This window comes from Crocodylus siamensis, chromosome 9 (genome assembly GCF_052110815.1).
Source record: "Crocodylus siamensis isolate JL-2025a chromosome 9, ASM5211081v1, whole genome shotgun sequence".
Taxonomy (NCBI): domain Eukaryota; kingdom Metazoa; phylum Chordata; order Crocodylia; family Crocodylidae; genus Crocodylus; species Crocodylus siamensis.
Window position 1 is genome coordinate 58,988,939 of NC_143403.1, and position 144,179 is coordinate 59,133,117.

The following is a 144,179-nucleotide window of genomic DNA, read 5'->3' on the forward strand; positions in this document are numbered from 1 at the left end:
ACTTAAAATAAAAATAAAATAAAAATAAGAAATCAAAAAATGTAACTCCCTCCCCCCAACCCTAAAACTCTTAAAATCTTAAATATGAAACTAGTGTTTTGCTTTCTCATTAAAATACAGAAAAATGTTTGATACAATACTATGTCGTACAAATGCAGTTGAGTGTCTAGGCCCAAAGCAGGCCTCGAACAGTCCCTGAAGTTTTGAGTATTATTCGTTATTCATTATTACTGTCACAATTTGGAAAATGTTTATACTCAGTCTATGGAACACAACTCTACGCAGCTACCGGAAAAAAAGAAAAACAAAATTTCCTTTTGTACAATACTCTCGCTGTACACAGACTTTATGTCGTATTGTTTAAGTGCTGAGGGGGGGCCGGGAGGGAAACGATAATGAGGTTCCTTTAAAAATTATATAGCATTGAGTCCTGAAACTTCAAAATGTTTCTCAAGGCTTCAGAAGTAAAATTGAGGGCAGGGGGGCAAAAAACCAGACACAAGCACCCTCACCGGGAACCTTGTCAAACAAGGGGGAGCAAGTTACTGGCCCTCGAACAGGGCCTAGCTCTTAGGGCTCCCTGCACCTAGGGGCTGCTCCATGTCTTGGCTCAGTCAGTCACAGCTTGAGCTAGTTAATGGAGGGAGGATGCTGCACGCGCTCCTGCCTGGCCTGCCGTTTTGGTCTGGCAACGTGGAGCCCGGCCATCGCCAGTCCCGGCTGCGGCTGCGGGGTGGGAAGGTGCGGCAGAGGCCCCTCGGCGAACCGCAGCATGGAATGGAGACATTCACTGTAGCACCACGAAGTGAAACAGGAAAAGAAAAGAAAAAAACTGCAAAAATAAAACAAAGAAACCCAAAAGCCCCAAGACTTGGAGCCCCGTCAACAGCCGCATGCCCCTGAACAAAAAGAGCTAAAAATCCTTGTGAAACTCTGGGCTCAGGGGCTTCAAGAGCCAGTGGCAAGAGGAAACGCCACTCTGGCTGCAGCCTACGTCAGCGGGGGACTCAGCTTTAGGACCTTTGGCGGGAGGGAAGTCATGGAAGGCAGGATAAAATACCTAGGAGTGAATCTTGCACTGGTGTCCTTGGCCCTGTGAAAGCCTTCTCTGAGGAAACGGTGGGGGGCAGAGGCTTTGCTGCCCCCCCTGAAGGCTGTTTTGAGGGACGTTTTCAGGGGGCGGGGGGTTGGCAAGGGCTAGCGGGGAGAAGAATTCAATGCATTTTTAACGTGGAAATGCTAAAGACACTTAGAAAGGGCGCATCTCAGCACAACAACAAAAAAAAGGATCCTTTCTCCCCATGGGTGCCCCATGACACTCAAGTGAGAGTCCAAGAGCTAAAAAAGACAATGGCACTAGTACCACCGGGTGGTGTGAGGAGGGGAGGGTGGCTGGGTAGGCAAGCAGCCAGGATGGGGGCACGCGTGTTCCCTGTAACATGACACCAGGCCAAGGCTCAGCATGGTTTGGTTTGTATTGCATGGAGCCTGGATTCCAGTTTCCTCAGTTCATTCAAATGACCCAAAAGACTTCCTATGGACTAGTCTACCTTAACAGAAAAAACCCTATAGGAAATGAAGCTTATATTTCTTTGTTTTAGTTGAACATGCTCGCTTTTTTAAACATTTTTTTACTTTTTTTTTTTTCTTTTTTTGGTCTAAACTTAAAAAAAAAAGTTTGCTTTTTCCCCTCCCCCACCCCCACCCCCCAAAAAAAGACAAACGCAGGGTTTGGCAAACCCCACAGATAGAGAGGACAATGGTTCTGAGCGAAAAAATAAAAATAAAACAAACACAATTGTAAACCGTACTCAATTCAGAAGGGATGATTCTACTGGCTGTCAATTTTTACCACCACAGTCACAGGAGGCTTGAAATAAAATAAGCCATAGCTTTCCACAAGGTCATGCCAACAAAGTCAAGGGGCCAAGAATCGGTGGGCTAAGCTCTCTGTCTTCTCTCCTAAACCAATAGCAGCTGTTGGCTGTGATGTTTTATGCAGATGTTGCATGAACATTTTGTTCCTTAATTTTTTTTTTCTTCATTTTTCTGTCTTTTTGTGTGTGTGTTACTTTTGCTAAAAGGGAGGATATGAAACACTTTGGTTTGGGTTTTTTTCCCCCTCCCCCTTTCCCTTACCTTATTGCACTCTGGATTCTAGTAAGTTATAGCCTGCTCCACCCTCACCCTCTGTCCTGCCAGGTGTTTACACATTGACCCAGATGTGGTGGGGGAGTGGAGGGGACTTTTTTTTCCCCATAGCATCCAGATTCAATGAACAAAGCCGGAAAGGGCCCAAAAGCTTTAAGAAGTTTCCTTTTTTTTTTTTTCTTTTTTTTTTTTTAAATCTAAAAGCGACTACAGAAAACCCGGAAACATGGCGTGAGAGCCATCCTAAGCATTCAGTGGGGCCTCTGGCTTAATACTTTTCTTTGTCTTTGGCCGAGCTCTGCTTTTACATTTTCCTAGCTGACTTTTGATGGAAGGACGGGGTGGTAAAAATCCCTTAACTTTAATTTAGCATCTACTTTATACATTTACTTACAATAAGAGGAAAAAAAAAAGCCTAATCTTTCACTAACCATCTTATTGTTCTCATGAATTCAAGAGGTAGCAAAGGTAACGGGCCTGTCCATACAGACTCGCTCTTTAGTGAGGGAGGAAAGCTAAAAACATACACACGCACAAAAAATAAAATAAAAAAAAAAAATAATAAAAAAGTACCTAAGGAACTTGTAGCAAGTCCAGCCTACATCAAACCCCCTCCCCACCCCACCCCCCGAGTTAACCTCAGACCTTCCAGTTCAAACATTCACATAAACGTTACAATGGTTTTTCCTTTAATAAAACAAGTACCTCTAAGCAAAGAATATTCATACGAAACTACTAGAAAAGTAAAGACGACCCCCTGCTCACTGAAAGAAATTCCCAGGGCCATCCAAATCCCTGTTCAGTCATGGGTAAGGCTGAAGAGGTGTATGCTTGGGTAGGGACGGGGACAGGGGATGGCATGTGGTTGAGCGTGCCAAGGTTAAGGATTGAACCCAAAAAGAAACAGGAAGTGTTGCCATCTCCTTAACTGAGACACTCGACTTGGCACACACCTAGGTAGGCTGCTTTTGCCATCGCTAGCCCACGGGATAGGACGACAGCTCCCACCACCATCACGGCTTCCCACAGAATGTAAAGGGGCCGCCAACCCTGTTACAGTCAGTCCACAGCCACAGCTTCTGCACAGGTTGTACCAGAGGCAAATGCTACATGGGTTTGTAGCCACTTGGGCTACAACAAAGACTACACGTTTATTTCTTTCAGTGGCAAGAAATGCCCTTATTGAGCCTGGTTATTAACAAAACGGTCACAGAAAAGGAAAAGAGATGGTAGCCAGTGGATGACAGTTTCCACTGGCAGCCCTTGTCTGGGCAAGAAATAACACTGGGTTTAAGGGCTGTGAAGCACTGCAGAAGTGCAAAGAGAGGGCTGGGAGAGCCTGTTTCATCAGCACTGATCTGACGTCTCTCTGGGTGATGAAATCTCTCTCCATCCAAGGAGGAGGAGACCCCTCTTCTCTTACCTGGCTGGAGTCAACAGAGCAACACCCACCAAATAAGAGGCATTTCTTACCAGACCACTGACATTCAGGAAAAGAGGACGGGGGGAGGGCTGCTCTGCAAGTAGCATCAGCTCTGCTGTGGACCTCGTTTCTTTTTTAAAAAATATTAAAGCTACGTTTATTGAGGCCGCCCGTGACTGAACAGAGGAGGGGAGTTGCCCTTTTTAAGCAGCAAGTCTACAGAAAGGTAAATCACTGCGGATGGGCTCGAAGCTCATTTGTGGAGTCTTTGGCTTATGTGGGAGAGGTATGCATTCGCAGGTGGCTGATCAGATTGCGCTGCTGGGTGAACTTCCCACCACACAGTTGACATTCGTAGGGTTTTTCTCCTGAGTGGACACGCATATGCTCTGTCAGTCGGTACTGCCGGGTAAAGCGCATCCCGCATTCCTCACAAGCAAAGGGCTTGAGCCCTAAGTGGCTGCGCATGTGTCGTGTCATGGTGCCCCGCTGCGTGAACATTTTGCCGCAGATGTTGCAAGGGAAGGGCCGCGTCAGCCAGTGAGTCTTCTCATGCTGTCGCAGAGTGGCTGGATCCTTGTAGCTCTTCTCACACACCGAACACTTAAAAGGTCGGGACTCCGCGCCGTAGGGCTGGTTGGGGTTGGACAAATCCTCAGCCTCCTCCTTGCCGCCGTACGTGCCTTCCTCCTTGATGTAAAGGTCTTCCTCGGTGTGCGTCTCCACATGGGCGTTGAGCTGCTCAGAGCTGGGGAAGCCCTTTCCACAGGGGATGCAGACATACAGGTTGTCACCATAGGCAACCGGCTCAAACCCTTCCTGCCGGTAGATGTAGTTGGCACTCGTGTGCCCACCGCTCTCGCTCTCGCTCTGGCAGCTGTCATCGCTGTTCTCCTTGCCGTTCTCCACCTCCTCTTTACACTGGAACGGTAGCTCTGGGCCGTAGGCACCACCCAGGCTCCGCTCTGCTGACTTGGACAAGGGACCCATCAGGATGCCATTGGGCAGCCCGTCCCCCTCCTCTCGGTCTTTGCCCCCATCCTTGCGGTCGAAGGTGTTGTCTCTCTTGATCCACTCCTTCTTGCGAGCCGAGTGCCTGAGGCTCTTGCGCTGGCCACTCTCCGACAAGGAGTGGCTCTCCTCGCCCACATCCATGTCTATGGGTTCGCTGCTGTCTGCTGTGCTCTGGGGGACTCCGACTGCAGACTCGTCGAATGATGAGGCACTGTTGGCTGCGGGGGCTGAGGCAGATTGGGGAGAGCCATGCTGGCTTTCGCTGTGCTGCATGTCATCCTGGGAGGCTGTGGCAGGTAGCGACGGGCTTTTTTTGGACAGATCGAGGCCTAGCTCCTGGTCGCCGGTGCTCCCATTTGCACTGCCGCTGCTGCCGCTACCATTCTTGCTGGCTCCTCTGCTTAAGGAGTGAGAGTTTTCTTGGTTGGAGCTGCTAATGAAGACCTCATCGTCAGAGACCTTTCCCTTTGACAGCTCCTTTGAGTGTGAGCCCTTCATCCCCTCAGTCGACCCTGAATAACGAGTTTGGATGACCGATGCCGTGGAAAGTCTCTGGCTCCTGGCAGGTCTCCCAACACCGAGGCCGCCGGCCCTGCCAGCGAAAGATTTCCCGTTCCGTTTCAGCTTCTTTCTGCAGAGAGCTGCCAGGTCGTGCAGTTGGAGGTAGCTTGCTGCGGTGAGGAGAGCATTAAAGTTCTGTTCACCGGGCTGGTCAGTCGTTAAGAGCTTCCCAGTATAAATAAAGTCCAAGATCTGTCGGAACACGGTGGGGTTCACCATGTCCGTGTCTAGGTTAATTAGGTTGTCATGCAGGACGAGGGATTTGAAGTACATGCTGCTGGCTGCCAGGATGTTCTTGTGGGCACGAAACAGGGCATTTTCTACCACTATGATCACGTCACAGAGGAAACCTTTGGCTCGTTGCTGATTCAGCTGCAGTAGCAGTTGTTTGGCATGATTTGGCAGTTCCATCTCCACCTTCTCTTCCTTTCACCTTCGCTTTACCACCTGCAAGACAGAAGAACGGGTACTGTGAGCCCACTGTTTCTGCTTGGACCCACCTATATTTAGCATTTTTGTTTGACACTGACTTAGGCATTCCAGACCTGAAAACTGGGCTCCTGAAAAGGGGAGACAGAAGAACATTTTGCATGCAAAATCCTCAGGAGTCTTTACAGAAACCAAGGCCAAAGCCCCAACATGCTGAAAGACCCTGCCTCAAGGAGCCAAAGAAGGGAAGCCCTGGCTAGCTTGAGGCTTGACAGCTAAAAGCATTCAAGTAACAGCAGCATCACTGCCGTAACACGTAGGTTCTTTTTGAACTCTTAATCTTACAAAACAAAACTGCTCTGGGGTAAAAGCATTATTCGCAGGGCTTAATTCCATCTAAAATGCAATTTAGTTGCATTGAGGCATGAAAGGGAGAAACTTTATACCCTTAACAAAATAAAATAAAGTGTCAGGTTTGAAAATTGGCTCCTGTTCAAGTTTACATCCTGATCACTGAGGTCAACAAGGAAAAGACCAGGCTCCCTAACTAGGAACTCGGACACATTCTTCGTCCCATGCTCTTGGACAATGAAGGCCTAAGTATTGTTATCAGTTCTTTAAAGAGCTCATCTTGAAGTAGTTTCCTTGTTTCAAAAATAAAGCAAAGAAAATGAAACACGGACATATTTTAGGGTTTTGTTTAAACTAATAATAATAATTAAAAATAAATAATAATATCAAGTGCCTCATTTCATGCTGTTGCATCCTTTCACAGGACATACTCCTAACAGATGACAACATGAGAGAGATGTATATCAACTCCATCTATATGGATAGATTGCACATAGATAGATACTCATGAGTGTGAACTGTCAAGAGATCTAGTGATTTTCCAAGCATCATTAGAAATGCCTGGCAGGCACAGCATGAGACTGTGTTACATTTGTGGATTTCCCGGACACTGTGATGCCCACAATAGGTTAGGGACCCTATGTAATCACATCTCAAGTGTTTTTCATACTATGTTATCTGGTTTCACACTCTCAAAATCCACCCCTAGGCCTCAGGAAACAAACCCACTCTGCTGACATACATAGTAGCACAGGTGTGTCTTCTTCAGCCAAAAATTTGACATTCTTCTTATTAAACAAAACGGTTACTGAAGTTCAGCAGTACCCAACACATACCACGACACACTAGTCCGCAGTTAGTCTGCAAAATATCTACCATTCTCTCCCTCTGGTCATAGACTCAAGAATTGGTTCCAATTCACTTTTAAATTACGAATAAAACCACTAGTGTTTTCAACAGCTCTAATTATACTGAAACTCAATCAGTGGACTTCAGCAAAAGAACTGGCCTCCAAAACTGGTTGTAAGTGAGATGCAAAGGAAGAAAGAATTGAGCTGGATGTCTGGAGGCCATAAAACCCCACAGTGGTTCTTTTGGACAGATCTGCCAGGCTGGTCATTCTTTTTACCACCTCTGTTACTTGGGCTTATGCTACACACAATAAAAATAAGTACAAAATGATGTTGGTTAATGAAATGGCTTCATCCCAATATTGTTAAAATCAAAGCAAACCTCATGTGGACTCAATTATAGTTGTGTTAGGTGCTTTGTATCACAGTGATATATTCCCTGCAAATTTATAATAGGAAATTTTAACAATAACCACTTTTACAATGGTGCAACTGGTCCACACCAGAATCATTTAAAAGTTAAATGACTATTTAACTATACCAGTTTCAAACACACAGTTAAAATTGTCCAGGAACTGAGTGCAGATCTGCCACTGAAGTTTTGATGGAAGTAAAAGGGGGAAGAGAAGAGCTGGCACCTTCAGACCTTGCTCATGTACTGACTGCTCCAGCACAGAACTCGGACACATTCTTCATCCCAGGCAATCCAGAACTGCAAAGAGAATTTCTCCCCAGTTTGCTTTCACTAGGCCTCGTTCACACTACTGCCTGCTGCTTTTCTCTCCCACTCTGGGTCCAATGGATGTACGTGGTTTGTTGTATTATTCAAAGGGATTTCTCCTAGGAAATAGATCTAGAGCACAGTAACACTCTGGTAGCAGTGAAGAGGTTAATTTTCTCTTTTAAGCTCAGTAAGCTAGTTAACAGTTAATGTTTTTACTGCTTGAGCTTCCCATTACTACACTGAGTCCCATCAGCTTTCAAATGATGAGGCATTAGATCTGAATTATTATTCCTCTGGGTCAAGCCTTGTGTACTCAGGGAAAAAAAAAAATACTAAATGATGTAGTCAATACCAAGGCTTGAAAAATCCACTCTTCTACAAACCAGCGATGAATGGTAAGATTTCCCTAGCAAGGGTGGTGGTCCTACACCATTAATTTCTGCACCATGTACGTTTTCAATGAACAAAGTTTCTAGTCCTTATGATTGTGAGGAAAACCTGCCAGTCATAAGCCACACGACTATTTCTCCTCGAGTCTGCTGGCAGATTGCTCCAGCGCTCCTGCAGCACTAAGCAGTTTTGTCAAACAATCATTCTACCTCTGGTTAGCAGGTTGATCTGCCAACTGTGAGGCCTTTGGTAAAACTTTCTGGGCAAATTCTTTTTATTTGGACCTATGGCATAGTTAAATGGGTACACTCCATTGTTCTCTGCTTTTTCAATAACACAAAAGAACCAGAGTATATTGGTGAATCTGGCCTCTACCACGCGGGTTAACACTGTTTCTAGGGCTGGATATTTGTTAGAAAAGATGTCAGACAAGGAACACAATACAAGCCTGCACCAAGTACTCATCATGTCTTTTCTTCATCTTCCTCCACCCCCATGTGCAGTGGATGTCAGAGAAATTCGTGCCAGCATCACAAAAACCTGAAGGGACCAGGATCTCTACTGTGACACCGACAAGCCCTTTCACAATGTGGACTGGAATTAGTCATACTGGAAAGTCACAGCACACATGAAGCTTGTCTGGTTTTAATAGCTAGTTTCCGGAACTGCCGATTAAGGGGAAGAGACACCAGCACACAGGCACCAGATACCCATGTTTATCTAGCCAGCCCAGTAAAATGACTTGCTGCTGGGTCACTGAGATATGTGCATAGAGAAGGGGAGAAACATTACTTACAACATAGCCAAATAGCACCTATCTATAAGTACTCATTGCTCAAGAAGAGCAAAGTGCTCAGCTAGTCACACGGTTCTACAAACATGATGGTTGCCCTGCTTGAATATAGCATACCCCCACTCCCTGCTAAGAAGTCTAAGCTATTCTATAAATGAGAGCTGTAGGAAAGGAGGGGCAAAAGCCTCTCACCTATCCAGGCTAATAAAGAATATAGATCAGTGAGCTGAAACCCGCTTCTTTTCCAGTGTGTCATTTAGAAAGAGCAATCTGAAAGCCAAGCAGCACGCATCCACTGTGACATGCATGAATTGCAGGCGCTTGTCTGATACCAGGTACTGCAGAGAAACCAGGGCCATGGGAAAGATACTTGGTTTTGCTTCTGTCCAAATAAGTTAAGGAGGTGGCTGTGCAAGATCCTCTCAAAGTGCCTGGGTTACCCATTTTTTTTACTGCAGCACAAAAAAAAACAGCTCTACGTGCACCTGTCTGTAATGTGGGGGTGGAAGAATCAGGATTTCAGCTCTGTTAGCTTCAAGATCCTCCCTGAAGACTATAAAGTAGGGGTGGGCAAAATGCGGCCCGCCAAGCTATTCTATCTGGCCCGTGGGGCCCTTAAAAAATTTAGAAAATTAATATTTAGCTGTGCCTGGCTGCCTGGTACACAGCCCTCAATGGCTTGCGAAAACTCAGTAAGTGGCCCTCCGCCCGCAATACTTGCCCGCCCCTGCTGTAAAAGAAAATGCAACCTTCAACCTTGCTGTCATCTTTAGGTGAGAAGACAACGTGGTATAGGCTGTTTAGTGATTTCTACTTCGGTACCTCAGAGATCTCAAAGCATCAGGATTCCCGTCAGCATCAGGGATTCTAGGCAGTTACTTCCATGTGGTACTTTTATGTAGGAGCAATGGGAAACAAATGTGTTCTTAGTTACAGGGTTGTAGGTTCAAAACGAGTGGTCACTTTTCAATTCCAGGCACTGGCACAGCAACAGCAATGGCATAGCAAACTCCAAAAGAGCAAGGCAATACTTGGCCAGGACTATGCACAGAAGCCCTTTGCTGGTAGAACTGCACCAGCACGTGACAACAGCAGAGCTGTGTTGTTGCTGTTATAACTGCATCTGCATGTAGGGCTTTGCTAGCACAGATGCATCAGTGGATCTCACCTCTGACTGACACAGCTGTGCCAGCAAAACCTAGCAGCCCTGACCTGGCTTGTGCAGTGCTGAACACATCTTCATAAATCCACTGAAGATATTTATTCAGACATTAACTCCAAACATCTACTTGTCAGGGATGTACTATGAGACAAGAACAAACCGTCTTGCTCATGAGATGGGTGCAGGAATTGTCCTACAACTTCTGAGAAAGGAGAGATCACCAGTAGTCCCCAGATTGCTCCCAAACAGCAGGTATCAGTTTGGATGCAATTAGGAGTATGGGTTTTTCCCCAATAAAAGCAATGGGGAACATGACTTTACAGCCAAATCTTTGCGTACTCATTCATGTCTTTGCAAGGAGAGTGGATCTTCAAGCGCTACGTCTAAAGAACCTCCTGAAAAAGAACTTGCACTTTGCCCAGCACCAACAGGAGCCAACGTGTGCAACTAGTGTTGTATTAGGAATAACTGGAAAGGCTCCTTTTCCAGTCTTCTCACCTAGTCACTGACCCTGCAGCAGCAGCAACCTTTGGCTCACACCATTTCCAGAGCTGGGGACCTCCACAAGCTTGTCATGTGCAATAAGGGACAGAAATAAAATGGAGTAAAATGCCTGTAACGCTCCCACAGACAAGTGTCTGCCCTTGGACAGTGAGGTAAAATTCAGAGAGCATAAGTGTCACACTTCCAAGAGGCTATTCCACATAAAATAAAGCTACACTCCTTAGGAGCTGGGAGGGTCTTCACAAGCAAAGGAACCAAATGACAGAGAGCTGGTAATCAATGCATGAGGGGCATGAAGACTGTGCAGAACACAACACATGTTCTAAGAGCTCGGCTGCCTGAGAAGAAACTTAATCCTCCTTCAGTTTTGCCATCAGGACTCCAGAAAGGAAATTGGTTAAAATTAGACTGTCAGAATACATAAGGGCAGGAACAAAAGAAAAAAAAATACTGAACAGGATGAAGTCAAAAAGCCCATTACATGTTCAGGATTATTTAAAAACCTCACGGATAATTAAGTCTCTCCCGAAAAGTAACTGCAAATGAGACTGTAGCGTGTCATCTCTGCAACCTCTGGCAGGAGACACTATTTGAACTTGCTGCTGAGTTTTAGACTGGTGTGTTTTCAAACACTGTGTATATTTTAAAATCTAACATCGTTGCAAAGAAAAATCCATCAAAAGGCAGGTCTAAGGAATCCCTCATTTCATTTAGAGAGCTCCTGGGTGGGAAGAAGGTTGGGCACTGAGAGACAGAATAGGCAGCCACTCTCAGACAGATCAAATCTAACAGGGATTGGAAACCACGCATCAAAGCAGCTGCTATAACCGCAAGTATTTTAATAAACAAAAGGAAAAGGTGGTACTGTACTTTGCTTGCGTAGGCACTTATTCTCCCCAGCTGCCACACTGCACAGCAGTGAATGTGAACAGGATTTTTCTTCTCTGAACGGGAAGAATCTTCCCTTCAATGGTCTCGAGCTGTAGCAGAGGTTAGAGAATAGGAGGAACTTCCTGACTGACGGTGGTCAAACACTGGAACAGGCTACCTAGAGAAGTTGTGGAATCTCCATCCCGGGAAATTTTGAAGAGCAGGCTGGACAGACACTTGGCTGGACTGATCCTGCCTTGAGCAGGGGACTGGACGAGATGACTTTGTGAGATCCCTTCCAGCCCTACTTTTCTACAATCCTACTGCCTTCTCCCCCCAACAAATTTTCTTGGGCTCCTCTAGCCCTAACAGACAGAAAAATGTGCCCGGTCTCCCAACTACCACTGAACCCCTTCAAAGTCCAAGGGTAAATCATTTCACCTCCCCGAGCCTCGGTCTTCCTTTCTGTATCAGAGGCTGAGAATACCTACCACTTCCTAAAGCATCTTGTGTAAAAAGAGCCTTGCAAGGGCATCACCACTGTTCTGCAACTCATTTCACACTTTTCCTTGGTGCAGAGAGGCTATTTGCATTGCAGGAACACTGTTAACATGGTTATTTTCCATTTGCGTTTGGGCTGTGCTGTGGGCAATGTGGGCTCTTACAGACCAGTGATGCTCCACAAAGCCCCAAGGAGGGTAACCAAGCACACTCCACAAGGTCAAGAGTGGCAATACTAGCTCTAGTGATCACTGTTATCAGGGACTGTCCCCCAGCTCCCTGAACACAGGTCAAGTGGGGCTGGAATCAGGAGCACCAGGTAATATTTTTCCTATTCTCTCTTCTGAGAAAGAGAAAGAGCAGGTGGGGGAAGGAAAGAAGGTGTGTGTGGGGGGCAGGGAAGTATCAACCCACTCCAGACGGAGGGGGTCAAACAGCACTGGATGCTGTACCCTTTTTTCACACATGGAGACTCTCGCACATCTCATAATCTTGCAGACCAGCCGTGCAAGCTGCAGAGTAGCAGAGGTGGGCAAAGCAGGAGGGAAGTGGCATGCACTGCAGGGAGGAGGGGGGTGGGCAGGGAGAGAAGGGAGGACTGCCATACCTCCTCAGATCAGTAAGGTCAGCTGTGGGGGAGCAAGTGGTCTGTGACTGGTCTGCCAAGTTGCAATTAGTGCCAGGCAAAACTGTCCCTCACCAAGGAAAGCATCTTTACTCACTAAAGCAATGCCGGAGAACCACTGCAGAGTTGGGTGCAACTGGCTCTTGACCCCAGTAGGCCCCACGTTGCCATTTTTGGCTGCAGTTTCTAGACATTCAGTGTTTGGGCAAAACGTGCTCAGCAGTGAGGGGGTACCTGGCCTCTCACCCTTGAAAGGGGAGAAGGGGTAAGAAAAATCAAAGCCATCCAAGGTTTCCTCCTGCCCCCTACCCAAATGACACTAAATAGAGCCCAATATAGCCACTCCCTTCTCTGATGCATGGCAGATTGCGCAGGAGAGGAGAAAAATTCAAGGGAGCCCTGCATTCTTCACAGCTTTGCTCTAAGGCAAGTACGTGCAGATAACACCACGGGAGCAAAGGGAATCCCAACTAAGGCAAGGCTGCAGCAAAGCAGGGGCACCTTGCTACATCTTGAGACTATGAGCATTAGAATGCAGGTTAACCACTTTGTTGCCGCTTACCATGCCAGGTACATTGGGCTAAAGGCACCTCCATCCAGTGCTGCCCGACGTGCCAGGTACATCCCATGATGTTCCATTGAAATCACAACAGGCCATCAATAGAACGTGGCTGCACAGATGCTGAATGAAGAACCAGCAGGGACGCTGTTAAATGCAATTAAAAAACTGCCATCAAAATTGAAACGTACATTTTAAACGGCTGCCTAATTCAAAAGGGAACTGCTTCTAGGGATAACCCCCCTCAGGCTGCTGAGCCGCCCGGAGCAGGGGCAGCCAAAAGTCCTGGGGAACCCCTTGTAAACCTCCTGGGCCATCTTCCCTGGCAGTCTCCTTTGACAGCAATCCAAGAAATCTGCAGGCACGGGCCAGAGCGTCAGACGGGAACAAAACCCCCCTCCAGAATCCTGTGCCCAGCTTCGTGCTGCCCACGGGCAGAGAACTAGCCATTAACGACTGCTGGGAAGGGCAGTGCTTCTACGTGGGGAAAAGCTTCATGCTGCAGCCTTCAGAGTCCCACCTTCTGCACAAACCTTTGTGCATGGCCCTATTAAAAGCTACCACAGCCTCCCTCCCATCTTCCCCCTGAAATCCTTCTACCATAGAGATGCCATGGCCGTAAGCCAGCCCCGTTTCCTGTGGGTTACATACATGTATGGGCGGGGGAGGGCTGGGGGTGAGAATTTTACTATTCCAGGTGGGGGGTTGGGAAAGCCAGTTGTAATGCAGCTGTACTGGCTCCTCAGGACTCTCCCCGTTCCTCGGTGGCGGACGCTTAAGTAGATCCGTGGTGAATTAGTGTGGCACAAGCATTATGACACCAAACAGTGCTGTGTATTAAACATGCAATTCCACCCAGCCCTGCCCCACAGAAAAAGTCTGCTCTCTCCTCATCTTAAGCCAATGTTACACAGATGCTCCAGGCTTGTCAAACCTAGCATCTCCCCTTCAACATGCAGCCTCCTCCCTTGGGAATCACCATAATCAACTAAGGAAGGATTACTGAGGAGGATAATCCTGCAGATGAGATGTTAAATACAGGTCCCTTTCGAGGACTGTTTGGAAAAAAGATTGCTGCTCCTTGTGAAATCATGTAAGGAATTAGAACAAAAAAAGGGTTTGCTTCCAACTGGAGGGGAGCCCACAAGGCACTTCTGATGCTGTGAAGATGATCAGTCACTGTCAGATCAACACAATTATACAATGAGGAGCCTGGGGTACAAGGCAAGGTTGTGGCAAAGCGCTCTTCCCTCCCCACCAGCCATCGTGGGCTGAACTCTCTTGTAGCATCCCCTCCCCCCCGGCTCCCCGACTGTCCCTGGGCACCCGTGGCCCCGACCAATGATCCAGCGTGGCGTGTGAAGGAGGACAAGGTAAAACTCAGGGAAACAGGATGGTTTGAAACTGCCCACAGGGCATTTGTCTTTGGGCCCACACCCACAAGCTATGTCCAGTGCATAGTTCAAGGGGTTGGTTGATATTTCACCATCTTCTCAGCAAAAGGAGAACCTGCAAGCTGCGTAGCCTGTTCAAGAGGAAATAAAACCCCCACAACTGCATAGCATCACAAGAACTGGGGACAATGCGGTTCTGTTCCCTCCTTACCAAGCAAAACATTTGCATAACTCTAGTCCCTTTTGCCTGCTCTGTGTGCGTTCATCTGGCAAGAGAGGTAAAGATCTTCTGAACACTTTCAAGCTAAGTTTAAAAGAGTGGGATCCCAGTCACCATTTCATCCTCCCCTCACCCCACTACCCACCCCAAAAAGGCAAAACACCTTTAAAGGGAATTGATAATAAACGAGGACAGTGAACCTGCAGCTCTGCACTTCCTTCTCGACGATGAGACAGAACCGCAGAGGAATGGTTCTTCAGGGTGCCTGGGCATCTGCTAGCTGCTGGGTTCAAGCCCAAAAAACAGAGAATGAGCAGAACCACTCCCCACCTGGATTTTCACAGTTTAGTAACTGAATCCCTTCCAGGCTGAACTAACAGGCCTTTTGTATTGAGGCTGGCCTGTTTTGACTGCTGTAGGCTAAAGATTTAAATCTTGTAAATAAAATAAAGAGGTGAAATTTAAGCATGTGCTTTCTTACTGACCCCATCTCAGCTGAGCCAAGAACAGCATTTCCTTCAGCCGGTTTAAACAGATCACTGTCAGCTTGAACAGGCCAAACCAGACTGCTAGTTTAGGCACAAGGGTTCAAGCCTGAGTGAGCTGGAGCCCCTCTGTCTCTCTCCCTAATAAACTAAGATCCAGGCGGTGGGTCTTGCACATCATACTGTCTACATATGCCAGTGTCTTAACTCTGTGAAACATCTGGCAGCACCCAGGTTGCAAGGGGTATCAAAGGGTGCGTGAAACTATTTCTAGACTCAGAGGCAGCAACTCCAATGCCAATTTACACACAGATTACAGCAATTAGCTCCTAGCCGCTGGGAAAGGAGTAGCTCTTCCCCATGGTTTCTGTTGTAGAAGGAAAAAGCAGGCAATACAGACAATTCAAAACTGCTTCCACAAAGGACTTGCCCACTGACACAGCACCCACTTCCCACTAAAGCCAGGTCTCCTACCAGGTTCCCTTCTTGCCGCTGTACAACTCTTATACTGGACACCTTGGGTTCTGCTGCCCACATAATTGATCTTTTCACTTTCCAAACCCTTTCAGTGGGAAAAGAAGGATGCTGGGGAAGGGTTCTCCGAACGGCAGGGCTGCAATCAAGTGGTGGCGAGACCTTACCAGTATCTGCAGGGCATGGACAACCCTTGGGACACAGTAGTATGGTGAAACCAAAAATCACTGCCACAGATACCAGGTGTTCTTGCAGCCTACGGCAGGGGACTGAACAAGCCCATTCATTTGAGACCACTACACCCAGAAGCAGGGCTCACCATGGGCCACACCTGACACACCCACCTGCTGGGTCCCTTTGGCATGCAAAATTCATCTAGCTTTTGAAAGGTAATGAGCTGTGGATCCAGGATACCTAGATAAAGGATTTGCACTTGAGGATAAAACAGAGTTCCCTATTAGGATTTTTTTAAGGGCTAATGCATGGCTTGGAGAGAGGAAAGGCTTCTGAACCTAGGGTGTGGCACCAGATTGGGGCTGTTGCACAGATCAAGTGAACTAGTCAAAACTGTCCTCACCAACCCCACCAGCTCCATGCCATGGTTCACCTGGGTGTAGGGCAATGTTTCTCAACCTGAGGGTGGTGACCCAAAAGTGGGTCACAAGAATACATAAAAGGGTCACAAGCAAACTTAAAAAAAATGGATCAAACTTTAAAAATGGATTCTCCTATAAAAGGAGAAAAATGTGGGAAATAGGGCTTTTCCCTTGCAGGTGGGCAGAGTTCCTGCCTGGGAAGGGCTATTTGGGGTTCCCCATGCCCCACACATCAGGGGCCTGGGGATGAGCGGTAGTGACTTGGGAGTGAGGGGCACTGGGTCAGGACTGGCCATCAATGTTTACAAATGGGTCCTCATAAAAAAAGGTGGAAAACACTGGTGTGGACGGTGTATAGGAGCTCTGTGCTTACCTGGACCAGTGGCCTACAAGAGGCAGAGAAGTCCAGGAGACTTTTTGCCCACTGGTGGGCATATAGTTTCAATATGCTACGCTGGTATCTCAGAGCTACAAGAATAAGCGCAACACCTCCTCAGCTTAAAAGGCTAAAGCTGAAATCCAAAATCTTGAGACAAACACACGTTTCCCCTCGAATAATCCTCTTAGGTACGGAAAGCGGCAAGAATAGCATCGAATGCGGAGGCCAGCGAGTGCAGCACCAGCAGCAGCAGGAGCAGCCGGCCTGCCCAACCGCTGCTGGATCACACAAATCAGTGACTGGGCTCTGCTGCCATGAACTTTCAACCAAGAAAGCTACATTCTTTGACACCAGCAATCCAGCCCCAAGCCCCTCCCCACACCATCTGCCCTTTCCAACAAATGCCGAAGGAAAACACAGCAATTTCCATAGAATTCAAGACAATGGGCAGCAGTGAATCCAAGCACCCTTTTAAAGGGAGGCAGATGGAAACAGGGCTGCAGATGAAGTCAGAGATACAGTCTGATTAGGAATATGAACCAGTACAGGTGCATTTCTCAAATCATACAAAGATTAACGGTCCTTGCTCAGTATTAAGTCTTACCCAATCTGCAAGCAGTTATTGCAAGCAAAACGGCTCTGAATGCTCGGCTGTTCTAGTTTAAAGTTACATCTCACAGCCAATCGCACATATGCATGTACCTCCTGCAGAAACGAACAGGTAGTCAGATGCAGGAAAGGGGCAAACGCTATCACTATGCCAAGAGAGGTGCTCTAAGAGATTTTTAGCCAACCTGGCTGCACGCTATTTAATTGTCAAGAGATGAAAAGGAAGGTTGTTTTGTATCCCTGTCCTACAGTGGGTAGGTACGAACGCCCTATCTTATTCTTCAGAGTTTTCCAGGCTGTGTACCCTGACAAACTTCATAACCCTATCTCAGCAATCTCATCTACTCTATCACTTACATTGGTGAAAACTCTCATGAAGCATTCACTACATGTCTAAAAAAGAGTCAACAAGGGCTCAGAGGACTAGGAGAATAGGGCAGGATTTGGAAAAAGGTTCTCCTAAGGATCCTGTTTGTTTCCTTCCTAGAAGCCCCTGGGTTCAGCATCGTTTCTGGTGGTGTCAGAAGGGAGTGGTCCACCTAGCTGTAACTGCAAGCAGGGGAACATAACACCAGTACAGGGACTGCATTACAATTCTGTACTGAGGCAGCAATGGGATCATTAGGGAACCTGGCTTCATGGTAAAAACTTGGACAGAAGACATTATTCACTACTACATCATAAATACTGGAGAATGCAGAAGTTCTTGTCATAGAAAGAAACAGCATTTTGCTATGTCACTTCTACCATTTTTCCTTTGACCTAGAAGTCATTGTACTACCTCATCAGTAGCTGTATGTTTTTCCGCTCTGTATCTCCATAGCAAAATATGAATATGATGCCTTTGCTGCTGATGTTAATTAGAACGTTCTTTCCAAATATCATGTGTGCTACACACATGCAAGAGTCTGTGCCAACCACTGGCCACGTACTCAGCTCCCAGTAGCTTTCAACAGCTCTAAGGCACTCCAACTTCCAAGTGGACAACTGTAGCCTTTGCCTTGGAAAGTGAAAGAAAGAATTGTCTTCAGCTTCTTCCTACAAGGTTCTTGTCCACAGTATCTTTCAAACCAACTGCTGTTGAAGGATATGGTCCTGGCTGCACCCAAAACTAAGCATTTGCTGTAGCTCTGGCATTCTTCTCCTGATGCTCTGCCCTCCACCCCTCCAAATTCTCCTTAAATGGCCATTTGCAACAGTCATCAAAGTGTCAGCCACAGTCAGGATGACAGAAACAAGAGGAGGATGCCAGAGAGCCATTCAGAAAGGAAATGTCAGATTTAGGTTTAAAAAAAAAAAAAAAATTGTGGTTGCAAGATTAACACCAAGAGGTGACAAGAAAATACTCATCTCTCACCCAAGGGGGTGAAATCAAAAGAAAATTGGAAGAGTGAGGTGACATTTGTGTGAAAATGTGTAGACTGATCCTCAAACAAGATCATGCTTCACACACTTGTTTTCTCTTTCGCTCCATAGTAAGTTTTTACTCACTTTTGGAAAGTCTTCATAATGCTACTCTTGTCCCCAGACCCACCGCTGCTTCCTGTTATCTCCTGGAACTCTAGAAACTGCTCATGTGTCCCTGACTGCTCATTGTGTCCCCCATGTTCATCTAGGACTTTAGACTTTCTTGAATGCCAGTGCTTCAAGGAGGCCATTCTACATATACTTCCAAGCAATGCTCTGGCCACTATTAATATGCAACACTGTACAAAACCAGTGCAGTGGTACATAAGACACAGGCATGAACCATGGAACACCTCAGGTTCTCTCACCAGGTGGACTGCAACATCAGCAGGGATAATGAAAAGCAACGAGTGAGGTCATGTGGTACAGAAAACTTTAGTATCATTTGAAGCAAGAAAAGTCTCAGTCCCGCAGTCCCTACACACCAGTACATCACAAGGTTGAGTATCCTCCCACAGTCTCTCAAAACAAAAAATAAATACACACCTTCATCACCAATATGTTTTGTATTCCTAGAAAACGTAAGGAATGCATTGCCAAAATTTTACTTTGCATTAGGGTCCACTACCCAAAAGTTTAGCAATCTTGAATTAGGTTGCGTTTGCGTTTACTGTATCTTTACGCTGCATGCTTCTCAAGGCAAGATCTCACTGGCATCTTTTGTGGAGCAGTATATATGCATGCACAGGACTGTCCTCCCCAAGCATCAATTCTAGTGAATCCACTCAGTGTCTCTTATATGAAACACTGCCAGGAGACAACACAATACTGTAGTAAACTAATACCACTTACAATGTGTTAAAATTGCTGCACCACTGTTTATTTTATCCAGCTTCTCTCTGCTTCTATTTATAAAGATCTGCTTGTTGCATCAGAAGTCACCCGCTAAAGTACCAGCAGGAAATAGCTGTGGTGGCCAACACAAAATAACACTGGGCAAGGGTCTTAAAACTGTTGTTTTAAAAACACAACTCAAAACATCCAAACTGGGATGGCCAAAGCAAAGTCCCTGAATACAAAAAGGCATCTTTTCAGAGTCACAAGTAAGAACCAGCACTAATAAAATCATTTATAAGTACACGTGTAACTCTGACCTTTTCCTATCAGCCCACAAAATTAAAGGATCCTCAGAGCAAGGAACACATCTTACTCCGCGATGAGCAGGGAACTTCGTTTTCTCTGATAAAAAATAAATAAATAAACAAACAAATAAATAAATGGGGGGGGGGAATCACTAATTTTCAGATTTAAAGAAGTAACCTAAAATCCACATTTTTCTCCGATTAAAATGAAACACCACTAATATATGGATATATGCATAGTGGTATTTCATTTTGATCATGGAAAAATGTGGATTTTGGGTCACTTTTTTAATTCGATACTTGGGATTTGTTTTGTTTAATCAGAGAAAACCAGGATCCCTGCTGATGAGCATCATCTAAGTTTACAGAGAGCACCGTATAAGTGATAGTAAGTCATCATCCCTGAGGTGCTGACATGCTGGCTGTACTATTGCTCCCTCTGGTCTGTGCTCTCAGCCGTACTGCTGTAAACGATGTGCTGAGCTGGCTTATTCTAACAAGCAGCTCCGTTTTTATTTTAAAGATGATCTGGAAAATTTCCTCTGCTGGACATCTGCTTGTATTTACACTATAGAAATTAATGTTTTAACAGGGAGATGATTGTGATGAGGGTGATTAAAAGACTGTGGGAGATCCCTTTTTCCTCAACCTAATACAGTCTAATTTGCCAGCATGCACCTGTGCACCACTAATGATTCATTTACCAAGCATTTGTGTCTGTCTAGGCATTTGCTCCATGCCGAGCACCAGGTCTCTGAACATACCACTTGCCAGTTGCTTCACAGAATCTGGAAAGCCAAATTCTTCATTTACACCACATGAGAACCTGACCTTGAGACCGCAGAACCAGAGTCTACAGCACAGCAAGGGCGGACGCTCAGGTTGTCTTTTAGGGGCCCGACTTCCTAGGTGTTTAAACTTTTCACTTCTGCATGTTCTGAGAGTGAGATCAAATGCTGCTGAGATTCAAGCATTGCCCAAAAGAGCTCCAAAAGCAACCCTGCAAAATCCCAATTGCCTCAGGGGAGCTATTCTTTTTCTTTTCCTGGAAAGGCAAGCAAGACATAGGGCCAGCAATTTTTCAATTAAGGCAGGCAAGTCTATTTTGTGCCTGGACTTGGTAAGTTTTCATGATCATTTTGTTTGGCTGGTTTAAAGCATCTTCTCTGGGTTCCAAAACAATCAACCTGAAGGCTCTGGGCAATTAGCAGAATCACAATTCCCATGATCATCTGTAGGTATTTTGTTAATAACCCTAGCTATTTAAGGCACATTAAATAGTTCAAAAGCCATTTTTCTTCAGTTACCACTTGTGCAAACTCCAACTTGAACTGTCTATTCCTTTGCCCATGAAAGAAGTTTTGAAGAGCATAGCAGAATTAATCTCTGCAGTCCTTCAGGCTGCTTTACCACTCTCTCACGTGGGGAGAAGGGAAAATAAAATGCTATTTATAGAGGGTAACCTGGGAAGGACCAGCAGGTACTGGAAGAGCAACCACGAGGAGTAAAGTTGTGACAATGCTGAATCTAATAAGAAGTGCATGTGGACCAAGTCTTTGTGCCAAGGAAAATGCTGAGAACATGCAGGATGTAAAACCACTTTCAAGCCTTAAGCTTGACTGGCAGGTTTCCTAGACACTCCAATAAGAATTCACTCACGGAGGCATTTTTAAAAACTGCAGCAGAAGTTAAAAAACTAAACGTCTATTTAAAAGACCATTAGATCACTTCCTACAGAGCCCCTTCCCACTTTAAAGGGTTCAGCCAGATGGCCTGAAACTTCAGTTCCATGAATGTAGAGAAGTACTTGATCCCAGCAGGTCAACAGTCGTACAAGGATGGACCCAAATCTGGCCTGGAGAGAGCAGCAGAGACAAAAAGTTCCATCAACAACAGCCTTAAACACCAATGCTGCATCTCAGAGGAAAAATTTTGATGCAGCTTTGCCATTTCCACCTGAGCCAAAATTTTGATACAGCATTACCCCCAGGCTCCCAAAGGGAGGCAGGAGTGACCCTAGTAAGAAAGTCTTTGGGCTAAAACTTCACTCCTGGCACTGTGCCCTCTTAGACACCTGCAGCCACTATTCAACTACCTTCAAATTGTAGACCCTTGGCTAAAGAGCATTCAGTCTCATACAAACCACACCAACATGGCCGAGATGCTTCTTAAGATCAGTATATACCACCATGCACATTCATTGGCTATCTTGTCTGACACATGCACACAGAAACTAAAGCACAGAGAGCTGGCTATACTAGGGAGGACACCAGTTTTGTTTAACCCTTGGGTAACTGATTTGATTTGATACCACTGGTATCCTCCCTCCCTGGTGTAGCCAGTTAAATAGTGCTCCATGTCTTTCAACTTCGGTTGGGCATGTGCCAGGGGCAACAAGACAGCCAGTTCACTGGGCCCGGGCAGAGGCATTGAAAGAATCCTTTTTTAAATACACGGCACAAACCAAGGTCAGCCATTTTTAATAACTGGGATAGCAGCAACATATAGACCATATCCTTTGGGTGTGGGGGAGAGGGTATGTCAATCCTATAACTGTTGCAAAAGGTGATGAACATCTCCATTTCTGACTGCTGTAATGCTAATATACTACTCCTGTAGACTTTAGACAACAAGTATGAGCATAAACCAGAATCCTAGAGTACTTATTTCACACAGTTCTTTCAAACATACTCCTTGAATACTAAGGCTTTCCCAACAGGGTCAATGAGAGCTGTTCCAAGGTACATAATACATGGCCCCTCCTCATCTTACACAAGGGAGAAATCCAAAGCAGGCATTTTAAAATGATGGTCATTCTAATTTTTCATCAACCTGATTGAATACTTCCCAGCTGCACATCAGAAAAACTGGCTCAAGTTGCAATACTCCTAATACACACGTTTGTTTACAAATGGACAAGGTGTTTTGGCACAGCTCCTGCATCTTTGGAAGAAGTTGGTTTTGACATGTTGGGAAAGGACTTGAACTTCAAATGGGAAGCAATTAAATGAACACATCTGAAAACATGAAACAAACACCAGCCTACATTTGTTTTCATTTCCTTATCTTCGGCTGCCGGTCTACGGTTAGCATTTTTAATTTTCTGTGTCACTGCAAACTCCCTAATGATTGTACTGTGCCTAGCAAATAGGCTTCCTTCCTCCCCGCTATATTCCTGGTATTTCTAAAAGGAAGAATTCAATATGGCTCTAATTTCTTTAGCTTGTTCTCCACGTACCACCACCACCACCACGGGCAGCCACAGAAGTCTGCACAGTGCTAGGAGAAGGTTTACCAGTTGCTTCTGCTCCTGATGTCAGAGCCAACAACGGACCATGGACAACATTTGATGGTCGCCTTCCCCAACCCTCACCTCCCAAAAAAGCTCTAGTGTTGTAAAAAACACATATTTAGTAACAAAATGGTGGAACTGCTGAGGAAGAATGTCCTGCACTGGAAAGCTTGTCTAACTCTATTCCAGCTCCATAGCTGATCCAATGAAAGGTATCACCCTAAGAATCCTTGCCTGTGTGAAAATGAAGACAGCTTTATGATTTGGAAGAATATAAGTCTTTCCGTTGGATTTTCATGTTTTAGTCTCAGAGGTGCTCCTGACAGTCTCATACCAGTAGGGCTTTTATACATATCAGATATATTTTTGTATCTTATTCCCATTTTTTAACAGAAAACTTGAATAATAAAAGAAAGACATGGGCCCAAACCAGAAACACACCCAAACTTTGGGGAGAAGGAAATCCCAATTTGGATGTTAATGTTACATTTGGAACCATTTGCTGCTAAGAAACAAAACTTAATTTGAAACCCCAGCAATTCGGTGCCAGGATATTTAGAGATACTCAGATTTCTGGGTCTAAATCCACACAAAGTAGGCTTCCTTCTAGCTCTGCAATCACAAGACAATGCCAAAGGGGGCTGGCATTCTCCTGATGCTTTCCATCTCATGAAAGATAAGCATTTTACATGGGCAAACACCCCAGGCTATCAGGTGATCTTGCCAGCACTCAGCCACAGGAGGCAGAAATAGCTTGCAAGAATTAAGCATTACAGGAATTCAAACCTGAATCCTTAGGCAGCCTTCATGGATCAGCTCAAAGCCAAAGGAGAGGATGCTGATTCTCTTCCTTTTTAAAATTAATTTTCCTAGAGAGTAGAGAAATTTGTCTTCCCATTAAAAAAAAAAAAAAGGAAAATTATGGAAGAACTCAGTGATAGGATTCACCCAAAAATAATGTGAATGGAAAAACGAAATATGTTAAAAGAAAAGCTCCACAAAATCCAAACCCCTTCAAGACGCAGGGTTTGGTCCCCCTGCTGTGCCTACACATTCTGACTCGCGTTGGAGAGGCTGAATCTGAAGAATCCAGCATAAAAGACCTGGCAAACACTGTGCCTGATAAGAAACAGTTCAGAAAAAAAATAAATCATTATAATTACATTGAGATAATTAGAATAGTCACAAAAGTTCCCCTTGGATACAAGTCAGCATGTGGGAGTGAGGGATTAAGATCAAGTATTCACAGCGTTTCCCAGTCAGATGCTGCAATATCAAAGCCTGCATACTAAGGTGTACCGGTGTTTCTTGGAGGGACAGCACAGTAGCTGATGCTGCAAGCAACATAATTTGTACATGTGCATGCATCTCCCTTGCCTTTCCACAGGGTATGCAGTTTTTTGTTTTTGTTTTTTGGGGGGTGGTTCCCCCTTTTTGTGATCTAGTTCAGTGCTCATAAAAGTGAAGCATTAACAGCCACATCCAGGCAAACTCTGTTCCAACTCTGCTCTGACAAGGTCTCAAGCCCGAATTAAATGTGAAATTCTCTTTGGCATTGTTCATCCAAGTACAGCAAGCAGGAAACACCAGTTCTACCAGGGTCCGCAGTCACCAAAAAGAGGGGCAGAAAGGTCATGTGTTATATTACCTCCTCTTTTAAATGACAGAAACAGAGGAAAGGTCAGTCTTGGAGTACATTAAGCATGAGCCCTCTGGAGCCATGAGACTACAGGCCTGAATGTCAGGCAGTTGATCTGTATTGGAAAATGATAGGACATAACAGAACTACTGCATGAGCTGCCATCCCAGGCCCCAGACATGAATGGTGCCCCATAGGTAAGGGAGCCCAAGTACGCTGCCTTTGCTTCACAGCTCAGGAAAACAAGCCACAAGAAGCAGTGATGTGCTGAAAGTTGCACTGGAGAGTTCAAGGACTGTCGAAGTTCTCCCCAGTACAAAAGAAACGTCTACCTGAGAGGAGAGCTTTGACAATCTTTGAACTCTCCTCTGCCTGACAAAGGGTGTTTGGACCCAAAAGCTTGCAAAGAAAGAATTTTTTTTGGCTGCCATTTTGTTGGTGTAATAAAACATGTCACCTTTAGCCCCAGAGTTTTGTCTGCCTCTTCTTTTTAGACCAACATGGCTACAAGCTATATCCCTGAAAGTTGCACTGGGACATTGTGACAGAGACTGACATAAAATCTCATTTCCCCGAGCTCCAGTCCTGCACCTCAAGTACCCACCAATTCTTCTTCTCATGGAAGGAACTTGCGCTCTTTCATGCAGTTTGGGTCTACAATCCCTCTCTTTTGTAACGCTGATGAAAGGAGGAAAGAGAGGAAATGATGGTGAAGAAATGGAGAGTTGACCGGGGGGGGAGGGACTTCAGTGCTATGTGGTGTATGTGGGATGGGGAGCTTGACAGAACAGAAGAGTAGCTGTTAAAAGGGCACTGAACAGCATGGGCACAGAGTAGCTGTGCCACCCACCCACTAGGCGCAGCCTGGGGTCTTCCTACCTCCCTTTGCTCCTGAATGCATCCTGCCACCCCACTGCAGGCCGTCTCTGTTGACATATCAAGATTCAACCACAGAAGATGCACCTTATTTAACTTAATCATTGTCTTCCCCTTCAGGTACTTGCTAAGGGTGTCTGTTGGCCTCCTTTCTTGAAGTGCTGTGACAGTGCAGCAGTTTGGGGAGTTCAGAGGTTCTCCCACGTGGCTCCGAGACGCAGCTGATGCTGGAATTCACTCCAGGGCCACCGCACCTTGCATCAGCAGCATAGGGCACAAAAAGACCTTTTGAGATGAAGACCAATAACTCCAGAGAAGCAGTATTTTTGCCTGGTCTTCCCCAGAACATGAAATCCAAATACCACCCCAGGAAAATTCAGGGGGACTCCATGGGCTGCCTCCCTCTTGAGATAACTTCTTCAATCCTGAAGAAACTCATTAGCACCGAGATGGACATTCCCATTTAATTTCCTGAAGCAGGGAGGGCAGGTTCATGCCTGTACTTCCATACTCCAGAAGACCTGGGGAATGCTGTGGAGCCTTCCCAAAAGGAACATTTTTTAAACTGCACTTGCTGTCAAATGAGCCACTGGCTTCCAGGGAAGTTAAGCAGACTTTACTGCAAACAAGGAACGGCACATTCACACATGGCATTGCTTTCCTTGAAGGTATTTACAGTTTACTTTTTAGTGCTCCTTTAAGTTCAAAGGGTCTACTAAAGCCTATTAAGCCATTGACATCAAACTGGTTACTTAATTATCCTGTTGCAACCTTTAAATTAGCGATTTATAACCCTTTCCTCATAGGTGCCAGCGTTTGTGAGCAATTCAGCAGGGCCTTTGGTAGGGTGGGTTAAAGAAAGGAAAACACAGACTTGTACTCAAGTCAATTAACTTTTTAGAGGGACTCCCTATGGAAGGAAAACATAAGAGGGAGCTGACCCCACCATTAGGAGAAGGCAGGGTTAAGGAAGCCATAGAGGGTAGACCCCTACCCCACTGGGCCACAGGGGCAAGCCAGGCATCTTGCTGCAGTTCTACAAACAGAAGATGCAGCTATGATCAGAGGGGTGCCAAAAGCAGTCTGTAATCAAACCAGCTGTAAACAGGTACCTGCTCATTCAGACTGGAAAGTCAAAGACACCCAGATATGATGCTAGAACATCACTCCCTTCAGAAAAAATTGCCATGCCTTAATCACACCAGTCTGTGGGATGCCAGGGTAAGGCAGCTTCTGACCTTGACCTGTCCCTATTACGAATATCTGTAGCTATGAAGCACAATGTGGTGGCAAGCAGAAAGGCCAGAGCTTGTCTGTTAATTACACCCACTGAACAACAGGATATGGATATTAGGTCCAGGTAGGGCCAGACACTAGCTTTGCTTTCTGCAGTCAGAGCCACGTCTCCACGTGGTACTGCACTGTGCATAGAGCTGCTGTTCTCAACCTTGTTAGACTCTAGGCACCTTCAGAAAATGCAAGCTCTGAGTTTTCACAGGTTTTCTGACTATGGAAAAAGCAACAGAGCAATGCTTCTGTTGCAAGCAGCTCAGAAAGACCACAGCCTTCTGAAAGGTCAGCAGATTTTGGCACTCCGGATCCCATTTGAAATCTCTGGGTTTCTCTTGCAAATCCTACATGGGTGTCTGTATACCAACCAGTGCTAATATTGCATGGAGCCCTCTGCACACTTAAAAGGATCTCATGGCATCCTAACAAGGCCCTCTGTTTGAGAATCACTTCCATGGAGACTTCCTCATTTGCTTTACAGGGTATGCTGGAATGCATCAAAACTGGACCAGAATCTGCACATGCCAGTAAGGCACAAAATCTAGGGTGAGATTTTCCAAGCTGCCAACACCCCAGGGGACTGATCACACTGAAAATTTAACCACTTAATTAGCTGCCAAATTGGAACTAAACTTTTCTAAAAGCTCTAAGCCAACCGAGGGTGTTGATTTTTTTTTTTTTGGACAGTCCACCATGTAGTAGCTGGTATTATTGACCTGATCCAACCAGGACTCAGTTTCTCATTTTTCTTCTACAGTGCACTGAAGTGTGCTAAGCACACTGAACTGAAAGGTTAAAACTACTTGGCCAGAGTGAGGTCACAACGTGGGGCAATGACACAGGGACGTCTACAACCCAGGATCTTGTTCTAATGGCACCTCACTATAAGAGGATATTATTTTACTTACGGTTTGGTTACTTCCTTCAGTTCTTTTGGTTTAGGATTCAGAACTCTTCCAGACAGAAGGATGGTGCTAACCAGAGTACCTCAGCCCCTACTATCACCATTTAGTCAAGCCTCAATTTCCTTTAGCTGTCAGCTCTTACTGTGCTAAACACCTGCCCTGTTCTGCCCGGTACTGTGAGTTTCTCTGACCAAATGAAGAGGGGGGCCCCAAATCACTTCTGCATTTAAACATGCATCTGTCCACCTAGGAGATGATTTTGGTCCTAATCCCACCAACTATCCCCTGCCAATGAGCTCCAAGAAGCATACGGCACTACTGGCACTACACAAACTTCGAGGACTCACCCATGTTTGGTAGCTAAGCCGTTCCATCCTGATGTCAGATGCTATATACAAAATCTAAAAGGAAAGATTTCTATTCTTTTTTTTTTTTTTTTTTAAGTAGGTAAATCATTTAACAAAAATTTCCCAACACAACAGTTCATCAACCCTAAAACTATCCCCTCTCCATTGACATGGATGTCTCTTTCTTCCAAAACAATCCAATTTGTTTGTAAAAATCATTTCACTTCAAAAACTTCTGATTTTGTAAGTTTTTGATGGCCAAGTGGATCATTCACGAAGGTTTCGCAAAGTGCCCCAAGTTCCTGCTTTAAAAATGGTCTGTATGAAAAGGATGAAACACTTTTTGGTGCAGGATTCTATGAAAACCCCTGCTTTCACATAATTTACTGCCACAAATTGAAAACCAGGAGGTCTTATAAGAAAAAACATGGGTAAACTCAGGGTAAGTTTAAATTACCCAAGGATTAAAAAGAAAAAGACCCACACGTACAAAACATTCTCTGCATTCCCTGCCCTTTCTTGGGAGTAGTTACACCCAAATCAGCTCTCAGTCCACAAGCTGCTCTGCTGTGTTAATCTCTCTGGAATCACAGAGAAAAGCAATAAAGTTCAAATGCAAGTCCCAGCCAGGCATCAAAACACCCCATCACAACCCAGGCATTAGGAGCAGAAATAAAGTAGATTTCCCTTTCTAAATCAACGTGAAAGAGAGAAGGGATGGATGAACATACTGGTTATGGAAGTCCTTCCTCTGCCCCACCAAAACCTCCCATTTCCAAAGAATGCAGTAGCCACGACTGTTTCTAGAACAGGTGTGTCCCCTTAAATACATCATTTGTCACACTTGTGGCCCATGGATACAGTTCTAGGGATTATATTCGAACCATTGCATACCAGCTGTAGTTCACCCCACAGAGGTATCCTGTAACTTCTTGCAAAGGGGGAGTTGCTTTCAATAGCAGACGGAGCCCCTTGCCATCTGACCTTGCAAATATGACTCTGCAGTCTTGCAATAGAAAACTTAGGAACATTTGTGCTCCTGGTGTATACACAAGTTCAGGAGCAAATGCCAAGTTCCCCACACAGGAATGACAGCACACCCCCCAGTTAAATGTGTAAACGGCTTTAGGGTTGTAGCTGTGTTGGTCTAAGGCCACAGGCAGGCAAGGTGAATACATGGTACCAGCAGAGTCTCCCTATGCCAGATGAAGTATTTCTGCCCAAAAGCTTGCAAAGAACTTCTTAGTTGGTCTAATAAAAGATATCAAAGAACCTTGCCTGCCTAAGCAGCTTTAGATATTTTTGTTTTCATTATTCCTTAACTTCAACTGATTATACCAAACAAATGTGCTGAAGATCTCCTGGAATAAGAGCACATGACTCAGCAAGGCCCATTCAACCAGTGCCCGGCAGGAAATGCTGGTCGAGCCATTATCAGGGCTCTACTAAAACACTGCAGATACAGAGTTTAGTGCACGAAAGCAAGCAACATGCAACACAGTCTGAAGGCCACAAGGGACCTTAGGGCCAGCTAGTCTAGTCCCCTGCCTACCACATGCTATTGATTTCCACCAAGCAGGTCCTGCATTCAGCCACAGCTTCTGGCCAAGCTGCAGCATTGTTTAGAGAGAAAGATCAGCTAGGTGTAAGGACTCCCAGATATCAGGAATCTGCCACATGCCCAGGTACGCCATTTCAATGGTTAATTCATTCTGGTGCAGGGGTTTGAACACACATCAGCACCTCTGCTCATCCCTACTGTTGCGAAGGCAGAGACAGCTCCAGGCATCATGACTAGCCTGCAGGCAAGAAGGAAGTGGCAGCCTGACTGTTTTCCTTACGGGGGGTGGCGTGGGCAGAGACTTTTCAGCAATCTTCTGATAAACAGCTTTTTCAGGACTGGGCGACGCACCAAGTGAGATGAACCAGCTCATCTATCTGGTTTCAGGAGAGCCTCCCTCACTTCCATTCTAACCTTGGCCATTCATTTAGCCCACAGGATCACACAAACCAGGCATCTCCACACAGGCCAAGCCTACAGTTCAGACTCCAACAAAACAAAACAAAAAAAAGCCTCTTTCCTCCTGCTGCTATTTCCCACCTTTTCAAGACATCCAAATTCATACCCATAAAAATTAGCACTCACTGTTGGATGCATTTATTCTTTCACCAACTCGCTATTATATTGGGTCTTTTATTACTAGGAAAATATCGATAGTATAAATGCCATCCTTTTGTTTTCTGAGAACAGGAGTTCAACATTTAAATCTTTTCCAATATGAAGATGAAACATTTTTTATGTTTCCACTCTTCACTGCTAGTACAGTGACCTCTGGGTCAGTGATTTCCCAGCAGTCTGTGGCCAGATGGGCTAAGGGCTCTTAACTTTATCTGTCTATCATTAGATTGCAGAAACCATACAATCTGGTTTTTCTCTAGCAGCTTGAAGATGAGATCCAAGTAGCCATCCATGACACACCGGGACAAATTAAGATCCAGTTACATTTGTGTTTATGACAAACAGGATGTGCATTTAGGGAGTTTCTCCATACAGCTATACTCCTTGCTTAACATCATAGTTAGGTTCTTGAAAGAGGCAACTTTAAGTGAAACCATGTTAAGCGGATCCATTTACATCACAATAGTTACCTGCTAGCAGGCGGCAGCCAAACAACATTAACTTATAACCGAACATCGCCCGACTCTAAACAAGTATGTTCTCTAATAAATCAGCGACATAATAAAGAAACAATGTTAACCGGGATGACATTAAGTGAGGAATACCTGTACTTAACTACATTTTATATCTAACCTAGTAGTATTAAAATACCAGTAAAAAGTTATCAACTGATAAAAAGAAAAATGTTTCAGACATGGAGGAACCCATATCTCCTTATGAAGTGTCCAACATATTACTCTGGCATAGGAGACAGCCCTAGCCACAAATAGGGTATCTTCTGTATTCATACAGGCCCAGTGGGATTTAATTTCTCAGTGTAAAAGGGCAGAGGTTTATTTTTAAACGAAGTAATTAATTTCAACTCGATGCATAAGAATTTAGTTGCTGTTTAGTTGTTACTAGGAGCAGTGAGAGAACTGAGCTATCCAAGACTGTGTGTATAAAGCTCAATCCAAGTGTAAATTTCCATGATTGCCAATACAAAAGATGCTCTCCACCAAAGTATAGTTATTTCAAAATGTGTCTGTATGTCTAGGAGTTTTTTGCCTGAAGTCTCCCCTTCAAATGACTAAATGCACTGATGAAGTTTTTTTTTTTTTAGTGCCACAGCAAATCCCCACTGTCAATAAGAAGAAAATGATTGTTCTGCTGCTGCATAATGATGGAGAAAGCTATAATTTCTGACTGAGACCACAGCCATGAATTAGTGGGGTTTTTTTTAAATAAAATGCATCAACAAATTCATTCACATTTTACAGCATTTCAACCATTGAACTCTTCGCACCAATTTTACCCATGTTGTGTTGATGCTTTTGTTTTCTCAAAGAAAGTGCAATTCTTATTAGTAGATAACCATTAAGACATGCTGATTTGCGGCTAAAGATAGACTTTATGCTAAATTTAGGACTGCTTTTTGCTAGCCAACAGGACATACCATATGCATGCAATTATATAGTTTAACATACATTTTATTGTATTAGGTAATAGTGAATAGCATTTCTTATTAGACAATTGATTTTTTTAAACTGTGATTTATGTCAAGCTGCTTAAAAATGTGGCAACCAGCAGTATCATCTTTTTTTAAATACTAGCTAAAATAATTTTATTTGTGCTGGAACAAGATTTTTTTTTTTTAATCCATAACTAGTCTTGAACTGATTGTTTCCATCCATTGAGCCTGTACATCAACATTTTAGTACTAGTAGGTCTAAGCCTCTCATACTTAGGTTTTTTCAATGATTGGAAGAGGAAAATATGTCTCCCATTTTTTTCAGTTGTGAGTTTTCTCCACTTCGAATGAGCGGGTTATGGAACTGAATACTGCTGAAATTAAGCACATATTCTCTCTGCACCTGCATAAGAAGCTACTGCTGTCGAAAGCTGGTTTATCACTTCAACAAGCTCCTGTTCCTGGTGCTAAGGCAATGATTTTTCCCAGGCTGGCAGTCTGACTTCCTTTACAACTTTAGCAGTAAATACATACTGCTTAAATGTTATTTCTTGTTCAATTTCTGTATTACATTAAGTTTTCAGGCCTAATGTAGGTAAACTTCAATTCAATCTTAAACAGGTTTGAAATTCTGAAATTAGATTATATTTAAACAAAATCAGAGACTTTCTTGCACAAATTATTCATTTTTATCCCACATGCCCACCACTGTCCACCTTCCCCTTTCCCAGCATCTCAGGTGCCCAATACCTGTAAGGTTGCAACTCTCAAAATGCTGAAACACAACAACAAAACCAAAGCTCCTGCCACACCCAGAAAACAGAAACACTGACACTAGTTTCTCTGTGATTTCCAACTTGCTTCCCCTGTACAGGTACAATGAGAAAGGGGCAGTTATTATCTCCACCTACGTTCCCTTTAGCCACTTAGGTTAGGGAGAAAAGATCATGGAAAGAGAAAAAACATGAACCCTGAGGATAAAAAGATCAAGCATGTGTCACTGCCAGGAAGAGTCTAGAAGCTCCCTTTCCCCTGATCCAAGACCACTGTACATAGGAAAGCAGATGAGACACACAGTCTTAAAACTGTATAAATGGAAACGGACACCAAGCAACTTCCCCAATGTCCCTTTCAAATGTCTACACCTGCCTCCACCATACTGGGCAGAACATCCATCCAGTTCTCTTCAGGAATGAAACCACTAGGATGAAAACCGTGCAAGAGTCTGGAGCAAAACCAGGAGTAAAGATTAGTTGGTTCTGTTTGGTCAAAGAGGGAAAAAGTTAGTATTTGGAGGGGAGAAGAAAGAGATGCAGCCCCCTCAAGTCGCCTCTAAACAAGGGTAAGAGGTGAGCTTCATCTAATGGAGTTTTCTCTGACCTCAGTGACTGAATCTAGGTGGCCTGGACACCAGAAGTGAAGCAGAGTTGTATGCTCCTTCCTACTGCTCAGGCTGTTTCAGGCCTTAGCGGCTTACTAGTGCTACTTTTAAGGAAACTGCGGGACAATTCTATCCTTCTTTAAGCCAATAGTTCGCTACTCACGAGTGTTGCACTGGTGGCCCGTGTGCTGCGTACAGCTCTCAAGGGGTTAAACTGCAGCCCCCGGGGCTGCTCCGCCCCTCCACTGCTCCAGCTGCAGGAGCAGCTGGAACTTCCAGGCTCCCTCCCTCTGGCTTCCCCTTCCTGCCCCTGCCCCATGGGGCATGGCAGTGCAGCAGAGTGCAGCCTTCAGCGCTAGGGAAGCCTGCAGCCCTGGGTGCCTGACTGACAGGGTGCAGCAGGGGAGTCTGCAGCCAGCAGAGCCAAGGGCAGGTTGGAGGCACCTGGATGCATGGCACAGCAAGGAGACGTCCTGCACGTGGTGCGGTGGGGGGGACATAGGGAACAGCAGCAGTAAGGAGGCAGTGCCTGGGGACAAAGGGGTGTGGGGTCAAGGGCATCTGGTCCTCAGGCCTCTGGCAGCAGCCCCCAGCCACTTTGAGCTTGTACAGCCTTGCACTAACTGGCGGAGGAAAACTCTGACCTCACACACAGCTCGAGTGCAACGCTACACACAAACTTATTACAGAACAGCAAAATGAATAGGAAGTCTATTTGCTAATGATTTTCTTCAGCTAAACAGATGCAAATATGAAGCCGAATGGTTCATTTTTAAATCAGGAGACATTGATCCTGCAATAAGGTCCTGCACAGCACCGCGGCTGCCACTATAACAAATGAATGGCGATTTAATCTGGTTATCTGATGGCTATTGGTACAATGACAGTCCCTCATCAGACTGCTATTGACAGTATGCACTTTAGCTGGCTGCAGGAACAAACCTATTGCACTTGTCAGCCAATCAAGAGGCAGATTTAACCACAAAAATATATCAAACTTATAACTAGTCTGGTTCCTGACTGGCTGGAGGTTTATTTTTAAAATTATCCATGACAGAGGGTTAGCCATCCAGTAATCAGATTGTTGTAATTACGGCACTAAAAGAAACAGACAGAGCTACAGTACCTGAATTCTGCCACGAAACAGAACAAGCCCTATACAAGCCATTTGGTCATTTATGCTTTCTATGACTTTTAGCACTATTGTCAGATTTCAAAAAGTAACTTTTATCATGATGGACCAGGCCACAGGAGAAGCGCTCACAATGCAGCCCTGTCAGATACCAACAAATCTGTAAATTCTGCTAAACACCTTGGCAAGAGGACACAAAAAAGGAAAGGAAAGGAAAGGAATCATGATGGACTGAATGCTCCTAGTAAAGAGGAGAAAGGGAAGGGGACAACTGGCATCCTTGTAACAGAGATTTGCCTCTTGCATTCCAAAATTATGAAACAGACCTCCATCACCAGACCTCCCTGGCAATGACTGGCGCCATCCCAGTGCCCTCCATCTGGGGAATCTCACAACTTTTATCATAAAGGGGCACACTGTCAACTGGAGGTTTGTTAAAATGACTAACATAAAATATACAATTCAGTTTATGATCAAAGACTGAACAAACTGTCCTAAAATAATATTAAAAATGGTAAATGGACAAATGGTGAAACTCCTCTGCATTTATATTCTCTTGCTATGACAATCGTGCTGAAACCATGTGCATACAACTGAGAAAGAGAGAGAAAGTGGCGGTGAAGATGCATGTACTACTTCTTTCATCTGTAGCAGGAGGAAGACTGGAAGCTTGGGAAACAGGCTCTGCCTGGAGAAGAAAAATGCCATTAAGGATGACACTTGGTTCTCTTATCCAGTCGAGGTCCTTGTTCTGTGTCAGAAGACAGACACTCGTGTGGTTTTCTTTCCCAGATTCATAAAATAGTTCTTTTCTTTAAGAAGTAAGGGTTTTCCACTCCCCTGTTGACAATTAAATAGGACTGTAATACTAATTAATCACAGAAAAGGAGTGCCCAAAGATGTACACTGTGGTCAAGGTCTCATTTTTTACGTAGACTGGAAGCTATTTTCAGGATAGGACTGAGAAGACCCCGGGGGGAGGCCATAAAGCAAGTCACGAAAACCAGCCAGAAATGAAAAGTGGTGTAAGACAGACACAGTGCACAAATAACCTCTTGAAAATAAATGGTCTAGAAAGGCAGTTATTCCCACAATTGTTCAGGCATGTCAAACCCCCTTCTTCTGAGAACCTCAGCCCGCCCCTACGTCACCTTCTGCCGTGTTGCCCAATGTTACTTACCACAGAGATGCACAAAGTCAACGGGAGCTGACAGCTATAACACTCTTTGCCCCACTGTAGCATTGCCAGCCCCGAGACCTGCTAGGGGCTATTAGGGCTCCAGTCAAGTAACTGAACTCTAGGTCTGTGTGAAGCAGCAAATGTTCAGTTTGAATTTGGCTGCTTCAAGGGACAGTGATTCGATTTGGTGATTCGAATCACTGTCCCGATTCAGCCAATTCGGATTTGGAGCTTCGGCCACCAAATCAACTACCGAAGCTTTGGACAGCCATAATAGATAGAGATACACTCCCAGACAGTGAGGGAGGGGCGGAGAGAGGCTGGGACTAGGGAAGGGGTGGAGGGAGGGGTGCCGTTCCCGGGGCTGCACTGTGCCCTGCCTGTACACCCACGCCTGGACTCCACCTGTCCCCCCTCACCTCAGTTCCTGGGCTGCGTCATGCCGTGGTGCAGGCAGCTGGTGTCAGCTGCTCCCAGGGCCACTGCAGCAGGGGCAGGGGGTAGTGGCAGCAAGCAGAGCCCTGGGCAGTGCAGGATGCAGCGCAGCTTGTCCGCATTCACCCCAGCCCCTGCTGCAGCACCCCGGGAGCAGCCGACACCAGCTGCCTGCGCCAGGGCACGGGGCAGCCCAGGAGCTGGGGTGAGTGGGGACAGGCAGAGCACAGGTGCGGCCCCAGGAACCGTGCCCCTCCCCCTGTGCCTTCCCTAGTCCCAGCCTCCCTCCCTCCCTGACCACCGTGTGAACCTCTCTCTATTTTTACATTATAAAGTGGGTTTGGTTGATGCGAGGGAAACCCATATAGCTTCTGGCCAAATCTCCAAATTGGCCCCAAATCTCTCCAAATCGATTCGGAGGCTTCCGATTCAATTCAGACCTCTTAACGAGTCTCCCGATTTAATTCGGATTTGGAGATTCAGCTGTCGAATTGGGCCAAATCTCTTCCGAATCGAATCAGCTACCGAAGCTTTACACAGCCCTACTGAACTCCCGCTCCCTCTCTCAATTGGTTTCCTTGCTCTCCACTATGCCCCACTTGGGTCTGCTGTGTCCCAGGATGCTACAGGAGAGTAACTGTGGTATTCTCCCTTGTGTGCATATAAATCTGGTATTAAAACCTAGGGCCATAAGCATGAAGGGTTTATTGTCATGGCAGACACAAAAAGTATTCCCAGAAAAGGTACACGGGCTCCCAGTTCCATTAGTGACACAGCTTTTCATGAAGGTGAAATGTCATGAGGAAACAGGCCCAAGCCAGGCTAGAGGCCTTTCCAAATGCACTGAGATTTTAAGGGATAATGAGCACTTGACTTCTGAACAAGCACTGCCAAATCCTATTCATCTTGCAGGGCACTTTCTCCTGAGCTGCAGGCATCAAAAGACCACTCACCACAAAGTCAGTGCTCTGCTGTAGCACAAACACTGCAAGGCAAACCAGCTCTTGCAAGACTGCCTGGATAGCTATTCTTTCCCTTCCACTTCCACACCATGTGGGAAGCCACCATCATGGTAATAATTGCATTGCACACCTTCCTGCTTCATCTGCTGCCTTTTTGGGCCAGACCCTTTTAGAGCTCCTGGGAACTTACCTCAGGGTAACATGTTTAAACACAAGGACAGCCGGCAGGGTTGCCCCTGCAAATTATTAGCCAACCTGCCTGAAACCTGGACAGCCACCCCATACAGGCAGTTGTTATGAGGGAGCTGCATTAGGGAGGAACCCGACCCCCCCCGAACGGCATTCCACACTGGGAACAGAAAATGGGAAGAGCCTTCCGATACTCTGTCATTACCTGCATGGAGACTTGAGCTGGGATACAAGTACAGTACAACCTCATAAATCTGGCATGCTTGGGACTGGGCACATGCTGGAAATTTGAAAATTCTGGATTTTTGAAACCGGAGCGGCGGCCAGTCCCGGAGCAGCGGCACAGGGGGGTGGATGGTGGCAGCAGCTGCCACGTGCAAGCTTCCTCCTCCGCTGCTCCAGGACTGGCCACCACTTCCCCCTCCACTGCTCTGGGACCGGTCGCTGCGACTCCCTGATGTGCTGGATTTTTGAGAATTCCAGATTTTTTATCCGGATTTAGGAGGTTATACCGTACATGGGCTTGTTTGATTTCCCTTAGTTCTCCTAACACCGTGGCTTGCACGTAGAGAGGAAGTTCCTACAGAGAGGCTGGTTAACTCTCAGAAGAAAAAAGAAAAAAAAAAAAAAAAAAAAAAAAAAAGGTAAAAACATGCACACAGAGCTCCCTGTCTTCTCTTCCCATGAGATGCACACAGAGGATCTGCTTCTGAAACAACTGGACTTGTCCCAACAGAGGGGGAGCGAGCGAGCCAGGGAGGGATGGCTACCTGGATCACACTCAAAAGAACCCAAACAGACCACGAGGTCCTGAGAAGGGACGCCTTGCAGACAACGCTAAAGCAAGTGGCTACGATGGAGCACTTTTTGCTACACAGTTCAGAACACTATAATCCAGTCCTCAGACCAACATTTGAGTCAACCTAAATCGCAAGACCTCCTTGCTTCATCAACCCCATAGCAGATAGAGCAGAACCCCTTCAAGCACAACACTGACAGGATTTTGGTAGCACGCTTCAGTTTGGTCTCCCTTGCTTGCTCCAAGGGCCTTACAGCTAAGGGCAAGCAAAACTCAGGTGCATCCGAACCCCAGGCCTCCAGGCTTGGGCCTGCAAGTAGGATGCCCACCAAAGGATTTGGAAACACCAGGTGTGGGTGGAGGACGCTTGCCGGTAGTAGGGCTACTTATGGTTCTGGACTCTTGGATTTGGAATTAGTTTTGGCCGATTTTGACGTAGGTTCTTAACTCGTGTGCAGGACCTTCATATAACAAGGAGGTATATGGTCCCACTACGGGAAACGCCTTACTGGACTCGGAGTTGGCTACAGGGGATGACCTGGTAGGGGAGCTACAGATTTGTGGTCACCTCGGGGATTGTGACCACCAATCAATTAAATTCACCATACAGCATAGGGTAGGTAAGATAACTAGTAGGGTAGAAGTGCCTGACTTTAGGAAAGCTAACTGCAGTGTACTTAGGAGTCTAGTCAATGATGTGCTGCAGGATAGGAGTATTGGCGAGATGGGAATCCAGGAAAGGTGGTTGTTCCTAAAGGAAGTAATCCTTCAGGCACAGAGGGAGACAATCCTAGTATGAGAGAAAAGGGGGAAAAGGAGCCAGAAAACTTCCTTGGCTAGACAGGGAAATCTAGGGGAGCCTAAGGACAAAAAAGAAGGCTTATAGGTGGTGGAAGCAGGAGGAAGCTACCAAGGAGCATTAAACCTACTTGGCCCGCACTTGCAGGGAGGCAGTTAGAAACCAGAATGGATTTGTAGCAGGTAGATCATGCCTGACAAATCTGGTTTTGTTCTATGACAGCGTCACAAAATGCTTAGATGCAGGAACAGAGGTGGATGTTGTTTTCTTGGATTTTAGCAGGGCCTTTGATATGGTATCTCATCCTATTCTCATAAATAAATTAAGAGGCTGTGACTTGGATGATTACACAGTCTGGCGGGTAGCAAATTGGCTTAGTGGTTGTACCCAGAGTGTGGTAGTAGACAGGTCGGTATCGACCTGGAAGGATGCGAGTAGTGGGGTCCCGCAGGGTTTGGTCCTTGGACCTGTACTCTTCAATATCTTCATCAGTGACTTGGATGTGGGTGTGATGTGTACTCTGTCCAAGTTTGCGGGTGATACTAAATTGTGAGGCGAAGTGCACACTCCAGAGGGTAGGGAATGATTGTGCGCAGACCTGGACAGTTTAGAAGAGTGGGCAGTACACAATACAGTGCAGCACAACAAGGACAAGTGCAGAGTGCTACACCTAGGGGGCAAAAATATCCACACACCTACTGGCTGGGAAGTGACCCCCACAGCAGCACAGAAGTGGAAAGGGATCTCGGAGTCCTAGTGGACTCCAAGTTGAACATGAGTCGTCAGTGTGACCGAAGTCATCAGCAAAGCTAACCACACTTTACCGTGCATCAGTAGATGCATGACAAATAGAACCAAAGAGGTGATACCTCCCCTCTATGCGGCATTGGTCAGACCGCAGTTGGAGTAATGCGTCCAGTTTTGGGTACCGTAGTTCAAGAAGGATGTTGATAGACTTGAGAGGATCCAGAGGAGGCCACTCGTATGGTCAGGGGCTTACAGGAAAAACCCTATGAAGGGAGACTGAGGGACCTGGACCTCTTCAGCCTCCGCAAGAGGAGGCTGACAGGTGATCTCATGGCCACCTACAAATTCATTAGGGGAACACTGCAAGGGATCGGAGATGCTGCGTTCACCAGGGCGCCTGTTGGGGTAACAAGGAACAATGGTCACAAAATGACAGAAAGTAGATTTAGGCTAGATATCAGGAAAAACTTCTTCATGGTAAAGGTGGCCAAAATTTGGAACGGGCTTCCAAGGGAAGTGGTGCTCTCCCCCACCTTGGGGGTCTTTAAGAGAAGGCTAGGTAGGCATCTGGCTGGGGTCATCTGACCCCAGCACTCTTCCCTGCCTAGGCAGGGGGTCAGACTCGATCATCTGTTGAGGTCCCTACTGACCCTAACATCTATGAATCTGGTCTTGAATACAAATTAGTAAAAAAAACAAACAAACTTCAGTTTGGTTGTGTTTCAGTTTCACTGGTCTTAGGCTTGCACATTCTTGTTTAATTGTCGCTGCTCATATAAGCATCAAACAAGCTTTGTCTTTTTTAATTTAAAATTCACAAATGGTGCACTTCAGCTGAAAATTTCACTAAGGTACAGTTCAATCCATGAAAAAAAATCCCCATGATACTATCAGTTCTTAATTAAAAAAAGGTATTATCACATGCACACAAACATTTCCTGGGTTGCAGTACATTTATTACCACAAATAACCTAACCCCAAAACATGAGCAAAATATGTCCCTGACCTTGTTTCCATAACCACTCAGGCATTTTACAGACAGTCTCTCAGAGTTACATGATGCCAAAGTTTCTCCATTTCCTGCTCCCACCCACCTACCCACCATGATCTCTCCCTTGCACTCACAGATGTTGTGCAAGATACAGCAGGCACTTATCACGAGGGACACAATGATGAGAAACTTCCAGTATGCAAGGCACTGCCACTGACTCTCCCAACTTCCAGAAAACAACTTGACCTTTAGTAGCTACTCAGAATAAAAGTTAAACTATTCTTTTCTTCTATCCAAATATCCAGCAAAAGGCTACATAAGTCAGGGAAACAGATGGTGAACTGGAAGTCCCTGAACAACAGGAAGGATCATAACTCTCTGCAAATGTCTACAGGGGTCCGTGGAGCAAACATACCTTTGCTCATGCTAACCAAAATCCTGGCATCATTGACCTTGTTAGGTCTCCCATGTTAACACTGGTGCATCTTCTGCAGTGATCTGCCAGGCCTTGAAGACATGCATATTCCTACTGGCAAAGTTTCTGTCCTGGTGGGGGAGCAAAGAAGACCTCTGCATGTTCAAACAATAACCCCTACTGAGGTTGGAAATCCCAGCCGTGCAAAGCCATCAATCTATGCATCACCCTGTGTTTGACCCAGCTCAGATACAGCCTCCCCACAGCATGTCTTGTTTCCATTACAAGAATCCCACCACCTGATTTACCAGCACCAATCCAGGTAGTTACTAACCAGTAGCAATAGAGATGTTGTGACTCACCATGTTTCCCCATGCCATTTGGGGAAAGAGAGAGGGAGATGCTTTATGTTGGTGTTCTGCTTTTGAAGGTTCAGAATAGACTTGCAAAGAACTCAGAAAAAGTCGCCTTTGCCACCCTGAAGTTCTGCTGCCACTTCTGGTCATCTCAGGTCCACACCACTCGCCTGTCTGGCTTAGCCCAGAGCGTGAGCTCCACCAAGGAAAGCTGCTCCAGCTAAATGCTCTGCAGAATTAACTGCCTGATCTCCTCTCCATACTCTTCCTCCTTCTCCATCACCTATGTTGCTCCAGTACCAAAAGCCTTATGAACTCCAGAGCCAGATTCCACCCACATGACTAAATGCACGTGCATCACCTATTCATATATACGACTGCACTCAGTGCTGATTCCTTCTTGCTGCCTGATACAGATCAGAGCTGATTCTGGCAAATTAATGGCTACCAGGAAAGTAATCACAGAGGTTTACCCCAAATGCATGAGAAGAGAATAAAGCACAGAGATAACTTTGAATTATGGGTAGGGTGACCATAATACAGGCAGTCCTGGACTTAAGATACAATTGGTTCCTGAAAACCGTGTCTTAAGTCAAAACATTGTAACTCGGAACTGATTTTCCCGTAGGAACAATGCTTTAAATGGGGGACTGGTTCCTGAACCAAGGCCCGATACCCTATTTTAACCAAAAATAACCCAGAATTTTGTACTTAATCAATTATAGATGAGTAATATATTTAATGTATTTTTATTATAAATAGCAATCATATTGATTTGGAAGGACTTCTTTGAGGTGACTCTGCTGGACTTTTTGAAGGGTTCTTGGCTGGAGTCTTCTCAGGAGCACCATGCTGCTCTGCCTCCCTGCCAGACTGCGCCCCGTGCCCCTGCGAATCTGGGACTGCTGTTTTCATTTTCACCAACTGGCTGGGACTGGCCTGTAAAATCCAGGACTGTCCTAGCCAAACTGGAACATATCGTCACCCTGATTCGGAGGGGTCTGAGCACAGAACGGTGGACACGGCAATTAACACAGTCCTCTTAGCCAGCATAAAATGGTGTGGGGCCACGCTTCAATTCAAGATGGTTAAAATCACTACACCTAAGAGTGAACAAAGTAGACGGAAGGTAACAGTCCCATAGTAACATGACCTCACAAATGTCCACCAGTGTAAAACAGCCAAAAAGGGAGCAGAATTGGGCAAATAATGCAAAATACACTGTATGAAAGATGTTCAACTTTAAGCTGAAGCTAACTTCAAGTGAAGAAATTTGGTCACATCCCTTGCTAAAACCCTGGCAGAGAGGTAGTTCAGAAAGTCAGCCGAAGAGCTGGCTACACCCTCACAACTGCTTTGTCTGAATAGCACGAGAAAAAAAAAAAACCAACAAGTGACATTTAAGCTCTGCAACCAGCTCATAAATATTACATTAACCCAAGTCCTCCCTCTCTCTCTCTTTCTCTTTGCACTGCACCTCAGGCAAAGAGTGGGTGGCCCTGAAGGGGAGTGGGAAGTTTTCAATTTCTGAATATTCCCTGATGCTCCTATCTTCAGCTGTTGAGTCCTTCAGCGATGGCTTCTCCCAGCCATCCTCCTGATTACGAACTACCCTATCTCGACTAGGAAACAGGAACAATACTGCATGGCCCACATGACCAATTACAACCAGCAGCTTGGAGGCTGAATACTCCCACGACAAAGAGGAGTGATACACACGTAAAAGAGCTCTCAAAAATAAAAAAAATTGTCAGATAAGACTTGGGGAAGTGACAGTCTCCTCCCGGCCACTCCTCAGGCAAAGGGAAGGGCTCAGCTCAGCTCACCAGGCTAGTTATTTGCCAATCTCCAGAAGAGACAAAGGGTCCACATGGGCAAGGAAGCGGTCAGCATGTGGTGCCCAGCCTGGAAGCTGAGCATCAGCTCTCCTCCATCTGCTTACAGCAGGCGACCATGAGGAGGGCGTGTGCATTAGCTAGTTTCATCTTGAGCCAAGAAAATACATTCCCCCCCGCCAGCCCAAACTCACAGTTCCAGCTAAACAGGTTTCTGGTGTAGAAGGGACATCCTTGCTCTTCAGTCGAGAATGTGACATGTTCTCAAGAGATTTTGGCCCTTTTCCAGGCCAGTTTTCTCTGTGTCAGAAACCCACATGAGAGGGGGCCCAGGTTTGGAATAAGGAATTTGCAGGAAACGCACGTGCACACGTTCTGCTAACACAGGCCGATCCCCAGTGCCAACATTGCCCAAGAAATAAAAGCGACCATTGGCTCTGCCAAAAGGGAAACAACAGAAGATACTGCTCCCAGTATATACATCTTTCCTAGCTTTGCTAGCTGAGGCCCTGTGCCATGTCATCCCCCTTGGAAAAGTTGCAAAGGCTCTTTTGAATTTTTACCCATAATCTGCAAGAACAGAATAAGGGGAAGAGTTTACTTTGTAATGAGAGAGGATTTTTTTAAACCAAGAGCTAAAACAATATCCAGGAAACCTGATGTTGAATAAATAAAAGGAATTGAATTCCTCCCTGTGCATGGACATTTATAAAGATTTTCATCTTGAAATGACTTAACTATTAATTATTTTCCATGTACAGTGAACATTTCTCAAGCAGCCACCCAGGGGACTGGACCAAGCTAGATGCCCGCTAGAGGTGGTCTTTAACTAAAAGGCTGAACTAAATTATACCGGAAACCTTGAGGATACTTTCAAGTGGTTTTGCTGTGCTTGCGCTTACCTTCCAGAACATTTGCTCCAGGGATTTTCTAGCAAGCCAGTGCTTTTCCCTGCTGCATCAACTCTTTTCCCTGCTTCGCCATTAAGAGGACAGTTGTCTGACAGTTTAACATTTGTGTCAAATTACTGTATTATGAGTGTAATGAGCCTTTTTAAGGGGATCAGAAAATGGTGATAGATGGGCAGGGGCTAGAACCCAAGTCACCCAACTCGCTGCTTCTTGGTAACAAATCCATCTCATCTAACTACCTGTCTAACTCCGTTACTGCAGACTGCTCAGCCTTCTGCTCCAGAACCACAGTCCTTTCCCCTTAAGCTAAAGCTGCTCTTTCACTGTTGGCAGTAGAAATATATATCCTCAATCTCTTTGAGGGCAAGCCCCTGAAGAACAGCAACACAAACCACCCATTACCTACTCTCTAATCTACCCGTGGGGCCACACAGAATGCAGTATGAAGGTACGTACCACTGCAGTATCTAAAACTGAAATATCAGAGCATTTTACAGACAAAAAGGTCTTTGCCCCAAGCTACTTGCAGTTTGCATACTCTTGTGTACCAGAGACTCCTCTGCATTAAAGATGATCACAGTGTGATTTATTAGGCAAAGCATTTAAGTCAAAGGCTGGAGAAAAGCCTGCTGGACTAACATGTCAAGGGCTAATTAGAGCTTCTCCCTTCTACTCTGCCACTTTCCCTCAAGAGCACATCAAAGGACTTCTAAAGTTAAGGGGAAAACTATGGTTTTACTGTGACCATATCAGGATGAGGACACCTAGTTTCACAAGAGCTCCTCTATCTCACACACCTGATGAAAAGTTAAATGTTTTTTCAAGCTAGCAGCTCACAACCAACTGCAAACTGAAATACAGTTTTCCTACAGTGTTAGAAACCACTGGACTTTAAAAAATAATGTTCTTCGAGACTATCTCAGGCAGGGCCATCTACAATTTTTTTTAAAGGTGTTGTAAACTCACTTTGTGTTTACTTTAGAAGCAATAAACTGAAAGGTTTTCCCCCCCAACCACATTTCTTCCCTCTGCCACAGACAGGTTTTTTTCCTTGTCATAAAGCTTTTTCCTACATTAGGGTAATTTCCCATGTAGACAAAGTAATTCTTTTCAGAATAAAAATACACGTAGGTTAAGAGATGCAGGTTCAAATTGAACAAGTTACCAACATAAACAGCTCCAAGCATGCTTCGTGTCTTGAAGCCAACAGTATCTCACCCCTGCTAGAAGACACAACTTCCTTCCTACAACTGGTTCAATATACTTTCTTTTATACTGTGGACAGTGTGTAGTCAAATTCCTGTCCCCTCCTACTCATTGTGACAGGTAATCACATTGCATATTGTCCCACTCCCTGCTAATGATGCACTGTGCATGTCCTCCACACATTTGATCCTGGATCCAGTTGAGAGTACTTCCCATAACGCAGTCAACCAGAGTAAAGGCTTGCCTTTAAGAATAATTATTTCAGAACAGCTAGTCCTGATTAACTATCACTGGGGATCTTATTCTAGAAGAGGATTAAAAGGTACTTGTAGTCTGGAATAACAGCATGCATACAGGTAGTTAAAGCAGTACAGCTAATCCCAATTAAAATCATGCTTCACCTCAATCTAAAATAAAATCCCTCATTGGAGGTGTCTTTAGACAGTCTGGTAGTTGTATACACATTAAAAAAGTGGACTCACAGTCATCTTGCAAAAGGGAGTCATGCCATGTTGCTGCAGGGACATGTATTATTAGTATAAAGCTAAATAATAACTTAATCAAGTGTGCTTGCTGTAACCAGGTCAGAAACGAGTCAAGAGTGTCAGAAAACTATGGGTATACTTATAAGCATTAGATTTAGTCAATGCTACAAGTAACATTTCCCACACTTAAAAACAAAACAAAACAAAACACCCGACAGATTTCATTTAAATAGCTTATACAGATCTGGGCAAGACCAACAAAGGAAAGAAGTTTGATTGTTGTGCCTTCTTCCATAGTTATGGTATTAGTGTACGTACAAGTTACCTCATCCAGAAAGGACTGAAAAAGTACAAGGCACACTATGGATGCTTGCTGAATACATTAAATAAATCAAACTCTGAACCATAAAAAATCCCCTCCCAACACCAGATGTAGGTGTAAATCAAGGAGAGGCTTTAAAAATCACTTTAAAAGTTGATTTTGCTCCAATTTTCCCCAAAGGGAAAACTCATATGTGAGTTGAGACAAAAACATGGAAAATTTCAGCTATTAACTGAGATAAATGGAAGAGAATAGACCAGAATGGAAATTCAACCTTAATTTCAGTATGCACTACCTAACACAACTGCCGTGGTAACATTTTACATACAACCGCATTAAAACAAAGTGATGAATATTTACACATGCTCTTCACAGTTACAAGGTATAAGTCAGGTCAGGCTTGGAGATTCCCAACCTAGGCAACTATAATACAGGGGTCAGTAACCTACATCCCAGAGGACAGACCTGGCCCACAGAGCCATTTGATCCAGCCTGCAAACATGGGGCTTTGGCAGCATTCAGCCTTGGTGGATTTCAGCAGCAGCAGCTTTCCCCAGCCCCTGCCAAGGGCAGAAGTGCTGGCAGTGGCTGCCTCCAAGTGCCCACTTGTCTGCCCGCCCTTGAGCTGAACCGTGTTACTCTGGCCTGCAGCCTAAAGCGGTTGCCAACCGCCGATATCACACCCAGCACAACAAATGAAATTCCTTTGTAAAATTCAGATTCAGTAGAGAGTTTGCAGAAAAGAAAGCCTGGAATATTTTTAAGTATAAGCGGTCATGTCACAAAACCTGAAAGGAATAATTTAAATTGACATGCAGAGCTCTGTGGCACAAGAATTTGAGATCACCCAGAATACCTATGTCGTCCTTCCTCTTCACAAGCCGCCATTTATATGTTCTAGCTGGGACTGACAGTGAAGCCCATTATTCAGGTTGCTTGATGCTTTCTGTTTTCAGTTATTTTTAATGCTGCCAAACATCCTATTTGGGCTGAAATTTACTGTGCCAAGTGTCTGCCACACATGATTTTTTTTTTTCTTTTTTAATTCAGTGAAAAGGGTTTATGCATTTCCAAGAACAAGTCTAGAGGAATATGCATTGTTTGGCCAAAACTTTTTGCAAGAGGAATCCTTTGAAAAGCTCAAGCATCCCCACTATTTGCAGCAAGGACTTGAATGCTGGCAGGCGACTTTAACATCAGGATGTGCCTTTGCCACTTCCCTGAAAACCTATCCAGATCTGGCCAAGTTATAAGCCTTTGTGAGGAGTGGAATCATATTTCACAGATGCTCAGGGGAGATGTCTTAGCTTTTCAGCACCTTAATTCCCCGAAGATTACATGCGCAATGAGCAAGTTCCAAGCCCCTCTCAGCAGACCCTTCTCTGCAGCTCCCCTCCGGTCTGCTGCAGGCTACGCCTGATGCGACAACTCCACGTCTGGTGACCTGAATGGAGAGCAGGGACCTTGCCTCTCCTGTGCTCTCAGTGATTCTCCAAAGGACACTGTGGAGGAGGAAGAAGCAGTTTCTTTTGCACTACAATTAGACACGAAGCAGATCTGGGGAAAGACTTGAACAGAAAAACTATTCTAGCTATTCTAGGAGGTGTGTCCACAGGGCCTCCTATACCAAAATAACTGCTCCAAAATATTTATGCCAGAAAGATTTGGTCCAGAATGGACATTTTTCCAAATATTCAAGCACAGATCAGTCCTTTAAAGAAATTTAAAAAAAAAAAAAAAAAAAAAAATCACTGCTCCTTTGCTGTCAACAACGAACCAAGAAACCCACTGGCAAAGTACCATGCTCCCTTCTAGTGCTGGGCCACAAAAGATAACACTACAAGTACTGCTTTCATTAATTCAGAGAGTCGTATTTTCCCCACAACTTGGTTAGATCTTGCCTGTGAAGCACTGTGCTGATATGCGCCAAGTTTGGTCTGTGCATCCTGGCTGCACACGCTGGCGTGGAAGCAGTGTGGTTTTATTACTGCAGCCTGCATCCAGGCTAATTAGCTCAGGTGTACTGCTGTGAGACCACAACTGTGCTAGTTTTGCTTCTGAAGATAACGCATGCAGAGCCAGCTCAGGTGTTTCTGCAGCATGCCAGGCATGCAGGTCACAAGGCAGGCTGACTTGAGCAAACCATGAAGAAGGTTGCCTCTGGGGACAGCTGAAGGCATGGCTTTGTAAAGAATTGGGGTCTCACAGCCCCCCCTTTCCCTCACTCACACTTCCACAGCCCCTTCCCCAACAAATACAGCCCAGCTATGCAGGCCTGAAGTCCCAGAGTCTTGTGGGGGGGCTGCAACACAGAGCAGAAGGGGCCTCAGCACTGGCTCACCGTGAGACCCAAAACACACACAAGTGACGCTGGGGGGCGGGGCAGGAATCAATTAGCCTCAATCCTTCCCAGAAAATCAGGAAGGGAACCATCTCTCCCCATGTTTGTACCTTTGGGACAGTCTGATTCAGTCTGGCAAGGATAAGCAACCTTTACTTGACCACCTTATGAGTAACCATAATGACCTGGTCCTTAATGACATGATCACACACTACTTCTGCCACAGGACCCTGCTTTATCCATTGCAAAGCAGACAACATTCAGTGAGCACCTACTTAATATTTTGTTTTTCCTTTTATTACTGAGTGTCTAGCTGCAAGCCCAGTTTGCTGTACTGCATGCTGTCTGCTCTGAAGATGCAATGATTCCATTTGCTTATAGGCTTCCCTATGGTACTCATCACCACAATATCCAAGCATTTTTACCAAGCTCAATGCATTAATTTTCAGGACAACTCTGAGAGACAGGGGTGTATTATTCCCATTTTACAGGCATGTGGGGGAAGGGGTGGAGACAGGAAGGAAAAAAAAAAGCCACAATGAGATTAGGATAAAAAATTGCAATAATTGTGTTCAACCAATTTAAGACGCCCAGTTTTTTTGTTTTTTTTAAAATCGAGAACACTTAGCAACATAACACTTCATGTGTTCAGATCATAATGCCCATGAAGTTTAGTTGCAGCTCAGAGTATTTGATATCTCTGCAAATCAGACTTATAGGCCCAAGTCAGACCCTGAGAAAATGCAGAACGTAATCAGCTGCCACTTGTGACGAGTACGGTTTGAATTAAACGGTTAACATCATATAGGAACTCTTTGACAGAAGTAGGGATAGAATCCAGATCTCCAGGACAGCATCCAAGTACCTTAACCAAGAGACCATCCCATAATCACATTCTTCACTATACACCTTCCCAAAAATCTGCAACAAAGGAAGCAGGAGGCATACAGACAATTTCTTTCACCACACAACCCTGATTCATCCCTGGACCTAAGCCATCCTGTTCATGGAGTAAAGCAGGGGTCCTGTGGAAGAGAAGACAGCTATGTGATCACGTAATGGATTATATAATGCATGTGCACCAGGAGGGCAAGCGGAGGCAGTACGGGCAACCTTACTCCTGGTCTCCTCTACTTCTGGAGAGTTTGGCTCTGCAACTTGAGTGACATTCTTTTAACCCTGCTGTGTGTGCATTTATATAATGCTAAAAAAATAAATGCAAATTATATTCCACACAGCATATTTTAAACACAAATTCCATTTAATCCATGTAATTTGCCTGGATGGGAAGGTTCTACAGGCTGTATGAGATCAGTGCCTAGAGCTACTTCTATGCGCTCATTGCCCAAGGAACAGGAAAGGTAACAGGAATAGACAACATAAAGGAGAGAGGAGAATTATAAATACACATAAATCAAGTGGGATGCAGCAGGAAATTGAAACCACTTCCAGTCTCTGTATCCCACAAATCCTTCTTCCCTGTGGTCTCTGGCACCACTTCAGAGTAATCCAGAGAGACAGGATGTTCACCTGTTCCTACAGCCAGAAAAGAAACAAACAGTGGACAGCGGAGCAGGAACTCCCACCTGGACCGGCCGTTCTGATCCCTGGCCAGAGTGGCACAAGGGGAAAATTATTACTGTATTATTATTACTACTGCTATCACTACTACTCCTCTTACTGTTAAAGGAGGGCAACGAACAAACAAACAGCCCAGCTTACGCCCTTCTCCCCATCCTCTTCAACCATCTAATATCAAGAGATTTATATTCAGGACAAGATCCCACGCTGGCAAGAGAGGGGGAAGTGCTTTGGAGAAGCAGGAGGGGAGGGGGGACAGCCTACAGTTTCTTGGCTTGCGATCAGCGAGCGGGACGCATTCTGTGGAAGTAGGCCAAAGTGTGAGTTATTATATTCAAAGAACATCTGAATCCCAGCTCAAGGGAATCTAGTTTGTGGCTCTCGTTTATGCTGTATATCAGTTGAATATCAAACCACATTTTCCGCCTTCTGAATAATAAAGCTTAATAGTATGGGGCTCCCATATGGTCTATTGTTAAAATATTTCCAAACATTGCCTGCTATTTAATTTCTGAAGGAAGGTTTCTTTCTCCTGCTCGTGCGTTACTTGTTTAAATGGGCCCCTGGCAAAGAAGAAGAATTAATGTATGATGACTTGGGAGATGGACTCTGAAACAAGAGAGGATAAGAAAATGCAAATACATTTTGAAATTAAAAAAAAAAGAGAGGCAGCCGATGTCACATGCAAATGTTTGTTTCAGGCAGAAGCAGCTGGTGCCACCAGGCTCTGCAGTACAGAACGAGGGGTGCAGAAGCTTTCAGAAACCACGAGCTGCTTTAACAAAAGAGGACCACACAGATTCAAGCCATTCACAAAAGGGCCCCGGCCGTTTATTTGACTATTACTTACAAGGAAGCCTGGCCAGAAACGTAGGCACTCATACTGGCAAAACCTGTTCTATGTATAACCAGGGGTTTGTCTTTTCACAAGTCTCCCTCTTTAATTAGCTACTTGTTCCCAGAGGGCACTGCTGATGGATGGAGCATATCAGTTTGGTATTTAAAAAAAAAAAAAAAAATAGGAAAGTGTGTTAAATAAACAGAACCATCATCATCACCGGCACAACACCCAATGCTACGCGCAGAAACTACTGCATCTCCCGCTCACCCTGGAGAAGGAGGGGAGTGCTCATTTCCCACTTTACTGACAGGGACGTTGAGGCCGGCCGAGGTTGAGACCTTGCTCAGCATCACACTGTCCTGTTTAGAGCAGGATTAAAATATGCACGTCTGCAAGTCCCAGTCCAGGGCTCGGGCCACATGACCTTTTCTTAACAGGGGAAAGCCCATCTGAATTGTAATAAACTTCAGGAGTACGTACGGGGCACCACTACCCTGTACAGAGCAGAACTGAAACTATTTGACCCGATGCCACTCGCAGCTAGTTCTGCACACGGTAAACCTCAGGTAGCCCAGCAAATCCGGCTCGCGCTCTCAGCAAGGAGCACCACGGACCAGCCTGGAAGGGAGCTCTGTCCAAGTCTCCTCAGTCAGGAAGATGGTCAAACAGCAGGGCATGATGGTGTAACTTGCTGGCTTGTGTATATGCAGATGATGCAGGCAGATAAGGACTCTCATACTGGGCACACCTACAGAGGCACAGTGCAAGCACCAACACCCTGCAGTCACTGGGCCGCAGGGACCTAAGGGGAGGGAAGGAGAAACTCAGTTCTCGTGGCTGCCCCATCCTTGCCCCAGTTGCAGCATCTCATTCCTTCCTCCTCCATTTCCCCACCTCCCCTCACAGGCTGTGCCAGGAAAGCACCCGGCAGGCTCTCGGAGCCACCTGCCCCCGGTGCTCACAGCAATCAGCTGGCTTCTCTCTAAAGCCCATGGAAATTCGGAATTTCCCACCCGGGGCAGTTCTGCCATTCCCATACTCGCTTTCATCCCAACTCCGGAGGAAAAGCCTAACCTTTCCAAGCTGTCTATGGAACAAAATAGAGACTGTCCTGGATTTCCACGTGTCGCACGCTGCGCTCTGACGTTTTCAATCGAAACAAACATTTTGACTCTCCTGAAACTGAAACGTTTCACTTCAGTTTATTGACCTGACCCAGAAAGTTTCATTTTGTGTCAGTTTACTATCTGAGCTCCACTTTCCCACATCACCCAAAGCTGTGTAGTCAGGCAGTCTAATGTCCCCATTCTCCCCTGGGGTCAGTGTCTCCAGAGAAAAAAACCTCTTCCATAATGCACCCAACTTGGTGCCTGTCCCACAACTCAGCCCCCTTGCAGTGCAAACCTGCATTGCAGCCTGCACGGATTCAGTCCTCCGTGCAGCCCGCCCCCAGAAGCAAGAGCAGCCTGAACGACAGTCCTCGGGGGCAGCGTGCTGGCAGGCAAGTACGTTCATCACTTTGAACCAACGGGGCAGGGGACGGGACAGTTTTGGATCAGAAAACAAACAAATTTTTTCAATTTTAGGTAAAATTGGAACTTGTTGATTAAAATAATAATGAAGTTTGGGAAAAAATTTTAAAACTTTTCCAACAGAATTTCCTATTTTTTTGAAAGCCCTTGGAAAGTCATTCCAGCAAAAAGATGCTCATACCTCATGCTCTCTAAATGGTACTGCCAGGGATACAGCACAGGAGGACACGTTTTTTCCCCACCCAACTTGCCCCCAGCCATTCACACAGGCTGCACCAGCCCTAGGCCTCCTCTGCCTTCGCAGAAACTCCAACGCACGCAACTCAGAAAGATAACCGCCCCGAACCATTGCATAGGAAACAAGTTCTCCATTGCTGACTTCTGGGAGGACTTCAAAATAACCCAACCAAATGAAGTTCATTATTCTAGAAAATTCTTTAAATTAGTAAAAAGTGAGCATGTAATTAGAGAGAGCCCAGCACCCCTCCCCTCCTTCAAACCCAGGAGGCTTTCCTTACTGGAACTCCAAAAATGGATCGGAGAACCGAGGGCATGAAAATAACACAGCATCTGGTTCAGAAAGGCTGCAAACAGATATCACATTTATCCCCAAATAAACCATTTTATCCTGGGACAACATGCAAGCAGACAGGCTTTCATATCCCTTATCCCAGGATAAAACCTAAAGAAGTTTCCCAGATAAAAGGCTGTCGCTATTTACGCAGTTATATCAAGATAGCATTATTGAATCAATGGCAGTAAAGTATGGCAGCACTGTATTCACCTGCTCACTGAACCCCGATAAGCAGCGTGATGTGTGGATACTTCTGTTCTGGGATAAACACAGGCACAACTTATCCAGGGATAAATGCAATATCTGGTGCTACCCAAAGGGAATCTGGAAAACCCTGTAGTAGGGCGTGTGCAACAGCTACTGGATATGTGGAGCCTTCCTTCCTACTGGTTTAGCTGTTGTTGCTGCCTCTTCAGGGCTGGGTGGAGGCTAGTTTCTACAGACTGCAAGTTTTCCCCCCAAACTCCATGGGCATGTCCAAATCACCCAGAACAAAACAATAAAGGACACTAAGTCTTGTTGAGTGGGTACAGAATTACCCCTGCTCTCAGTAGCAGGATTATGCCTAAGGACCAAATGGATCTTCAGCAAAAGATACTTTACTAGTTTTCTTATATTCCTTCTTTCTCTCCTTGTAAAACTGGAAGAACGAGGCAGGGGGAGGGGGTATGCATGGCTTTGATTTGCTTTTTTAAAAAGACATTTATCCCATACCCTCAGTGTTGGAAACCATAATAAAGCTTCCTTTCTCAACTTCATAACCTTCTGACTGTTTTATAGTTATAAGGAATCATAACTAGAAAAAGATTTAGCCTAACAATGACCTGCCCTCAGACACATTAATCTGTCATATGCAATAGAAAGAGAACGAGACAAACTTTTCCTCAGAGCAAATAATACAGATGGAGTAGGGATTTGTTGAGACCTTATAAGCTACCCCTGAAGCCAGGGTAAAATTTGTCAATCCAGTACCCACCAGCCTGAGGACTCAGCCTACTAGCCAGGGTAAAAATACCTTTGTTTGATCTATTCTGAGACGTCAATGAACGATTCAGTTAAAGTTTGCTGCATTTCTGACCGTGACACATGACCAGCTTTCTTTTTTCTTTTTCTTAATAGCCTTTGCAACAGCGAGGTGATTTTTTTCTGTCTGACTGTGTGCTCCCAAAGCAATTCTTTAAAAATTTTTGGCATAACGCAAGACAGTTGTGCACTGTATGTACCTAGGACATTTAAAAATCATTATTAATGTTTCCAATAGATTGTTTAGTTGATCTATGCTTTTGCTAGAGCTTCTTTCCTTCCTAGTCTCAATTCCACCTTCTGTCTTAGCACTTACCATGGGGTACAATTGACTGTCTAGTTTTCAATTTTGTCTCACCTTTCTTTCTCTCCATCCTTTAAAAGGGAAAGAGAAGCTGCCCTCGCTCGTCCTTTCTCTATTCCCTAATCCTTTTTTTTTTTTTTTTGGTTTTATTCATTCCAATCACCCTGTCTTGCTTGGACCTACTCACCAGCTACTCAACCCCTTTCAGCAAAATCAGCTGTGAGCCACCCCTCTCCATTCCTTCTTGTCCTCCACAAAGGCAGCAAATGACTTGTCAACACTCTTCCACCTTCCCTCCAGAAAAGAAACCTTTAGTTCAGGTGACTCTCTTGCCCCGGGAGACAACATCTGCCACTGAGTCCCCGGATCCACCCAACTTGCCCACTTTTCCTGTGAGAGCAGCATCACAGCAGTTTTCCAAAGCCGTCTTAAAAGATAACCCCATTTTAATATAACTTCCATCTAAGAGTCAGATGAGAAACCCGTTACTAACACCCAAGAGTTTTTATGGCATTACTAAAACTGGGACCTTGGCATTGAATTGTTTTAGGACCACTATGACCAAACTCCTGAAGGTGACTTGAACGCCTGAAAGGTAAGGGGCAGCTGACCTCGTGTGTCCTTGTCATGCAAGGGAGGAAGGGTTGTCAAGCCTAGGCATAATTCAGTGCCAAGCAGCTAGGGAAGTCTGGTGAGGAGGACACTAGGATAGCCACATGAAGTACTCCAAAACGCACAAAGGCACAGGCGACTGGTAGGGAGGGTATGGGGGGGGACACATGTCCCCCCATGAGATTGGACCCCGACTCAGCACAACTCAGGACGGGCAGTTTTTTTGCTGCGCGGGCCAGTGGTGTGCTGGGACAGGGGGACACTAAGCCATGGCACAGAAGTAGAGGAGTGGATATGGGGCTTTTGCACCCCCCACCCCCGGGCTTGCCCACAAATTGTACCCCCTACGACTCGGGAGGCACCAGTCACCCCTGCACAAAAGGGGAGATGATGTTGGTTCATGTGCTTCTAGCCACAAACCACAACTTCACTCTGCTTTTTAAACACACAAATACCCTCTGCTAGGCAGAAAAAAACTCCCTCCCTGGAGAGTGATAATCTTCCATCAGGATGAACTCTTAGGTCCAGGCTACAATAAACGGACAGACTACAAACAGGCTGGAGTGCCAGAAAAAAAGAGAGAAAGGCATCCAAGGTGCCAGATGCATACTGCTTTGGCCACTGCACAAAATGAAGGCTTGAGCACACATTTTTGCCTGATTGCATAGCTGTCTCTGCTACCCATCTAATCTGCTTAGAAAACTGGTTTTGAAGGATATGGTTCAGACATACCAGTCGCATAAGGGGAGGGGGGGGTGGGAAAAAAAGTGCTGCAGCTGCAAAAGATAAAATAGAGACAACTAATTTTCTCCGAGGTTGCAACACAAGCTCTCTCCCCCTCCTCCACATACAGTCACTGTGCCGAGTGGATAAGCTGGAGATTCTACAGCGTAAGCAAGATGGCACACGAAGGTGTACAAGCCTTTCTCCCCACCCGAATACCCACGCCCTTGAGGCGGACAGTGGGAAGGAAAGGTTGAAAGCCCAGCCATCACAACTCCTGCGCTGGCTCGTTGTAGTGCTTTGAAAATGGGGGGCAGGAGAACTGCTCCTTGCCAAATATTATGCTCAGACAATAACTTCAAGAAGGGGCTGCAACCCCTGTTATACCGATGGGCCGTTCAGTTCCGAGTCTTTTTTGTGATCCAGTTTCTCCTGATACTAGGCCATTCTGCAAACCCCACGCACACACTCATGTTCTGAAAATTAAACAGTTTTTGTTTTGTTTTTTTTTTGGGGGGGGGGGGGGGGGGGGGGGGAGGGGGGTTTGTTGACTGGCTTTATCATGACAATATGGAAGACTTACATTCATATATGAAAAAGTCACTTTTAATGACAAATTCTCTCCGAACAAAGCTACAGCTGCAGATAGAGGGAGGACATAAAACAAGACAAATACAATTACTTTGGTAGTAAAAAAAAAAAAAGTGGGGGGGAAGGTTTGTGTGTATAAGATGATGCAAAGACAAAATGATAGTTGCACCCCATCAGTAAAAAATCACTGTAGATTTACAGAGGCAGGACTCTGGGGAGACACCTGCATTTTTTTTTTATTTATAGTTTTTTTGGTTTTTTTTAAAACATCCAGGGTTTTAGCCCTGTTTGCTTTGGAGTTTACACTTCCCTCATCAGAAAGGTCAGCCACTTTTCATAGTACTTTTAAACTGTACATCGCCTTCTTGTTTTAAAGGGGAAGGGAAAGCTTCCCTGTGATGTTGGGAGGAAAAAGGAACTGGAGGTTTACTAGTATTAGTTTCTCCCTCAAGAAGTTGTACTTTCCCCTGGTTTTTGCTGGAAATGTGTGGCGAGAGGAAATCAGGAGTGCTACTTCTGGGCTTTACAGGCTCTTGAAGGATACATCTTGCGAGTGCTCAAACCTTACCCCACAATGCAAGGCTGTTTGGTATTTTAATATACCTTCTCTCTCCAAAATGTTAACTACTCATTGAATTTAAACCAAAAAGGCTAAATGCAAACTGCACTGCAGTTCAGGGGTTGGCAACATATAGCCCATGGAGTCACGGGATTTGGCCTGCAGAGTCAAAGGGTTTTGCCTGTGCCCACACTGGGACTAGACAGAGAGAAGCTGTACTGGGATCAGACAGCTGGAAGCTACGTCCATGCCACTGTCATGTATCTCCGCAGCCCACCCCACCAGCTGTGCCATGGGCGCAGGATCCAGCAGGTGGGGAGCAGTATCAGAGCTGGGCAGGTTACAGCTGCACCCATGCTGCAGCTGAGAGGCATGAGGGAAAGCAGCAGCAAGAATGCAGCTTCCAGCTGCCTGGCCCCAGCCGGGATGCAGACAAAGCCCCCCAGCTCAGGTAGGACCAGAGCCAAGTTGTTCCAGCCTGCAGCTTGTAAAGGTTGCCAGTCACTGTTCTAGTTCGATTTAAAAACAACAACTGGCTTTTCCTTTTAAAGCTAATCGCCCCTCCGGTTATTTTCTGGACACGAGAATCTTGCAGGCTCTTCTTCTTTCATATGATAAAGAACAGAAAAAGCAGAAGTCCAAGTCTCATCACTTCCCTTTTCCAGGACAAATTTCAAGATACTCCAAACTTCCAGCATAAAACCGACCAGATATCACATCCGATACTAGGCAGCCATTCCCCGAGTTAAGAGTAGGCATCTCTATGGGAAAGGAAGTCCAGCCTACCTCCTCTGCCCTGTAGCGCACGCTCGTTACTCTCCCTAACCCTACTGTGATCACCCAGAAATCTCACCTGGAAACGTTTTCATATGTATGAAAACTACACATAGCAACTGCTCACAGAGAACCAGTGATCACATTACAAGGCTTGCTGCTTGGGCCAAGTCCCCATTCGCTTGCTTCGGAAGCATGAAGCTAAAAGGATTTTCACTGTCTAGAGAAGTACAGATTCCCACTCCCTCCCACATCCACACTCACTTAGTGCAGCTCAACATACAACTGAAAATTCATTCCAAAATATCACATTTAACAATCAGTAACACAACAGACCTTTGCATTACATTATTCAAGGCCCTCACATGCTTGGTAGTGATACTTGCCATCAACTTTACAGGTACCGGGGAGGTTAAGTGTCTTGCCTGAAGTTACTTGGCAGTAAGGGGCAAAAGCAAACACAGAACCCAGATTCCTCAAGCCACCCCAAGCACTAGATGAGAAAGATATCAAATACTTGGCCTGAAGGCCAGACTGAGCCTATCTAATATACAACATAATTGTGTCGCTTTCAAGATGTACAGACACTCAACTGGATTGAAGTTTCCAGCCTTCCTGGGCACAAAGGTAACACAATGCGAGTGCAAAGGCAGACAGCAGTCATCCTAAACAGGGAAGTGTCAGACTAATAGTGAGTGTTTCGCATCTGAAGGCTTACCTAACTTTACTCCAACTATGCAGCTGGTCCAATAAAAGATATCACCATAACACCCCCCAGAAAAAAAAACAATCTTTGCCTCATTCTAAATACACAGGCAACCTACGAGATGTGGACTTCCCTTCCCCCACATTACCATCAGTAGGATATTCATCACTCAAAGCCCAGTGACAACACTTTCCTAGTCAGCAATTGAAACAGTGCTTGCATTAGAGCAGTGGCATAGGAGTGGCTGCAGGGAAGGACTGAAAGGAAACTAGCTGAGAAGCAGGCAAAAAGAGCAGAACTACTGGGGGAGCAGTTTTCTTACTGAACCAAGCTGATTACCTGCCCAGACAACCATAACTTCTAAGACATGGTCTAGACAAGGTGCATCATCAGGAAATTTTAACTAGCAGTTTGAAAAGCCTAGTGTAGACAAGGCATGCTACCTTTAACCATGCGTCTTGCTTGTCCAAACTGGGTTCTCAATGCCAACTTAGCCAGCACAGCCCCACATCACAATTTTAAATCCCAGTCCAAGAGTTCGAGGCTACATCCAGACCACGAGTGACCACAGGGACAAAGCTGGATTGTAACCGCAAGGTCATCAGAACATCGAGCCATAACTGGAAGATCCTGCCTCTGCTCCGTTTGTATTTTTATGCTCAATAGATTAAATTAAAAATGGAAATTTCCATGCGCATGTGTGAAGTTATCATCATTTTTAACTCCAACTATGATTTTACAGGTAAACATGACACCTACAGGACCCAGAAAGTATTTTCTACAGCACTTTATCCACAGCACTGCTCTACAACCTTTAAAACAGAGGATCTCAAAGCACTTTATAATCAATGACTTCGCTACCTGGAGCGCACCTGTAAGTGCACACTAGCTTTAGAGATGGGTAAATAGCTCCTCTAACATTACCAAGTTGGCACAGTTTTAACTCGGGACACACTTGGCCTGAAGACATTGACTGCAGTGGGAACTGCACATGCCATTGATCTCAACTGTGGCGGGGAGAGTTGGAGACCACGAGGGCATTTTTTAGGTTGTGCAGTTAGGAAATTATTCAGGGCATAGAGCTAGTAACAAGCCCTGGAATTACAGTCCCAGTCCCAAGCTTCATAGGTAGGAAGTATATTGACAGTCTTCACCTCCAGAGTGGGGTGGCATTGTTTAGGGGACAGCTTTGTTCAGCTCTGCTAGAGATGCAGAAGAGACGACGGGATTTTAAACCTAAAATCTGACAATTTTATTGTGGGACTATGGGGCAATACGATGAGAGCAGGATCTTCCCTCTTTCTTTCAACATTTGCCCAGAAACTAACAGCAGGTTTTCAGGGGGCAGGGAAGAGTTACCCTGGATCTGAGCAGCCCTGGCATTGACACTCCACAACTAGATCTGTAATGTAAACACCACCCTACCTTAATAGGGCAGCACGGCTAACAAAGAGTTCGGTCTGGGCGCTGCTACAATAAATACCAGAAGAATTACGAATGTGGTAGCTTCTTCTTGCCCTTCCAGCAGTATTTGGGGAATGGCCTGTCATTTTGAAAGACTGATAATTCCTCATTGCTTGTCCCAGGCAATAGGTGTGCCCCTAACCAAATAGGCTTACCACTTAAAAGCTTAATTGCACCTGTGATTTAACCCTTATCCCCAAAAGCACTTGGGCGCATTTGGATTTGGGAATTTCAGGTGTGGAACTGTGGCTTGCATTCACAAACAGCTGGGCAAGTTGGAGAAGCAGGACAGGAGAAAGGACAAAATTACATACAGCAGGAAGCACAGAAAGGGGAAGAAAAAATAATTGTATTTAATTTTGAAGAGATTTAGCTGCCTTTGCATTTCCAGCTGTGTTTGGGTAAGGGCCACCTCACTGTTTGCAATGAAGGGCAGGTTTCATGGTCTCAGATTTCTTTTCCACAACAAAAAGATCAAAGTTTGAGCCACTTGTGCAACTTGGGTGTTTACAACAAGCTCCTCTAATTGCACAGCAAGCCCTCTCTGTCTTTATCAATCTCACACTCAGCTGTGAGCCTTCGTTTCATATGTAGCATGAGAAATGGGAGAAAGAGAGAAAGCCCAGGTCCAACTTGAATTACAACCTGCCATCCTTCCTGTCTGATCTTGCATTGGAGCATAAATATAACTTTTTAGGGAGGGTTTTAATACTTCAGGAATAAAGACTCACCCACGTGCTTTTCTGTAAAGCAGTCACGTACTCTCTGATTTTTACAACCCCCCGCTTAAAAATGCAACCTATCAAGTGCAAATATAGACTTCCATAATTTGTGATTCTTAGCAATGTGAATGAGTTGCATTCACATGCCCTCTGAATTGTAGGCCAAACTCTCAACATAGTCCAAGTAACATAGACAGATGGACTGTTCTGCATTCCCATAGGGAGACTGTGATGCTGCTTCAGAGACTGCAGAAGGGGGAGATGGGGGGGGGGGAGCAGTAGCCCTGAAGGTAGGCACAACATGAATTTACTTGGAGCACTTAGAAGATGTGACATTCTGATTCCCAGTCTTATTTACAGTATGAGTCACTATAAACTCAGGAACCACACAAAACTTCCTGGGTCTCCGTTTCACCATCTATAAAGTAGAGATAAAAACATGTAAGGTTTTGAGAGATGTTATTAATTAATATTTGTGAAGCACATATCTTCAGATGGAAGGTACCATATAAATATTAATATGCTGAGGCTACTGGCAGCATGCATGTCTCTTGGGACTAGCAAGTTGCATGCACGGATCAAAGAGGGCATGTAGCTCTAAAAGGCAGAATGGTGGGAGCTGGCTCTGTGTTTAATTATTTTTTTAAAACTAGATCCTCTAGACTGTTGTGAATATTCCCTATCAGGTTACAGCAGCTTTCAATTACAGTTACATTTTATCCTTAGGCAAAGTTATACAGTGTACCTTTAATATTAGCAGGGCACATTTTCATTCCTGGAGATCTTTATTCCACATACCCTTGGTAATGTACTTGTAAATTGGGGGGGGAAGAAAAAAAAAAAAAAAAAAAAAAAATCAAATCAACTGGGAAATAAGAATTTTCACTTCTCACTGATCTGAATGAATATCCCTCCTCTAGTAACATCACTGGTCAACCTTCTTGTCCACTGGAGTTGGAAAGGAAATAAAAGGGGGCACTGCGAAAAAGTGGTGAGGCTAGGTTTTGAAATATTAGCACAGCAAGACTTCGCACACAGCAGAGTTTTGTTCAGGATGAATACAATGGAACAGCCACATACAGGCTTAAAATGTCAGACTGTTTCTGTTTTATTTAACCATCATATCGAGAACAAGAGTGGCAAAGCTTATAGCTAGGAACAGGCTTCAGAAAGGTCCATGGCTTTAATCATGACCCTAAGTGGGTATTTTGGTACAATGACGGGGTAGCATTACAACATGATCTACAGCAGTCCTTTCCAACCCACTCCCTTGCCTGGCAGGCATGCTGAGGAGGAAACTTTCTGCAGATACCTCAGGAATGCAGTGTGACCCCAGGCACCAAGCATGTTCTAGGGAGGCTGTTTGCCAAGCGTCTCCGGTAAATCCCAACAGTTCGACACTGCCTTGATATCAAGACAATGGAGATCCAAGGGGAGCAGTCCTGCACCTCCCCCGGTCTAGCTCTGGGAAAATATTCTGAGTCTCACTATCGGTCTTCTTACCATGCTCAAGATGTACAACATGCTCATACAGCCAACTGTTGGTTGCTCAGTGAAGACCACCTTGGACAAATTTGTCACACAAGGCCAACTGGACTTAAGCTCCTCAGTTACTTCTCTGTACTGAACTTGCTAATTTCCACCCTGTTTTCTGGAACAATGCTAAAAATTTGATGTTGCCTTCTAGGCTTGCTGTGAACCCAGTGCTGACAACAAACTTGAGTACATCCAGTGGTTGCAGCCGAAGTAGGAAAAGTGGGACCTACAGTTCATTAAAGGTAATAACAACAGCAAAGGCCACAATGTAGACACAGTTGTAAGTACCCTTGCCCTGTCATTTAACTGCTCAGAATAGGTCCACCGGAGACGGTATTACCTCCTATGTCCCACATTAGCACCCCTGTTGCACCACCAAAAGGACATTTTCAATACAGATGAGGCCCCCGTAGATGTACACAATGAGCACAAACCTGACCGGCAGACCATCGCCATGGGTACACAAGAGTTTGGATGTTAATGCCATTGGTCAAGAACTGTTCCATGTGTCCAGGAAATATGCTTGCTACTTTTACACAAAATGTAATCCCTTGTAAGCACCGTGTTGAAGACGGTATAGATAAATCGGTATTTACACACATCTAGCATCACATTAAACAAGGAACATGTTTTCAAAGGAATGTGGAGGTGGCATCAGAGTGCCAGTAAGTTCAACATAAGGAACTCAACCCAAACTGGAGAGGGTAACCAGTCACCTTATTCCCACCACCCAAGCCATTTCTGCACCACCATCTTTTTCAAGGACAATCCAACCCTCAGAAGTGGCCAACCCCTTTTGCTGAACAGTTGCCCCAAAAAAATGAATTTGAAAAAAGCCATACCATTTTCTGTCCCCAGAACTAAGTTAAATGGCACCCGGCTCCTCTCTGTATAACATCATGGGCCCTGGCATGGAGAAGATACAATGGAAAAATCAGAGGGTGAGAAGTTTTATGCTGCCCCTCCCTACCCCAACAAGCATTTTCTTAGCAGTATCAAAAGTCATTCTGGTTTCCAACTCCCCCACCCCCTCCCCCTTATAAAGGAGGCATGATCATAAGAGAAATCTATTGGCAAATAGTCTGATTAGTCTGTTGTTGGGTATAAAGAGTTCAACACCAAGAGAAAAAACACGCTGCTATTCTGGTATCAGGCAGCAACATCTTCCCATCTGTATGAGTACTGGGTTGAACATTAGCTTTTGAAAGAGAATAAAATATTTCAGTTATGGAAATACGCTCTTCTCTTTATACTTGGACAGTTTTCAACAGGACAGACTTTTTTCCCCCCCCACCGTACACCTTTTTCCTCCTTTACCGTCTCCTGCCTTATTCATCAAATATTCCACCCTCCCGCCTCCCCACAGTTACTAGTTACATGAATTCACAAAGAATAAAAACAGGGAAAACTATCAGCAATATTTAGGTGCAGACAAACTTGACCTGCAATAAACTTAAAATCAACGCAATGCTCCACTCAGTCACACAATTTATTTATATGGGGGGGGAGGGAGGAAGGAATACACACACACACACACACACACACACACACACACCCCCCATATCGAGAGAGAGAGAGAGAGAGAGAGAGAGTAATGCCCAAGAACCGCACAGTAGCACAAGCACCATGCTTACAGTTGGTTTTCACCACTGTTAAAAGGCTCCAAAAGCCCATAGGTTTAGTTACAGAAATGGCCAGGGGTAAACCAACTCTAACGCAGCATGGGCTACCTGTGTTGACAGGCCCCTCTGCATGAGGGCAGTCCCTGCCAGTCATCTGTAATGAAACTGGGGTCTGCTAAGTGAGAGAGTGGTTCAGGAGCGGCCCCACCATCCCCCCTGGCAGATCACTGCTCTGCAGGATGTAGAAAGGATCCCAAGACTATTTATGTCACTCTCAAAACCACACAAGCACCGCTGGCCATGCTCCAGAGTGCTCACTTGCCGCTTCTGTTTTCACGCTACAGGTCCGTGGCAAGAAGTAATCTAACTGGCACCGAGGGGTGGTAGCAGTGTTCAAAAGACCCCTCCAGAACTGGGGTGACAAGATGTGCAAGAACGACTAGAATCTATTTAAACACCCCTTGACCAAGGCTGGAGTGACACATCTACTTCTGTGCCAAAAGATGGCATAACTAGGGGTATGTTTTCTAAGAAATATGAAGCTGGTGCCAAAGTACTAATATATCTGTAACACCGAGTCTTAAAGCCTTTAATAGAAGGAGGGGGCAATGGAGATTCAGCTTAAAACCACAAACAAACACAGAAAAAAGTAGAAGAGATTGCTGTGAAAATACAGCCACAGGTCTCAGCCCCTGGGATCCATCTCAGAATTTCAAACCCCTCCTTTCTCATAAACACTAACAAATTTTAAACAAATCAGAAATGGAAAAAGAGGCAAAACTCCAACAAAAAAGAGTTAAGAAAGGCTTCACACTGTTCTTAACAAACAATAGTCTATATATGAATGTGGGATAGCCCCCCCAAAGTTGTGAAAAGGTGGAGAAAGTGAGAAGACTTAACTGTAACCTGCTCCCACCCTAGCAGACATTCACCTACCCTTTACCTTCCACAAGTATCATTAGCAGGCTCCTGCGAGCAGCAAAAAAGCTGCTGAGATCAAACACAAGCTAGTAACAAAGCTCTTCCTCCCCTCTCCCCGACATGGGCCAGGATTCCTGGCTGAAGCCAGTCTTTCCCCGAAGGGGTGGGTTAGTTCAGAGTCCTTCTCAAAAGTTCCCTGCTGACAGCATGCTTCAGCTGCAATGCAGAAAGTGCAATAGCCAGGAAATACAACAACACTCACACCAACCTCACCCCCCTTCAATCATACCTCTCTGAGAATATGCCAAGGGGCCCGCCGTTTCACATTTGGAGGACTTTGTTTACCCGGGTAAAGAGCCATGAAGATTTTTAGTTGCAGAAGCCCTTATTCTTATGTCTTTATTAGATTTGGGACTTAAAAAAAAAAAAAAAAAAGATGGCCCTTTGATTTATACAACGGTTTCCTACATTACTTCAAGCTCTCAGTATTTTTCTTTTCTTTTTTTTTTTAAGCTAAAATATAGCTTGAAACACCACACCAAGTGCTGTCACGGTCCAAAAATGTCAGGATTCTCAAACTTAAGTCCACCCCTGTATAAGAGAGCTGCACACACGTAGGTGTCAATCAGCCACTGTAGCAAGCCAGAGAAGCCCCGTTTGAGATTTCAGCATGGCATAACCTTTCTGCGGGCAAACAAAGTGCCAGCCTGTGGCACACCTGCCTTGTCCATGTTGTGCCTGGGGTTGGGTCAGAAAAGCCCGTCCCAATGTTGCTTCTCAGCCTTTGGTTTCACATAAAGTCTCCTCCCGGCAGAGAAAAAGAGGAGAGGAAAATAATTGAACCTAAGACTTAAAATAGTTTGACAGTTTTTGCAGACTCAAACTGTCTGCTCTCCATCACCTGAAACTCTTCATCTGGTCCTACAAATCTCACTCCATGCTGTTAAAGGCGGCATTATCATTCCAATTCTCCTCCTCTTGGCATCAACACGAAAATAAAATACCTTCAGGGCACTGTGGAAAATGGCAAACAGACAGGTGGCAAAATCTTTGGGTGGTCGGGCAGTAAAAACCTATGTCAAAAAAAAAATCAGTCAGGCAAGTAACTGAGCAAAGACAACAAAAACCAGCATTGTCCTGGATTTGGGTGCTCAGCAGAAGTCTGATAATTAAAGTGGAGCCAAGCCCACATGATACCGCAACGGCTCAGGAACTATTTTGAAGCAGGTAAACCAATATCGCCTGTACCTGTTCCAAACCGCATATTAATATGTGGCCTCTGTTTCTACAACGCCTGCTGGCAGCTCTCCTGGAAGGAGCTCCTATCTCCAAGAGGATCTTGCATTCTCTCTCCCTCTCTGAAAAAGGATCCCAAACAAGTGGCTGGGGCATACCTTTTTGGAAGCCCCTGCCTGTTTATCTTTACTGATAAGCCTGCAATCTTGGCTGGGAGGAGTGCATCAGTTTGTGTCTGCAGCAAAGCCTGCTCCAGCAAAGCCTTCCTTATGGAACAGGCTCTTTCAAAGCTGGGTAGCTCATTTAACCTCTTACTGACCACTGTTAATAGTCTGTGATCTTTCTGCCTCAGAGACTCTCTCAAGTCAGCCCTACTCCCTTTGTGTACAATCACAGAGATGGTCAGCAAAAGCCATTTGGGCTTCTGGACCCATACAGCAGACCATAACTCCAGTGTGCTTAGTAGGTGTGATCCTTCTGGTGAGGAAGTTGAAGGACCCATTTGCACAGATTTGTCAGCACTTGTGATCTCCATTGCCACATGCAAACTGAAGACAAACACCCAAAAATTCACTAGGGACTTCCCCAAAGCGGAGAAGACCTGTGTCTCAGGCAGCGCGAGTGCTACAGACAAGCAACTGCTGTGCTTCAAAACACTTCCCCATCCATGCCCAGTTAAGTTCAGTGCCAGAGGTGTTTTTTAAATGGTGTTTTCAAGCTTTACTTGCATTTACAGCATGTGCAGTGTACTCTGCTTTCAGAAACAGTACAAGCTTGCCTGAGTGCCTGGGCTCTATGGTATCTCAGACATGCCTTTGCCAGGGGGAGGAGTATTTACTCATTACCTGGTCCCCAAAGAATGACTTCCCTTCGATCCGTCAGCCCCATACTCAAAAAGTGATACCAGAACAACAGATGAGATGTTGAGAGAGAAAGAGAGCAACTTTCCCTACGTTTGTTCTGTCCCCGTTGTTCTTCACATGCAGAATCAACCTACTGGAAATCCCAGCAGAAGCAACTCAAAGGGCCGGGGCCTACAGGTTCTTTAGCAGAAATCAGAAATTAGTCAAGGGATTATAAGAAGTCTACCTAAGTTTTCATTTGGCAGCTCAGCTTGGAGGAACACAGTGAAATAAAGAGAGCAGGACAATACTTGCCAGTCAGAGTTCAGATAGTTCAACTCAAGAAGCACTGCACCAAGCCAGCAAGTTTCATTAAGTAGCATTTGCCTTGCCTGGGTTTATAAGACTTTATTTGGCCCTTGTGATTAGTTTTACTTTTCACAGAAAAAATGTGACAAGACCACAAAGCAGAAAAATATGCCTACCCAGAGACAAACATTTTTTGCTTGAGTTCTGCCTCAAAAATAGTTGTGCATGAACCTTTACTGATTTTTTTGCTTTCACATCCAAATGATGAGCAAAGCCGAGTTTCACTCTGCAGATCTTTGCACCTCTAGCTATACGCCACGTGACCACCTCCACACACACTTTACCTGGCATTCACTTGACAGAGGCAGCCAGATGAAAAAAAAAAAAAATCAGCTTCTCTAAAAATTGATGTGAAAGTGACTTTCCCCCTTCAGAAATGATGCAAATCACTAAATATTTTGTCTTGTTGTACAGCAAATGAAGGCAGAGCAAGCGGCTTAGAGGTTGCAGCAGCATTAGAGGTATAGAAGGGTGCTCTGAGAGAAGAAAAATGGAATGAGCCACACATACTCAATTGCTAATGCCAATCAAAGGCTAGAAACCCTCAACGAAAGGGTCAGCTGCAGGCCAGCCTGCAACGGGACAGACCTGACTCCACTGCTCCGCAAATCGCTCCTGGGAAACGGTAGAAAGTAATCTCATCTATGTGGAGACATTCCTGAAAATAAATGTAAATTAACTAATACTGAGAATTTAAAGTGGGCTGTCCATTGCCTTATGGATACGCGCTCATTCAGACTTAAAGTTGCCTTAATCTATCTTAAATCAGTGAATTAAGACCATTTTAATTCTCAATAAGAGTGTACACACAAGGGCATAAGGCAGTTGAACTAATCTACTTTACATTCACAACTTTAGTTAGTTTGGATTAAATCTCCTAAGTATCCCCATGCAAATAAGCCATAAAATTGGGCGAACCGCATGGGCTGTGCAGTCCACTGGGTCCGTGTAACAGGAAGGTCATATGCAAGTGGGTACAACATGATTTGACCCCATAATGGCTATATAGGACAGACAAGGTAAAAAAAAAGGCCATTGTTTCAGAAAGAGCTAAAATGACAGCTAGTGACCAGAAAAGTCCTGACAGCATTCCTGCCCAGAGGCACCAGGGCAGACTAAACACCGTTTGGGGCAGAGTACCAAAAACACCCCACCCCAGCCTCAACTTGTAAGATGTTGGTGTGCCAAGGGCAGATGGCAGGGGAGGCGGGGGGCCATGAGGAGCCCGATGCTTGTTGTGGGAGCATAGACCCAGCCCCTTCCCTGCCATACGCCCCGAAGCACGTGCCAAGCAAAATGCCTTTGCGTGCCATGCTCTGGCACCTGTGCCGGAAGTTGCCTACTCCTGATCCAACCCATCTCTAGAACAGCTTGATTCTAGGCCTGGATCCAATACTGCATTCCCTTACTAAAACCTGACTGTCATAAAAAGCAATCCCCTGCAAACCTCAAGTATTATTGGTTTTGTGGTACTACCTAAAGTGCCCCTCCAGGGAAAATGTCTAAGGAGACAGTTCAGGACCCAAAGAGCTTACATACAGCCCTTTGATGGTTTCAAAGGCCATAGGATGTATCTGAAATTCTTACACTGATGCAGCACTTTTCATCAGATGAGTTCAGAGCAAACCACTTTACAAAGAATAATGAAATTATACATGGTTTCCAGTGGGGGTGAACCACAGTTGAAAACATTACGTGACATGCCTTTAGGTTACAGAGCAAGCCAGTCAGAGTTAGAAACAGGACTTGGAAGCTGGATTTTCTTTCCTGTACTCAAACTGCTGGATAATGCTGGCTTGTACTTCTTTTCTTCCTTTTTTAAAAATGTATTTTGCTATTTAACACGAATACAGAAAACAACTACAAGTAAGCTGCAAAGCTCCCCATCTAACATGAGAGACATTGACCAAGTGTTCAGGTAAGAATATTCGGGTAATGGTATTATGGAGGGCCAAGGGCCTCCTTCCACATGCAATGCGTGTTTAGCTATTGTGTCTCATCCTCTCTCACCCACCATCTTTTTCTTTTTTCACCAGGTCTGAGGGCATGGAGTCAGCATTTCTCTAAATTATATCCATTTAATAAAGCAGATTAAATGCACTCCTGCCAAAACAGAATATTCTAGCAACAGGAAAACCAACGTCTCGGGGAGTCAGGACTGCCAAACATGAGACCTCCAGCCTTAGGTCAATAAAATACTGTTTCAAAATGCTGAGAAGTCCTGGGCATTGACCGACTGCGAAAGAATTAGCAACTTACAATAATAATACATCACTTCTCTCCCCTAACCCGGTAGACACTGTCCTGCATAAAATTGACTTGTATATCAAGAACCGTCTCGCTCATCTCTGGCAAGGAGCTGGCTAGGACGCTCTCCTTCACGTTGGGTTGCTAGAAATGACTTCCAAGCAGTTACCAGAAAAATGCCTACATAGCAAGATACCTGGATACCTGATATACAGCAAGACACTGATTATGCAGGTAGCTTGTGACAAAAGGTTTTAGCTGCTGAAGGATGGTAGGGATAAGGGGGGGGAAGAAAAAAGATACAGAGTTCTAATTCTGTCTTGCAATAGACATTTTATGGTACTTGGTTATTGAGCTTGAACCTGTACTGACTGGAAAAGACCAGCTGTTATTGCTACCACAATCTATCCTTGCAGCCTCTCCCCTTTAATGCACAAAAAAAAAAAAAAAGTGAGAAGAGTTTAAACAGTGAGTTACTGAATGCAAAAAATTCTGAAACCTGTCAGAGCATCCTAGTACAAGTCTAACACACTGACTGCCTCTTCAGACACCTCTTGCAAAAGTCCATACAAGATGCTCCAGTCAACAGAATCCCAGATCTAGCAGAAACAGAAAGGACTGAGATATGGGCACAAAGTTATTAGCAGCATAGAGAGACCTCAGTATAAATGGAAATAAAAAAAAACAAAACTGGGGCTGCTTAGTTTAAAGGGGAGATGACAGTGGGATGCAAAATAGTCATTGCCATAAAAGGCAGTACAAAAACAAGGGAACAGCCAATGGAGCAAAAAGTGAAACCACATTTAAAACTTAATGAGAAGAAAATACTAGTGCAAGTCACTGGCACAAGATTCAGTCTCACAACTTCTAACAATTCTAAGAAAGAAAGGTCTGGACATTTTGCAAAGATGGGAGTGCTCAACTACATCAAACAAAATACTAAGCCTTCTCACCCGAAGGCACAAGCCAACCACTAAGTTCCCCTATGAGCAAGTTATTCTTCAGATGTTTATTTTTATTGCTTAGATTTATATCCCGCCTGCAGGATGGCTTACAGTAACAGACAAACAACCCACAAGTTTGGCTTCCTTGTCCTGTCCCCTGAAGCATCTGGCATTTGGCACTCAGAGAAAGGATGCCAGGCTAGAAAGGAGGTCATTCCAATCTGGCATGCCTGGAAAGGCAAAATGCACCGAGGAAAGCGTGGAGTGTTAGACGACAAATTCCAGTAACTCAGGAGCCCAGTTCTGTAGCCTTGAATCACCATCTTGCCCTGGAACTGGTGCCAACAGGAAGCTAAAAAAGCTGAGGCAGACAGACTTCAGTCTTGTGAGGTCCTGAAGTCGCCAACCTTGCAGGTAGTGGGGTACAAGGCAAGGCACAGTTTGGCCTGTTAAGTCCTCACCAGTGGAAGTAGGGGAGCACTCACTCACTGCAAAACCAGGAAGGACACAGAGTGGCAGGCATTTGCAGATCAATTTAAAGTAACAACTACTAATGGGCAGAGGGTCCCAAGAGGAGGCCGGCATCCCTCCTCTGTACAGAATGTGCTTCCGCAGTTTGAAAAGCTCAATTTACTTAAAGAATTGGGGTGAGGGTGGTTGCCTATTTGGGTTTTTTTTACCTTTAGATGAACCTTCCTACTCACAGCTGAATGGCAGTGCCAACAAGAACACCAGCATGTAAAACACAGGCCCAGAGCAATTCACCTGCTCCAACGGGGCACAAAGACAATGCATGATCTCTCTCTAACAGGTCTGAATCAAAGGAAACAGACAATTTGGGTTTCTAGATTAAGCCTACCCATTCCCTGTTGGCTTTGGCTCCAAGTCAAATTAACCCTCAAATCAAGACCTCCAACCAAGCACTCTAGAGGCTGCTACTGGATTTGTGCCCAGAAGAGCATCTTAGGCATTGGACCTATGCGAAGCACCAAGTATTCGCTTCAGATTCGGCTGATTCGGAGGGACAGCAATTCAATTCGGAGATTCAAATCACTGTCCCAATTCGATTTGGCTGAATCGGATAAGAAAATTCGGCGCCACTTCAGAGATTCAGCCATATACTAAACAAGCAGCAGTCCTAACCATGCTGGACACAGCTGCCTCCAGCTGGTAAGTCTGTCGTGGTGGGCAGAGGGGGGAATGGGCCTGAATCTCCTCCAAATCAGATCGACTACCAAAGCTTCGCACCGCCCTATTAGGCATCCTCTCAGTAAACCTGCTTCATGACCCCTTTGCTTGAAAATCAGCTACTACTGCTATATTATCCATCCAAGTGTTCACTTCCCTAAATCACATCAGATGTCTAACAGCAGCCGTGGACAGAAGATAAACAGCCTTCAGGAATGGCCACGCTAACTCACAAAAAAGGCTTGTGGGAAAGGAGCTTGTAGGAAATCCAAAGCCCAAATATAAAATATATTGTACTTTTTTGTTTAAATACTAAAAGCTCAGTAAATTCCCTACATTAAAGATTACTTATCTTCACACTGGAATGTCTTAGTTTCTCTGTCACTAATATTTAGACGCAATTTGTCCAAACAGAGGTATTTACTGTACTTCATTACAACAAAGTATTTGAGAGTTGGCCTAATAAACTCATGTCTGCTTTTGAACCGTAAACCCTGTGCCTGACTGAACAAAGGTTTATTCTATTAGCTCCTCAAATCAATTAATAAAAATGCAACTTCTCCACACAGCAATGGAATAAAACCCTCAATCTAAACCACAAAAATCCTTGAATGGCAGGAAATGGGGCACAGGACAACTAAGAAACTCCAAATTATTCTATGCATGTATTCACTACCCTATTTATTCAAAATACTGACTTAGCTGTGAAGTGTATTGTACCAGGAAAGCTTCTTCTGGTAACATCTCATTGATCCTTATATACCTGCTCTCCACCTTTCTAAAGTTCTTTAATTGCCCTCCCCCACAAAAAAAATATACATACAAGGGAACCAGCTATTGTTGTGCATATATATTCAGTAAGTGTAGGGCTGCAGTAAAGCAATTTTTATCCCATCAAGATGCCTGCCATAACTGCTTATTAACATTAACTGGTTGGTATTTCATGTTCACATTGCACCTTTCAGCTGCAGACTGCAAAGTCATTTCCAAAAGCTAGGTGTGCATTGCTGCTATTGTCCTGCCAGCGGGAAACTAAGGTATGTCGAATCATTTACTCCAGGTCTCAGAGCAAGTTAGTGGTAGACCAGAAACAGAAACTCAAGTTAACTGACCTCCAGCCCCTAGGACTAACTGCTCCCTTGCTTGAAAGGCAACAGGTGCCACATGCGCATCATTGAACATCCAGTCATTTTGGGGTTTGTTAAGAGCATTTCATTTCCCCCATTAGAAACTAAATATTGAGCACATTCCATGTGTGTGCAAGTTATGCTGCATTAGGTAAAGGCACAAGATCTGGAGCTCATCTGAGTCATTAATGCTACAGGCCTACAAGAAGGACCATCTGCAGAACAAACTTGCACACGCCCAAGTACCCTCCTACCATGAGAGAGGGGGAAATATTGCTGCTAAGCCAGTACACATTTCAAACAAACCTGCTCAGGTGAAGCTTCCTCTCCTCAGAAAAGAACAGTCTTGATTTCAACTTGGGGACATAGGAAAGGTCATGGAATTCATCTCAAACTCTGTACCAAAGAAAAAAAAAAAAAAGAAAGGCATTACTTCAGTTCTCCTCTCACCCACCTAGCAGCCCCAAGGACAGTGACTGCCTATAGACACAGAATAATCAGGAGAGACATTGAAATATGAATATGGGAAACAAAACCTTGTTAGTGCAGGTTTAGAGACAAGGGCTCTTGCAGATCAAAAGTTACACTGGCAAAGCTTCCGAGTCAAGCAGAGTTTTGAGGGCTCCTAGAGCCAAAGGACTGTAAAAGGTATATTCTGCAATATGCCCCATAGTTACAGGATTTCTCAAGTCTGAAGAACATGATGGAGAATATTTAAAATGTCACTAAAACCTGATGTTTATTTAAAAGAAAAAGTTTTCACTTCAAATAAAGCTTTGTTTTGAAATGTATGAAGCCAACTGTTAGTGTATGGAGCAGGAGGTCCTGGTTGTTAGCCAGCGAAAGCCAATGAATTATGTTTAGTGAGAAGTTTATTAGTTCAGTAAACACCATTCCAGATCCCCTCGCCCCTGAACTGCAGAAGCCAAACCAAGAGATACTCAATGGCACCCAAAATGGCAGCAAGTTAGATTTCAGAGAGTTTTGAAGAAATCACTGTTGCATTGTTTCACACAGCAAGTCTTGAAAGCTGCCAAGGCAGCACAAAGGGTAGGTAACTCTTTCGTAGGAGTTACCATTTTATGGAGCAGGGATGGCTGCTTCCATTTAGTAGGCAAACAGTTTAAGAGCCTGGGGACTCTTGGCAAGGCAGGACACCAAAGGACAACTTATACACTAGCAAGGCTTGTGAAGGAGAGGGATAGGATAAAAGCCTTCTCCAGGTTCTCTGTGCTTCTTGCATCTGACTAACATCAACTTCCTTTCAGTCCTAACAGAGCACATGGCAAGGGTACGAGATTGAGCTTTGACAGTTTGTGACATCGCATCTCGATGAATGAGACCTGTTTGTTTAACTCAATCTGAGGCTGGTACAGCTTAAAAAGAGTCCAAGCGGGGAGGTACACACGACCAGGGACAGAAATGGGATTGCTGATGACAAGTACCTCCTATAGGCAGTGATACTAATATTTACTTAGCTGTACACCTGCCCACTGCAGGAAGCATCAAGTATACAAGTGCCTTCAGACCACTATGACTCAAAACAGCTGTACAAGAGATGTTTGCAAAAGTGACTTCTACCTACAGAGCCAAGAATCAGCCATCCAGGACATAAATATAACAGGATTAGCCCAGCTCCAAGCACTATTGCAGACTGCACTAGATCTGACAGAAGGGAAACGGATACCTGGCCAGTGAAGTACTTGCTTTTGCTACTTTTATATCTCAATAACTAGAGCAGTGGGAGACAACCTCTTTGCCAGGTGTGCCAGATTTGCCCCACACCCTCTCCGTGCGTCACTTCAATTGCCTTCCACTGCCCAATCTGGGGCTCTGCTTCCTGCCCTGTGCTTTCTGCTCCCTGCCCTATCTACCACGTCTCATTCCTGCTTCTTCATGCATTCAGGGATAGCAATGATGGCATTCATCTTTGAACCAGACCAGATGGAGGTTTGTTCAACATCGCAAGGTTTAGAGCAAAAACCAAGGTGAAAAAGCTGTTTCTGAGAGATTTCCTGTTTGCGGATGATGCAGCCTTGGTTGTTCACAGCCAACCTTCCCTGAGTTTCGGGTTGACAATTAGTCTCAAGAAGACTGTGATCAAATTGTGTACCAAGGGGTGGAAGAACCAATGACTGGCATCACTCTGGAAGGTAAATCCCTTGACATTGTCAAGGACTTTTGCTACGTGGGTTGTATGATCAGCAGGAGTCTTGACCTTTGGACTGAACTGACTAACAGAATCGGAAAAAGCATCTAAGAATTTCAAGCTATTTCAGAAACATGCACAGAATAACAGCAAACTATCAGATAAGGTGAAAATGCAAATCTACAAAAAGTTGAGTGCTGTCATCCCTACTTTATGGTTCAGAAACATGCGTCTAGCATATGTAGTCCATCAGGAGACCAAACAGCTTCCACATGAGATGTCTGTGCAAGATCCTGAAAATAATATGGGAAGACAAAATGTCAAACAGAGATAATTAACTAAAAAGAGGGGCATAAAAGGAGTCTGGACTACTACTGTCATGAATGAATAGGGCAATAGAGTCTCAAATACCTTCTGATAAAAACTGGACTTAATGGAAGGAGGCAAAAATCCAGGCAGGGAAGCAACCTATATAAAGCTTTACAAGAGCCGGGCTTTCGACCTTGCTAATCCCCCTTCCCATCTCAGGGCTTCCTGAGTCGCACTTTATTTGGTGGCATCATTGGTGTTAGCAGCATTGGGGCCATAGGTGACTGGTAGGGGAGCACAGGGAGGCATGTCCCCACCCTTCCCGACGGGGCCGTCCCTACCACCAGCAGCTTCTGCGAGTGCTCACCAGCTCTGCCCCCACTGCCAATGCTGCTGGTGGCTTCTGCGGGTGCCCCCCAGACTCAGGAGGCACCAGTCACCCATGACCGGGGCAGGTCTTTGTCCACCTCTTCCTGCATCAACCTAGGTTCCCAACACTACAGCTGCTCTGCTCTTTACACTTTCTTCCATGAAAGAGGTCAGGAAAGAGCAAAGTTGTCAAATGCTATACTAAACATACAATGTACTGACATGCTCCATATATATGCATCTGGGATTGTTTTTCAATTGTTGTTGTAGAGAAAACATGAGAATCATTTACATGTTAGCTGACAGTTTGAAAAGTCCACGGATTTTGCAATGGGATTTATGAGGTTGCTCAAGTGATCAAGCCTTGGCCCATTAACTGCTTGCAACTTAGAGCCTTGCTGCAGAAAGTGAGGGGATGAACACACAGGACACTTCTCAAGTCCCAGAATAGCCATTTCAAGTTTAGATCTATCATCATAATCTCCCCCAATATAATGAGTCCCTGGGGAAATGCTGCCAACCGGTAGAGTACGGTATGTGCAGAGGTCATACAGAAAAGTACCAGGCGTTCTCCATGTCACAATCAGCTACTTTTTATTGCCTCTCTCAATCAGAATCTCTGTATAGACAAATAAAGTTTATCAGTATCCCAAGAGAGGCCACTACTTACAAGTCTTTTTTCAATTGGAATCATCCAGGAAAATAGGAAGGCCAATACCAGTATAGACAATTGTTTCTCTAAGGCGCTTGTCTACTCAGGGAAATCAAGAGTCAGTCATAATCACAGTCCGGGACTGACTCCACCATGTGGGTACTACTGTAGAGTAGAGAACAAGGAACTTTATTCTGAAACAATTTTTTTCTTTTTTTGCAAGACTAATAACTCCACTCAGAAAGCAAAAGAGTTATTCTGGAGTGGAGTGTCTGCATGGGGGAGTTAGAACAGACAGGCTCAATTACAGCACAAAGCCCTAGTGGGATACTTACTCCAGAACCGCAGTGCTGGCCTATTTTCTCCGTGTAGACAAGGTCCTACCGACTGAAGGGTAAACGTGCTAGTAAGAACTGAGACAAAGGAGACAGGTGAGTGGATACATGCCAGCAAAATGGGCACTGGACTGGATATCCCTATGCAATTCAGGATCAGTCCCCTCACCTTCCTGTGCCTCCCCTCCTTTGCCTGGTTATACACAAAGCTCTTCAGGGCAGGGTTATCAATTGCTGTACATTTGTACAGTACTTAGGAAAATTATTAATGTTATTTCAGTGTCTGCAAAATATGGTGAACTTATCTAACTTAGGGTCCGATCAGATCAATTATACCAATTTAAAATACAAGGTGGGAGGGACTCTCCATGCATGAGCTGTTCTACAGTTACCATTTCATGCGTCTACTCCTACCCCAGAGCAAACAAACTCAACTCCGTAAGTATGCCTTGTTTCACTCAGAGCTAAGCCTCCCTGGTACAGCTTTCACTTACTACAAGATAGGAGCAGACACATGAAACAGTTACTGAGGAACAACTGATATGTAGAAAGTGTCCCCCTCCTAGCCCTTCAAACGCAGTATAAATTTGCTCATCTGTCCATACACTTACTCACATACAGGTGGATACTGAAAACTAATAGCAACTCTCTTCTCTAAATAAATCTCAGCTTTGCAGCACCTTCCCTAGTGTCATCACAATCACAATACCAGGCCCTGTGTTTAATAAGGAAGAGCCTCCAATGTGGGGCACAGATCCCTAATACTCAACCAAACTCACCAAGGGCATGCCAAGGCCATGTCATCAGAACCATAATGAAGCAGCATCAAGAGCAGGCACAGTTCAAACATTTTCTCCCCAGCAATGGTGAAAGACAAGACACCCTTCCCTCTAAATTAACCCTGTCCCTTCCAAGGAATGCCTGGAATTTCTACTATTTCCCTACAGAGAATGGAAAGCAGAGGCTTGGCATGGGGCAAGGCAGATAAGAGAGCCTGCCTTCTCTTCTGGTTTTGTTAAATCCACCTGGATATTCAGGGCATGTGATGGCAAGATAGAGATATGGCTGTTAAGAGACTCAGACTGCAAAATAGCTGGTATGATGTCCAAGCAAACAGAAACTCCAGTTTACAACATGACCATAGTATATAAAACAACACCATAAAAATACAAGCCAATCCAACTGCTGCAGCTTTCCTTCACAAAGCAATGGTAAAGTTCCTTATTCCCCTGAAAGTGTGCTTGTAAGATTTACTAGGATGTGGTACCAAAGTCTTCATCACTTGTACCAAAACACAGCTGGCCAGTAGCTCTTAATCTTGAGACTCTAAGGTAGATCCTTAATGGCTAAAAGCATACATTGCAACAATACATGCACAAAATTTCCTGCAGGAATGCAAGCCCCCAGCCAGTTAAAAAGTGGACGTAGCAATTTACTTGTAATCCTCTCCCAAACCTGATGACATTTGTTTCTGGGTGAAAAAAGTCAAGGTTGCAGAGTTGGGGTTTAAAATCACTAAAGCCTTGTCTATTTTGGAGATTAGCTCTTCACTTGTTCATCAGCACCTCCTTGTTAGCAGGGATGCCAAGCCAAAAGCATACATTTCTGAGCCCTAGCAATTTGCCATAGGGTCATAATCTCCAATCAAAAGTTTAACCCAAATCTAAGAAAACAGCAAAATAAACCTAGTCACTGTATTAAGCTACAAAGAGTAAAACTAAAAGTTCCAACTTTCTATTTCTTGGCAATATTTCTGTAATTGTATAATATTCTGAATATAATCTGCTTTGGGGGACAGAGTATAAGAAAAACTGGATACTTGCAGAGAGAGGCTGCGCAATTCCATATTTCCCTTTAGTGAATTTTGAATTTTCGTCCCTCTGTTCATCAGCCAGAAAGAATGAAAATATCCACCTACGTTAACTCAAAGGGAACCCTGTCCCGCCCCCTTTGCCCCAGACATGACCACAACTGACATTCCCAATAGTCACCGGTTTAATGGCCCACGGGTCTGTGGTTATACCCACAACTAGGATTTCATCTTGCAAGTTCCAGCACGCCGCATTTATGCCAGCTCATACATCAAATCTAATACTCAAATGGTAAAAGGAGATGCTCAACATTTAGATTGACATTGAAGGGGGGGTGAATATATTACACTGCTTGGGTGTCTGCGTGTGTGTATTTGTACACAAGCGGGAAGTTGGAACCATCATTCAAGAAAAACAGTTGGCCTTTGAGAGAGGGGGAAAAAAAAGTTGTAAAAAGAATCGATTCCATTAAATAGCTCTATAAATCAAAAAAAAAAAAAAAAAATCAATGGAAAACTACATCCAGTAGATGCCAGGTAACTCCCACATGTTGTTGAGTGCAGCTGTCTGTGAAAATGGCCACACCCAAGTCCTCAGTCACTGTTGTTTCCCAACCCATGAAGTGATCACAAGTGCGATACTCATGCGTGCCCCCCCCACCTCTGCACATGCAGTCCGTCCGATTTAAAAGCTGAGCACAGAAGTTCATTGGGAAAGCAATGGTCCAAAACAGGCTTTACTGAAAACGCCCATAAAAAGACTGTTTCATTAAAACAACCCCCAAAGACCACAGGAGGACGACTTGACCAGAACTGCCTCCACCCCACCCAGACACACATAGCCAAGCCACTTACAACAGTCTTTTACTCGGCAGTGATCAAAACATCCACAGCTCATTTTATCCGCGCACTTGGATGTCAAGGGGTTTGAAAGGAGCCTCGGACACAAGGCCATCAATTTCTCTAAAGTGCTGCCCAGCCAACTGCATTAGTTAGCCGCTTTTCCCCCTCCCACTGTAAGGAGTAGCTGTCCTCATCACTACGTAAAGACGGAGGTGTCGCACTACCACCGTCTGGTTTCGGTTGTACTATACAAACAGTTAAAACAACGTGATTTTTATTTTACTGAAACTCAAGCTCTCCATGCTCATCCTAACAGGGACAAGAGTTCCCACATGATGCATCAGCCTTCACTTTTACTTCTCCAGCAACTGTAGCTTGCTACCATTTTATTTAACTTTTTGACTCATTTGGACGCAGTTTTGTTTTTATAAAACAGAAATGCCCCTTTTCTCTCTTTCTGGGAGAGAGCAGAAACCTTTGAGGCCTTTCATTTTGTGATGGCAAAACAGACAGGTACAGAAGGATTCTCATTTTCTTTAAACTTGCAAGAGATCTGCACACTGCACATCGTCTTGCATTTTGTGGGTGCATATGTACGCTGCTTGTCCATATGTCTGTCTGCATGCAAAATTTAAGCATGTCAAATGTGAAATTTCTGCAGAGATTCAGAAACGCTAAGCTGCTTAGCAGAACATTTATATTTTATGATTAGGCACATACACATATTCACTTTCAGTTATCCATATAGGGAGGCTGGCATCTTGTTTTATATAAAGCACAAAGTCATGGTAAGACCACAATACTTCCCAGCATGAGGAAGGAAATTAATTTAATAATCTGATCTAGGGTGAATGCTGCTGAGATTCAGCACTAATGATGCAAGATACTGAGCGCACTCAACACACTCAACTGGGTGGCATGAGGTCACTTGGAAAAAAGGAGTCAAAAATGACACCAAAGCTTTTCCTTTAAAAAAAAAGGTAACACATGCCTGTTCACAGAACTGGGCTACAAAGAGAAAAACTAAGAAAACCCCAAATATTTCTACTTCTTTGTAAAGTTCCCATCATTTTTTAATGGGATCTGAGGGGTTTCAGCATATTAGACAACAACCAGCTTTCAGTCATGGTCACAAGCTCTGCCAAGAGATAGGCCTGCTCAGTCTTGGGCAGCCTCCAGGAGCTAATTCAGGAGCACAGAGAGGACATCCTGGTGTGCACACTAGATGTTTTTAAGAAAACAAACAAGCATGAATTGTCCAACTGTAGGTTTCTAGCTAACCTCTGGCATCCAGCGAGACAAAGCAGCAACACATATCAGCCCTGTTCCATTCAAAAGACCACTAGGACTCACGTTGGGCAAAGGAGTCATATGATAGACATCAAACATGAGTCAAAGGAAAACAAAGGGACATCTCCCTTGGCAGAATACGTTAAGATTTTCCACAAACTGAAAACAAGTTCTTCACTCTTCCCCTGCCCTCATAGTTTATCCATTGCCGTCAAGTTTCCCCACATACCCAGAAATTAAGAAAAGCAGAAGTAGCAGAGAATGGATGGACGCTCCCTCTCTGGCACTCTGTACTCACTGCTTACGTGCGTCTCGGGGGACATTTTGGGTGTAGTGGATGGGTGGCTGTTTCAGTTATAAGAATCAGCATGAAACCCCACAGAGTTTGAGTGAAAAGCGGGAACAGGCAGCACCTAGGGACAGGCACTTAATAAGGGCTACTATAGAGAGAGGTACTTAGCTGCATTAGTCTGAAGTTGGGCAAAAGGCAGGGTAAAGATGCACGGTGATGGACGACTTATGTAGAAGGCCTGAATAAACAAGCAGACAGGATGTGAAGGCTTTAACAATATGGATTAAAAGAGAAGCCTACACAGAGATCCGAACCATGAATTGAATGTGCTGCTAAAATTGACATGCTGCTGGAGCAAATACTCATATAGCAGTGTTTAACCGAAAAGACAAGTCGATTAAAGACAGCACTTACTTATGAAAATTGGGCTAAAGGAGAGGATTGCAAATAATTTTACTATTGAAATTGCCCTCCCAACCCAAAACAGCAAAATTTAAATCCTATTTTCTGCCACAACAGAGCTTAAAAAATAAAAAAAGTTTAGCTCATTCATAATACCTTATTTCAAAGCAGTTAATATAAAACAGGATTATTGTGCTGGTTCGTTCTTAGAGATACAGCACTAAAACTGGATCAACACGGTAGTAGCCTTCATTCTGCCAAATCCTGGAACAAGAGAGGGGGAAATATTTATTTCCCAGCTACAGTCTCTGGAGAACCAGCAAGAGAAAGGCTCAAGGACCACAGTACCCTAAAAAGAACTGATGTCCGTTCCCAAACAGCTTTAAAATATTCTGACATGTTTATATAGTTGAGCTCTACCTCCAAAGCAGAATTAGTTGTGATCATTCACTGAAAGAGCACCAAGTCAAAAACAACTGCTGTCGTAGGGTCCATTTTACCTGTTTCACCATTGAAAAGTTTCTCTTTTTTGCAGACTGATCTCATTCCATTGACTTTTTTTGCCCATTACAACATTAGGCCCAATGTAAAAACACTTAATAAATACAGTTTTTCAGATGATCATTTTAGTATATCAAATGAAACACATGCATTGAAGCTTAATTGACGTAATTAACAGAGCAGAGGAATTTGAACTAAAGGAAAGAGTCCCTTTCCCTCCGTCTCAAATTAAGGTTTTGCATTCTCATAGCATGTGTCATTGTTAAAGAGGTGTCATCACATCCTTTCATAGACATTGGGGCTGGAAGGGACCTCGGAAAAATCAAGTCCAGCCCCAAAACTAGATCCTTACAGAAACTAGATCTGAAAGTCTGCTACACAAAACGTGCCACATCATGATCCATCAGAGACAGAGACTTTTGGTAGTTCATTGGCTGACATGATTAAGCCTATGTCTGAATTTTCCCCTTACAAAAGAGAGAGAGATCACGAATGTTTAAGACTCCAAAAAAAAGAGAGACACCTTGGAGATCACTAGGGACTTCACCCAAACATTTCAATAATGGACAACAGTAGAAAACTCCTTCGTGTGTGTCCAGCTAATAGTGCGGTGACTTATTTCTGTCTCTCAAGCCTCCAAGCTGCATCCTGCAAGACTAAGTAAATAAAGAAGAGCAAGTGCATTCCCTTACGTGCTTCCCAAGCTACACTCACAATTTTAAACCGAAGCGTCTCAATCAGCCTTGCCACCATCCACCACTTCCTCCGCAGCACTAGAAGAAGTTCTAACGCCAAAACGGAAAACTCTCCATGGGCAGCTGTCCCTTTCCTGCAAGGACTACTCAGCAGCCCCCACTTCCTGTGGCTGCTGCATCACAGGAGACAGAAGAGCCGCTCTGGCTCCGTTCCCCAATGTCAAATGCCACTGCCTGCATCGGGGTGTGGAAGCCAGAGAGACCACCTGGCTCTCCCTGAGCCTAGCAGCAAGCCTAGCAAACGGTAACACCCCTCCCCTACCCAGAGAGGCAATCAGAGAAGCTAAGAGCCAACACTGCCTTGGGGCTCCGTGGCATAGCCTCATGGATGTATGAATCGGCTCCAGCTACAGTCCATCTCTTATCTCCAGCACTAGGAGCTAAGCCAGCTCCACGCCTGCCAAAGGGCCTTCGCATTTCCAGGGAATCCCCAAATACAGCAGAGAAAATGAGTCCCAAAGTATTGATTGTGGCCGCTTGACCCTTCCAAAATATACTGACTCAGACCCGAAAGACTGGAAAGCAATGAGTGAGGGTTAGTTCGAATGGTAGGGTGTCCTGAAGAACAAAAGCACTTTTCCCTACTTTTTTTAACTCCAGCTGACTTTTTCCCTTGGTAGCTTACCAAAAGGCCCATCTGTGTATCTTAAGTACTTTTTCCACTGTAGACCTCATTTCTGCAGCTGGATTAAGAATCCAAGCGAATAGCTGGACTTGCAGCAAGTCCGTGTGGGGATGAGGCCTTTGCTGAGAAGTAACTTCAAAAGAAACCCATCAGCGGTTCTGCGTTAACCCAGAGCTACAAATCAGGCCGGTTTGTGCAAATGCTTATTCCAGCAGCCGCAGAATCCAAGAGAAGTGCCTAAGCAAGCATCTGCAGAACCTGACCCGTGATCAGTCATCAACACAGCGCTCATGTGTGCCTTTGAACTGAAAGCCCTGTCACCGGGCACTTGGTCTAGGAGCCTTGTGAAGTGTCCTACCCCCCTCTGTGGCAGCAAGTCCAACTTTTTGGGGCAGAGTTCAGCACCACCCTCAGTCTCGTATCTATCAGAAGCTCCTTCCTCCTGAATATTTGGTTCTAGCCAACAAGGAGCTTGTGCTATTTTTAATTAATTGCTTGCTTTTCCTGCCAAAGCTGTGTGTTCATATTACCTTTCCACTTTGAAATTCAAGCACTCTCTCAAAAAGCCTGAGAGTTGCTAGATTACAGAAATACTTCCACTGCACATCACACCATCTTCCCTTCACACCCTGGCATCTCCTCCAGTCTGAAGATTTAAAAAAAAAAAAAAAGTAGAAAACAGAAACAATTATTTTTTCTAGCATACATGTGTCCAATTAGTTCTCAAATGCGTATCAAGTGAGTTTAGGCAAGACACGGGGATTTACTTGCTCAGTTCCAATGGAAGAGCTCCTACCCAACACCCTAACTCCCCTCCCCCTCCTTGAGAGGCAGAGCTCAGGGTGGGGGTGGGATAGCTGCCTGGCACAGCATGTAGTAGTTCCTATGGAAAAAAAAAATCCTGCAACTTCCCTTGAAATGCTGTGCACCACATGCCACAAAGGACAGCTGCTACCTTCTCACTTACACAAAACGTGACCTCAGCCAATCAATCTTCAGACCTAGTGCTGCAAGATACCTTCCCACTCACTGCTTGTACTAGGCAGAGCCATTGGAAGCAAGCAGTTTCCTCTGCACCAGGATGTGCATTGTTGATCCAGGAGGGTTTGGGGTTTTTTTTAAAGGAGGGTTGAGAGAAGGTGCAGATCAAGTACCTTCAGACAGAAACAAGCACGGCGCAGGTCTCCATATTACCAGTGCGGAGGCCGGCACAAGTCAGCAAATATTTTAATAATACCAAAGCGCACACATCAATAAACCTGCCTGGACTTCATCTGGACTCCTCTCCTCTCCTCTCCGTCTTGACTTACCAGTTCAACAGAGGTTAGAGCGTGAAACAAACTCAAGCCTCTGGCTCATACGACTGGATGCACTGGCCATATTAAGTAGGCAGCCCCTTGTAGAGGAGGCTTCTGCCAGGGCGCAGCTGGTTGCACACAGGCCAAACCCACATGTTTCAGACACCGGATCCCATTTCATCGGAGCCCTTCAGAATCCGGGAGATCGGCTAAGCATCCTAAATTAGTTTGCCTCTGCTGTGGTAGGAAGTATATTCGTCTGGTTAAGGGCCTGGGCTCTATTCTTGGCTCCACCACCGAGTGGCTGTGACCTTGAGAAAGTCACATAACCTCTCTGTGCCTAAGTTTCCTCATCTGTGGAATGGGAATGACATTCTGACGGGTGCCTGCGCGGCTTGTTTTACTGTATGCAAGGTACTTTAAGATCCTAGGAAGGAACTGCTGCACTGGGCTAAGTATTCAGCTACATCACCATTTTGCTGTGAATCTACTGCTTATTTTTCTTTGCACATACCTCAGAAGCAGCTTTCTATTTAATAGATAACTATAAGTAAGGTCTAATGTCTTTCTTAACATGCAGCCCTCACAACTAATTGAACTATTAGTAGGGAAGTCAGGTAGTTGGCATCTGCAGATGTATTATACAACAGGAATAACTACTACTACTCTCCTTTCCTAAATTTTACAGAAAATAAAGACCTTATGTCATTCAGCCATCTTCAAAACAAATCACATCCGTCACACAGAGAGGCTAAGAAAGTTTCCCAAAAAATCACACATCAGTGGCCAATGAATTCTTGAACCCTGGTCCAGCAGGTGTCAGACCTTTTCACCACGTGAACCACAGGCCAAGAGGCTGCCTCGTAGCCCTCTCTCTCTCATGGGGATGGCTGCCTGGGCCTCCAATGAGCAGCTGAGTAACATCACCACAGCAGTGACTTATGCTGGTAACCGGAAAATAAGAGAATCGGCTCCATGCAACCAGCCAGCTGTCTAGTAACCACCACCAAGTGGTGCACAGACCAGAGGAGCTGCAGTGCAAGCCCAAGCTCCTTCCCTTGTAAGGAACCCCACCCCTGTCAGAGGCCAGCCCTTCCGAACACCTCTGCAATTTGGATGGATGCGCAACGCGGTGCACGTTAAAGTGCTCTCCTTGGAGTTCACTTACGAACGCTGCCAACCTGTAAACAGTACAGTCAGCTTAGCTGCCAATACAGTTTTGACCTAGAGCAAACGGAAGTGCTTTTCCAAGAATTTCCGAGACTGTTGAGTCACAGCGTAACGCTGGCACCGCACCACATAACCCAAGAGGAAAAACAAAACAAGACAAGAAACCACTCCCAGCAGATGAAACAGGGACAGGTGGTTGCTTTCAAATGATTTGGAGGCATTTCCAGGAAGAAGTGGGTGGGCCAAGATAGTGTTTCCAAAAAACATCTATTTGCTGCAAGGGAACCTCTTTAATATCTCTTTTATTACAACACAGCCGAGTAGATGTTATACCCTGGACAGTACATTTTCATGATGATTTTGCAACCGTTTTAAAATAAGCCTAAATATCTGGAGTTTTGGAGATGATGCCCTGCCTTCCATGACAGGTCTGGCATGACATCATAGTCTCAGGCCTTCCAGATATCCCAACATACCCCAATGTTTTATTAAGATAATTCATTATTTGCATGACGGAAGCAGTGAGACTCCCCAGGTAAGGTCAGAGTCCTGTTGTGCAAAAAGAGGGAAAGATGAAACCTTATGACATAAAGAAACAAAAACAGGACATCTCACCTGCATTTTAAAGATAGAGAATTGGGACACAGGAAGATGACCTGCCTTTGGTCACCGAGGAAATTGTTAGAAACTGAACCCACCAGGCCATGCCAAGGAACTGGACACAGAAATCACCAGCACTTATACACAGGCACACCTTAAACTCACCTAGGAAGGGCACATAATCTCTATCATGGGAGGTATTTAAGAACAGGTATTTAAGAACAGGTTAGACAAATGTCTGATAGAAGTAGTTTAGGTCTAGCTGATCCTGCCTTGGGGCGAGGGGATGGACTAGATGACCTCTCAGTGTCCACTCCAGTCCTATTTTCCCTGACTGAATAGACCCCAGCAGGATGAGTTTCACCCGTCCTCCCCCCAAAAAAACCCATTATTACACCAACTCATCAGTTTTTAATGAGAATCTGCATCTCTAAAAGTGTAGACACCTGGATGAATTTCAGTTGACAAGCACAATGACGTTCTAACTAGTCCTAGCAGATACCAGCTTATAGACATCACAAAGTTACAACACAAGTGGCAGTCTCACAAGTCATCTGTCATCAGCTTACACTTCCAAGCAAGGACTGAACTACACTGGCACAGCTCTGTGGATGCATGTGTGTGTGTGTGCGTACACACACACACACACACACACGTAAATGTATGGATTCACTGCAGTGTACAAACATTGGTAGATATAATCCCTGCCCCAAAGGACTTCCATATTTTTCTGTGAAAACTAGGTTGCCTCAGGTCAGAAACAGCAGGCTATCAAGAGCTTTCAATCTGTTCTGAAAATGGACAAAGGGAGTCTTTCAGAGACTCATGATGCTCGATTTTAAAAGTTCTATATAAACACCAGTTAGCCCCTTTTCAAGGTGGATAAAAATTAACAATTACATTAACAATTTTATTAAAAGCATTTATATTAAAAATTCATATTCAAAACAGAGCATGCTTGCTACCAGTTTTAAAGAAAGTCAAATCTGATCTGAGGAAAGTCACTGACTAAGCACCTGCAACCAGTTGGCTGAAGTCTGTTGAGGTGATAAACTAAGCTTTGACAGCAGCAGCCTCTTCCACAGGTACCAAGAGATTACTTTCTACTTTTCAGTTTATTCAGTTGACTTCAGTGCAGTAATTAGTTGATGCAGAGTTAAGAAACTGATTGGGAGGTGAAAAAGCAGAAAAGCTCGTGCAACTTTTTCAATCTCCAAATAAAAACTAGGTGTTAGAAGCAGAGATCTATTCATTAAAATCAGTCAGTTCAATTGACTAAAAACAGATCATGTTCCTTTTGTATAAATGCAAAACCATGTTATGAAAAAATAAATAAATAAATCAACCAGCACATTTAGTGTAGTTTTAACTAATGATTTCAAAATGTGAGTGTTCCACAATTAATTGAGTTCATATTTTCATTCAAAAGCAGCTTATTACACGTCGCATATAAAAAATGAATTCAGTAAATAAATGACACTCACCACTTGCTATCACAATAAACATATTTTAAGCTATAAAAAAAAACTGCTGAAATTAGTATGTGGTGCATCCCCAAGGTTAGCAAAAAAAAGAACTAAGTGTACAGGCTATATTTAGTTGGAAAAAAAAAATAAACAAATCAACACTTCTTAATCATTACAGCCCAGTGGGAATCAACCTCTCTTTAGGAAAATACCTAATACAAATGCAAAGCAAGATTTAAATCATGGTTTCCTTCCTACTGATTTAAATCACAATTAAAATCAGCTATTTAAACCACTAACTAAAATCCATTCATTCTGCTCTTTACCATACAAAAGGAGAAATTTCAAACTGAACTCAGAGACAACCCAGTAGCAACCTGACAGTGCACAGAAAGCCAAAACATTACATTAGTTCTGTATATCAGTGGCTTTTATTCCAGGATACATAATGCCGGTTTCAGGAACACCCAATACTCTTTTTTAAGAACAGGGTACAAGTCTTCATTTCATAGCCAAAAATCTTCTGCATACAGGGGCATCTTAAGACAACTCATGGATTAACCAGGTTTCTAAGGAAAGCATCGAGAGGCACAGTACAGTAATCTCTACGATAGCAGATTTAAATGAGTCAGAACATCACATACCTCTTTTAAAACCTGGAACTTGCACATGCTGGTTTAGTCTTAAGAAAAGTTTACCACTTAAGACTGCAAGGGAAGAGAAGGGACGGTCAGTATTTGTTACTAAAAGCTACCCGTCTCCCTCTACCAAAGAGACTGAAAGACAACGCTCTCAAACTGGATGATACAGAGTGCAGTGTTTTCTACCTCTTTCATCCCAAGCACAACCTGTTTCTAAAACTTTACAAAGGAGAAAAGAAAGAGTTCATCTTACTTTTGGGTCTATTATATTAGAGCAGGGGTTCGTTACATGTACCCCCACGGGAGAAGGCCCTAGGGGGTACACGCGGGTAGGTGGGGATAGAGCTAGGCCATGCACCATCCCGTGCTGCCACACAGGCGCCACCCGCCTCGTCAGGCACAGGGGAAGCTCGCACGCAGCGGCTGCTGCCGCTCTGCATTCAGCCACGCACCACCCCCCCGCAAAAGGGTTGAAAACCCCTGTATTAGAGAAACAGCTCACAGGTGACTGCAGTTGTTCAGCAACGGACTCCCTACACTTCTATAGACTATCTGCAGTGCTGGCTGAACAGCCAAAGAGGAGGAGAAAGAACAACTTCAGGACCTTTGCCATGTAGGCCACTGGCCCCGGTGGAAAATTCTCTTCATCACAGTTTTTATAACAGCACTAAACAGTTTTGTTCCATCTACATTAACAGCAGACCCACCTTCGGCACTAGCTGAATGAAATCCACTGCCAACCGCCTCTTCCCCCAGTAGATCTGTTTCCTACTGCAGACAGAGCTATATGTTGCTGGGTTCCTTTAATATCAGTCTGCATGCAAGGCGCTGTCCTGTCCCTTCAGTTCCTGCAACTCATTCCATCATTCCCGGATACATTCAAATTCCCTGCTTTTCCAATAACTGCAAACAGAGTTCTTGTAATCGCAGATCCCAAGCAAGTAGCCCTCTCTACCCTTCCCCAGTCAAATAATATGGGCTCAATGAAAGCATGAGGGCTGTCATTTCAATAATGCAAAACCCTGTTGCTTCCACTCCAAAACAGCTGACTTGAAGTGCATGCTAGGCTGTGCTTATTAACAAAATGAGAAATCTGATATATAGAAAGAAAACACTATGTGGAGATTAATCCTGGATTGCAGTTTGTGGCCAACACCGGGCCTTCGTCCAAACACAAATGAAAAGGAAGGAAAATTTTTCCCACCTGTCACTTAAAGCAGGTACAACTACTGTAGTGTAATAGTCCCTTACCTACAGCTATTGTTACAATCACTTCTATATCGGCTTTAAATTCAGGACTGACCTCATTGTGTTTCTGCCTTGTTTATCTAGAGCCAGCGCTGAAGGATGAGTTTTCTTTCCAGGAACTGCAAATAAAAAGTGTGACTGACTAACAAGTTTGGACAGTCAGCACCCAACACTCATCCAGGAAAGAAGGAAACACATCCTGGGCTTCCAATTGCCGTTCTGATGAAAGTCTGATGGGTCCACTTAGTGGGAAAACGCAACTCTAAAGGAACATTTTGAGATAAATCCTCAACTAGCACAAGTGGCAGTAAAATATTATACGTACCGTTCTGGCAGCTTAAAAATAGCTGCTTTGCCATACTACTTGCAGCACAGGAGACTGAATTCTCTACTGCAATGCAATATCCCTGTTCTCAGCACTACAGCAATGTAAACTCATTCAAGCTGCTTTACTGGTATAGTCAGTTATTTTCAATCTACAGCCAACCCACTGGGGAAGTCTTTTTTTTTTTTTTTAAAGATATTCTCCTGCCCCCAGTTGGGCCAGGACTCTGTTGTTGTAAGCAATTCCACAGCTGAGCCCTGTTAATTTTTCTCCAAGCCCAGCAGGGTAGGCATGTCCACTGATGCTGAAATGGTCCCCCTTCTCATTGAGCTTTGCCTGTCACAGCACGGCCTACGTAATGGCTGCATCGCAAATGCAATTCTGTTTTCTCCCACTCCGAGACCACATCTGCTGCTGTGCTGAAAACCCAGAGGCTCACTTCGTGGCAATGATCACTGCCATTAAACCAGAAGCAGCAGCAGCTTTTGGGAGCAATGAATCCACTAGTTAAGGCACCAAAAGTTTGATTTCTACAGTGCAGTGCATAAAGACACTCTTCCTATCTGACAAGCCATGACACATCCATCAAACTGGATGGGAGAGCAAAACACTGTAATCAATGCAAATAGGCATTCTGATTCCAAAGAAAGCATGTGTCCATTTTTAACCATTATCCTATTTCTCCACATCTACTATTGAGGACCATAGGTTGGAACCAGCACAGTTACACTTTTTTTTTTCATCTTGGAGAAAATAAAAAAAAGAGTAAAATAGGATTTACAGCTGAAGGGGCTTTATTACTACAGGCTTTAAAGATGCTGGAAAGAAGAATTTGTAGCAACATCCCCTGTTCACATTTTGAATGCTCATATTTGCTCACCACTTTTGAACCGCTGCAGCTGTTTTGAGGCTTTTCAGTCCGTTCCCCCTCAAAACCCATCAGCCATTTATTTAAAAAAAACAAAATCCAAAACACACAGAATGTAACGCTGTTCTCATCAAAGCAAACTGAACCATCCACCCTCCAGGACTGAGGCCTCCTAACCCCCTCTCCTTCCTGTCACACACTAGCCTCTGCCAAACAATCCAGTCCTGACACTACCAAGTATCACGTGATGCCAAGTGCTCCAAGCATCTTGCGATACTTATTACTATCTACACATCCATAAGTCATTCTGCCCAGCAACATACACAAATACTAACATGAACCATTTCATTATGCATTAAAGATGTAAATCTCTCCTGAATCTTGAGTGAAGGGAGCTTATTATTATTATAATAAAGAAAAGAGAAAAAAAAAACCAGGCACGGGGATGATTTTGTTTTCTCTCTCCCCCTGCAAATACACAGGGCGAAGGAAGAGATTACTCCCTTCTGAACCCCACCACAACACGCAATGCATTTCAGACCCCAGAGCAGCAGGCTTTTCGGTTCAGTTTCTTTACCCGCGTTAGACTGGAAAGTAACAAATGTAAGAGGTCGCTTATTCTTCACGCTGATCCCCCAGAGCTAAAATGACATGCCAGTGGCAGGTGGCAAGTTTGAAGGTTCTTCCCCTCCCCCCCACACACCCTTTTTATTTTAATAAAATATAACAAAGGGCACCCAGATTTGACCTGGTGGGTCAACCATCAAGAGTTAAACTGATTTCAATAATTAGACCTAGAATGTCAGGCACTACTGCAAATAATTGCTCCTAATGCTTTTAGGATTAGATTGCTAATGAAAAGGCACAAAAAGGAGGCCACTTGCAGTTGTGGAAATAAGTCAATTTTCCTTTCATATGTCATTTTCTCCACGCAGAGTTGCTGCGATATGATCCCAAGGAGCCATTTACGGTTCCCTCCCCCGAATTGCTCCCGCATGTACAAGAGGTCTCCTAAGTCGCACAAAAACCCTGCTCGGCGCTGCTGATCTGGGCAGTGCCTTTATTAACATAATCGGTATTTGTTCAAATTTCAGGATGCTGCCTGGTGACAACAACTGCTGCGAGGAGCAGCGGAGCAGTTTCCCCTTCGTCAGCAGAGCGCAAACAGCGGCCTGGCCATCATGTGTTTTTTTTTTTTTTGGACCGAAAGCAGCTGAAAAGTGGGAAACTGGCCTTTTCCGACGAAATCCTGCTCTTCTTCCTGCTTCTCGCACAAAGGGATTGTAGCCACAAAGCAGCATCTCTCCCCCTGCAGCCGGACTCGCGCAGCCCCCCGCTAAAGCGCTGGCTTCGGCAGAGCCGGCCGCCTTCCCCGCCGCGCCCCGCGGGAGCAGGGGGCTCGAGCCGCCCTTCCCGGCCGCCAAGTTTGGAGGAGTTGCGGAGCACAGGGAGGTGCGGGGCCCGGCGGCGGGAGCGCCCAGCTGGCAGCGCCGATAAGGGCCGCGCTCGCCCCCCGGGGGCACGGCGACAATGCGCCGCGCTGCTTTGTAGCCGCGACGAGGGGAAGAAAAGAGATACAGCCCGGCGGGGACACAATGTTGCGCTCCGGGCCCCGCGCCGCGGCGCTCCCGGGGCCGGAACAAAAGCCGGACCCCGCGTCGGGGGGATGGGGCAAAAGTTCAATGCGGGCGCTGGGGGCCGGGGGGAGAGGGCATCCCCGGGCCGGGGGAGGTCCCCGGGGAAGGGATGGATGGATGCAGGGGGGCACGCGTGGGCCAGAGCCCGCCCGCAACACGCCCCCAGCTCCCTCCCCCGGCCCGGCCGGCCGCAGCGCGGGGGGAGAGGAGCCGCCGGGGCCGGCTGTCCCCCCTGGAGGGCTGCTCGCGGCAGCAGCTGCAGCAGTGCCCCCTCCCCCGGCCGCCGAGCCCAGGGGCAGCGCGCACAAAAAAATGGCACGGGGTAGGGAGGGAGAGGGGAAAGTTTGCAGCCGCTTCCCCCCGCAGAGCCCGGGTTCCCGGGCCGGGCCGGCGCAGGCTGGCAGGGGCACAGCCCCGCGGCGGGGCAGGGGCAGGGGCAGGGAGAGCGGCAGCGGCAGGGGCAGGGGCAGGGAGAGCGGCGCCGGGCTGCGCGGAGCGCCCGCGCCCGCGCCCTCCTTACCTCCTTCCTTGCATCTGGAGCAGCGGCTTTTGGGGGGCTTCCCCCTCTCCCTCGCGCGCGCCTCTCGGCTTATACCAGCCTGTTCCTCATCTCACAGCCTTCCTCCCAGCGCCATCTTGCAAGCTTGTGACGTTGGGAGCTGCTCACCCCTGACCCACATTTGAATAGAAGCCAAAATGAAAAAAAAAAAAAAGAAAGAAAAGGAGGGGGGAGAGAGAGAGAGAGAGAGGAGGAAAGAAGGGGCAGAAGGAGAAGGCAGCCGCCGGGCAAGTGCTGTGCCAGTGTGGAGCACAGCATCAGCTCCTGCCCGCTTGCCAGCTAGTTTAGTAATAAGCAATTTCCTGCTTTTGCAATAAATGTTGCAGCCGCCGAGCCGGGAGAGGGACAGGGAGCTTTGTAATTCCCATTCAAAGACCCAGGCTGCCGCCGCCCGCACCTCGGGGAGCCTGCCCCGGCGCGCGGACGAGCCACATCCTGCTCGGAGGGGAAGGGGGAAAAGGCATTTGTGGAAATGTTTTTATTTCCGCTCCTGGTGAGGTCTGCAGTGTGTCTGGAGCAGCAAACGATAGGGAATAGGACCAGCAAAGGTGCTGGGAGGTGTGAACGAGTTTGTGGCTGATGTCCAACCCAAAAGAAGAAGAAGAAAATACAGTGCAATTGGTAAAGTCAGTTGTTCCTACTTTTCCTTATTTTTAAAGTGCTGCATCCAAAACCAACCAAATAAATAGCCTTTGCTCTCTGGGAAGCAATAGCAACCTAAAGTGTCTCTGTTAGTTTGTCGGATTTTTTTTTTTTTTTAGTTATTAGGAAAGTTACTTGGGTTTTACAGTCCTGCCAGGGCTTCCCTGGGTACTTAACTTAAAGCTCAGGAGGAATCCACAACCTGGGACTTCCCCCTGCTGCAATACCTGTTTGTGGATTGGGGCCTTCTTTTGCAAAAGTTCAAGTGAAATGACCCAGAGTCTCAATTTTTTCCCCATTCTTGAGCATCCCCAGGTAAAAGCACTCGCCCAGGCTCGCGGCTTGCCCTGGAATCCGAACAGCCTCACACAGCACTTCACCTTTTCCAAGTGCCCTGCAAACGTTAGCTAATTGATCTCTGATACTGAAGCAAACTATAGGAATGCATTTTATTGGGAGCACACAGTAAGATTTCCTCTGCTCACCCATGTAGAAATAATTAAAATGTTCGCAAGTGTGAGATCATGTTTTGCTTTTCCTTTATATGATCCATATTAGTAAAAGAGGATATTACTGTGCCAAGGATAGAAGAGCAGACAGTTTGGTGGAGGTTGGCCTCCAAGGGTCAGAGCCTTTACAATCACCTGTGTTCCCATTCAAACTGGGTAGGGTGCTTACATTAGTGGGGTGGGTCCTGCCATATTTTAGGTCTCTAAGAATTTGCTGGTGGCTCAAACGCAGCAGGTATTTCAGGAGATTCCTATGCTGACCCACATAGTTAACTTGCTGGTTACTCACCTCCAGCTCCAGAGGTGCTTTTCAACCTGTGGTCCATGGACCCCTGGGGGTCCACAAACAATATCTAAGGGAACCGCAAATAATAACCATGATCAATCAAAAGCATGTGAATGCCCACACTTACAATTCAGAAGAGTCCGCATCTCCATTCAAAATTTTTCAGTGGCCTGCAAATGAAAAAAGTTTGAAAAACACTGTGCTAAAGAGAAGGATCTCTAAATTCAGCCATGGGGGTTTCAACAGCAAATAAAAAAGACAGAGCACAACAGAGCATGAGAAGGGTCTAGTATGTTCACCATATGCTTGATAAAGGGTAAAACTTCAATGCTAGTAAAAACAGCAAAAATGACAGAGTCCAAGACGCAACAAATCAGGTGTGGATCAATTCAAGACACCTTCCTCAGTACTGCTCACAAGGGAAGGTGATTTAAAATTGGTGGAGAAGTTTGTGGCTGTATTTTAAAGCTCACTGGCTTTGTAAAAAAGCACTAGGAGGTGCTTGTAGCCATTCAGTCCAATCTGTGGTGGGAGGAATTGGAGGAAGAATGCACAGAAACCCTCGTGCCATGTTATCTGGGCAGATTAGAAAGAAATGTGGAAGATGATTTAGTCAAAGTTTATAAATTAGGTTCATAAATTAGTTTAATCCAAAATCTCTCTAGTTTGGTGGCACTGTTGGCTTTGGATGTCCCAGGCTAGGAAAAATGGAGACAGACAAATATCTAATGGCACTGAAGCAAACAACTAGAAAATAGGAATTTGGCACAGTGGAAAATGCTATGAGAGGTCATAAAGCTCTATGTTCACTTTAACATATACATACCTACTACAAGACAAAAAGGGTAACTAGTGAGAAAGCCTGACCTGGACCTGAACCTGTCACTCAAGCTGTGAGTGGCTGTTGAGAATCTGATGAGCCAATAGGTCAGGCTTATGCACCTACCAAAGAAACATCTGCAGGCATGCAAAAGAGATCCCACAATACCTGCAATGGCTCCAAGGAAGCTTAACAGGGGAAACCACCCTCCAAGAGAGTTCCCTAGAGCCCCTGCAATTCACACCCACCATGGGCATACCTGCTGCCGAGCCCTGGGTACAACATATGCCCATGAATGTGGAAACCAAAAGCATTACTCGGGAAGGGAGAGCAGTGATGCTAGCAGCAAAACAATGCTGACATAGGCACATTGTCCACGCAAGCTGTGGCACATATGAGTGAGTTTTCAAAAATGTTTGCTGCTCAGTGATAGCCAGAAAAGAGGGATCACTCCAGTTCCTATACCTGTGCTTGAAATAGTTCATTGTGAATATTTATATTGCAGTAGCACTCAGCCCAGTCAAGTGGATCCAAGCTGATTGTACTAGCTGCTTTACAGATGCATGCAAAAGCTCCTGTCCTGTGTGTGCTGATGAATACTTAGAAGACACACAGTACTCAGTACAACTACAACAAGCAGGTTTCCTCCTAATTGTGTACAGATGCCTCAGAAGGGAACCTGAAGAACTAGCACCTTTGGCTTGAATCTGATCACATTCATCTCCAGTTCTTCCTCACAAAACTCTCAGCACCTCTGTTTTCTCTGATTCTGTAGCCCTTAATGTTATCCACGAGACAGAGATGCTGCAGGCAAACTATTTAGGTTCAAACAAAAACGGAAAACCCAAAAGACTTTTAGGATTTTAAATCATTTAAAGTTACTCATCACCCTGGCTGGACTTGAGAAGTACTGCCAGTATTTCATGGTCATGCAGGTTTAAGCTCAAAACAAATTTAAAAAAATGAGAGGACACTGGTGGAATCCATACAGCTGAATCCCCAAGTGAGTGAGCAGTGAAGCAACCCCAGGAAAAAAAATGCTAGTGCAGAAAATAAGCAGAACATGGGAATGGGTGTGCCCCGACTGCTTTACCACTCTTCAATACCACCTCTCCTGAATCCCTGTGCTAGTGGATGTCCAGTGCCATCTAGCAGGCAAAACAGTTGTTTACAATACTGGATGAAAATGGTGGGTATTGGTGGGTTGCACTTGGCAGTCATCTGGTTTGTTGTGCGTGGTCTACATCTTGTAGTAGGTGGGCACAGCTTGCAGCTATTTCCTTTTGCTGTTAAGGTAACAACTGAAATTGTCCAGGAGTGACATTGTAGAGGTATACCAAAGACCAGCTTCATTGCAATATATTTACTGGAGCTGCAATGGAAAAAAAATAGCATAATTAAAAAGGGCAAGAGGGTAGAAGCTGCACAGAATAAAACAGGTTGAATTAGGGAATAAAATGTACTTCAAGGATAAAGCAAAGTGCATGGGGAAAACACCTACATTGTCAAGTGCACGCCTGAAAGATAGGCAATAGCTAACCTAACAGCTTCAAAAGGGCTACAGGGTTTTCCAGGCTAGGTCCACTTCCTAATACATTGCAGCCCCAGTGAGGAAGTATGTACAGCTTGGCTGGGAAGATTCTTGCTTAAAAATAAAGGAAGCACCAGAACATAAGACTGCCAAAGAGCAATCAAAAGAGGCATCTTTGTAAACATCAGTGCTGAAGTTCAGCTACCCAGAAAAGTTTGTGACCTTTATTCAAATGGAAACAGAACAGTTGGTAACAGCATGTGCAATGTTATAGCAATGTGGTTTGATAAGAAGGGCCTTTTATAGTCAGACTATAAGCCAAAATGAGACGCTATCAAACATGGCCAAATACGATAATGTGGTTTTAAGTCAAGATATATTTGAAAAGTTTCCTCATCTCTTTTCCTTCTTCAGTTGTAAGTTCTTTTCTGAACTATTTTATAACAGCTCTTTACAACTAAGATTATTTCAATTCTCCCTGCCTATTCTGGGGCTATGGATGCTCAAATTCTCATTTCAGTTGGTAGACAGATGCAGGACACATTATGTTTTTACCTTTGCTTATAAAATCTTCCAGCTCTAGAAAAATATGTTCAAGAATGAAACGCCAAGTAGTAATGGAATTCTATTCAGAGTATTCATGATGGTTTGTTCTAGGACAGTTGAATGGTAAAGTGCAAGTTTTAAAGAAACACACATTAACTGAAAAATAAATATTTTTAGTAGAAATGTAATATTAGACCCAAAGCTGTCTATCACTGAGATGAACTGGGCAGGTCTTCTTCTCAGAGCTATTTTTGCATGCTGCCTTTCTACAGATTCAGTGAGACAAAGCTGCATTGGTTCATGTTTGGAAAATTCTCTCTGCAGTCATAAGAAACATAAGCTTAATTTTAAAAAGTCCTACAAAGTTTACAGTCTATAGGAAGTGATTGGGCCACCATCCTGCTGCTCACATAAACTACCATCACTTCTCAGATCAATCTTTCCTTTATACACAAGTAAAATTTTAGTTTAGTTTGGAGGAGGATGGACATATTTTATTGCTGCAAGCTAAGTTTTTGTGCTTTTTACTATGCATTCTGCTAATGCATCACAGGATACCTGAATCTAGCTGTGCCTGCTATCTTAGTGATTATACACTGTGCAATGGTATATTCTCTATTACACTGCCGGTATACAATGCAAGATGGAAAAAAAAATAAAAGGTTTGATCATCAAAGAAACCTGTGTATTAAAGGTCAGGAAGTAGAGGATAAAGTGAGACTATGATACAAGTCAAGCAGTGGTAGACCTTGCAAATTATTATACTAAATACAAAAAGCTGAAGTTTTTTTCAGGTACACGTAAAAAGAAGCAAGGCTGCTACACAGCGAGGAAGAGGTATACATTAAAGATATTACAGCTATGACTCAAAATTTAAATACACATTTTGCTCAGCTGTCAGTTGACAATGATGCTCCTCACAGATGCAAAGACAGGATGGCTGCTGGCAACCAGGGTATGAAATTACAATGGGCAAGTAGAAACAGCGATTCTGGAAGTTCGGTGCATTCAGACTTGGGGGGAGCCAGATTATCTCCATCCCAGAATTCTGAAAAAGCTTGGAAATCACAGGTCCACCAGCACAGTTTTCAATAAATCTGTCAAGTCAGATACAATACTCTGTATCTTGAAAATACCAAGCATAGTATTAATATTTAAAGAGCATGAAAAAAATGATCTGAGTAACTACAGGGTGATTAGGCTGATCTCAAGAGTATGAAAGGCTTTAGGACAAATTCCGAAGGAAAAAAGAATTAAAGGACAATTGTAAAGTGAAAATAAAATAAAATTCAGTGCAGATTTACTCATCAAAAATTATGCCAGCCTTACCTTTGTTTGGTATATTAACTGATTTTCTAGACAAAGGAAATGCAGGAGACCTAATCTAACTCCTCAGTATGGAGCTCCAGGGCAAATGATTTGTTAAGATGGACGTTCATACAAGAACTGTGAAATGGATAAAGAACTGTCTAAACGGGAGCCAAAAGACCATGTTGAAAGGGAGACTTTTAGGTCGGAAGGACATTACTAGTGGAGTTCCTCCAGGATTGGTTTTGAGGGTGAGCCAATATTTCCTTTAACAGCCTTGTCCCAAAAAGTAGACAATTTCTAATTAAATTTGCTGAAGTCAAAGTTGGGAGGCATTGTCAATATAGGGGGAATCAGAAAATCATTCTAGAAGACCCTGATTACCTTTAGGGATGGAGAACTAGAAATAGGATGAGATGGCAAGGTCTCACATTTGGGAACTAACGACAACAATTTCTGCTGGCTGCTGGGAGCTCACCTCTTCAAACATACTGAGAAGGAGAAAGAATAATATGATGCCAAGGTGTATTAAGGGAGACATTTTCAACAGAGATAGAGAAACAGTAATGTCAAATGTACGTGGCACTGGTGAGATCTTATCTGGAACACTGTGTCCAATGCCAGTCACTCGTGTTCAAAAACAATGAATTCAAACAGGGAGAGGCACAGAGAAGGGCTACGAGGATGATCAGGGAAATGAAGAGCCCATCTTGCCAGAGAAGACTAAAAGAACCTGACTTGGTCAGCTTAGCAAAAGACGGCTAAGGGGGGCTATGATCTCTGTCTATAAATAAATCAAAATGGTAAACACCCAAGAACAACCACTCAAGCTGCAGGACAAGCCAATAGCGATAAACTGTCCATGAATAAACAGTGACTGGAAATTATAATGCTTTTAATCACCAGAGCACTGAGGTTTTGAAACAGCCTTCCAAAAGAAGTAGTAAGGCCAAAAAGGCTAACTATTTTTTAATACTTCTTGGTTGGTTTCTGAAAGGGCTTAAAGGTCTACAGTTCCCTGAGAGTGTGGGGGGAGGAAGTCCCTTCCACCCCTGTGGTCCTGTATATTTCTAACATCATTATGGGTCGCAAGAAACTATGCCTGTGTACACGCTTTAGGCTTGGTTCAGTTCTAGATTTATTTTTGTTCTTAAATACTTTTTTCATTAGAGTTTTTCATCTATTGCTTACTAGTTAAATACAGATAGTACATTATAATTGTATCTCTATATCAGTGGTTTTCAACCATTTTTCATTTGCGGATCCCTAAAACATTTTGAATGGAGGCGCAGACCCTTTTATACTGTAAGTGTGGGTATTCACATACTTTTGATTGATCATATTCATCTTTTGCGGACCCCTTACACATAGTCTGTGGATCCCCAGGCCAGCTAATGCTTATTAAAACACTGCACCTTTGAGTATTTTTGGACCACATTTTCAAAAATAGCCTAGAATTCTCTGCATCAACTCTAAGTAGAAATAAGAGAGGAACAAATACAACTCTACATAAATGTCTTTTGCTTTCTTTGTGTGTGTGTCTGTTTGAATTAATGTGTGTACAGTATACTTGAGTAATTAAGACTATGAGCTGAAAGAATGAATTACTATCACATGGAGGTAAAGTATACAATACGGTCAAGTAAGCAGTTCCAATAGGAGCGTATTAAGAAGTAAAATGTATTGGGAAACAGTGCACTGGCTGCCAGATCACTGTCCAGGTGAAGGTGAAATTATGTTCCCAGCTGGTGTCCAGATGAAATTTAAAGTATTAATTTTGCCTGAATACCTTGGAACTAACTTTCTTGCCTTATAGAGTGAGGTTACTTATCAGCTAGTCTAGCCTAAGCAAAAATGAGGGAAGAGTTGGACTTTTTGTGCCGGAGGAGTAACATAGAGATTATGTCTTTATGGCAGTAAATGTACGTTTTTACAGTGCATCTTGATGTAAATGCTTAGTGAAGATGAGGTATGGGCAGTTTTTACCTTGATATAGCTAGCTATGGTCAGCTTCAAACAACCGTCCCAGCCAACCTGGGGTTTACTTGAGCTAGTAGTTACATGACGATAAAAATTGCTGGTGCATGAAAGAATATAGGGTAGATATTGAGACAATGAGCAAAGAACATTTTGTTTCAGTTCAGTCACATGCAAAGAAAACAGGGATGCACTGTGGCATGTTGTACAAGTTAAATGGCAGACTGCTTTAAAAAAATCAATAGAGATGCAAATATCACTTTTTCTGTCTCATTATACAAGTTACTGGTACTGATTATATATTGTATATGTAAAACAAGCATCAATAAGATCAGAACCAGACAGCATGACATTTTTAGGAGGGAAAATGAAAAATCAATCAAAGTTAACAGGAGAGGAAATATAAAAATCTGTATGTGCTTGCATACTTGTATGTATAAATGCACATGCTGTAATCCTGGCCACAGTGGGATTTGTCTATTGACTGCAATGGAGCCAGGATTTCATTCGTAATCTTTACCTAATTCACTTCATTAACCTTTTTTCTTGAGCTTTCTCTGCTACTCCTCCATGGATTAAGAAGTCTAATGTTCTCACAAGCTGCCCAACACAGCTAATTGCTAGAGACAAACAACTCACCCATCCATGGAAGAGCCCATGGGCAAAACAGCTATGACTTGTGGTTAATGGTATAAAAAGTTGTCAAATGCTAATAAAATAAACACATCCTGTTGTCAACAGGGGCTATTGATCAAGGAGACAAATATTTGAGCAATTTGCAAGTCATCTTTTTGTTTGGGCAGCAGAGTGGAATGTGGTTGTTATGGTTTTTTAAATGTTAATGAAAAAAACATGGGTGTAGAATATATATTACTTTACCCTGTCAGGAGTGAGATTGTTCAAGACTTACAGGTGAAAAAAGAAGGTGGCAGTAGTGTGCAGCTGGCCATAAAATAATTTCACTGGATTCCAATACTTCCCTTTTGGTCAACCGATTTTTATAACTTCCAAAATATGTCATGGTGTCAACCAAGAGTAATACCATTGAAGCCAACAGAGTTTCACTAGTGTAAATGAGAGGGGAATACAGCAGGGCTGCGTGAAGGTTAGGGTGGTGATTCAATGTGGGGGAGATTTGGCCCGATTCGCTGGCTGAATTCCCGAATCATGGAAAAGATTCGGAGAGCTTTGATGATTTGGGCAGTCCCCGGTGGCTGCAGCTGACTTCAAACTGGTAAGTACTAGCAGCAGGGAAGCGGGGCTGGAGGAGGGGGGCAGGGACCATGGGGGGACCCCTCCCAACCCCCCGACCCCCCTGCCAGCCTCCTGACCCCCCTACTGTCCCAGCCCGCCCAATCCCCCCAACCCCCACTGCCCCAGCTCCTGGTACTTTAAAGAAAAGCCCCAGTGCTCATGCTGTCCCCCACTGCCCCATACAGCATGGGGGGCTCTGCACAAGCCCCCCCAATCCCTACTCCCCCCACCAAAAGGTGCCTGGGCCAGCTCTGGCTCTTTAAAAAAAAAAAAGCTGAGAAAAGTCCCAGGATTCATCGCTACTGCAGTGGCCTTGCGGTTTCGGGGGCTCATGCAGAGCCCTCCACGTGGCATGGGGCAATGGGGGCCAGTTGGGATCACCCCCCGCCAGCAGGAGCAGTGAGTCCTGGGGGTTTTTTGGATTTTTTTTTCTTAAAGGGCTGAGCTGGCCCAGGTGGGGCACCTGTGGGGAGTCCTGGGGGAGCGAAGAGGGGTCAGAGGGCTCGTGCAGAGCCCTCCATGCAGCGGGGGGCGGGGGGGGCAGCGGAAATCACCCCCTGCCCAGCAGCACCCCGTGAGCATGTGCCACAGCTGGGGCGGGTGGGCAGCCATTGCCGGGCTGGGAGAGGGGCAGGGGATGGGCCTGGCTGATTTGGAGATTCGGCCAAATCGAATCGGGACGGTAATTTGAATCACCAAATCAAATTGCTGTCCCCTGAATTGACTGAATCTGAATCCAAAGTGAATACTAGCCGCTTCACATAGGCCTAGAATACAGCCCAGTTTGATAAACAAGGTTATAAAAACTATAGTCAGTGTCATAATCATCTACTGTGATTAGCACTGATCAGAATGAAAAGCCAGTTTAATGCAAAATGATTACAGCTCAGGGGATAAAGAGTAAGAGACTGAGGTGAGACTGTCTGACACAGGATTGGAAAGGTTTGGTCTTATTATTGTCTGTGTTTGGCACCAAGGTATTGCACTGAAGCTGTCCTGTAGGTTTCTAAAATCGGGTATCAGTCTAGGATTTATGATGTGGGACTAGAACATTACTTTCCTTCCTCTTTTTCAAATTTGTATTCTATTTTTTAAGACAAAGGGCATGGCTTTGTTTCCACTGTCCATGGTCAAATCACAAGTCAATTAAAAAGTGAGCTATTTAAAGTGATTTAGTGCTGTCTCTGTCCCACCTCTTAAGGCAGGGGCAGGCAATTACTTCGGGCAGAGGGCTGCTTACTGAGTTTTGTCAAGCAATCGAGGGCCGCATGACAGGCAGCCAGGGGCCTGGTGGGCTGCATTGGGCCCATGGGCCGCATTTTGCCCACCCCTGTTTTAAGGACTAGGTGTCAATGATGTTCAAAGCAGCCCCTAGTCTGCTCTAACTGATGCCAGGGCCAGAAGTTGCAGAGTCAGTAACCAGTTTCCTTCTGGGCCATTATCTCTTGTGCAAAGTGAAGCACAGATACAAGGGAGGGTTCAGCCTTATATGCTGGTCAGGCAGTGTCACAGTCACAAGTTATAAGGCTCAAAGGAACCATTGTGGTCATCTATTTTGATCTTTCATATAACACAGACCAAAGGACATCTCCACATACATTCCAGTTTTGATTATTATACACTAGGAAAAAAATACACCCTAATTTAAGTATTGCCAGGAATGAAGAATCCACTTACAACCCTTGGAAAGTTGTTCCAGTGGTTTTTAAAAAATTGTAACTGTTCAAACTTCCAGCTATTGTTGCCTAGTTTTAGACTTATCAAATAAACTGCAGCAGAGCATGTTAGGGAAGAGTTCAACCTGGGTCTCTAGAGATTACAAAAAAACCCCAGTTAATTCATTATACAAACCCAGTTCTTTGATGTAACGCTTACAAACAATCTAATGTATTGCCAGGTAATAATCCATTCATCCTAAAATCCCAGCAAAGAGGTAGGAGAGAAAACATAATATTCATACCATCAACAATGTTTGATGAAAAATAACTTTGTATCATAAATAAAAAGTAGCACTTACGCAGGCCTTTACATTGCGCAATAGCAGTACAAACATTGGCTGAAGAATCCATGTTCTCCTAAGACACAAGGCAATAAATATGATACTCATTATTCAGCATCAGCAAATGGAAAAACAGAGAGATAAATCCTTGCAAGTGAACAAGGGCCAAGAACAAAGTTCTGGATACTGAAGGACCAAAAAAATAGTCTGTAGGTCTTTCACATCTGGAACAGTTTAACGACAACTTTGTCATCATCACCCAGCACAGCAGATAGGCTGTTTTCACTGCTCAAAGGAACAGACAATAGACAGCTCATGCAGAGAAACCCTACATCATCTTGCATGCCACAGTGATTCTGCATTGCTCATTAATGAGATTAGGTTAGGATGAAGGCAAACCTGGCCATATAAATGGAATGGGACCTAGGAGTGAATAGCATGCCATTTTTACCAGTCCTCCCCATCTTATAGGATCATAACAATACCATATTTAAACCCCCTTTGGATTGGCTTGTAGACTCAAGATTTAGCCCAGAGGCTGCAAAGCTGGGTGACACACCCTGGACCACAGATCAGAAGCAGATGAGAACTGGACGTTCCTAGTTGCCACTCCCCTGGTCAGATAACCAGCCCACACCTCTGTGATTTTTGTTACTCGGTCTTTATACTTATACAGTAAATGACAGATACTGTGATGTCTCTCTCTTGGCTGGTGGAGGCAGTGGGACAGTATTAAGTCTATTGGCAGTGATAATTGACACAGTCTCTTTTAAGTAAGGCGACAAGTTTCTGTTTCAAAAGAGGTTTGTGCATGTTCTTTATTTAGGAAGCCATCTTCTGATATGTGCAATCTAGCCATCAATTAATCTGTCTTGATACATTTGCTCTGGATAACATCATTGAGAAAGCCATGGCAAAGCAACTCTCATAGGAACTAAATACCTCCAATATTCTTGATGCTTGTTAGTTTGGTTAAAGCCCTGAATGTGTTACAGAAACTATACTTGCCATGCTGGTTTTCTGGAGAGTGCCTGGTAATATGATTAGATCTTTCAACTGCCTTTATGATCATGCTGACCATGTAGTGCTGTTCACCAGGGTTCAAATTACACTTTGACTGTTGGGGGGGTCTGCAAAAAGAATTGGGCAGCCCATCACGATGCCCTAATAAAATCAGAGACCCCCAAATTATGATTTTCAACTCTTACAGGGGGCTCATATCTCTTATGGGGGAGCTCAGCCCCTCCCCAATACTAGCTTCCGCATAATTCAAACCCTGCTGTTGACCTGCCTGGAACCATATGTAAAAATAGACAAGAATGCTCTTCAGGTTTCTTTATTCCTTCTTCCCTGAAGGGCTTAGCAGATTATATCAAGATACTGTTCACTTCACTGCTGTCATGCAGGATGCTGCAAGGTCCCATCTGATCAGCCCCTTTGTATGTAGGGCAATCAAATACATTAGAATGGACTCATGAGCTGTTGTAACCTCAATATGCTGATGAGATGACACTCATCACCCATCAGACATGATGATGGTTCTTCAGGTAAAGGAATCATAGCAGTTTCATTGAGTTTTACATATTACCTGGCTGGATTTGGGTCATGAGCGAAGGATAACTGTTTGAAGTTCAGTCCAAGGAAGAGAGCAAGTCGGGAGAATCAACCAGAATCGCTAGCAGAGATCACATTGACCATAATTTTATTATCTGACTTCCCAGTTTGGGCTTGGTTAGACAACCTGATGCTTTCAGATGATCAGGTAGTGGCCATGCTTGGCATTGCTTTTTTCAGCTTTCATATAGCTGAAATCTTTTCTTTTGATGTGGATGCCTGAAGCTTTGATATTCAATTGCTGCAGGACACCTTGCATGGGACTAACCCCAAATCCCATTCAGAAAGTTAAGTTGGTGCAGAACATAGCGACTCGCTCACTGGATGGAGCATCTCACTGGAAACACCACCAGGATTCTGTAATTTGCACTGGGGCTGACTGCTTTCTATTGGGAACTCTTCAGCTCCAAATGCTCTGAGATGTGCATGCACATCACTCTGCATCTCTGCCTGTGCAGGGCTTTAGCTACTGTGCTCAGCAGAGGCAATCTAGCCACAGATCCTTGGTTTAAATAAGGCCAGTTGTTTTCCCTTCATTTCAGAATTTAATCAACCTTCTAGATCCAAAAGGCCCACATTTGTTGACCTTCAGGGCACAGACAGAGCTGTGAAGCAGAATGGAGGATTTGTGTCCTTATGTTGTGCTGTTGTTATATGGTGGAGTTTGACTGGTTTCTGCATTTTAAAGGCTATAAAGGCATTTTTGCCATCTTTTTTAAATGCTTATAAGAGATAAATTATATCTATTCTTGTTCCTTTGCTGCTTAGAATCCACACGGGAGATAAAATATTTAACAAAGAGGAGAAAAAGTAATTTTTAAAAAAGGATGGGTATCATGATAAACACTGTTGTTGTTGCTTTAAAGCAAGCTGCTGATATTTTTTTTTTAATTAAGAACTGAAGGGCTTATTTGCGCATGTCATAGTGGAGACCCCCAAGTGATTTTGAGATGAGAGTAAACTATTATTTTTTTCAGCTAGTTGGGTTGAAATTACTTTACCACTTGAATAGCATCTGCAACAGCATAAGGCATGGAAGCAATTTTTCTTTTGTGCAAAGATGAAAAAGAAATAAAAAAGGAGTCAAAGAGTAAGCAGGCTGAATGGGCCATTAGCACCAAACTCTAAAGATGTAGAAGTCAAATAGGATAGAAAGGCCCCATAAATTTTTACAACTCCTTGGAGAAAAACAGTGTGATTATTAAAACATGAAACCTTGCTTTTCTAAAATGCTTAAAAGATTAATATAGAAATGTCATACTGTGGCTGCTGGAGGGATTATCCTTAATGGGAATGTTAGAAGTTATTTTAATGTAAAGCAAACATAGCCACTGAAAGAAGATCAAACGTGTAACAAATTCAAGTCTTTTAGTTTCAGGAAAATGAAGTTTGTCAAGCAACTTTTTCTGCTTTGTTAATTAGAATGAGCAAATTGTCCATAAATACTGTAGGTATGTGACATCAAAAGTGGTGACCTCATCTAATTAGTCACTACCTAATCCAATCAGTAGTACAAGAGCAAAGCTTAGTTCCTTTATAAAGAATGTAAAACTCATAGCTCCCTTTTCTGCATAAGGAAAAATCTTTCTTTTTCTTTTTCAGGCGTCCATTTTTGTGAGGTCATGTGTATGCCCAAATAGTTTCTATGATAATCTACAGTTTTCAGGTGCAAATGACTTAGTGGCAAATGATAGCAGAATCTGTGGTCTCTCCATTGCAAAGCAGCAAACTTTTTTTTTTAGCAGAGGCTTTTATGGCGCTCAGTTTTCTCTCCACTGTTATATGGTTGCTTTTTCATGTCAACTGGCCACAATACACTGCTCCAGGCTCTAAGTCCTTCAAAGTTTAAATGAATGCTTCAGATCATTAATTTAGAGTAAGAAACTTAATGTTTTCTTTGCCATTCTGGATGGCACTTAATTTACTGTCTGCCTTAGTTTGGTCACTGTGACAAACACCTGATCCCGTTAGCCCCCACTTAGCAGCACAAGACTATCAATTCCAGAAGCAGTAATTGGTTTACAAATCGTGCTGGAGTCTACTTGTTTTTTCCGCGAACATGAAGCATGAAACCACACTACAGCATGCTGCAGTCCTAACACATTGCGGTCCTTGTTCCCTAAGAAATGGCTGAACTGACAGAACACAGGTTCTTTTAATATTTATTTTTAAAATGATCCATCATGTTGGTGCTCAGTTTGCATCAAATGGTTTTGCAAGAACTTTCCCAGAAAGTAACAGAAAGTGCTAAATCACTACACAGCAAAGTTCACTGAAGAAAAAGTTCAAACCTGCATGAATTGGAAATGATATCATGATATTTGTGAGTGATCAGACAGCAAAGGCAGCATGTTTCTTGGATAGAAGAAATGTTTCCAGTGATTTAAAGGGAAATTCTCATTCAGCTGCTAAAATCAGATTTTTCTTGCTATTATCTTCCACAAATACAATAAAGTAATACCTAAACTATTAGAAACACTTTTAAACAGAAAAGCACCGTCATTATTTTTGACATGGTACACTGCTGCATTATAAAACCAGGCAGCCTTGCAAAGTCACTTGAGTTATTGGTTCAGCCAAAATAACGTTATTATCCAGTTATTGTTCACTTAGGACATTGAGTTTTTTCTTTTGACCTTACCTTCTTTTACTCTGGAGTGCCTGTAGCAATTTCAGTTGGCTGTAGGTTGATTAGGTAAAACTGGTTAGCTGGCATGAGTCTTGACTTCCAGCCACAGGATACACGTGGTCTTACTGTGCCTTCTACACGCTTTGCAAGCAAATGACAACACTGATGACAAGGTAAGTTAATGTCTGAGATATGCAACTGACTTTGTGCACTGGTAGAAAGATCTCATTAGAAACTAAAGAAAAATGATTAGCAGAAGTTGAAGAATCCAGTTCACTGCTGCTAGGGACATCAAGGCTTGATAATGTTCTTTCCTGATTTAATAACTACTCACATATTTACACAGATCTAAGTAGATTCTGTTGTAAGAAACTAAAAAGTATCCCCAATTATTTAAATATTTTAGATCAGAAGAAATGAGAGAAAGGGTTGAGGTCCAAAAGAAAAAGGACCTTCTTTTGTACAATACCATTTTATGGACCAATTAATACTTGGGAAGGATGCCGATCAATTCTCCAGGAAGTTATTTGCACAGCTAACTTTGATTTTCACAGGGAACAAAACAGTATCCTCCATCTTCAGTCTGTTTGTAGACTATGCTATATAGCAGCCATCTTATTTCTAGCATTCGAAACTGTGCAATAACAACGAGAGAGCTTGAAGCACACACATATGCCTGCATGTGTGTGTGTATATATTTAAAAGATGCTTCCTAAGATAGGTAACAATTTTCACATTTCACTACTATTACTTGTACTCCCCAATCCTCTTTAAAATAGAAACAAGATAACATAGAAAGAAATATCACTTTCTAGCTGATTTTCTCTGTGTAGTTTGGGGAAATGGAAGCACTATGATTCCCTGAAACATGCTAACTGTGAGAGGGTCAAATACATGAATATTTCCACAGCAGTCTGGTGTCATAATCATGAAGCTAATGCCATCTGCTTCTTGGTAAACCAAGCTGTGGTCTGCTTGGGGATCACACAAATATAAAGTGGCTGGGGCATAACACACTCAACCTGTACCTTGGCTCTAAAAATACACAAAGTAGAGGATGGATATTCTTGCTTCTTTGCTGTTTCTTGGATTTGCATAATATATGTTCATATAGTAAAACTCATCTATATGCCCCACTTTCTCATTAAAATATAGACATTTTTGACTGAATTGCAATGCAGTTTGAGAACCAGTGCATAGTGGCTCTGGCTTCTGCAGGTACCTAAAACTTTATGTTTCAATCCTGCTACCCTTGCTCACATCCTCACATGGTAAATTTACTTTCCATTGATGTCAGTGATTTAAGTGGGAGCATTTGCTTACAGGAGTGCAGCACCAGACCCCTCACCCCTCATTTATCTTTTGAACTTGAATTTAATACTCTGCCTTGTAATTCCCATCAGTAAGCTGTCTACCTGAACACTACCTGAAAACTGAGGAAGAGACTGGAAAGCCTATGTATTTTACAGCTGCACAAACAGAAGAGCCTACTTTTTTAAAGCTGACACTGCTAGTGAAAGGAGGTGTTAACTTGACCCTGCTGGAAACAAAACATATAACTGCAAAATGGCAGATTGTACAGAAACAATGCAAGCTCCTCTAGCCTTCCTACTCCACTAGTGAACATCAGTCCTGACTGAGAAGGTCAGCCTACAGGAGGGAGAAGACAGTATTTGTGCTCAGGCAAAATTGTGATCTTGCTGAAATCAATGAGAGTTTTGCCACTGACACCATTGGAGCCATGATTTCACCCTTCAGAGCTACTAAATCTTTGTTCTTTCTATTGCCACTTCCAGAATAAGACAATTATACCAGCTGCGCTTGTTTTTTATTATGTGACCATATGTCTATAAGAACTCAGTGGCATCCAAGACATTTCATACAGACTTGCAGAACAAGTGTTGCATGGTAACTTCCAGTCATTGCTGTATTCAAAACCAACTCAGTGTCCTAGGAGTAAACTGAGACCAATGCCCTGAATGCAAGCCGTCCAGACCCCATTCTAAATGTCCCACCTCAAGATCCACTGCCAGTGACCCTTCTTGAAGCTAGAGCAAGATAAATAAATGCAGATGAACTATCCTATGTCACATGTCTTCATACTGCACTGACAAAAGTGTAATTTTAACAGTGTGAGTATTTTTAATTTGTTATGATGCATGCTGATTATATGGGACTTTTACATAACTGGGCTGACTGGATAATTTATTCATTGGTGAACATTTTGCTATTTTAAGTGACTGATTCTAACTTACTGAGCCCCTCTCTCTTTTTATCCTATCTGTTCTTTACCCTAAACGTTTCCTACCAGTAATCTGTACTGGATATTCTCAGATTTACCACATTTGGCTGCCTGTAAATTCATGAGAAACAGCAAAAATGAGTGATAAATTGCAAGCTGGAGCTCTCTCTCTTGCAGTTGGAAAAACAGAGGTCATTTGCTCCTTCCTGGGTGATTCTGACTTCCTGCATTCTCGCATTCCCTCCTGGGATACTACATTGTGCCAGCATCCATTATGACAAGGGTATTTCAGATGTGCCAAGCCCACCCAATTGTTGCAGCAGGCTTGAAGCCATGTAAGTGGGGAGGCAAGGGGAAAAGAGGAAAAATCTCTCATGCCTACCTTCAAACATCTTCAGTAGAACAACATTAAAACATGGCCTGGTGGTGTGTTGGGTGCAAACCTGCCAGTCATGTCTTTGACATGGAGCATCACATAAAGCCAAGGTCCAGTTGCTTTCCTTGTGAGCTGTATGTGGATGGCCGTGATCTGGGTTTGTTGCCTGCTGACACCAGCTGCCTGACCTCAAAGGGGAGGCTCCGCCCTGTCCAATATCAGGTCAATTCTGACACCAGCTGCCGACAGAAGATAAAGGCCATCATCCGTATGGTATGCCACTTAGACCAACTAACAAAACGTACCTGGTGTCCAGCTAAAACAACCAACACATTCACAAAATGTCATTGCTTTCATATTACTGATAACGTAGCTAATAATGACATTACTTTCAAATGATCTTTTGCCACAACCACCAAAACTAACACAAAAGTAAGTCTTTTGTGTGATGGGAGGAGTATATGTATGGCATGATGTGAAAGGGGAACTAGTGCCTAATATGTGCAGTATCCATAAAACAACCAGTTTTTAGGAAGGTGGATTTATAATGAAACCTGATGTAGGGTAACTCAAAGAACCAACAGAACTCAGTGTCTGAGCGCGGTTGGTCGCCTCATAAAAGTGAGGCTGTATTACATTCAGTGGGCCCGATTCACCACCCTGTTACACCACTTTGTCTTAGTGTAACTCCATGTAAGTTCATGTAGGTCCACTGAAGTCAGTGGACCTACGCTGTCATAAAGCCGGTAAATCAGCATGATGAGTCAGATTCAATGTATAAGAGAAGGTATCTTAAGAGAGGATGTTGCCCAATAAAGCTGGTTTTTTTGTACAGCTTGCTTCACAGTGAAATTTGGTTTATAGTGTGGCAGGGTGAAGGGCTGATCCTCTACTACCTCATCCCTATATATTCATTTATAGCCAGGAAAAGTAAGCATAGTGTGACAGTACAGTGTTATCAGTTTGGAAAAGCAATGGCTTACAGCCAGCTTGAACTAACAGAAGTGATGACACAGGGAGCAAAGCAGTGGAGAGTTGGGACCTGAATGTCTCAAACTGGTTCACACACTGTACTATACAGATCCTGGTTACAGAGAACCTCTTCCAGTAAAGCCCTTCTATAAAAACATGATTTCTCTATAAGAGTTTCACTCTGCATGTACAGGCACGTGTGTGATCTATATGTATATCTGAGGTGTAGAAAGACATGAAGCACATTTTCTGAGCCACCATTTTGTTCTTGCTCTGAAAGAAAGCAGCAAAATGGTAGCCATTCGTGTCATCTGAGATAATGTCCCACATCCATTCCAGATGTTGGCTATGTGACCTGTCCGGACGCAAAGGAATGATCTGCCCTGACCTATGTGTAATTCCTGTGCAAAAAACCAGCAATCACCTGTACCCTAACTGCTGCCGACTTCAGCTGAATTATGCAGACAAGGTGTTCCTCCTTGTGTAGCATACAAGTTCGGTTGTGTGCCCCAGGCACAAGGAGCAAACCCCGTGAAGGGTGCTCTAGCTGCAGGAAAAGGGGTTAGAAATAGAATAAAAGCAGAATCCTGTAGCGTTTGCCAAGTAACTGGTAGACAGAGCTGCTCGCTCACTAGCAGGACACTGGCTGCTAACAAGACATCCATGCTATTCACTTTTCTTTACCTTAACACCATCCAGGCTCAACACAAAGAATTTGGATTCACGATCAGACAGTGACATTTTGTTTACTCTTTATTAACCTGATTTTTCTATCACACTGCTGTTCTCTCGCACGTTACTAGCCCAATAGTTCATTTTGCTAGGGGACTGTAGGTGAATACAATGCCAGTTGCTTAAAACACAGAGGTTAGTCAGTGATTGCACAATATGCTATAATGGATAAGACCCCCAACAGTGGAAATGCACACCATTAATCAGTTAAAGCAGAACATCATAGGGAAAACCTGCCTTGGGACAAATGGATAGCAATTGAGCAAGCTGTGGAAATAAGGACTTGAGAACAGTTATCACGGGAGAGAGGATTTCTCATTTGCTTGCTCATGCCTTTGTGCCCGGAAACAGAAGGGGCGTGGAGGATGAGACAAAATAGCACAGTTAAGAAGCAGGCCGGTCATAAAAATTACGATAAAATCTTCCAGCCTGTTCCCATTCCCTGATACCTTTTGTGCCCAGCTAATCCATAGTGAATCACAGCAGCAATCTCCTGACATCTTGTGGCTTCGCCACACAGTACAACTAGCCCTTCCCCCCACAGCCTAAAGGCACAAGTGTCAGCTGAAAAGCTGACCTTGGCATTAACTGCAGGCACTGACGATCCTTATATATAGCCACATTCCTCTCTCAAATGCTAGGTTGCTTTCCCCCAACTGGAAGACTGTATGTGTTGGAGTGATGCCGTGTCTCCCATGGCCCTCACATACTGGGCTTAACGTACTCCGTACCATGGATGGGCCCAGTCCTGAGTTCTGGATCTGAATACATCTGAACATCAGACTCCATGACTGCCAACCAGCCCTCAGGGGTTCAAATGAAGACTGGATCCAACACCCCCAGCGTCTACAGATTTCCTCCCCCACCTTCCTCCCACAAAGTCATGAGTGCTCAGGTTGGTGAAGGCATTCATTAGAAACGGAGCTTGAGTCTCTCCCTGTAGAGTACGAGTCATCCCTGTTGATTTCAATGAGCCACCTTCCATGGGGGGCGTTCATGTCCTCACTGGGACTGAGGAGCTTCCAGAGTATGAAATAAAATCATTTCAGCTTCAAAAAAAAAGGTTTAGTTTTTAAAAAATTCTGTCGTTAAAAACAGGTTAAATCCACAGCATTGAAAGAATCTAGTGCATTGCAGGCTTAACATCTGTCACCAAAAGCACTGTCCTATAATTGAGCACATTTATGGAGGAGGCTTTTATCCTCTGCGCCTCACACTGGTCTTTGCCTCAATTACTGTTTCAGAAAGTGGACCACACTGAATATGTTTCCAGCACTGAGAACAAGTCTTTTTCCTGGTGTCAGGTCTCGTTGCGTCTCCGCTTGTTATTCATTACACTGGATTTTTTGGCTCAGAGGCAGAACTGCATTGGCAATTAGAGAGAAGAGCCCTTGCCAGACCCACAGCTTGCAAACACCATTGCCAGGACCAAAGAGACCTCAGACTAGTCCATAGCATGAATATTATGTAGAGGTGCGGCAAGCTGAACGCAATGCGGGGGATTGAGAGGCTGCTCAGATTTTTGCAAAGCGTGTTGTGCACATTATTAGCTATAGACTGGCAGGTTGCCACACTTGGGGAAAGAAATCCAGTCCAGAATGCCCAGCACCCTCCTTAAATCCAGGCCTGGAGGACTAACACCTATAGCTCTCCACCATATCACAGTGGCCTCTTTGAAACAGTCTCTCTACCCCAAGCCCCCCCATGATACGTAGAAGAGGAAGGCTGGAATCAGGCAGGGCAGAACTGGAGCCAGAGAGGATCTCTATGGTTCCCCATGAAGCGAAATAGACACTATAGGAGAAAAGGAATACAGCAATATTAGCTTCTGGGGGGCTCCCCTTCCTTTCACACCATCAGTGGCATATCAACCTCAGCATTGCAAAGTTTGCCAGTTTTTATCTTTAAAAACTAAAAAGACGCTAACAAGAGTTTGTTTCCAGCCCTCAGCCTGTACAAATCCATTTTCAATTTATATAACATTTGTATTCAGTGAAGGACATTATAGACCAAGTTCTGCTCCCTTGCCCTTCAGCCCCTTGCATTCAGTTAGTTTGCTAAGATACAACTGAAACCAGGAAAAGATACTGTATTCCAAAGAGAAACCTTTATCGAGGGCCAGCTCCAGACAGCTTACTATATGCCATCCTCAGCACTGACAGCTGTAGTCATTTCTGAAAATGCAGCACAGACATACCCTAAGTTTCCAGTGAAGTTACAGCAACCACTTTGCTAAAGTCTACTGCTAGTATGCAATTGGCTGTTTGTGGCTTGTGGCTACTCTCTTAAACCGAAAGTGATATGAAAATAGAAGAGAAACAAAGTGGAAATGCCCAAAGAAATTCCCTTCCAAAAATTTAGAATTATGCACACGCACACACAGACTTACACACTTACATATTACTTTTTTAAAAAGCATGAACACATGAAAGCGTTATGGGTCATAAAGAAATGTTTTTTGCTGATGCAAACTGAAGTGATCTGTTTATCTTGATTGCTAAAGAGGGTGAAGGCAGCTGTAATTTGAGCTCCCTTGCACTGGCCAACTGGTAGGTTAAATCAGCTATGGGGGGTGGGGGAAGAGTCATCACTAATGTGATCCAAGAACTTGCCAGAGTACAGGTTAGTCTTACCCACTGGAGCTGCTGGACTGACACTGCTGGCTTAATTTTACTCAGCAATAATTTACATCAGGCTAGAAGCTCAGGCTCTGGGTGGACGTGTAGCTTGTCATACTGACTGGAGTGCCACCTGTCCAGCAAGTTGGTCTAATTTTAAGTTGGTCTAATAAAGATGTCAGATTCACTCACCTTGTCTACCTGTCTACCTGTCCGGAAACAAACAAATCCCTTTGCATTTCTCCATGGACAAATCAATGGACTCACCTGCAGAGTCCAGCTCTCCCAGTTTTAAAAAGCTGCAAACACATGATGCAAGCATGGTGGAAGCAATGCAGCTCTAGCCCAACAGTGGCAAATTTACCCCTGGACAAATCTGGGGCAGTTTTCTTATGCTTTCTAATCTCTGCCTGTCCCTGCAGAGCGTGCTGGCTTCTCAGCCCTTCAAATGCCCAGCCTGTTCATTTGTGCACAGCCACCACAGTGCAATTTGCTCCATGTTTATGCCTTGAGCTCCACCTCTTCGTTCATGTTTCCATGGGCTTTGTTTCTCCCTCAGTTCCCTGTCAAATCATCGTAACTCTGGCAATATTATAGGAAGTGGCATTTAATTAAGAACACCGAATATTTAGATCATAGGATTACCATAGTGAAAAACTGAAAAGATCAAGTCCATCAGATGAAGCCCAACTCCTCAGAACTCCAAAATATTAGCTAGCTAGTCTCCCAATAAGTTTTGTGTGAGATGGAAATGTTACCTTACATCAGCAGCTGCGCGTGGAGAAGAACGGACACAAAGGCATGTATAGGGGGCACATTTGAATAAGTAACAAGAGGAAGGGGGGGAATGATTTATATCCATTTAGTTATTTTAGGTGTCAGAAAACTACGTACAAGTTGGCAGCAATTAGCTTTGTAGAGTACGCCAAATATCCACTTTGCAGCTACCAGGCAGATGCTGGTGCTTAACACCTGAAGTGTAAGATCTGACATGCCCAGCACATTGTCACAACAATGTGCAACTTGTTTGTCACCATTTCAAATTATCTAAGGTGATTTTTTTTTTCCCATGATTTTAAGATTTCTGAATCCCAATGCAAAAGCCGCATAGTTATTAACCATCCATGTGGAAAGGCAATGTTGAATATACACGCACAGAGCGTCTGGATGGATAGCTGTATTTTTCGCTGAAGAATTTGTTTAGGTTACATAAAAGAAACAGGCAGGAACCCGTGGGTTTTCATTTGTGGTTCTCTCTCTGTTCTGCTTGGCTTCTCAGCTTTCAATAGATCCCAAGGTCAGGCTGTTATTTGTTGCTAGGCCAAAGTGGCAGCCTCCCACCCTAACAATGCTGCTATCTTCATATCATCGGAGCTATGGGGGCCACATTGTGATGCTTTGGCAGTGTTGCTAAGGAGGTTGCTAGGTTAGATTGATGTCACAATGTGGGTTATAAATTGCCTTTACCCTGCTGGCCCTAACTTGGCCCCGTAACACAATGATCTAGTAGATGGCATCGAAGTGTTCAAATGATACATTGGAGCAACATCTTAAGACCCTGAACTTGGCAGCAAACACATGCTGTATCCATCGAACAAAGGATCCACTTGTAATGTAGAGAAGAAAATAAGCAATCATGTTTGATACTACGACCAAAATAGTCATGCATTCTTTCATGTTCTGAGTTAACGAAACTGTAATGAAAGGACCTCCAGCTTGCGGCCCACATGCACGCACTAAAAACAGAGCATTCACTTAACACAGGCACGTTGCCCTTTACTCGCTCCATTGTTCACAAAAGAAAAAAGTTTTTAAAAGGCATAGGAGTGAGCTGAAAAAATGAGCTGGCTTGAACTGTGAATTTCCCAGCTTCGACTGGTATGTGTCACAACCTCAGCACTCCCGAAACATACCACAGACATCTTTACTACAACACCTGTTTAATATAGCACAAAAGTGATGGGCCCGTATACAGATTAAATTATTTGCATGTTTCCAGGCAGCACCCGCAGAGGGCATTTGTCATTTGCCTGTTGCAAAAAATAATGACTGAAGAGCAGTTTTAACAGCTTTTTTTAAAATCTGAAAACAGAGCCAAAAATTAATATTTCCAGTTCCACGGGATAGAGGGGTGTGTGTTTGTGTTAGTGTGTTTGGTTAAGTTCCCTTTAAAAAAATAAAGAAAAATAGATAAACATTCATGCCCTTCAGAGCTGTTCTGGTTTAATAAGTAAATACATCATTAGGTAGGCTTTTCTTTATGCATGATGTCTTGATATGCAGAGCTTGAGCTGCACACCTCTCATTAGTGTTAATGAAATTTATGTGGCTAAATCCCCATGCATTGTGTTGAGAATATACCTCAGTATATATATAATTATTTTTAAAGACTGCTTTCTTCTCAAGGCAAACCATAACACAGCTTCTACAGTGCTATGCTGGTCCATAGGGTGAATACATATTTATAAATGTTTTAAAAATGCATATTATATTTATCCCATGGAGCATAACATCTCTGCTAGCTGAAAATACGCATTAAATAAGGTAACAAAAATCCAGAGGAAATGTCTTTGAAAAATAGCTAATACACATGGGCTACAGCTGCCTTTTAAAGATTAATTTCTTGGCCATTTACAATGTGTTTTTTATTATTGAAAGCCATTGGAGCATATTACACAAAAACTTGCTTTATAAATTTCTTTTGCACTTATTGGATCTCATTTTGATGCCAACCTGCTTTTACACCAACTTCAAAAGCATTAATTCCAGATTTACTCCAAGGTAAGATCAAATGTAAAAGTAATCTCTGGCCATGCTATTGAAGTCAATGGGACTACCTGAGCATGAATAAAAGTGATGCAGTTTAGGTAAGACTTAGAGAAATGGACCTTTAGAAAAATAGTTTGCACTGGTACAAGCGTGCTTTTAACCTTAGATGTGAGGAATACACATGTGCATACTTATCCCCATGCAGAGAGTTACTCATGTGGGTGTACGTGTTCACATGGCGGAGAAAATACTTATAAAAGTGTGCTCCTGTCTGAGGGTGCATTGGTTTTAGCCATCAAGAGCCCTGAATTTTTTCTACTTTTTTCTTACTCAGTAACTTACTGTAGCATCTGAGAATGAACTTGAGATGAACTTGACAGAGAAGTACTGTTTTTAATGATATTAGTTTCTGTTCTCTGTATTATTCTTTTACCACAGTCTCTTCCGCCAAACATGTAGTAGTTTACTTTGTTCGGTGTAAGCTTCAGTTTCAATCTGTGTATGACTAGATGAAATGCAATGATAGCAGCTATAGTATATTGAGCAAATCCTGCGCTCTCTGCCCTACAGTCCCTTCTGCACCAGAACTGGTGTTCCACTGCACGTGGGGGGATGGCAGGATATGACACACATGCACACGAGGGCTTTGTCCACCTCTGGGCAGCTCAAGCCAGATCTCATACAGCAGGGTGAGCCTGGAGAAACAGGATGTAGCTGATGGTTGCTGTGTCCTGCCAAGTGGCAGGACACAGCAGAGCAGAAGCACAGTAGAGGCAGAATGCAGCCTTAGAGCTTTTTAAGGGCCAGAAATTGCTTTGCTACCTTTCCAGAGCCGTTGAATCAGAGGAATGTAGGGCTGGAAGGGACCCCATGAGTCCAGATCTGTGCTCCAGTCCGGATCATCCCAAACCAACCCATGAGAGAAAAGAGGGAGTCTGGTAGTTAGAGTGTGAGCCAGACATCTGGGTTCATTTACCTGCTCTGCCACAGACTTTCTGGGTGAACATAGCCACATCAGTTAATTTCTCTGAGCCTCAGTGCTTCCCCTGTAAAATGGGAACAATAACACTTCTGTACGTCAAAGGGAGCTGTACGGATAACTGCTTTAGTAATTAAGGTGCTCGGCTGGTGACAGGGCCTTGGGGAGAGAAACATATACTTCTTTCTTAGCTCAAGTTATACCTTTGTGCATTAAGCCCAGCCACTGGGCATGGGAGACAGGATTTAATCCTTTTATACACAGGATCATTTGCAACTTGCTTATTGTAATACAAACAGAATAGGGGGGTTGTTCTGATTCCTGTTAAATGACTTGGTATGGTGGAGGCCAACCTTTTTGGCAGGCATGCCCAAAATTAGTTCTGCACCCTCCCTGAGTGCCACTCTGATCCCCTTCCTCTTCCTAAGCTGCTGCTCTGCTTTCTACTCTGTGCTCCATGCCCAATCGCCTGCTCAACTTTCTGCTTCCTGCCCTATTGGCTGCTATGCTGCCTGTCACCTTCCTGATCTGCTCAGTGCCGCACACAGAAGTTGCCTGTGCCACTTCCAGCATTCATGCCACAGACTGGCCACCCCTGACTTGGTACATGACAGCTCCCATATTTGCAACAACACATAACACAGGGTATTCCAAAGTGATTTATTTTAGTGGAGAGTGATGCACAGTAGCTGCAGCTGGTGATTTAGATCTGTGTCTGATGATACAGTATCTGCCTTAATTCTGAATTTCTCATTTCTTGGAACATGTTAAAATCTAAATACTATATGTTGATTTTTTTTTTTTAATATGCTCCCAGGCTTTCACCATCTATGCCAAGATTAAGTGAAAAGGGAATTTTTATAGCCAACGTGTAAATTCCTGACAAGAGGAGTTTATAATAGATGTGTTGACATAGTCTTAACTATAGTGACAACTAAAGCTGGTTTGTGAGGAAAGCAGCATATAATTTTTATGCGGTAAGGCAAGAGTTGGGCAGAGAAGGTGAGGTAGCTAAATTTTTTCTCTGTGAATCCCTGGAGGCTATTGTGTGAGACAGCATGTGAAATGAAGCTGAAGCAAATCATGTAGCAGGCAGAGGAAGAAACGCATTGGAATTTGCTCATTTTCATTAAGGAGAAGGTGCAGTTATCCTCTTAAGGGTTTTTTTTTTTTTTTTTTAAACAAACAGTATTTCTTCCTTCATCCCTCAGAGGCAATCTCCAGGGTCTGCTAGCGTGTCAGTGCTCGCCTCTTGCTTACTACCGCCTCTGACTTAGTTCTTTGTAAGAGAGCCCACAGCAGAGCATGGAGCGCACCCCATGTATAACCACGGCAGCAGGAGCAGGCCCTTTGTTTGCACTCTGTCCAGCTCTTTAGACTAGAAATCATTTTTAAAATCCCTCCATGTGTAAAGTCAGCTTTATTTTCTTGTGGGACACTCATGAATGGGAAAACTGAGAGCTTAGAAACGCTGACATGTTCTTGTATATTTAGGCTGGGCCAGCTTCTGATCTGCTGTAACCAATAGTTAAATCCAGCCCACTGGGAGAAAGCAGCAGTGCCAACAACAGGACACTAAGATTGTTCCAAGCTCAGGATGATACAACACTAAGAGCTGAAGCAACTATTTCCCCCACCTATTATATATCCCCCCCAAGCCAATCTGGTTTTGTAATTATTCCTTTCATCTTTCTTCCATAGGTTGTCAGAGGATGAGAAGGGCAAGGGAAGGGTTTTTATTTCCCCTAATAGAAGTAAAATCATCAAGGCAGGGTGTAGGTCTCATGTCCACTCCATTTCTCCTAAGAAATGGATCTCAGGGTAGGCCAGGCCCATCCGGAGAAAGGGGACTCATGCACAGTCCCACTAGCACTGCCAGAAGGAGCAGAGGCCCAAGCCAGCTGCCTACTTGCTGCTGCCCTCTCTGCTATCAGATTTACTTCTCAGAGGAACCCTCCCTCCCAAATGTGTGAATGGAAGCTAATTCCCTCCCTCCTCCCACCTCTTGGTAATGTTTATTTGTGTAGCTGGCAATAATTTAATTAGTAAACAACAAGGAGATTGATTCTGAGCTGGAATTGTTTAGAATGGCAATCAATGTAAAAGGTTAATACTCCCTTTCCTTCCCCCACTCCCTCCCAGACCCTTGGCACAATCCTGAAGTCATTTACCCTGGGGGGGAAGGGGAGAGTAGGAAAAAGGTGATGGGACTCTGAAAGCAGACAGCAGCCATGAGACTAAAGCCAAAAGGAAAAACGCTGTGCCTGCTTCCCTTCTCAGACCGGAAGAACACCTTGCATTGAAAAGGTGGCCTAACTTTATCTCAACTATAGAGTTGATCCAATAAAAGACATCACTTTAAAAAAATCCTTGCCTCTCACATAATTCCAGGACAGTGACAACATTAACATAACCAAAAAAATACTCATGATTTTACCCTGAGACATCTGTGCAGTCAAGGAAGGCTCAGGCCCAGATTCTGGACCCCATGATTTACGCATGCACACAATACATTCATTTGCAAAGCAATCAGATTTTTCCTATGGCCTGAATATGCCCTTTTGAAAACAGTATCTCAAAACAAGATCGTGGGTGAGCAAGAAAAAATGGGGGCAATGTTTCACCTGGCCTGGAATTGTAGAACATTTCTGGATTCTCTGTCTAGCCTTCCTTCCACAAGCTTCTAGGGCCCATTGTCTTAACTGCTGAAAGAAAGGGACAGTTCCTACAGGCTCCGAGTGCACCAGGTGTTTTTTTTAAATGAATCCACATTTTCAGAGGACAGGGTGTAGTGGCACTTTAGACACTAACTGAAAGTGACTGTTGACCTTTGGGGCCTTGATTTTCAGATATTTGGCTTGAAACATGTGACAATTTAGTCCAGGAAGAGTAGAGCCACATCCATGTCCAAAGAAGACTTCTGAAAGGAATAAAAGATCTCATGCTCAGCACCTAAAATTAGAGCCACTTGTATACATGGTTTACAAATATATAAGAACATGCAGTCCCTGCCCCATAGAGGGAATGGCAGTGGACAGTGCAGTCTTAATGGAGAGCAACTGAGTAGGGATGTCCAACACTACCTTCTAGTTCCAACAGGCTTTAAAAAAAGTTTCTTTATGCTTAAACTGTCATATAATCTACATTAAAGGATGAGGAGTTGATGGGGTACAGGCAGTGTCTTGTGGAAAAGAAGCACTAAGAGGAACTTGAAGAGGAGTGTGAGACCCTGAACTCCTCACCTATTCCATTAAATCAAGAATTTTTACAACTCTACATTTGAGTGAAAACAATGAAACCGAAGTCACAGCTGTAACGTGCCAATAGCAAACCTTGCAAAAAACCTGCAGTTAATGCAATAGCCATGACCCTGAGGACAGCAAATACAATCCCTTTTTTCTTTGACAAACCAAATGCAATGTGATTGTCACCGTGATTGCTTTTATGCTGTTTTTTCAAAGAAGTTCCATTTCTACAGGTGTTTTCCCTTATCACTGAATACCTGGAGCTTGAAAGGAAAACAAAGTCAGTGTGTTTAAAACTCAAAGACCAAGTGCAAGATCAATAATGTGCTACTGTTTTTTCGCTTTTGATGCTTGGATTTCTCTACTAAAGCTTGTGCAGATTGCCCTCTGCTGGCGATGGGCCGATAAATGAACTTGGAACGCTAGAGCGCAGAGCAGTAAAATGAATCTGTACGTTGGATTCTCTCTCAAGGTCTGGTCTTCTACAACATAATTGTTAAGGCTGCTGTAATGCAGGCTCAGGTGCCTTTTGCCTGTGTATCACCACACTTTTTATACAACCGTTAATGCCAACCAAGTCTGGTTGCATACTCCTAACATGCGGCACTGAAAAATGAATTAATATTTCTTAGCTCAGATTCAAGGATGAGGTCTGCTTGCGCGTGGTTTCAGACACATTTAGCTTCTGATCTCCGTGTCTCACATAGAATGTAAAGTAGATTTAGTGAAAGTAAGATGGTTCAGTGAGTAGAAGTAAACAGCCACCAGAGAGAAAAGCAGGTATGGGGGCACACACTCCTAGCAGATGGTTGTGATACAAAGTGATGTCAACAATAAAATAGCAGGGCACAGGGCTGCAGGGGATCCCTCTGCTATCTGTACTCTGCCTAAGGGACCATTAGGATAGTCTTCTTTGTAACACACCTTTACCTTTTTAAGGAGTTTGACTGCAGGTAACTGCTAGCTTGTGAGGCACATTCAGTTCAGAGAGTTAAATATCCATTTTGCTCTTCCAGGAATACTTTACTTTTGCTCTTTTAAGGTTTATCTTGTTTCTCTTAATCTAAAATCTAAGACATTCCACTGAAATGCTGTCAGCTCTGTGTATTGATGAAAGTTAAGTGTCAGATGACGGGAAAACCCTGGCACTGGGGGTTTTTAAGAATGGGTAAGCAAAATTTCTGTTAAGGATGGTCTAAGAAGACTGGAGTCTGCTTCAGAACAGGGGGTGGGGTGGGACTGAATGATCTCTTTAGATCCCTCCCAGCCCTACGTCTCTATGACTCTATGACATTTAAACATCTTATCTTCTAATATTTTTAAAAACTTAGAGCCTTTCCTCAATACAGTTTAGCAGGAGATTCTTTAAATGTATGTTTTAAAGAAAAGAATCCAGGTACTTTTGGGACATCAGCATACCAGAATGTTTTTACAAAACACCAGCCTGAGTAAGAGATTACATATCACCGAGCCCAAGCTGCTCTTTACCACTATCTTCCTTCTGTTTGCAAATCAAACCAGGACAAGTTGGGTTTTTTTCCTCCCTTCAAAACATGCATTTAAATCTATGATGAATCCAAAAGGATTTTTTTAGATAAGTGATTGTGAACAGTGAAACAGGGCACAGAGCACAGAGGTCTTTCCAGTGAGGCATAGGAAGATATATGTGCAGTATCACCAATTCACAGATAGAAGAACTGACAAAGGGTCCAGACAAAGGGATGATGGTGAGAGAATTCTAAAGAAACTTTTTGCTTGTGACGTATCAAGTGGAAAACCACTGGCAAATGCTTTTCAGAGAGAAGATAAATCAGATCTCTGAGATAAATTCAATAACAAAATAGTTCTTGAAGAGGCAGTGGTGTCCACTGGCTCACATAGCTGAAGGTGGTCAGGAGCTCTGAGCAAGTCACCTAACTTCTCTGTGCCTCAGTCTCCTCCTCTGTAAAGCAAGCAGTAAAATTGGGGACTACTAAATAGGTACAAACAGTTTTCCTGGGCTGACCCTGGGATATGTCACACCATAACCCCAGAAGGGAGAGCTCACACACATTCAGGCTCATTCAGCACAGTCAGATTTATCTCTACATCAAGAGTCTATCCTTAGCATGAACTTATTGTATGAAGCACCTACTACTGTACTTTATCCAAGTCTTCAAGTGCAAGGCCATACCAAACAAGAGAAAGGCCCGAGTGACATAGTTTGAATCTAAATTTGGGTCCAAATTTTTGGCCCATGCCTATTGCTACTTGAAAACATGCATAAATACACTTGCACAGATAAGATTTGCCTTGACCTGCGTCCATTTGCCTCATGTTGTAAGCTTAGTCTAGCTTTTTGAAAGGAAAAGATGTTGTGTGTAAGCTGGAAGCAGCACTTTTATCTCCACTGACTCTGAACTGCACTGAAGTGAAGTTTGCTCCTCACTATTACTATCTGGACAACATAACCAAGTCCCTTCAGATTCCAAACAGTCCTTCCTTTAGTGACTTGATCAGGAAAGACCAGAGGTCTGCTTTATTTCTATTTCCAGAGACCACCCAAAAGGCCCTTCAAAAATACGAACAAAATAATAAAAAGCAATTAGCACCCAGTGCCTGAAAGAAGCAGACTGTATTGACATGAGTCAGCTCAGGCAGAAAGGTGTCCTTTAAGGGAGAGCTATAATTGCATAAAGAGAATAGCAAATGAAGCTTCCCTGTTTTGATAATTAGTTCCTCATTTGCCTGAGTGAGTATAACCCTGCATCTACCTCTCCTTGGTGCAGTCCATTGACATGTAGGGTACATCAGGCTACTGCCCTAATGTCATCCTGGAGGGCAACCGGCAGCTCCTAAGTCAGCGTGTTATTGTGAACGTAGGGTTTATAATGAGGACTCATGGTTACCTCCCTCCTGTTAACTAATTCATGTCTGTACAGAATTTTCAAGATGTAAATCTACTGGGTGAGTACAAAGCATTTTTAGTAACAGACACTAGTGAATGCATTTTGCCTCCTCAGACATTGAAGGTTCAAAAGTTCACGTTGACTGCAGGTTTTACTGCAGTTTCACTCTACTTAGGAGAAATTGTGAAAACAGGAGGTCCTGATGGAAGGAAACAGACAATATATATTATACAGACTATTTGTGTCATCTAGTCTTTTAGGAAGAGTGTCTAGGCTCTAACGCAAGATAGCACAGGCTTTCCTTCAAGTTGAGAAACACTGGATCACCTCTGTGGGATAATTTTCCAAGGATAATAGTAGTTTCTGAAGGGGATAGTGGCCTTTCCACAGTTCCGGTTGCAGTCATCTTCCATTATTTTAGTCCCACAGTAATATTCACGTGGCTTGGTCTGAAGATTGCAGTATTTAGTCTGTGGGCAAAAAATAATGTTTGAAAAAAATTATCAACTGAGTCCTGAGTTATGGGTAATTAAAAATGAACCCAACAGAAAAAGTTTATTTTATTATTAAGGTTTTATGGGCTCCTCCCTGTTTGTCTGGATCTGAAAGAATATCTTCCACATCACACTGCAAGTAGATGTGATTTACCATGGAGAGAGAACAGACTGTACATAGCCACAGTCACAGTTATAGTCCCATTAAAAGACTCAGCGGGATCCACCAGCTACTGGTAACTAAGACAATTCTCATGCTTTCAGGTTTGTAGGATTCATTCGTATAAACCCCTAGAATACTTGACTAATTCTGCAGCACCTCACACCACTTACAAGCCTACAAGGCCAAGCAAAGGGAATGAACAAGCCCTATATGGCAGAAGGAAACTATCATTATACAGAAACTAGTGAACTGCCCATCAAGAATGACAGGTGTGAGAGAGGCGTGGAGGGGAGACGGTGGGGACATGGAGTGCCACCCACCACCCCGCGCTGCCACCACCACCCAGGGGTGAGAGGGTGGGGAGGAAGCTTGCCTCGCCGTCCCCTCTGTCCCTCTCTGCCAGCACCCTGCTCTGCCTCCGCCTCCAGGGCCAGAGGGAACGGCGGGCACGGGGTGGACAGCAGGGACGGGGGGGACATAGTAGGGGGGTGAAGCCAGTGCCCATCCCGCCCCTTCCATTCCCGCCATCATGGCAGCGCTCCGCCGAGCACTCTGGTTGGTTGTTTCAGTGAGCATTGCGATTGGCTGCTGAGACAACCAATCAGAGTGCTCCAAGAGTGTTATGGACAGACAGACACGCAGACAGACGCACTACGCCCCTTATATATATGGAATAAACATCTCTTCGCGGAGAAATAGAAAATCAGGCAGTTAGTGAAATAAACTCGCACGTGTGGCATATTTGCACCTCTCTCGCAGCACGGAATGGTCTCATCGATTCAGCCCGTTCTCTCATCGATTCAGCTGGGCACACCTGACAATTCACAAGCCCCCGAGGAAAAGCAGAGTGCATGGTGCTGAGCTGCGATTTGCCTCCTCTTCTCTGGCAGTCAGACAAAAGGAATTTCCTTTTCAGGCTGCTGGAGGGAACAACAAGCTGGACAGCAAGCTGCTAACTTGTGCATGTGGCTGGCCCTGCATGGGCTGACACTCTGGACTTCCTTTGCTTCCATTAAGAAAGTAGGCCAGCCATTTCTGAACATTTTTAACCACATCTCTCTCACTCACTCTTTTTTTTTTTTTGAAAACATACTTGATATTTTTCCCCTGAAATTGTATGTGGTAAAGAGGGAAAAATCAGGAATGCTCAATCCTGTACATAGCAGCTACAAAATCTTTCTTGAAAGCTCCAATTAGAGACAAAGCAGCTTGAGTGCTTTTTAAATCCACTGCCCTTGTTTAAACACAAAGATTCATGGACATAATTTACCTAGAAAAAATGATTAAAAGTCTAAACAGATCAAATGTACATGCAAGCAAAGCCTTCCTTTGTTAGCTTGGACAGGGTTTATTTTTCCCCCCTTTAAGAGATCCGTTTTATAGATTCAAGGACAGCTCTCTCCAAGGGAAGAAGAGACGTTGCCAAGATACCAGATGCGGTTCCATTCAAGACCACTCATAGGAGCAATTCAAGATGAAATCAAATTAGATGTGTTGGTTATACATAGCACAGCCTGCTCAGGATACTAAATGACAGAGTTTGCCAATAATTAAGTGAAATCTCAGAGCTGATGAGTCCCCAGAGCTCTCTAGGTTATGTTGGTCTAATTCTAAGTGTCATCATTATAGCAACAGAGCAAAATATTCTACATGGGCCACAGAGACTGAATTTTTACTGTGGGATATTAGCTTTTTGCAGCCAGTGTTACAGGGCAGTGCTTCATTATGTGTCTCTCTATTATCACACTCTCTTAACCTTTCCCTGCTATAAAGCTCCTGAAATCTGACTCCCATTTAATAATTAATAGTTAGCTTTTACTATATGTAGCAGTTTTCTTCTTCAAAGCACTTTTCAAAGAGCTAATTAATTCCCCTGTAGGTAAGCACAATTATCTTCATTTTACAGGTAGGAAAACGGAGACAGAAAGGTTGTGACTTAGCCCTGAGCCACAGGTACAGCATCACAGCTAAGACTCAGACCTATGCACCTGTGTAAAGACTGTATCTGACCCTCCTGTTTTGTTATGGGACAAATTATTTTCACTCCAGCTTAGGGGAAGAAACTGCAGAGAGCGCCCCTCCCCCCCCCAGCCCTTCAGCATATGCAAAGGAGGCTACTTTAATTTGACTGCAAGCATTTTGGAGCACAAGGATGTAGTCAGGTAGTACAGTAGACTGCATGAACACACAATCTCACAGCAGGCTCCTCTAATCAGAGCCTACACTAGGAAGAATGCTGTCTGCACCTGCTGTACAGGTGTAACAAGCCCCATGATTCAAGAACTTCCCTTGCCAACTCAGCTCCTCTGGCAATATTATGTTTTAAACAAGCCTGATGGCTCTGTCCTGCACTGTATTGTGCTGTTTCCCATCCCTTTCACCCGTGTAAACTGGGTATGAGCAAAGATTCTGACTAGGCAGCAATTTTCACCTACTTTGCACAAGCGTAATGATGAGGCGAGGTGTAGAGCAGTGCAGAGGAAGGCCCACTGCCTCCAGACCCACCACAGGGGTGGACACTTCCTCCCTTTTTGCTTCTCAGTGCAGCTCTGCTGAGGCAGAAATGAGCCCCAAGTAAACAGGATGCTGGAACTTTGGGTGTCACAGTGGGGTGAGTTTTACTATGAAAAACCTCCAGTGAATCTAAAAGTAGACTTCAGACAGGGTGTTGGCTACTTCAGTTGTGAATATTTAAGGCACTGACAGATGTGCAGCTCCCTGTTTTAACTCATGGCGCTTCACAGAAAGCATCATGAGCTAGAGCAGCGGTTCCCAAACTGTGGTACAGTTACCACCAGCGGTACGCATACAAGCTGGAAATGGTACGTGGAAGGCTGGGGGGAGGGGCTGCACACACCCAGAGCCCAGCAGCAGCCTGCTGCGCATGGCCAGGAACACAGCACCCAGTAGGTAAGTGTGTTGGGGGCAAGAGGAGAACGGGGGCAGATCAAGGCCTCCACGGTGAGGGAGGTAGGGGGGACGAGGCAGGGGCTGGGGTGAATGGGCCCCCAGGATTGGTGGTGTGATGGTCAGAGCCCAGGCGGGTCATCCAGGGGTGTGGGGGGTGTTCCCTGTCATTGTGCGCACCCTGGGGCAGGCATGGGGGACACATGCCCCCTGGATCTGTGCATGGGGCAGAGGTAGGCTGCCACTGTGTGATGGGCTCTGTACCACGCTGCCGCTGATTCAGGAGACTCGTGTGATGCCACATGCCTGCTGCATACTGGCTGCACTGCATCCTTTGCCTGGCCGGCAGTGGCAGGCACATGGCATGCCATGCAGCTCCAGAGGCAGCTGTAGCATGGTGCAGAATACAGCAGCTGCCTAGTGCTTCCGGGGGTTTTCTCCCTTCAGGTGGACTTGCCCTGTCCTCACAGCAGGACCAGGACAAAGGCGGCTTGGGCCTTTCCCGAGATGTGCGGGGGGGATCCCCCTGCTGTGTGCACTCCAGGGCAGGCATGGGGAGCATGTGCCCCTTGGATCTGCATGTGGGGGAAGGCAGGGTGCATGGTGGGCTCTGCACCACATGGCACTGCCTCTGGACCTGCGCGGGACATGGGGACCTCCAGAGGCAGTGAGGTGTGGGGGCAGTCCTACTGCTGTACTTACCCTGGGGCAGGCATAGGGGGCACATGCCACCCATGCCTGCCCCAGAGTGCACACAGCTCCTGCCCCCGACTGCCGCTGCCTGTGTACTGTGCACTGGCCAAGTGCCTCTGCCCCGGTGGCACATGGCATCCTGCCCAGGGGGTCCCTGCTGCGGCCTGGGGGGCTCTGCCTCACTCACGCTGCACCCGGCACACACAGGCTGAGCAGGGAACCCCCCGGGTCTTGCATCCTGCCCTGGCCGGGTGGTGTTCCCCTTGTGGGCAGGGCAGCTGCACCTCACCCCTGCAGAGCCCCACCTCTGGCGCCACTGAGCACCCCTGCTGCGGCTCGAGTCTGCAGAGCCCCAGGGCAGCACCCCCCTCCAGCTGCGCCTCCCCAGCGCCTGCTCTCCCTCTTTTGTCCTCTCTGTCTTCCCTCTCTCTTCTCCCTCTTCTTCTCTCTCCTCTTGCTTCTCCTGTCTCCTTTCCCTCTCTCTCCTGTTTCTCTCCTCTCTTTCTCTCTCTCCTCTCTCCCTTCTCCCCCCTCTCTTCTCCCTTCTCATCACTACATGCTTAACCAAAAAGAATACACAAGAACAAAGGTCGTATATGAAGTTTAGAATTTTTAGAAGACCTGGTATTTACTGCAAAAAAAATAAAAAGAAAAGAAGCAACATTTATGATTATTAACTATGTTAGTATGCAGTGTGTCCTGCCATGTACCCTCCACCCTGGTTTTGTTTTTCTGGTGTGCCTGCCCTCTGGCACCTTACAAGGTACACATTGTAATTATTTCAGTACTCATACCAAAAATGTTGCCTACTCCTGGTTTACACTCTCTTTTTTCCAATTTACAATTGTTTCATATGGCTACCATAACTGAAAAAAAACTATGTTTTATGATTACTAAATGGTTTAATGTTGTTTGAATACATAGCCTGTTACCTTGTGTATGAAAAATTTGCTGGTGGTGCTTAAGGCTGTCTCATTTCAAACTGGTGGTACTCAGTCTATCAGAGTTTGGGAACCGCTGAGTTAGAGCGACCCCCACACCCTGACCCAACAGATGTCCACTGCTCGGGCAGGTGTAGAAATCAAGCTCCACTTTGGAGCCCATCCAGCGAAGGAGCGGCCTGCCTGCAGCCCCTCTCCCCTAGGCCCACTCCTCCCCTCCCAGCTCCAGTGCTGTCTGCAGGAATCACAGAATCAGTGAGTGGGAAGGGACCTGGACAGATCATCTAGTCCGACCCCCTGCCATGGGCAGGAAGGAGCACTGGGGGTGGCAGGGGTCATAAGACCCCAGCCAGGTGCCTATCCAGTCTCCTCTTGAACATCTCTTGGGAAGGTGAGAGCACCCCCTCTCTGGGAAGCCTATTCCAGGCTCTGGCCACCCTTACCGTGAAGTAGTTCTTCCTAGTATCTAACCTAAACCTCTCCTCCCTCAGCTTGTGGCCATTGTTCCTGGTGACTCCAAGGGGGGCCCTGGGGAACAGATTTCCCCGAGTCCCTGCTTGTGGCCCCTGATAAGGTGGTAGGCAGCCACAAGATCCCCGCTCAGTCTCCTCTTGCGCAGACTGAAGAGATTCAGGTCCCTCAGCCTCTCCTCGTAGGGCTGGCCACGGAGGCCCCCAACCTTACGAGTGGCCTCCTCTGGACCCTCTCCAGGTTCCCCACGTCCCTCTTGAAGTGCGGCGCCCAGAACTGGACACAGGACTCCAGCTGCGGCCTGACCAGCACCGAATAGAGGGGGGCAAGACCTCTCTGGACCTGCTAGTGATGCCCCTGTTGATGCAGGACAGGGTGCGGTTGGCTCTGCCTCTTGCTTCGTCGCATTGGCGACTCATATTCATCCTGGAGTCACTCTTGACTCCAAGATCCCTCTCTGCCTCTGTGCTGCCGAGAGGGGCAGCCCCTAACCTATAACCATAATGCTGGTTCCCCCTCCCCAGGCGCAGCACCCTGCACTTGTCCTTGTTGAACCGCATCCTGTTCAGATCCGCCCACTTCTCCAACCTGTCCAGGGCTGCCTGGACGCGGTCCCTGCCTCCCGTGTGTTCACTTTACCCCATAGCTTGGTGTCATCAGTGAACTTGAACAGGGTGCTCCCCACCCCCTCGTCCAGGTCGCTAATGAAGATGTTGAACAGCACCGGCCCAAGGACCGAGCCCTGGGGGACTCGGCTGCCCACACCCCCCCAGGTCAACATCGACCCGTCCACCAGCACCCTCTGGGGGCGCCCCTGGAGCCAGTTTGCCACCCATGTGACTGCATTCGTCACTGCCGCAGTCCCTCAGCTTGCCCACCAGAACTGGGTGGGACGCTGTGTCAAAGCCTTCTGGAAGTCCAAGAAGATGACATCGACTTCCTCCTTCCCATCTAAGCTCTTTGTTACCTGGTCATAGAAAGAGACCCGGTTGGTCAAGCAGGATCAGCCTTGCATGAACCCATGCTGGCTACCCCTCAACATCACTTCCCCTGCAGGGCTCTCACAAATGTGGCCCTTGATAATTTTTTCAAAGACCTTCCCCAGGATAGAAGTGAGGCTGACTGGCCTGTAGTTGCCAGGCTCTTCCTTCCTCCCCTTCTTGAAAATAGGGACCACATTGGCCCTTTTCCAGTCCTCAGGGACTTGGCCCGAGCACCAGGAGTTCTCGAACAGCCATGCCAATGGCTCCGCAATGACACCAGCCAATTCCCTCAGCACCTGTGGATGAAGGTCATCTGGGCCTGCCGACTTGGACATATCTAAGCTCTCCAGGTAATCCTTAACTAGGTCTGAACTAACAGTTGGGGGACTCGCATCCTTGCTGGGCCTCTCTACGCTGTCAAGCGAGAGCACCCCATGGTCAGCGGACAGGAACATGGAGGCAAAGAACTTGTTGAGGAGTTCTGCCTTCTCTCGCGCGTCCATCACCAACTGCCCTGCCCTGCCCTGCCCTGCCCTGCCCCGTAGGGGTCCAGTGTTACCCCGAGACTTCTTCTTGGTACCTGTATACTTGAAGAAAGACTTTTTGTTATCCTTAATCCCAGAAGCTAATCTAAACTCCAGTGCTCCTTTAGCCTCCCTTACCAAATTCCTACAAGCTTGGGTCAGGGAGGTGTACTCCTCCTTTGTCCCTGCCCCCTGCTTCCACCACCAGTACACTTTTTTCTTTGCCCTCAGGCCACCCTGGATATCCATGCTCAGTCATGAAGGTTTCTTGGACCCTTTTCCCACCTTCCTGCACAGAGGAATTGCATCCTGCTGTGCCCCAAGGATAGCCTCCTTGAGGAAGGACCACCTTTCCTGGACCCCCATACTAGCTACCCCCTGGGCTCCGAGTGCCTCCCTGACTACTGCCCTGAGCACATCGAAGTTGGCTTTCCTAAAGTCAAGCATTTGCACTTTGCTAGTTACCCTCCCCACCTTTCTCTGAATTGCAAACTGGATCATTTCATGATCACTGTCCCCTAGCCTCCCTTGCACTAGCACCTCCCCCCCAGGTCATCCCCAGAGGCTAACACCAGATCCAGTATGGCATTTCCCCTAGTGGGGACGAGTACCTCCTGCACGAGGGGTAGGTCCTGGACACACGTCAGGAACCCTCATGAGTGGCTAGACCTGGCCGACTGCTTCTCTGAGTTGATGTCAGGGTAATTCATATCCCCCATGACCACAACATCCTTTGCACGCACGGCCTCCCCCAGCTGCCTGGAGAAGTCCAGATCCAGCTCTTCCTCCTGATGTGGTGGCCTGTAGTAAACCCCTACCACCAGATCCCTCTCCCCCCACCCTCCTTGAAGTTTGACCCACAGGGTCTCAGTTAAGCCTTCCTCTGGTCCCATTTGGAAGGCAGGACTGGTATACTGTTCCCTAGCATAGAGCGCAACCCCCCCCCCACCTTTTTTCCCCTTCCCATCTCTTCTAAACAACCTAAAGCCCTCTACGTCTACTGCCCAGTCAAATGTTTCATCCCACCATGTCTCCACGAGGCCAACCAGGTCAATTTTACTACTTGCAAGCAGGACAGCAAGCTCCTCCTGCTTGTTCCCCGTGCTTCTTGCATTAGTGAAGAGACACCTTAATCCCCCCGAGGGAGCCCTGGGCACCCCCCCTTCCTGAGAGACAACTGGTCTCTTGGTATATACTTGAGGTCTTACCTGGGCAGGTCCTACACCTGATTGAGTCTTCTCTTGCTCCTGTGGATCCCCATCCCCCGACAAACTTAGTTTAAAGCCTGCTGGAGGAGGTCAACTAGCCTGTAAGAAAACAAACTCCTACCTTTGGGGGAAAGATGGAGACCATCACGCCCCAGGACGCCCTCTGATCTGAAGTGTGAGTCATGGTCCAGGAAGCCAAATCCGGCGTGACCACACCAACTCCGGAGGGTCCAGTTCACCTCATGGATGCAGGCACTCTGCCACTGATGGCCTCCACTAACTGGGAGGAGAGACGAAAAGACCACCTGGGCCCCCAACTCTCTAAGCTCGGCCCCCAGAGCCCTGTAGTCATCCATGATATGGTCCGGACTACTCCAGCCTGCATCATTGGTTCCCACATGGATGGGGACCATAGGATAGTAGTCGGAAGGCCGGATGAGGTCAGTGATCTTCCCCATGATGTCCCTAATCTTGGCTCCTGGGAGACAATACAATTCTCTCACACTGGGGTCTGCACGGTGGAAGGGAGGGGGCAAGAGAGAGGGGGAGTGTGCTGTAGGCTCGGGTTGCCCAGCCTGAGCTGGCGGGGCAGGGGGTTGGGGGAGGGCTGTGATGTGGCAGGGCTCCACTCCACCTGCCCACCCCCGCAGCTCAGGCTGGGCAAACCCCAGCTCACAGCATGCTCTCCTGCCCTCATCCTTCCTCCCTTCCTGCAGACAGCACCGAGGTCATCAGCCCAGCCCCAGTCACATCACACACAGGGGCAGACAGAAGTTAGATGAATGCACTCCACTTTGGAGTGCCTTCATCTGATCCCTCATTACATGAGGGTTAATTGTTGCACAATCAGCCACTTTTAAAATGCTCTGCAGCTGGGCACTTATGTCATGGTATGGCTGTAGAGCACTTTCAGGGGGCTGATCGTGCAACAAACGTCACTTCTGTCAGCGCCCTTAGTTCAGATTTCTTGAGGGGGGAAAAATAGGTTTTGTTACAGTGGTGTATGTAAAGGTACCCCAGGTAAAAGCACTGGATTTTTGTGAAACGCATGAATCAAAACATTAGAAACAACCAGGATATTAAAAATAGAAAAATATAATGTTCAAAGCAATCAATCTGGAGGCACTGAGGCTCATACATTCAAAATTCAGAAATACCACCTACATGCAGAGGGAAAGATGTCTGGAGATTGTTACAGAAAAAAATTACTGTAACCACAGAAGGACAAGGAAACAGACAAAGGGCAAATACCATGTTACATCAGCAGAAGGCTGGAATAGTAATGAGAAAAGGCAAGGACCAAATGTTGATTTTAAAAAGTTTGGGGTGCTCTTACATTTCATAACCTGACCTTAAGCGCATGCACTTCCTAGATCTCCCAGCTGGAATAACCTGTGCAGTGCCAGTCACCATGCCACTAGAACTGTGTTTTCACCTGGGAGCACATGTACCAGTAGGCCTGAAATCACATCCAATGCCCATAGGATATATGTTCCCAGTAGGGTTGCCAACAACACCACGTGCCCCCTGAGGCTGGGGGGGGGCACAGTGAGCTCCCGCAGGCGGTGACAGTACTGTTGGTAGCAGAAACACGGCAACCAGGAAGCTCCCACAGGCAGCCATGGCACTGTTGGTGGCAGGGAGGGGGTGGCGAGCACCAACCAGTGATCAGTGACCACCCACAGACACCACCAGCAGCACTGGCAGTGGCCAGTGGGAATCGTGGGCAGCCCGCAGATACTGCCAGTCACTAATCATGCCAGTGGTGTCGGTGGCAAGTGTGGGGAGGGGTTGTGATTAGCGACTGCCTGCAGGAGTCACTGGTAGTGTTGGTGGTGCCTTTTTGCAGGGGGTGCACCGCCACACTCAAGGGGTGCATGTGCACCCGTGTGCACCCCCTACAGGTGCCAATAGTTGCCAACTGTGTTTGAATCTATTCTGGGAGGTTTCTGGGCTGCCAACATGCCCATGACACACAACACAAATATGCCTGCGTGCTTGCGTATATCCGTTACGGATTATGGTGCATAGACTTTACATCAGGGAGGGAAACACACATTACTATTACATTTTAAACCCCACTGGATTACTGTATAAATTGGATTCAATATTTAATGTTTATTTTAATGAATGCCTTATCATTTATGCCCCATGTGACTCTCAGCAGTTTCCTGGAGATTTATACCTAATTTCTGGAGACTCCAGGGCAATCCTAGAGGGCTGGCAACCCTAGTTCTGAGCTGAAAAAGTTAGAAGAGTTGGATTTATTCTGAACAACAAGAGGCACTTCAAAATTATCAAAGAGAAGTCATCACATTTATTGGAGGCACTGATAAAGATCTCAGATAGGCATATTTATGCCAGTAAAAGGTTAAAACCTAAGGGGGCCTACTCTAAAGACTGGGGCACTCAGGCAGAGCTGTTTTACAAAAAGCGTCATAAAATTATTGACTAAATCACTAACAAAGGCAACCAAAGCAAAGAGTTTAAATGATTTCCAGAGACTGTGTTCCAGTGAAGGGATATGGTGAGAGAACCAGCAGTGCAATTAAACCAAATGAGGTCAAGCATGTTGGGCCTTACGGCCCTTGTTTGCTCCTCAGATTTCTTTTGTTCTTATAATTCAATTATGAAGACTCTCCCCAAGAACCATTTAACTGTCTCATAAAGCAGTTTGTAAACTTTTTTATTTTTCTGTAAATTGTCTCCTAAAGAGTGGCTTTCAGCATTTCAAGCAGCGTGGAGTGAATACGTGCTTCGTGCTGCCTTTTGTTCTCGTTCATGAGCTGCATGTGCAAGGTACTTTATATGCTGACCCAGAGCTCTGCCCTGGCATCTTCAGCTGGACTTAGCGCTGCAGTCATTCAGAACCGGACGTGTTCTGTCGGAACGTGCTAGGCCTGTTCATCCTCTCACAGCCCTTCTATTTACTTACTTTCTTCTGCTTACGTGGAGCAAGGACAGACAAACTCATTTAACATATTTAACGTCCACACGAACACTGAAGATGGACGTGCATCATAGCCTCTTTGTCACAAATGTTGCCTGGAACACTGAGCAAGAGAAGAGGCTTTACTACCTTAAGTGAGTAATTAAACTGTAATAGCACCAGCAGATGCCAGTGCAGGATCATTTTAAAAATACTAAATGCTTTTAAATTATGGGGGGTTTATAATAGCAGTCTTGTAAAAGAGAACTGTTTTACATGCAAGAAGCCTTGTAGGCATAAAGAATTATTCACAGGTGTAGCAGAGAAGGATGTTCCACAGTGCAATTATAACTATTTATGATTGCCTCTCTTAGAGTTGGGAGTATTTCAGATTTGTTTCCCACGCAGAATGGTTTAGTGACGTCACTAGGCATGGGGACACTTAACAGACAATTCTTTAAAAGCTTATATAAACCAGTTCCTGCAATCACTGTGTACCCAGGGTTCCTATTGAAGATTATAGAGTCATCAAACATAGCAAGTCTTTGCAGGACTGGGCCTTACAAGATCAACAAAAAGATCTGAGCTTCCCTCTGTACTCCATGAAAACTAGTCACATTGTCATGTCAAGTGGCACAGCACCTGGGAAATTCAAAATGAGTCCAGATTGATAAAAAGTAGTTAGGTGCCTAAAGACAGGTGCCTAGTGGTGTTTACAGAAGTACATAAGAAGGTTAAAAGCCTAACTCCCATTAAAATAAGGCAGATGGTTTGGACATTTGACCAAAGGTGCTAGTTTCCAGGCAAGCCAAAACTGGAATATAAATCTCATCCCTCAAACTTTGATAAGCTTCTTAAATAATTACAGTGAAGAATCAAGAGCAGCAAAACCATTCTGGCTGCAGGGGTATTACTGCTTTGGTTTTTATGGGTACTTTATAGGTCAGGTGCAGAGATAATGAAACATTCTCAAAGAAAGCTGTATGTGATGAAACTCCAAAAGGGTTAAAGTTTCCAAGACTTGTTATAAACTCAGAACTGAGACAAGTTTAGTCAGACAGTTCCCTGGTGTTCTTGACCCTCAGTCCATTTATCACTTTGTATCAAAGTTGTGAGCTTATATAATACAATTAATTAAACATGGTGGTTTCTGTTAAGTTTCTCCTTTAGAAATGGGGAGTCATTTTAAAACAAAACTCAGGGAATATCAAACCAAGCAAAATCTTTACATGAGTGTGCTGGAACTGAAACAAACATCATGCAGTCTGGGGACCAAATCCTACTCACTTGTTTAAAGGGAACAGGATCCAACTCATGCATCAATGACTGAATTACAGTTGATTTGATGAAAAACTTCCATGCAGCAACATTCGCTAGATGGCAATACAGAGCAAAGTACCATAGATAACAATGTTCTTTCTCAGAGGTGCTGAACCCTGGCTGGCAGGTCCCATCCGGGCCCCAGTGCTGCACCATCCAGTCTGTGGGACTCCCCATAGGTCCATGGGGCACCCTCTGAACCTTGTGCTTGCACACTACATCAGGGACACAAGGCAGTGTGGGGCCCAATCCTGATGTGCAGGACTGGGTAGGGACAGTGCGGGGCTTTGGGGCCTGACAGCCGCACAAGGGGCCCAATCCCAGCATGCAGGGCTAGGAGAAGTTGGCAAAGGGCCCCAGGACCCAATCCCAGCACAAGGAGGGGGTGGCCTCAGGGCCCGATCTCTGTGCACAGGGCTCAATATCGGCATGCAGGGGCAGTGCAGGGCTGATCTAGGCATGTAGCGCTGGTAGAGACAATGTCCCGGTGCACGGACCCAATGTGGCCCGTGGTCTGGCCACTCACGTGACCTGTGGAGCCAAAAGTTTGAGCACTGCTGTTCTACTGTAATGTTTTCTGCTATCTTCATCCAGTCTTAAGTATTTATACAACTGTGCCATATCACATGGAAAAAAATCCATTCTGGGATCTCTGTCATATATGACAAAACACCAAAATAAATAGTTGTGTGCTATGCCTGGGGCCCCCAAAAGAGGATATAGATAGAAATTCCTTATGAGAATTTCTCTCTTATAAAATTATCAATCTCCTTCAAAATGTAGAGGGCCAAATCCCCACGTGGTATGAATCACCACAGTTCCAGATGAATGACAGCAGCTGAAGATCTGGCTCAGACATTTAAAACTAAGAGATCTGACATTTGAGCAGAGAACCCTCTCTCTCCAGAGCGCTGACTGAACAGAAGACTTTACAAACATTTGTTAGACAGTCTCTGCCAGAACATAAAAACTATCTCCCTTCAGCTAGTGCCATACATAGAGCACAGTTGTAGGAGGGGGCATAGATGTGATGATCTTTTTTCAAAGATAGAAAAAGAATGTGAATGGTTGGACCATCTAAAAGGACAGAGCTTCTGAAGTTGCTTAAACAAAATAGAAAGCTAGGATTCGGCCTTAGCAATAATGAAAGAGACAATAAATGAGATTGGGTGTCCCAGTATAAAGTATAGAAAAGTGTGAAATCATATGACCCTTATCTTGATGTATAGTGGGCAGCAAGCTACTCTAGTTATAAGGGACCCCAAGCTACCTTAATTATAACTCTAACTTGCTGTTAGACTTCCTAGCAGTCAACAAGTGGAATTTCTGTGCATGACCTAATTTTACTTGCTAACTGAATGTCATTTTCAAGGAGGTAAGGCCACTGTATTTTCAAGTTACATTTTCATAAAGACTTTCATAAAAGTTACTTCTGAAAGACTGTAATTTGATGTCTATGATCACAGGATCTAATTTTCTGTGATAGAGTAGTTGGGTTCTTATTTAACTCTGTACAGATGTATAACTCCCATTCACATCAACAGATCATATCATATGTGTACACAGACACTACGGGTGCATACAGCTATTCACCTCACCTGGCTTATGTTCTCATGGCTCACTTTAAGCCACATGAACACAGACCGGGAGCACTGTGTGCATCTGTTCACCAGTGCTGGGGAAACCAGTGTAACTAATACGGGGTGAGGTGAGGGACAGGCAAGATTGGGTCAGGGGCTAGTGGCTCTGCAGGAGGGTTGCTTGGTCGGGAGAGGTTGGGGGGCTAAAAATAGCCCAGTAAGGGTTGGGAAAGCTGGAATAGCGCAGCTGCGGGGCTGGGATGAGCTGCTGGGCTTTCCCAGCCCTGCAGCTGCCCTGTGAACTCATACAGGTATCCATGAGATCAGGTTAACTTGATCTCAATCTAAGTTAGTTCACCTATTCAGATGAACTAACTTACATGAAGTGTGGCATTTTGGGGGTAATGTAAGCCTTCTGCATGTCTGTACGATTGGGCATTTACATCAACTTAACCCTGGTTAGGTCCATCTTAATGTAGCATCTGTATGTACCCTAAAGTGCAGTCAGTCCTTGGACAGAGGTTCCTTTGATTTGTGATGAAGGGCAAGGATTTTTTGCTCGTGTGTAACCTCAGAAAATAGATTTTAATGTCTTAGTGCTGACTTATCAATGGTTTCTGTAATATTAACAGAGATTGCAACTAGCCCTCTCTACTTCTGTGTAACTACCTCTAATATATTTTTGGTTAAGACAAAGTTGGTTTCTAAAAGGTTGGCTGGGGCTGGCTACACTGGCTTCTGAAAGGACACAGAAAAAAGGAGATGGTCACTGTCTGGGTATAGACTCACAGGTATAGCAAAGGCTGTGATCTTCTTTCCAAATAGTGTCACAGTTGGCATGGGAACAGCTGAACAATCTGAAAGCCATCACCTGTCATGATAGCTATTCTTTCTATATTTGCCTAACATTTGCTCTCCTCACTCTGCAAGACCCTTTTTATGGGGTTTAATCCTGGTTTCTTGTGACAAAAGACTCCTTACCCTTCTTTCTGCAGAATCGCATTGGAACAAATACCCATTTTACCAGAAATACTTAAAGCTTTGAAAGCATTACAGCTGAACCCAGAACTCACTGTAAGGCTCTGATCTTGGTTTTAAGATTAACATCCTCTCTCCCAGTTTGTTGAAAGCTAGCAAAATAAATGCAAAAAAGACAAGTTTATGCAATGTCGAGACTGCAGAGTTAGATATTGGGAATGCTGCTGTAAGGTTCCTGGGTCAGTGCTAACTCAGCCACATTGCACGCACTCACTACTTCCTATTCTCGTTTTACTGGTTACATGAGTAAAGTAATATAATTATCTTTACAAATATATAGCTTGAATGACCCAGGATGAGCACTGTGGCTCAATTTACAACATTTTCAATACTAATGTTTCCTTGTTCTTTTAACTATGCAGTCTCCCTAGTGCATTAATATTGTTTTAAATTTCAATTTCTTTAAAGAAAAAGATTGTTACTTCAAATTCTTTGCTGCTTGTTTTTAAGGTTTCATGTCCTAATTGAGGTAGGGGACAGCTCCAGAATAAATTCAATTAACAGGCCTTGTACACAACATGGAGTAGCATGGTGCCATAGACTACAGCTCTCTCCACCCATGGGGCCTACAGATTCAGTCTGCTCTCTTTAAACTAGCCCAACCCCAATGCCATTTACTGGGTGGTAAAGGAGTTTTCAGCTGGGAAATGTACTTCTGCTACTGTAAAAAATTAATGCAAAATGTCAAGAATTTCACACCCAAGCCGATACTGGCAAAAAGCCAGGAAAATGCTGGTTTCGCTTGGGGTGTGAATATGTTTTTATCATCTGTAATTCAAAAACCTTTATTTCTATGGAAGGAGACAGTGTGTTGCAATGGACTTTGTAGTGATAAATATCAACTGTGTCATTTTTCTCCCAAAAGGGGTTTTCCCACAGTCCTATAGTAATATGCAGTTCAAAAGGCCATGGTAGATTTATAGAGCAATATATTCAAAAAAATGGCATGGAAGTCATTTTATTTTGCTACAGTGTGTTTGACTTGCTACCTTCGCAGTTCTGCATGACTGAAAAAACAGCCAGAGGTCCCAGGGTTTCAACAGGCCTGACGTGATTAGTGGAAGTGTCAGTTGGGTCACTTAGATTTGTGCGAGCAGTTAATCTACCAACCAGTCACTTGTCATGTGACCAGATAGTCTCAGAGCTTTCGACAATATTTTGGCAAGTCGACTGAGTCACAGTGGGGCAAAAAACCAGAACTCCCCCGGAGCCGTGACTGCTTCTGACCGCAGCGATACTGGCCCTAGAATAACTGATTATCCTTTATTCTACTGGTGCCCAAAATCATGCCGGGCACCTTATCGTCCAAATAATAGGATGTGGCCCCTAGCCTGAGGCATTTATGTGATTCTCCTTATATTATTTAAATCCTCGGACTTTAGCAACAGCTTCTAATTGTAGATTTCATTAACTTGCTTTCACAGAAGTTCCTAGAAAATTACATTAGGAGCAGGCGTAAGCCCATGCTGAAAGAAACCTGCATTCAAAAAGTCTATATTTGTTTTAAGAAGAAATTGTTTTACGCCTGCTTTAAGCATATTCCTGAAGCGTAACTAGGGACCTACCAAATTCATGGACCCGATTCCATGGCTGTAACATGGCTGGACCTGCCATTTTGAATGCAGAGCAACGTGCCCCTCTCCCCACCCCACACTTCTGATTGGCTGAGGGGTGCCACAAGTCCCGCCCCTCCCAGGCATGGATTGAAAGCCCTACTTGGAGCTGCTTGGTTTGTTAATTCAATAATTATCACCAGAGATCCTGATTTCCCCTGATAACAATTTGCAAATTCTCTGATTAAAAGCCCCAAGTCCAGGCTTAAAATGAAACACCACAATACGTACAGGTATCAACTGAACACAATGTTTTATTGACATATTTACAACCTTAAAGCAATTTGGAAGCCTACCAGGGCATCAGTCACTGAGTAATAAAATAAATTCTAAATACCTATAAATTTTGGTATTTGATTTAGGGTATTTTACCCTGGAAAGTCAGAGCTCTCCCCGCTCCCTTAGCTCACATGACACAGGTCCAGGCCCCTCACTCCCAAGCCATAAGCCCCCCAGCCCTGCCAGTGCCTCTCACTACCCCCCACAGCCCCCTGGCCCTGCTGGTGCCCCTCTCTCCCTCCCAATCTCCCCAGCCCCGCTGGTGCCCCCCCCCAGCCTCCTGCCCCCCCAAGCCCTGCCAGAGGGGGCCCCAAGCTGCCAGGGCTATGGGGCCAGGGACCTAGCTGTGCAGCCCCCTGTCCCCCACAGCAGCACCTGCGCCCTCCCCATGGGCAGCTCAGTTGGAGTGGAGCCCATGTGCAGGGTTGGTGTGGGCTGCCTGCTGCGGGCTTGGGCAATGTGGGGGTTGGCTCCTTGCCGTTGAATGACCTCCCGGGGGTGGGGGGACCTGTGTCCCCCAGATCTGTGCACAGGGTGGAGGCAGGGTGGGCTGTCCACTGCAGGCTTGGGCTCCCTGCCCTGCTGCCCTCCCCCAGGGCCTCCGGGGCCCGGTGGGCAGGACCCAGCGAGGCAGGGCAGAGCAGGGCTGGGCGGAGAAGCTCCTTGCCACTGTGCCCCCTGCACTGTCCTGGCGACGCACCCCCGCCTGCCCTGCAGCACCAAAGGGGCACAACTGCATGCTGCTGCCAGGAAGGCAGGAGGGAGGGAGCAAGGAAAACTTTTCCTGCCTCTCCCCTTGATACTCCCCTTCCCCCCCGCTTCAGGAGATGGGCAGTCTGCCTTTTCTCTCTCTTTGCCCCCTTACCTCTACCCCTGCCCTTCTAGGAGACAGCCTTTTGCTGTCTCTTTGCTGGGTCTTTGAACATAGCCGGTTCCCTGAGCTTTTTTCACAGGGAACTGGCTATTTCATGGGAGACTGCCAATGACGTGATATCCATGAGATCCATGAAACTGTGTATTTGGTAGGTCCCCAAGTATAACTTATAATCAACAGGCCATATTCAGACCGCTTCACTATTTTTTAACATTCAAAGCACTATGGAAGTTTTGAATAAACAAGTATTAGATGAGGTCTTCAGACTTTGGCCTTATGTATGGATCATTATAATCTAACCTAGTGACTCATAACACTGTGAATCTGGGGGCAAAACTCTGTTCTTTGTAAAAAAAAGTTTAAACATAAAAATGATATTTCACTTTCACAGATTAAAATATATGTGGCTATTTAAAAATATTTTATTAAAAATTCACTACTGACCTGAGACCTATTTTTCCTACCACACATTTTAAACCTTTGAAAGTAAAGTTTAATCCTATAAGTAACCCATACTTACAGTGCTGCTTGTAATAAGATCTTTATTTTCAACAAAATGGCAAAAAATACAAAACCTTCATAATCTGGGCTGCATTGCAACTTAATTTAAGGAACAGATGCTGATTCATTAGGGTCCAGAAACGCATACATGTGTGATGCCATCACACACAGTTTGCTTGTCAGATTTTTACCTGAAACCCTGAGGGATGATAAGTCATGGTGGGATCATGCAGAAATTTGATATTTGAAATCTGACGCACAGCGCCCACCCCCTACACACACCCTCTTAATGATTTACGATTTTTGACTCATTCTCAAAGAATAATACATACTTTAAATTTTAAAATGTTAAAAATTTAAAGTAGCCAGGATCTAATCTGCAGGCTTCCAGGCAAAAAGAAATAATAGGAAAATAAGGACAGAAACTGTCACTTAAGAACACTCCAAAAACTTTACCCATACAAGACAAACCAATAAGATGCTAATCTCCCGGAGTCCTTTAGGTACAGGTTAAGGTACAAATTTAAAGTCCAATGGTTATGCCATAACAACTCCCAGTGTAAAAACTTCTAGTCTGTTATGAGTGCCTTTTATTGGTTTGATATCTGCCATTTTGGAAGCAGTTTGGGCTAATTAACCCCCCAAATCCTCCACCCCACACTTAATTAGGACCCCTATCCACATGCAGGTAAAGGCATGCAGGTAAATCCTGGACTCCCCCTGCACCAGCAAGAAGCAAGCTCCTGCAGCTGGGAGCCCCCTCCCAGCCACAGAGACACCCCCCCACCCCCGCAGCTGGCAGTTTCCCAGAGTCCCGCAGCTGCGAATGAGGTGCTGCCAGGTCCCAGCGTCCACGGGTGCTGGGGCTGAGAGTGCCCTCAGCTGTGGGACTCCCAGCCCTGGCTGGGCATGACGCATCCCTGAAGCTAGGAGCTTGGTCATGTAACAGGGCTCCCAGCCACAGTAGAGACCCTGCTACAGGTGTAAATTAAAGCTGGATAGCAACCAGTTATAAAGACAGTACACATTTTCAAGGTCTAACTTTATAGCTGGTTAGATCTTCATGTGGCAAGACAGGTACTTTGCAGGCATAGCTGGTCTCAGTTAATTGTGTAATTAACTTGTTGATCATGCAATACCTGTGACACGTAGAGAGGGGCTTAGAATAAGAAGGACTTTTCACTTGTGCTTTGGGCGGGGAGAACCACTCTAATTAAAGCGTCTGGGGCAGCTTATGTATCAGCATCCCCACACTTCAAAATGGCAGCGGGGGCGCTTTATCTAAAGCTTGTCAAATGAACCTTAGTTAAAGCACTCCTGTCGCCCCTCTGAAGTGCAGGGACTCTAATACACAAAATGCAGAGGCTGGTTGGAGTGCGCTAATTAGTACGCTCCAGCAGACTCAATAAATCAAATCTACTCTGACACACCACAATCACCGTGCATTGGAGCAGTCGCCCTGCAC

General features: G+C 44.8%; 1 protein-coding gene across 13 annotated transcripts; it reads right to left on the bottom strand.

Annotated features, from left to right (window-relative positions):
• Positions 1-356: 356 nt before the first annotated feature.
• On the bottom strand, positions 357-107,518 carry HIC2 (HIC ZBTB transcriptional repressor 2). Of its 13 annotated transcripts, XM_090063706.1 has the most exons (9): positions 107,388-107,518; positions 103,151-103,208; positions 93,825-95,889; positions 74,476-74,558; positions 72,423-72,512; positions 65,065-65,236; positions 62,463-62,526; positions 12,912-13,055; positions 357-5,596 (listed from the first exon to the last, which is right to left on the bottom strand). In XM_090063706.1, the coding sequence occupies exon 9, from the start codon at positions 5,558-5,560 to the stop codon at positions 3,848-3,850; it is 1,713 nt and encodes a 570-aa protein (XP_089919832.1). In that variant the 5' UTR covers positions 5,561-5,596; positions 12,912-13,055; positions 62,463-62,526; positions 65,065-65,236; positions 72,423-72,512; positions 74,476-74,558; positions 93,825-95,889; positions 103,151-103,208; positions 107,388-107,518; the 3' UTR covers positions 357-3,847. The 13 variants fall into 13 exon arrangements, with proteins under 13 accessions (XP_089919832.1, XP_089919834.1, XP_089919836.1 ...); XM_090063708.1 differs by lacking the exons at positions 74,476-74,558; positions 93,825-95,889; positions 103,151-103,208; positions 107,388-107,518 and adding an exon at positions 92,222-92,746; XM_090063710.1 differs by lacking the exons at positions 65,065-65,236; positions 93,825-95,889; positions 103,151-103,208; positions 107,388-107,518 and adding an exon at positions 92,222-92,746.
• Positions 107,519-144,179: the final 36,661 nt, after the last annotated feature.

What these genes read in the sequence shown, in the direction of transcription:
- HIC2 (XM_090063706.1), bottom strand. Translation starts at nt 5,560, where the DNA reads ATGGAACTGCCAAATCATGCCAAACAACTGCTACTGCAGCTGAATCAG.